The sequence below is a fragment of the Bufo bufo genome, chromosome 10 (assembly GCF_905171765.1).
Source record: "Bufo bufo chromosome 10, aBufBuf1.1, whole genome shotgun sequence".
NCBI lineage: Eukaryota > Metazoa > Chordata > Amphibia > Anura > Bufonidae > Bufo > Bufo bufo.
The window spans coordinates 117,645,771-117,789,949 of NC_053398.1; the positions used below are offsets into that span (position 1 = coordinate 117,645,771).

Consider the following 144,179-nt stretch of genomic DNA (forward strand, 5'->3'; position numbering starts at 1 on the left):
ATTAGCTGGTATTCTTTTGTTGGCTTAAATGTGTAACATCACAATATAAATGTCAAAGTTGTACTTGCAAATCTTAACATTGTTCTGGCTTATGCAAATGACATATTTACTGTCTGATTTTCTTATGTTGAAAAATCAATAAAAATTGAAAGTTTAAAAAAAAATATATATATATATAAAAAAAAAATTATAAATGTGTGTGTGTGTATATATATATATATATATATATATATATATATATATACACACATACATATATAAAGAGGACATGGATAATGGTGATCTGGAAACAGATCGGATAATAAATTAGATTACGGTATATATATATGTGAATTAAAAATAAGCGTGATTAGAAAAATATATAGTTGAAACATGATTAGAAAAAATATATGTATAACTGTATCGACCAGTGGGATTGGTGATAGATAAATAGATTTATGAATAAATGAGCAAATAAATCATGAAATAATTACATAAATACATGAACAAATAAAAAATGCACAAATGAAATGAACAAATAAAAAAGATTCCGAATTAGTAATGTCTGTATAGATGCATGATAATACATAATTAAATGAATAAATCAACTGATAATGGGTACAACTCAGTATAGGAATAAATTATACAAAAAAAAAAAAGTAAAGATATATACAATAATAAAGAAAAAAGTTTTTTTTAAAGGAATAAATATATTAAAAAACCCAAGGTGAATACATATGCTTGCAAAGCAGGCACTAAGGCAAGGAGCAGTGGGAAACGAGGGCATGATGAGAGATATGTGATATTGGTTGGATACATGATGATCATTAAATACAGTCGTGGCCAAAAGTTTTGAGAATTACATAAATATTGGAAAAGTTGCTGCTTAAGTTTTTATAATAGCAATTTGCATGTACTCCAGAATGTTATGAAGAGTGATCAGATGAATTGCATAGTCCTTCTTTGCCATGAAAATTAACTTAATCCCAAAAAACCTTTCCACTGCATTTCATTGCTGTCATTAAAGGACCTGCTGAGATCATTTCAGTAATCGTCTTGTTAACTCAGGTGAGAATGTTGACGAGCACAAGGCTGGAGATCATTATGTCAGGCTGATTGGGTTAAAATGGCAGACTTGACATGTTAAAAGGAGGGTGATGCTTGAAATCATTGTTCTTCCATTGTTAACCATGGTGACCTGCAAAGAAACGCGTGCAGCCATCATTGCGTTGCATAAAAATGGCTTCACAGGCAAGGATATTGTGACTACTAAGATTGCACCTCAATCAACAATTTATAGGATCATCAAGAACTTCAAGGAAAGAGGTTCAATTCTTGTTAAGAAGGCTTCAGGGCGTCCAAGAAAGTCCAGCAAGCGCCAGGATCGTCTCCTAAAGAGGATTCAGCTGCGGGATCGGAGTGCCACCAGTGCAGAGCTTGCTCAGGAATAGCAGCAGGCAGGTGTGAGCGCATCTGCACGCACAGTGAGGCGAAGACTTTTGGAAGATGGCCTGGTGTCAAGAAGGGCAGCAAAGAAGTCACTTCTCTCCAAAAAAAACATCAGGGACAGATTGATCTTCTGCAGAAAGTATGGTGAATGGACTGCTGAGGACTGGGGCAAAGTCATATTCTCCGATGAAGCCTCTTTCCGATTGTTTGGGGCATCTGGAAAAAGGCTTGTCCGGAGAAGAAAAGGTGAGCGCTACTATCAGTCCTGTGTCATGCCAACAGTAAAGCATCCTGAGACCATTCATGTGTGGGGTTGCTTCTCATCCAAGGGAGTGGGCTCACTCACAATTTTGCCCAAAAACACAGCCATGAATAAAGAATGGTACCAAAACACCCTCCAACAGCAACTTCTTCCAACAATCCAACAACAGTTTGGTGAAGAACAATGCATTTTCCAGCACGATGGAGCACCGTGCCATAAGGCAAAAGTGATAACTAAGTGGCTCGGGGACCAAAATGTTGACATTTTGGGTCCATGGCCTGGAAACTCCCCAGATCTTAATCCCATTGAGAACTTGTGGTCAACTTGTGGACAAACAAAAACCCACTAATTCTGACAAACTCCAAGAAGTGATTATGAAAGAATGGGTTGCTATCAGTCAGGAATTGGCCTAGAAGTTGATTGAGAGCATGCCCAGTCGGATTGTAGAGGTCCTGAAAAAGAAGGGCCAACACTGCAAATACTGACTCTTTGCATAAATGTCATGTAATTGTCGATAAAAGCCTTTGAAACGTATGAAGTGCGTGTAATTATATTTCACTACATCACAGAAACAACTGAAACAAAGATCTAAAAGCAGTTTAGCAGCAAACTTTGTGAAAACTAAGATTTGTGTCATTCTCAAAACTTTTGGCCACGACTGTAGACACATGATGACGATTGGGATGGAAGATCCTGGATGCTGTCTGATAAACCTAAAGACTGAGGAATGATAACAGTGTACAGCTTTAAAATGACAAGCAGTGGACTCCGGCTACCCCGCGTGTGAGACAGTTGACCACCTCATTCCAAGAACACATGGGTCTGACATCACGACCATTCAGACAGGGGATCTTGGGAGGCCTGATCGTGATGTCAGAGGAAATGCAGTCTGCACAGAAGGCATACATGACCACTCTCCTGATCCCTGCACTAGTACGTTGCAGGGCCTGGCAGAGGAAGCACAGGGAAAGGGAAACATTTATACCTGGATAACCCCTTTAACATACTTGGTGCCCTTCTTTTCAGTGTTTTAAAGGTTGTTCCATTCCCTGCCCGCTCTTCACGTATGTAAACTGGCCACCAGGTACTCAGACTATCCTATGCCCCAGATGCGTCTGTAGTCTGAGACACTCCCCTCTGCTCTCAGGACACAGTATCTGCAGAAGAAGATGGAGGATGCCTTCATCACCACAGGTCCATTCGAGAAAAGGAAGGAGTGTTTCAGACTATGGAAGCAGTCTGAGAATCTGGTGGACATTTTACATAGACAAAGAGCAGTCTGGGATGAATGACGATGGCAATATTGAAAAGAGGGCACCAGGTATGTTAAAGGGGATGTCCCACAAAAAATATTCTGCAGTTTTTAAACCAGCACCTGGATCTGAATACTTTTGTAATTGCATGTAATTAAACATTTACTTTAGCTACTGAGTTATTCAATGAAATCGATCTGTATAGCGCCACCTGCTGTTTGCTGTTAATTTCTCTGTCCTGCTCACTTAGACAGAAGCACATCTTCGGTTCCATCCTTCAACTGTCTCAAGCTGCAGCAGAAAGGACACACCCCTGAGAAAGGACATCTTCTGAGCTGCCAGCTTGAACTACGGTAAATGTAGCAGGACAATTGGAGCAATGAATGGGGCGATCTCTGGATTCATGTGAGAAACAAGGCTGGATCTAGCTTTGTTAGAAAGAGGTTGTCTTGTACTAGATTATGTCTGATTTTCATTTTTTTTTTACATTATTCATGGGATAACCCCTTTAACTATACATCGTGAAAATTTTACTTTGCATCAGATGCTTTAACCAGAGCAGAAAGTGGCTACAAAGAGAGCTTTGTCCTCTGGAGGACCCGGTCTTTCCTTGCGTTACACAAGCAGTTCATTAATTTCAATGGAAGTATTAAACTCTGGAGTGGTGGTACAGGGAAATGGAGATTGCTGTATTACTTCTGATGTGGTTTACCCAAGGTTTGGTGGAATGGGGGCAGGCCCAAATAGGAACACTAGTGTAGATGAAAAGTTCTGGAAGGTATGTAATATGAGAAATGACAAAGAACTTTTGTTAGAACTTACCGGAGGACTTGGTGAATCAGTTTCTTGAGGTGTCTAGCTGGATTTGAAGCTAGCTGAAGAGCTATTTAGTCTTCAACTGGTTGCTTGGTCTTCCATGAAGCTATAATCCTCAGAGAAACATTTTAAGAATATATCAGTGGTCAACTTACCGGGATGTGGTTGGTTGTACGTAGGAAGGACAATATCTATGGCAGCACAGCATGATATACAGAGCAGAGCAAAGCTGAAGATGAGATATGTCCATGGACCATACATGGTGATAGCAGGTTGTAGATTAGATGTTGCTGTTTGGTTGCATAAAGCTTGAATTTGCAACAAGGTGCTGCTTGCTGATCTATTGTTGGTATGTGGACTGAGAGACACACTAGATATACAGTTGCAAGAAAAAGTATGTGAACCCCTTGGAATGATATGGATTTCGGCACAAATTGGTCATAAAATGTGATCTGATCTTCATCTAAGTCACAACAATAGACAATCACCGTCTGCTTAAACTAATAACACACAAAGAATTAAATGTTACCATGTTTTTATTGAACACACCATGTAAACATTCACAGTGTAGGTGGAAAAAGTATGTGAACCCTTGGATTTAATAACTGGTTGAACCTCCTTTGGCAGCAATAACTTCAACCAAATGTTTCCTGTAGTTGCAGATCAGACGTGCACAACGGTCAGGAGTAATTCTTGACCATTCCTCTTTACAGAACTGTTTCAGTTCAGCAATATTCTTGGGATGTCTGGTGTGAATCGCTTTCTTGAGGTCATGCCACAGCATCTCAATCGGGTTGAGGGCAGGACTCTGACTGGGCCACTCCAGAAGGCGTATTTCCTTCTGTTTAGGCCATTCTGTTGTTGATTTACTTCTATGCTTTGGGTCATTGTCCTATTGCAACACCAGTCTTCTGTTAAGCGTCAGCTGGTGGACAGATGGCCTTAAGTTCTCATTCAAAAATGTCTTGATAAACTTGGGAATTCATTTTTCCTTCGATGATAGCAATCCGTCCAGGCCCTGACGCAGCAAAGCAGCCCCAAACCATGATGCCCCCACCACCATACTTTACAGTTGGGATGAGGTTTTGATGTTGGTGTGCTGTGCCTCTTTTTCTCCACACATACTGTTGTCTGTTTCTTCCAAACAACTCAACTTTGGTTTCATCTGTCCACAGAATATTTTGCCAGTACTGCTGTGGAACATCCAGGTGCTCTTGTGCAAACTGTAAACGTGCAGCAATGTTTTTTTTGGACAGCAGTGGCTTCCTCTGTGGTATCCTCCCATGAAATCCATTCTCGTTTAGTGTTTTACGTATCGTAGATTCGCTAACAGGGATGTTAGCATATGCCAGAGACTTTTGTAAGTCTTTAGCTGACACTCTAGGATTCTTCTTCACCTCATTGAGCAGTCTGTGCTGTGCTCTTGCAGGCATCTTTACAGGACGGCCACTCCTACGGAGAGTAGCAGCAGTGCTGAACTTTCTCCATTTATAGACAATTTGTCTTACCATGGACTGATGAACAGCAAGGCTTTCAGAGATACTTTTATAACCCTTTCCAGCTTTATGCAAGTCAACAATTCTTAATCGTAGGTCTTCTGAGAGCTCTATTGTGTGAGGCATTATTCACAGCAGGCAATGCTTCTTGTGAAAAGCAAACCCAGAACTGGTGTGTGTTTTTTATAGGGCAGGGCAGCTGTAACCAACACCTCCAATCTCATCTCATTGATTGGACTCCAGCTGTCTGACACCTCACTCCAATTAGCTCTTAGAGATGTCATTAGTCTAGGGGTTCACATACTTTTTCCACCTGCACTGTGAATGTTTACATGGTGTGTTAAATAAAAACATAGTAACATTTAATTCTTTGTGTGTTATTAGTTTAAGCAGACTAGGATTGTCTATTGTTGTGACTTAGATGAAGATCAGATCACATTTTATGACTAATTTGTGCAGAAATCCATATCATTCCAAAGGGTTCACATACTTTTTCTTGCAACTGTATGTTAAAGAGGACCTTTCACTACTGTAGAAACTAAAAACTAACTCTATCAGTGGGCAGAGCGGCGCCCAGGGGTCCCCCTGCACTTACTAGTATGTCTGGCTATGAGCTGTGCGCTGCGATTGGCCAGCGCTGCAGCAAGGGACACGCCTCATACAAGAAATCAGTCAGAGGGAGCGCAGACACTGGAGCCTATACCGGGCGAACGGAGCGGCGCCCAGACATACTAGTAAGTGCAGGGGGACCCCTGGGCGCCGCTCTGCCCACTGATATAGTTAGTTTTTAGTTTCTACAGTAGTGAAAGGTCCTCTTTAAAGGGACTTTTTGGGATTTTCATATTGATTGCCTATCTTTAGGATAGGTCATCAATTTCAGATCAGTGGGGGTCCGACTCTCAGCCGATCAGCTTTATGAGGAAGCCACGGCTCTCCGTGAGTACCACAGCCTCTTCCTATCTCCGCTATGTGACACCACGTTCATTGGTTACATTCCCTAGGCGGAGCTTACTCCTATTCAAAGGAATGGGGCTGTGAGGAAGCTGTGGAGCAGAAGTGTCGATCCAGAGGATAGGTCATGAATATAAAAATCCTAGAGAACCCCTCTAATTTCTATGTGGGGTTAGGTTACAGCCTGCAGGGCATAATCATGTAATTTCAACACTTGGGGGACAATATTTTTGCCTTCCAAGTTTAATAGTGAGGAGTAAGGAAAACTAGACTATAGAGGTCACAAAAGGACTATGTAGGTTAGGTATCAGTTTAAAGGGGTAGTCCAGCTACATTCCACATGGTGTAAAATAATAAAACAAGTCAAACCTTACTGATCCTCTGCCGCTCCTGTTCTGATGCTGCCTGGCCCCCACCGGTCTCTGATTCCTGGTTCTTTGACACACTGGAAATTACCACTCAGTCAATCAGTGGCTGAGGTGGGTCACAGAGTGGGCATATCCTGTGTGTCGAGAGACCAGGAAGCGGATACCAGTGGCAGCCAAGGAGGATATGACTTTGTTTTATTATTTTACACCAGGCAAAGATTTGTTTCCTCAACATTTTCAAGGCCTGAAAACCCCTTTTTAAAGGGGCTGCTTTCTTTATCAATCTTTTTTTTTTGCTAAATATACAGGGTCCTTTGGCTAAAAGCTAAAAGTCTTGAACGGGAGAACTTCCCCTCTGTTATCGTAGAGTTCCCTAATGGGGAGCCAGGTCCTCCCTTTGGTATTACTTCAAGGGGCATAAAAAGCAAACCAAGCCAGACCAAGCGATGGAGAACCATTCATCACATTGACCAGATTGAACTAAAAATAGGTGGTGAATCTTGTGCCATTGGTCATCTCAAACATATAGAGTAGTATAAAACATTGATGGAGGTGACCTTTCAAGTCATACAATGGTTAGACTACTATAAAAGCTAAACCACAATCCATCCATCCAGAGATAAACCAACCACCCTATGGAGAAGAGTCTGCTGTAATTTACTCCCCCTCCCCCAATGCCTTCTGTTTTTATAGATCTGTTCTTATATTTCTAAAAACGCTTTAAAAGAATTTCCCGGTGGGAGTTTTTGCCTATTATTTAGTTGGATACAAGCAAAACAGCAAGGTGCCTGAAAGAGGACTCCGGAGAGAGTCAACTCCACCTGCAATTAGCCATAGTTATTTAGATAATTGTGTACTGAAATTGGATTCTCAGATGTTATTCTCCGGGACAACTCAGAATTAGAGATCGGAGCCCATTGTAATCTTAAACCTCCTCAAGATCTGAAACACAAATACACTGAACTCTTATCATCTCCGGAATGAACATAAATGAAATAAAATCTCGTCTTCGATAAAGTTATTCTTCACTGGGCTTTGGAGGTTTGGATGTAATTACATAAGAAGTATTGATGAGTTCCTCGAGATGCCAGCGACAGTACCCTTATGGCAGGTGTAGACTTAACACCCACAAGGGTATTATTGAGTACTAGTAATTAAACGTTCAACATGAACTCATCTGAAATAGAGACAATAGAGGTCTTTCTCCCATAGGAACGTGTGTGGAAGAAAAGGAGAACGGAATAAGAAATGAGGTAGTGCTGTCAAAGCCATCTGTGTCTTTCATTGTTTTGCTTATTCCATAAATACTATATTAGATAAATCTGATCACACTTTAGACTCTGGAGCAGGGCAACGACAGATCAGCTGAATCTCCATAGTATCGGATCTTTTTTTAACACTGCCTCCATAACACTCAGGTGTGTGATGGCCCAACTGAGGCTTTAACGGACCTAAACTCTCAGAATTATAGAAACCTATGATGCTGTGAGGTCAGGTCAGTTAAACCTGCAGTCGGGCCCATAATATACGGGCAGATAATATACGTGGCATATGCTCGTCTGAATAGCACCTTAAGCGGTTTTCACAACAAGTCTGTTTGTCGGTGCTTTAGACATTTTGAATGAATTTTCACTGCATTATTTTTGTGCCCATTTTTGCTTTCTTACGTGTCCAGATGGTACTCTAAAGTATATGGTGGATTCTGAATTTCATTATAGGCTTTTTAGATTTTTTTGCATTGTGTGTTTTTGTCATCAATGCAGCATGCTCTTGATATGGTGCATTTTCAGGCATCTTCATCTTAAAGAGATCCTGTCAACACAAAATGCAGTGCAATCTTGCAGGCAGCATGTTGTAGAGCAGGAGGAGCTGAGCATACTGATGTATAGTTTTGTGGGAAACCATTCATTAAATCTTGTACATTCCAAATCCCTTATATTTCTGACTTTAGTTATACAAAGGGATGTCTTATCAGTGATTGATCGAATTTCCTGTGTGTGCATACAGAGATAGCTGACCGTCACTGATAGCTGTGCATGGAGGCAGAAAGAGCAAAAGTTTAAAGGGGCTTTCCAGGCTTTTAATATTGATAACCTATCCTCAGGATAGGTCATCAATATCAGATCGGTGGGGGTCCGACACTCGGAACCCCCGCCGATCAACTGTATGAAAAGAAGGCACACGCTGTGCGTGTGTGCCGTCTCCTGTCTCTCTTCCTGTTTGCCATAGACATGGCAGTGGCGAGCAGGAAGAGAGACAGGAGACGTCACGCATGCACGACGCTTGCCTTCTCTTCATACAGCTGATCATTGGGGGTGCCGGGTGCCGATCTGACATTGATGACCTATCCTGAGAATAGGTGATCAATATTAAAAGGAGAACCCCTTTAATAACTGTGAACAACTTCATGGGCATTTTATTTTATTGCACTTTACTTATGTTGGGCAAAAAAAAACTTTTTTTCAATTGGTCTTTATTATTCATTTTCACCTTTTTTGTTGTTACATTTCAGTCTGCAGAGCATAGTAGTTTCAGTTTTACACCTAGTCCCATTATGTTGCTGTTCTGATATCACTGAATTCCTGACAGCTTATAAACATTCATTATAAATAGTGTTGAGCTTTAAGTTCAGCGTCTAAAGTTTGGGTTTGGGTTATCGAAGAATCGCGTTATGGACCGTAACAGAATTTAGAATCCATAACGGGATTCTTCGATAACCCGAAGCCAAACTTTAGACGCCGAACTTAAAACACAAGTTCGCTCAACACTAATTATTAAAAACAATTTTGCTATAATGAGTGTTTATGAGCTGTCAGGAGTTCAGAGCTTCTATACATAGCCATCAGAACAACATTATGGGATTTAATGTAAAACAAACTAACATGCTCTGCAGCTAGGCTAAAATGTAACCATCTAGGACAAAAACTGCTAAAATATTTAATAAAAATCCATAGAAATTTTTTTATTTTGCCCAAAATTAGTAAAACACAATGATAAATAAAATGGTGTTTATAGACTTCATATATAAATTACAAGTTTTGATGAATGTTTTCCCACAAAACTATATATCAATCTGGTCAGCAAACACAAAACCTCACATGGATATATGAAAGGTGATTGCCTAATTGGTAGAATGGGAGTCTTAAAACTTTACGTTTATTCAAAAATAAATAAGGAAATACTTTACAATAACAAAATGGTTCCCTTTTAGATAATAAAAGAATATCAAAAATAGGGTACACGGTGGTACTCACACACCCAAAGAAATGGTAAATCAAAAGAAACAGTTAGTCCTACTACATCCTGGGTACTGTAGGGTGTTGGTCTGGTATCTGCTGGAGCCGGTATGGGTTCCTTAAAGTGTTGTAAAAAAGAAGAGTCATAAAACGGGATGATATCTGTTCCTTTTATTTCCCTATTAGGGGGCACTGTGCTGAGAAGGACGACCTTCCCCAGAATCTGACCTTATCATAAATTGCCCTGTATGACCCTATTGCTCAATCCCATCACACATTTCGCTGCTGATCATCTAGGAGTATCATGCAAATAAACAGACATACATTCAATATCTGGAGATGAAAGATATTCTGTCCGGTGAATGGCACTAATAAATCGTGGTACGGGGATGATAGAGATGATAGTCACTGTCCCGGGGCTCAGCTAAGGATCGCTATATAGGTTGTAAAACTAGCATACAGTGTTGAAGGTGGGAGCTGATAAGCGTGAGGGGGAGATGCAGCGGCGGCCAAGCGGAGATCAGGAGCAACGCTAGTGCCGGGAAACGGGTTAAGTATTATCTATATGAGGGACCCGGGCATTGAAGGGGAATGGTTTAGACATTGGATAACCCCTTTAAGACTACCATTCTACCAATTAGGCTATATATTAATCTTCTCAGCTCCTCCTGCTCTATAACATGCCACCTGTAGACTGTACTTGATTTTGTGATGATATGATCTCTTATAAGGTGCTATAAACCAATTATTATACCTATTCCTCTCCTGTATGCCTGCATTTCAAGTGTTAGATTTAATGTATTAAACTGTGCGTCACAGAAGATTGTTGGTCTTATATTATAATGTTGCTAAGGATGGCATAGGTAGGCAAATGAGAACCAAGGCATGGAGTGGTAGATATGGAGAGAACAGTTAGTGGAATTAAAGTAAGTGTGGTCAGAGGTCTTGCAGATTGCAACCATGACATTGGCCCTTGTAGCGCCATCATTATGCTTGGCAAACACTGACCACCTATAACATTAAACCATCCTAATATAATGTAGGTCCCACTCATGCCGACAAAAACAGCTCTGACCTGTGAAGGCATGGACTCCACAAGATCTGATACAGTCCGGCTGTACAGTATGTAGCGCCAATATGTTCAGGTTGATCGTGATCTGGGAAATTTGTGATGAACGCCTTGAACCCTTTGCCATGTTCCTCAAACCACTTCTGAACATTTTTGCCATTGCCATAAAGGTAAATACTTGGTCCACAATAGTGTTTAGATCGGTGGTATGCAATAAAGGTACATCCACTTGAAACATTGAAGGACCCAAGGTTTTCCAATAAGAACATTGCCCAGAGCATCACAGTGCCTCCACTGACTTGTCTTCTTCCCATAGTAAATCTTGGTGACATCATGTCCCCAGGTAAGCACATGCTCTGCTGTCTACATGATGTAAAAGAAATTGTCATTTATCAGACCGGACCACTTTCCTTCAAGGTCCTGTTCTGATGCTCACCTGCACATTGTAGCCACTTTTGGCAGTGGAGAGGAGTCAGCGTTGGTATGGTCTGTGGCTTCAGCAGCTCTTCTATGAGACCGGACAGGCTAGTTTTTGCTCGCCCTGGATGCTTATGACCTCATTTACCAGTTCATAGGTTGTTTTCCTTGGATCATTTTTGGTAGTCAACAACTGAAGATTGGAAACACTCTATAAGAGATACCCTGACCCCTTCACAGTCTGACCCTTATCAAAGTCACTCAGGTCCCTACACTTGCCCTTTATTCCTGCTTACAATATGAAAATTTTAAGAACTGAATCTTCACTTGCTGCCTCATATATCTAAGCCCTTGCCAGGTGCCATTGTCATGAGAAAATCCATGTTTTTCCCTTCAACAGTCAGTGGTTGTAATGTTATGGCTGACTGCTGTATTTTCATGTGTTGCATCGTTCACAACAAAGGACGTTGAGACATTTGAAATATCCAGATGATCTGAAATCGGAAAATTCTCAGAAGCTCGGTCTCTCTCGGCAGACACTTATCACTAGGGATGAGCGAATCGACTTCGGATGAAGCATCCAAAGTCGATTCGCATAAAACTTCGTTCTAATACTGTACAGAGCAGGAGCTCCGTACAGTAATAGAATGTATTGGCTCCGATGAGCCGAAGTTATTACTTCGTGAAGTCTCGTGAGACTTCGTATAATAACTTCAGAAATTGATTTATACTGTAAAAAACAATTTCCAAGGTTTTTAACAGTAGAAATTAATTTCTGAAGTTACCCAAAGTCTCGCGAGACTTCACGAAGTAATAACTTCGGCTCATCGGAGCCAATACATTCTATTACTGTACGGAGCTCCTGCCCTGAACAGGTCATATACTTGTCCGTTTTGCGGATAAGGATATGACATTCTATAGAGGGGAAAAAGAAAACGTCTGGTATCCACAGTTTGTGGACCTCAAAACTCATACGGTCATGTGCATGAGGCCTTATACATTTTTGTAGGACATCAGTAGGAGAACTTTGACCAGCATTATGGATCATTGTAAGTATGACATTGGTGTGCTAAAGTGGTATATGATCTTAAAGGGATCCTATTATGTTGAACACATCTGAGGTGCAGGCAGCATGTTATAGAACAGGAAGAGCTGAGCAGATTGATATATAGTTTTTTGGGAAAAGATTCAGTACAACTTGTATTTCATTCATTTAAATTCCTGCTCATTCTGGGCTTGGAAATCTAGGGGGCGGTCCTATCAGTGATGCACAGCTATCTCGGTATACACAGTCAAACAGAGAAGGCAGTCAGTCTCTGATAGGACCACCTCCTGGACTTCAAAGCCCAGAATGAACAGGAATTTAAATGAATGAAATACAAGTTATACTGAATCTTCTCCCACAAAACTATATATCAATCTGCTCAGCTCCTCCTGCTCCATAACATGCTGCCTGCAGATTGCACTGCATTTTCATGGTGATAGGTTCCCTTTAGTTGTATTCAAACTTTGTGTGGATTTTTATCCTAGAAAACATAATTACAAACAAACAATAAAAATATCCAGATATACACTCACCTAAAGAATTATTAGGAACACCTGTTCTATTTCTCATTAATGCAATTATCTAGTCAACCAATCACATGGCAGTTGCTTCAATGCATTTAGGGATGTGGTCCTGGTCAAGACAATCTCCTGAACTCCAAACTGAATGTCAGAATGGGAAAGAAAGGTGATTTAAGCAATTTTGAGCGTGGCATGGTTGTTGGTGCCAGACGGGCCGGTCTGAGTATTTCACAATCTGCTCAGTTACTGGGATTTTCACGCACAACCATTTCTAGGGTTTACAAAGAATGGTGTGAAAAGGGAAAAACATCCAGTATGCGGCAGTCCTGTGGGCAAAAATGCCTTGTGGATGCTAGAGGTCAGAGGAGAATGGGCCGACTGATTCAAGCTGATAGAAGAGCAACGTTGACTGAAATAACCACTCGTTACAACCGAGGTATGCAGCAAAGCATTTGCGAAGCCACAACACGCACAACCTTGAGGTGGATGGGCTACAACAGCAGAAGAGCCCACCGGGTACCACTCATCTCCACTACAAATAGGAAAAAGAGGCTACAATTTGCACGAGCTCACCAAAATGTTGCCTGGTCTGATGAGTCTCGATTTCTGTTGAGACATTCAAATGGTAGAGTCCGAATTTGGCGTAAACAGAATGAGAACATGTATCCATCCTCTGATGGCTACTTCCAGCAGGATAATGCACCATGTCACAAAGCTCGAATCATTTCAAATTGGTTTCTTGAACATGACAATGAGTTCACTGTACTATAATGGCCCCCACAGTCACCAGATCTCAACCCAATAGAGCATCTTTGGGATGTGGTGGAACGGGAGCTTCGTGCCCTGGATGTGCATCCCTCAAATCTCCATCAACTGCAAGATGCTATCCTATCAATATGGGCCAACATTTCTAAAGAATGCTATCAGCACCTTGTTGAATCAATGCCACGTAGAATTAAGGCAGTTCTGAAGGCAAAAGGGGGTCCAACACCGTATTGGTATGGTGTTCCTAATAATTCTTTAGGTGAGTGTATATGTCGACTCAATGCATTAGCCCCTAAATGATGATCTATTCACTGGGCGTCCTGCTGCTGGGACCACCACATCAACCACTGTTATCACCCAGGGTAGCCACACGAGAAATATATAATTACCCTGCACCAATTGAAATCAGTGGGGCTTCTGTGTAATGCAGTGGTGAACCAGGGACATTTTTGAGTCTTTGCCACAATAATAGATAACGCAGGGCTGTATACAGTCTTATCTGTGAGTATAGTCTTACTATCTCACCTAATCTAATCTTTATGCAGTACAATACATTTGTCATAACATTAACTTCTCCGTCATGCCCTGATGACTCTGCTGTCTCTGACCCAGGCTACACAGCACAACCGAAAAGTAAGCTGAATAAAAAATGGAAATGCTATCAGCCTAGTGGGTAGCACACCCAGGGCCTATTGCGAAAATAGAAAATATAGCACCTAAGTTTAAGGGCTCATGCCCACAGCCGTGTGCACCCTGTATCACGGATGCGGACCCATTCACTTAAATGGGACTGCAATTTGGAAGGTTGGTTCGGAACGGAGGCACGGAATCCCACGGAAGCACTACGGAGTGCTTCCATAAGCTTTCTCTCCGTGCCTCCGCACTACAAAAAAGTAGTTTTTACGTTGCAGACCGCCGGATGTGGATCGCGGACCCCATTCAAGTTGATGGGTCCATGATCCGCATGTGGCGACCCTACAGGCAGTACCTGTGCATTGCAATTCGCGGTTCGCAGCAGGGGCTGGCCGGCACTCGTTCGTGTGCATGAGCCCTAAAACAGAGATTAGAATGTGGCTAGGTCATTTTCTGAGAAGTAGTGGATGAACCCGGAGTTGTGCCATGAATAGAGATGAGTGAATTGACCCTCTAGTAGAGAGGGTGAAAGAATTAGAGTGTGGGAGAGAGAGTGAAAGTAGGAGAGACTTTTCCAGGAATTCAAAGTACTTTCGATTTGGGTAGAATCATTTCGGACCAGAATTGAATCACAGGGTCCATTTGGAAGAATCAGACTAACCAAATTTTAATAAATTAGCTCATCTCTAGCCATGAACCTTCGTTATATAGTCTTTCCATATTTGATATACAGCAGTCCGCAAAACACAAACACCGGCCGCGTGCGTTCCGCATTTTGAGAAATGCACACCGCTGGCCCTATGATAGAAATGCCTATTCTTGTCCGTAATTGTGGATAAGAACAGGCCACGTTCTATCTTTTTTGTGCGGCCGCGGAACGGCAGAATGGCTTAAAAAAGCGAGTAGTCACATTTCCTGTGCGAGAGGCACTGGGAAGTAGAAACCGGGATGGGACCTGGGAAGCATCAGAAAGGGAACAGTGAGGGATCTTTAAGATATAATTATTATTTTTTTAACTGTATTTTTCAGACTATAAGACGCACTTTTATCCCCTCAAAAGTGGGGGAAAACCAGCAGTGCATCTTATAGTCCCAATGTAGCCTGACACTGCCATACCGTGATCGTAGATATCGCAGGCTGTGATGTACACAAGTCTGCTTACTGACCTGACTGTCCGCATCGAGTTCTCCGGTCTCTCCTTCGGCGGGAGATGCGGTGCGCTGGTGCTGGAGGAGATGTGGGCGATGCAGGCTTTCCTAATGTGCTTGCTCTGTCCGTACGTGCCTCCCCACGTGACTGCCTGCTGGCTCAGGTAAAAGTTCAATGGAAAGAGTACCCCATAACTGTTATAAGCCCAATACTGTGTTTCCTAATAAAGAGGCCCCTACAGTGTCCCCCAATACAGTGGGTGAGCAGCAGATCCCTCATCCTAACAGTGAGTCAGCGGCTGATATCTCCCATAACAGTGTCAGCGGCATAGCCCCCCATAAACAGTGAGTCAGCAGAATATCCCCCATCTGTTATCTTATTACATATTTTAGCACACCATTTAGTAAAAAAAAAACTAAAAAAATATTTTTCTTAATTTTCCTCCTCTAAAACCTGTGTGTCTTTCGGTGTGTCTTATAGTCCAAAAAATCCGGTTAATCCTCTCCTCTCCTTTTTTTTTTTAGAATGTACGGGCCCACCAGAGCGATTAGCTTGGGGGACACATGGGGGCAATAACCCCCCTTTTTTTTATTGCATTTATATTAGGTAGCTCTTGCTCTCTCTACCCCCCCCCCCCTTATTTTCCAGGTAAAATTACCTCAGTCAAGGTGTGTAAGAAGCTGAATCCGGTTGGAGCTGGTTCTGTTTACATTGAAGAATTTGGATGGCAACTGAAGCTGAGCTCCTAATTGGTTACTGACCTGTTGCTGGAGGAGATTTCCAGCTCTCTGATTTGTTCCTGCCCGCACGGCGGGAATTTCGTCCCCTTTATATTTGCAGGTTCGGCGCTACCTCATGGCAGTCGACGCGGATCTGGACAGCGCCCGCCCTCCCTTAATTTTAAGCTATTTTGTCGCTGTGCTTTATTAGAGGGGCTGTATCGCTCAGCTGATGCAGAGTGGATCTTGGTCTATATATGGATGGTTTTAAATTGGTATTTATTGTTTTGGTTTTAATTATTAATTAATTAAATTATTTATTGGTTTTAATTTTGGTTACCCTTAATAAAGCACTTCGGCCATTTCTATTCCATTAAAAGTTGTCAGTGTTGTTATTTAGTTTAATCACATAAGGTTGAGGCGGAGTGGTGTCATTTGCCTCCATGTTTCCCCAACCTGAACTTAAAGGGGTTTTCTCACTTCAGCAAATGGCATTTAACAAGTAGAGCACGTCCACCACTGATGGATTGCACGGTGGTCGTAACCATGGAAATGAGCAGTGTATAATGTGATCAAAAAATGAATCCAGCCAGCAAAGGAAGGAAGCAATATGGACAATCACAATACATTAGTAAGTGCCTGGTATTAACTTTCTCTACATGATAAATGCCATTTGCTGAAGTGACAAAACTCCTTATAAGTTATATCCATGCGTCCGTTCTTACTGCTATCACTTTTTTTATATACAAAAGTCTTCTGCTCTACAGAAGCAACAAGCAAGCAGGACCGCTGCCATTTACGGATCTTATGTTGGGTTCAGTGTTTTTCCATTCCGTTTATGGAATGTACAATGGTTTAGTAATCAGTCACTCAGTCTCACCAGCTCATTAACATACAAAATTTGCTGCAAATCTGTCTAATTAACAGGAATATCTTGACATAAGGTATGGCCTGCTTGTTGATGGTTTTCACAAGTTTTGTCATACACTACATCAGGGAACAGCAACCTCCAGCTGTTTTGAAACTACAACTCCCAGAATGCTAAATTTTTTTTCTTTAAGGCCTCTTTCACACGGGCGTTGCGGGAAAATGTGCGGGTGCGTTCCGGGAACACCCGCATTTTTTCCACGCGAGTGCAAAACATTGTAATGCGTTTTGCACTCGCGTGAGAAAAATCGCGCATGTTTGGTACCCAAACCCGAACTTCTTCACAGAAGTTCGGGCTTGGGATCGGTGTTCACCATGGTAAAAGATCATGTGACGTACCATGTGATGACCGGAGTGACGTCATCAAAGGTCCTTGACCTATAATGAATGCTCACCACAGGTCCTATTCAACAAAAGAGACAGAAGAGATGCCGGGCTACGCGATCAAGTGGACTAAGGTGAGTTAAATCATTTTTTAATTTTTTTTAACCCCTCCAGCGCTATTTTACTATGCATTCTGTATTCAGAATGCTATTATTTTCCCTTATAACCATGTTATAAGGGAAAATAATAATGATCGGGTCTCCATCCCGATCGTTTCCTAGCAACCATGCGTGAAAATCGCACCGCATCCGCACTTGCTTGCGATTTTCATGCAACCCCATTCATTTCTATGGGGCCTGCGTTACGTGAAAAACGCACAAAGAGGAGCATGCTGCGATTTTCACGCAACGCACAAGTGATGCATGAAAATCACCGCTCATGTGAACAGCCCCATAGAAATGAATGGGTCAGGATTCTGTGCGGATGCAATGCGTTCACCTCCCGCAACGCATCCGCGCGGAAAACTCGCTCGTGTGAAAGGGGCCTAAGAGTTATGAGAGCAGCTGAGCCGGTGTGTATGCTGGGACTTGTAGTTTCACTTGCTAACACCTGCACTACACACTATCCGCTCGTTTTACTCCGATAGATTACTAAAAAGTTATTTTATTCTTATTTTTCTATGAATAATTGTAGGTTTGATGCTCTCTGTAGGAATATCGCTTAAAATAATTTCAATTGTTTTTTTTTCCACTATGTGAAAAGCTTCTCGATGAAATGTCCGATTAATGATTTCTCCATAATCTTCACAGATTTCCTGAGTCTTTTTGTGTTTTTTTTTAGATTGAAGATATTAAATAGACGGATGGGGCTGGATGGGTTGGGAGGAATTATGACATATCTGGGGAAATGGATGATTAGGACGGTGCTGCATAAACCGGTCTTGTTCTCAAGATGACGTCTTTATGAGGAAATTGATGGATTTGCAATTTAAAATCTTTCTAATGAAGTTTTCTTTTTTTTTTTTCATAAAATGTAATGAGCGCAATATGAATGATCTCCCTGCTCTGAAGCTGCAATTATCCCGTTATACATGACACACTACCATAATGTGTTATATTGTACGTCTCAAGTGTTTCTTTTCTACTGCCCCTAGCGCCTTTGTTTTTTCTCAGGATTAAATTAAAAATGATGAAAAATGTATAATAAGCAGCCAAACCAAAGCACAAGATGAGCACTGGCCGAACCCGCAGGTTTAGCTGACATCTAATGTGGTGGCCTCCGGATGGCTGATGTTAGGGAGGGGGGGAATAAGGATGGGGCAGGTTGGATTCTGCCTGATCCTTGCTCTCTCCCCATTCACAACATATTCATACTCGGCATACACACGGAAGGATCGGGAGAGGCAGCGGTCAGGCGGCAGTTATCTCCTGTGTATGGCCACTTAAAGGGCATCTGTCAGTAGATTTGTCCCTAGGACACCGGCTGACCTGTTACATGTGCACTTGGCAGCTGAAGGCATCTGTGTTGGTCCCATGTTCATATGTGACCGCATTGCTGAGAAAAAGGATGTTTTAATATATGCAAATGAGCTTCTAGGAGCAACGGGGGCGTTACCGTTACACCTAGAGGTTCTGCTCTCTCTGCAACTTTAAGGGTCGCCTAACACTAAACGAGGGCCAATGAATGATATGCAAGTATTTGTTTAAAGTGCCTTTTGCTTGGCCCGATGCAAACCATGATTATTACAATTGTTTGCCCCCCCCCCCTCCCCCGTTCCCTTTGCATATTGCCGGCTGGTTATACAGGACGATGTGCTGCTGACAAACGACTTTTAAAGGGGTTGATCAGGATTAGAAAAACATGCACCGCACCTATCTGCAGGTTGCGTCTGGCATTGCAGCCCGGTGCCAATGAAGCGAATGGGGCTGTGTGCGGCCATGTTATTCTAATCCCGGAGAAGCCCTTTAGGCTGGACTTTTCCCTCTGATTAAAGGCATACAGACGGCAATAAAACACAACACTCCATGGACATTGATTGGAAAATATTAATACATTCTGCTTTCAAAATCGTACTCCAAATAAATATATTTTTAACATTGAAACAATGACAGTTGCACAAAACACAACTAATCGGCCGTTTTTGAAAAATAATTTTTCCCCCACTATTGGTACAACTGAAATGACCAAAGGCCTCTAAAAAGCCTCAAATATCTAATCTAGTTATACGCATGGAGCGGACAGACAGGTCGGTCACACGCGATCCGCACAATCTGCAAACCGAAAGTAACAAGATTTCTGAGGTAAAGAGTTTACAATTCTGAAATCAGGAAAAAAAAAAATTCCGCCACCATGGAGGGCACTACTTTTCCTTCGAAACCCTCCTGGGGCTTTTACTAGACTTTTTGATCTGGAACATGAGCCTCGTGTTCAGATTTTTTTTTTTTTTGCAGTAATTTTTTGAGAAATCACAGCAAAAGCGCCCCAGAAATACGACTGCAATGTGAGAACACAGAGCGTTGTCCTGTTCTATATTAGCCAATCAGAGGCCAGCTTCCATATTCTGAACTGCACTGGGAAGATGAAAGGTGCACTCTGATTGGTTGCTATGAGGCCTTTTATGAATTTAATATACATGGTCCTCATTCATCAAAACAGGACGACTGGCCAATCCCAGTGGAGCTTCCATTTCTTAAACCGCTTTGGAAAAATGAAAGCTGCGCTGTGATTGGAAGTCAGTGCCACGGTGTTCCTGTCTCCATGCCACAGTATGCAATGTAAAACACCTGGAAATTTATCAAAACTGGTGTAAAGTAGAACTGGGTTAGTTGCCAATAGCAACCAGATTCAACCTTTCATTTTTCAGAGCTCCTTTGGAAAATGAAAGGCAGAATCTGATGGGTTGCTATGGGCAACTAAGCCAGTACTACTTTACACCAGTTTTGATAAATCTGCCCCCTTGATCTGTTTCATAGATTCATTTTAAAGGGGTTGTCCAGGAGTAGAAAAGCATGGCTGCATGGTCCATGGGCTGTGTCTCGTATGACAGCACATTTCTATTGAAGTGAATGGGGCAGAGCCGTAATACCACACACAACCTGTGAACAGGTGTGGTGCTGTTTTTGAAAGAAGGCAGCCATCTTTTTCCAGTCCTGGACAACCCCTTTAATTCCACAGGTACCAAAAAACGACAAGGCTATGATCACACTGTCAGCCAAATTGGCCGTTCCTTGTGGGATCTAATGGCGGTCATATTGGTTGTCGTTCAGCTTTTCCACAAACTCTCACATGTAAGGTAAATTTAAGTCGAATTTTTTAAGGTAGGCCTAGCTAAGTACATATTTGGCCATACCTTTCGGCAGATGGGAGATGTAGTCAGGAAAATGCGCAGTTGTCGGGGTAGTCGCCTAGGCAGTTGTTCAACACTGGTCTTCTCTCATGCAAAGTAGTTATAGCCGAAAGCATAGGGAAGACTACCCTTACAGGGGTTGTCCAAGAGTTTAGTATTGATGTCCTGTCCTCAGGATAGATCATCAATATCTGATCAGTGGGGCTCCGATTCTGGCACACCCGTCAATTGGCTGTTTGAAGAGGTCACGGAGCTACAGTGGGTGCTATGGGCTGTTCCTAGGCCAGTGGCGTCACGTCCATCGGTCACGTGGCCTAGTAGCAGCTCAGGCCCATTCAAGTGAATGGATCTGAGTTGCAATACCAGTCACAGCCACTAAACAATGTACAGCGCTGTGCTTGGTAAGCTTGGAGGAGGCAGCAGCGCTCTCCTCTGCACCATGGCCGCTTCAAACAGCTGATCGGCAGTGATGCGGAGAGTTGGCCCCACAGATCAGATATTGATGACCTGTTCTGAGGATAGGTCTTCAATATCAAAATCCTGGACAAACCCTTTAAGCCACTTGACCGAAGAAGAGAATCACAAATTTATATTGATAGATCTTCTCATTTGAGAGGAATCGGGAGCCATCCTCGATGGGCTTCATTCATTCCGTTACTTGTGAAATAACAGCGAGATAAGATAAAACAGCACATGGCACGATGCATATATCGGAAATTAGATCTCCTACCAGGGTCTCCTGAAATGAGTGACTGTCAGAATAAATAGAATCGGATCAACTACTTCAAAGTGCTTTACTTCAGATTTTGGGAAAAAGTCTGTCCCTGGAACTACCTCATGGTGCCCATGGGGGTAAGCAAGGATCCTACAGGTTGGATTTTAAAGGGGTTTTCCTGGAGTAGAATATTCGAACAGCTGATGAGACCCCTGACAAATCGGATATGGATGATGGATACTCCTGAGGATAGGCCATCAATATCAAATTTCTGGATAACCCCTATAATTTTTCTTGTACATTTCCTTAAAACAACCAAGTAACAAAGAGATTAATGCGTGCATATAAGCTGCTATACAGATGAATGTATATGAATACACACCACGTCCCATACACCGATGCTACAGGAGACCCACATGGAGGATGGTGGCAAATTTCGGTGTCCAGTTATAGGAGATTGGATTATGAAAGGAGAACATAGAACTTTGGAAACTGAGTTTCTAAAGAGAATAGATCATGTTATGTATCTTACTATATGGAAAACCTCTAAGAACTGCAGAGATGGTTACTTCAAGACCCCACTTGGTCTGTACCCCCCAAACCTACTGTAGACTGGGAGGAATGTCATCTCATATCTGGAACTTATTAAGCAGTTTATTGCATAGGAAAGACAAGTGACAATCATTGTAAAACGCTGCTGGGAACCAAAAACACCTACTTGCGTGGTGAAGGCCCTCAGAAAAGGACCTCAACAATGGTCATTCATGGACCTAAAAAAAGATGTAGTCCACTGACCAGCTTCTTCTTAACTACAGTGCAAATTCCCCAGACCAAAAGGTACAGCAACAGGTACGTAAATGGAGTAAAGTTCCTGGCATGTCCACCTTTGTGTTCCTTTCTAACTGAAGACCCATTTTTCTGAAGCAGAGCTCCAAACCCCCTGCATACACAGAATTTGAAGGGGTGGACAGCCATCTGAAATTTTCATAAAAACTGCTCAGACTGCTATAAAATAATAAATGAATTAACACCTTATTGACTCTCTATAGCTACCGTTCCAACACTTCCCGAGTACCCCACTGGTCCCTGTTCTGCAGTGGTGACATTTTGACACAGACTTGTGACCACTGCAGCCGATCACTGGCCGCAGTGGTGACCTTTGTGATGCCGACTCGTCACGGCTACAAATGGTGATTGGCAGCAGTGGTCATGTCCGTGACAACACACCATCACTGGAGAGGGAAGAACAGAGACTGGATGCGGAAAAAAGAAGCCTCAGAACGGGAGCAGCAATGGATCGGTAAAGTATTACTTGAATAATAATTGTATAGCATTCTAATAGTTTTTATTTCATTTTAGGATGTTGGACGACCTCTTTAAAATAGGGAAAATTATTCTAGCTGCCTGCATACAGTTATACACTGAGCTCAGTAGCTCCCACTAGTGGAAGTCAGAATTTTGTCATTTAAAGAGATTTTCTAAGTGTTTTTTTTTTTTTTTTTACGGATTACCTAGCCTCTGGATAGGTCATCAGTATCTGATCTGTCGGGGTCGGACACCCGGGACCCCCACCGATCAGCTGTTAAAGGCAGTGATGCTCGTTGTCTTCTCAGGCTTTTCCTAGGCCATGTGACATCACGTTAATCGGCCACATGGCCTATGTGCAGCTCAGCCCCACTGAAGTGAAAGGGACTGAGCTGCAATACCAAGCACAACCACTATACAATGGATGGCGCTGTTCTCAAACAGCTGATCAGTGGGGGTCCTGGGAATCATACCCCCACCGATCAGACCAGAGGATAGGTCATTAGTTAAAAACACATGGAAAACCCCTTTAACTCTGTAGGAGATTTCAAGTTGTCTTTATCGTCAAAGAAGGATGGATCTAAAAAAGAACTGCATTGTGTTAAAAAGTTGGAGATCCACTTTAAGGTGGAATTCCCATTTAACCCGGAAGAACTGACAAGAGAACTACTTAAACATGTATTTGTAAAGTGAAAAGGACTTGTCACATCTATTTCAAAGGCAGCTGAATATACATTCCTGACATCACTAGTGCATAGTAGCACAACAGAGCAGAATAAACCTAAGGAATAGGTGTATTTTTCACTTTATTTTTTTTTCCTTGTAGGCAAGACACTACAAAAATACAGTACTACAAAATTATACCGTGAGGTCTATTTCTAAATAAATTCTAGCTTGATTGCTTTCTCACAAAAAACTAGAGAATTTCTTCATTGCATCACCATGGTCTATATATCGAAGACAAGACATCAGCTTGTATCATGAGGCCTCTCAATGTAAAACTCTGCCCAGATTGGATCTCTAGGGTTTAGTCTACATTTTAAAGAGGCAGGAAGGGTATTTTCTCAGGACCACACTTTAATATTACACTCCATCAGCGTATTTATTGATAACCAATAAAAGGGAGGCAGCCATTTTGCATCCTCAAGAAATAAGAGACTTGTGGGTAAAGTTCTGCTCAACTAAATGCCCTCCCAAAGTGCCAGTTAGGGAGTAATAAGAACTGCGCCCTGCCCTCCTGACTCCTCAGAAAAGGAGTCATCCTATTTTTAATACTCTGAGCAGCAGGAAAATAGGTCATGCGGTTCCCTTGAATGATGAACGGCCAAGATATCTCACAAGGCTCGAAGAGAGAAGAAGCGCATGAAAGGCAGGACCATCGAAGGACAAGAAGAAACTATGGCAAGAGCTACTCACTTCCAGTGGTTGTGCTCAGGGCATCGCTGCATATGGGGGTCCGCTGGCTGCTGTGTGCTGCCCTGCCGGATCCAAGGATAGGTTTGGAACGTGAACAATTGGAGTAAGTAGAAAAAGGACTAGAAAGCGGTACTGCTTAGGAGCAAAACTCTGAGTGGAGATGGATGATGAACTCTTTATGAGATGTATGACAATGTTTTTCAGGACCCCAGCGGTCCCTTCATCAGGTCAGTTGCAACTAACCTGATGAAGGGACAGATGTGTCCCAAAAAGTATTATCATACAGCAAAAAAAAAAAAAATAATAAAAATTGAGGGTTTGCTCCTAAGCAACGCCTATCAAGTCCTTTGTTTACTTACCTCCCTATTTTACATCCCCTGAATGGCACTTTGGAAGTCCTTTTTGATGCAATCAGGCTTTGCAACTGAACAAAATTAGGGCATTTTTAACATATTAACTTAAAGGCATTTTCCAGGAGAATATTTTCTTACTAATAAAGGGTGTGTAATAGGTTAAAAAAAATAAAATAAAAATAATTCCGATACTGCTCCAGTCCCCGCTACTCTCCACTTCCTGGTCCCGATCTAAAATGGCTTGGACTGCTCACTGCAGCTGGTCATTGACTGAACAGGCGGTCCAAGACATTTTTTACAATATGTGTGGAGTCCGGGACCAGGAAGTGGATAACAGCAGGGATCGGGGCAGCATCAACGGCAGCGGATAGGTAAGGTGAGTAATGACATGTCATTTTAACCCATATGATTATATTAATATTACCCCTTAAAGGACTAATTTTTCAAGTATGCTCTAAAAAAAAAGAAAACATTTTTAAAGGCTATGTACACCAACAGGGACATTTTTTTTACGATTGAATTGTACTCATTTTAGGCTAAAAATCATTTATTAAAAATGTTCAGCCATTTCAGAGATACAAGGGTTAACAATCAGTGTGTTTGCAAGCTGTCACAGTCTGTTTTCTTCAAATCTCCTCATCTGACGGCTCATGTGTACCTCAAACAATTTAGCCACATTCTTATCAGTTGGATAAGAATTGAGCGATAATGAGCGTTTATGAGGTCAAGATATAAGAGCTACACATGAACCGTCAGCTGATGGGATTCAAAGAAAACAGACTGACCGCTTGCAAAAAAAAAAAAAAAAAAAAGATTTTTAACCCTTGTATCTCAGAAACGGCTGAACATTTTTCATAAAGACCAACTGAAAAAATTATTCTTTCCCCAAAATGAGTAAAATGTCCCAAAGGTGTCCATAGGGTTTACCCTTTAAACTCTTGCATTATTAATATTCTGCATCACAAATCTTTAGGAAGTTCTTGCATCTGCCAAAGGGTTTATATAACCCCCAAGTACAAGTGAAATGGCTCAACAGGACGAACAAAGACCACTGCGATAGAGCAAAAAACAGCAAAAATAAACACTTCAAGGATTTTCAAATCCCATCGGCTGCATTCAAAAACTTTGTAAAAAAAAGCAATTGATTTAATAACAAAAAAACGCTTTTTCTCCAATAAAAAAAAAATTTGATCTCACACCACATTCCTTCTAGAAAAGTAGAGCAGAGTTGTTGAATTCAAAATTTACTACCATGGGGTTTAAGGGTATGTTCACACACGTTAGATTTGCCTATGGTAAAGCCAACATATATTTACAAAGGGATCCAAGGCTGGCACTGTGATATCTGCCGTGGAAGTGCAGTGGCTGTTCTGGCAGATCTGTACAGGGTTTAGTCCCTTTCCACGGGGCAAGTCTGTGGCTTTTCCATGAGAAGAACGTTCTTTTCTCAGTGTTGCGGAATGTTTTCCTTGAGAATGGGGTGGATTGTGATTATTTAGGTGCAGAAACCACACCAAAATCCTCATTAATCCTGAGCATGTGAGCAGATCCTAAGGACGGCTGGTAAGAGGCAGCTTAGATGGCGCCAGCACACTGCGAAGAGCTGAGATGCTGGCAAGATTCCATGGGTACCTGTGCAGATGACAAGAGGGATGCCACCAAGTGTCAGGTCCACTTCGACAGGACCACCACCTAAAATATTTTACATTGTCTGGAGTTCAGTGTTTTTACAATTCTTCAGATCTGGCGATACCTCAGGTGTATGTTTGAAGGCGTTCTCTCTGATCGACTTATGGATGCATGTGTATGCTGCATGCATAGCCAGATCCAGGGACTAGGAGCCCCAGTTCTTTTGATCCCCAAACGATCAGACTTAGTAGATATGCCATAATAAATATGCATAAAACCCCTTTAGGTCCGCTTCAGCCCTTGCAGCCAAAGTAGACAATCTGGTCTATAATGGGTGCGTCCATATGTTCACTGAGAATTACAGCAAAGATGCTCTGTTACTATATTTCTTTATGAGGATATGCAGAACACATTTTTTGTTAAATGTGTAGGTCAAGTGATAATGAACATTTTTTCATGAGCGAGGGACATCTTCACTATTCAGTCCTGAACTAAACCGTGAAGGCAGGCAGCTCACTGCCAAATATCAAACTCAGGGTCAGTTTTTTTCCTAAAAAATGCAAAACCAATAAAGAAAGTATATTGAAAAATTACTACTTGCCCCACACATTTAACAAAAAAAATATGACAGGAGACCAGGTTGCTTACTTCAGCCGTGTATGCCATTCTGAACCTTGATTGGCCAGACATCTCCTTTCACAATTTGCTCTCTTCACTAGCATGCCGCGCCTTGCTTCCTTCAAGTAGGTCGTGGTGATGTGGTTAAGGGTCCCCATTCATGACAAGGGACAACACAGATGGTTGCACATACAAGCAAGAGAGGGGAGGGCAGTGAGACAGCTCCATTTTTGGGAAAATCATCGGTGAAACATCTAACCTGGTCCATCTCTATTTTACACAAAGGTAAGGGCTGAGACTATCTTATGGCACCAGAGGAGAAGTGGACTGTGGTTGAACTGGTTGGATCGGAGAACCATTAACTATGAAACTGGTACTGGACCAATAGTCTTCACGAAATAAACTTACCAGTAGACATGATCATCACATTTAAAGCGGTATTCCCATCTCGGACATTGATGTCATATCTCTAGGATATGCCATCAATACCAGATAGGTGTGGGTCCCATCTCTCAGACCCAAATCTATCCCCAGAAATGGACCCCCTCCAAAAATGAGCAGTTGCGCATGTGCGCCCACTCTCCATGCACTACTGTGGGACTCCCGAAAATAGCAGAGCAGCTCGTCCAGATATTTTTTGGAACTCCGATAGCCATGAATGGAGAGCACATCATGGATGTTCGGTGTGCTCTCCTTCACTTTGGGGGGTCCTGTTCTTTAGATAGAAACGGGTCCCTTTCCGACATTGCGATATGCCATCAATGTCCCGGATGGGCCATCCCATTTAATTTTATGTATTGTCATGTGTTTTGGCCAATAAAGCAATTGTAACCTTAAATAAAATCTACAAGTATCTTATACTTCTACAGGGTGTCTTCTTTTTTGTCCAGTACCAGCCTCCCGTTGTATTACCAGATGCCACCTGGGAAGGTGATACCATGGAAGGAGATTTAACAGTTTTCTTCTGCTTATCTGCACAACCTTATTATGTGAATATATCTGGCCATAACTTTTCCTCTTCGTGGAACCACCTCCAGCTTGTAGCTCTCCAGCTACAACTTCCAGCATGGAATTTCGAAGCAGCTGGAGAACCACGGGTTGTAGGCTGGTCTGTGGGTACCTTCAGAAGAACAGAAGAGGGCAAAATGTGACTTCACATGCTGGGAAAACAACCTGCCATACTGTAAAAAAACAACAACACAGATCCACCAGTAACGTATTCCCTTATTATAACCTAAACATACATCCTTAAGCTTTGGGCGGTGTTCTCCTTTAATAAACACAAAAACACCATTTTGTTTTTCCTCACTACTCAAGTAAAAGGCGACCATGCCACTTCATGTAACATGACTCCCTTTCAGTCCTGTTTTTGGTGGCACAACATAGGTCAATGCGTCTTGCATTATTATCTGTAATATTATTATTATTACTTATCAGATGGGCAGAAGTGGCAAAAAAAACTTCCATCTCTACCCGTTCCAAACATAAATTCAATAAATTATCAGGCTACACGACCAAACAGGAAAACAAAGAGAAAACCCAACTATACACACAAATCATCCAATATGTAAGTACAAGGAAGGAATAATTAAAAAACAAAAAAACAACCAAAATAGATACAAAGTGCAATTCTCACATTATTACTTCAACTAAGTTTTCGAATGTTTGCGTCATCATCACAGTAAGAAATTCTGCTGAAAAGAAGGTGCTTTGTGGCAGATGGAATGTTACTTTTTTTTTTTTGCAGGGATGGAAGTTTCATCATCAAGTACATTGTGTATGGTTTCAACAGCCGATACCACTTAATGTAACGAGAAAAATTAAAGAATCAGGTGGAAGCAGTAGGACAGATTCCTTGGAATACCTCATTGCATAATTCTGGGAACTTTCACAACAGTGTCCCAGACATCATTCAAGGTTACGGCAGGCGCGAAGACGGAAGAAAAAAAACTTTTCTCCAGTCTGACTTGCTGCTGGAATCAGACTTCATAGATTTTGTCCTGTAAGTAGCTGAACAGAGAGTCCAGGCCCTTGGGGGAGCTCCAGAGCTGTTTCAACATCTGACACTCTCGCTCGTTCACATCCTCCAGCACGGATTTGAGGAAGCTTCTCACTAGACATTTGGATTCCTCTAATACCTGTAAAATAAAGGGGGGCTCCATTTTGATATAACGTAATGATGTCACTTTTATACTTGAGTAACCTGAGTTTGAGCTTCCTATGAGAGGCCAACAATTCAGAAGTCCACCTCATTCATGACACAGACAACCCCTTAGCAGCCCAAAAGCCTATGGTCCAGTCAATGGTGCTTGATGAAACATGTCACTTATATAAGGTGTAGTCTGCTCAGACGGGAACATTTCAAATGGTCACACTCGCCTGTCATACTGCCGGCTGCTATTGGAAACAGTCAAGACGTCTGTTGACGGAGATGTCCCCGTTGATTACTATAGAGCAGGCATGCTCAACCTGCGGCCCTCCAGCTGTTGTAAAACTACAACTCCCACAATGCCCTGCTAGAGGCTGGTAGCTGTAGGCTGTTCGGGCATGCTGGGAGTTGTAGTTTTGCAACAGCTGGAGGGCCGCAGGTTGAGCATGCCTGCTATAGAGTGTAAGGTGTAAAGAGAACACTTTCCACAATGCACAATGGCTGAACTAGCTGTACACAGACATTAAGGCCTCTTGCACACGAACGTATTGCTTCCGTTCCGTGCATTGGGGACCGCAATTGCATTGGGGACCGCAATTTGGGGTCCCCAATGCACGGGCAATGTCCGTGCGGCGGCTGGGACGGATCCAGACCCATTCAACTTGAATGGGTCCGTGATCCGTCCGTTCCGCAAAAAGACAGAACAAGTTCTATTTTTTTGCGGAACGGAAGCACGGAACAGAACCCCACGGAAGCACTCCGTAGTGCTTCAATGGGGTTCTGTTCCGCACCGCATCTCTGGATTTGTGGACCCATTCTCTTGAAGAATGCACACGGCTGGTGACGCGTGTATTGCGGAAACTCCGTATGCGGCCGCAATACAGCCACGGAACAAATACGTTCGTGTGCAAGAGGCCTAAAAGCACCTTTGGTGGTATTTTTTTATGATTGAATTTTACCCATTTTGGGCTAAAAATCTTTTTTATTGGTCTTTATTAAAAATATTGAGCCCTCCTATCGCAAAGGACTAACTGTGTATCTAGCTGTGTGAATTGTACTTTTACTTTTTGCCAGTCATTTAATAACCCTTAACTCTAAATTACTAAGAGGTCATAAACACTTATTTAAGCCACATTCTTATCAGTAAGATAAGAACTGAGCTATAATGAGTGTTTATAATGTCAGAGAGCAGAGATAAGGAGCCCTTCAGCTCCCTGCCTGACAGAAGAGAGACAAAATACGGATCCTGCTAATAGAGCATCTCAGCTCTGTACAGAGAAAACGACTTCATATTTTTAATAAAGACCAATTAAAAAATGTATATTTTTACCTCATATTGAGTATAATACAATTATAAAAAAAATTCCTCCAAAAAGGTATACATAGCCTTTAAACTAGCAAGGAATGCTTGGGGATTTAAGCTCTTAAAGGGATATTCCAGTTTTAGGATACTGATGGCCTGTCCTCAGGAGAAGTCATCATAATCAGATGGGTGGACGTCTGACTCCCAGCACCCTTGCTGATTAGCTGTTTATAACTAGAAGAATTGTGAATATAGCTGCAGACTGAAATGGGTTTTCCCGGATTACTGCTGAGGATCTGACTCTTGTTATCTCTGTCAATCACCTCTGTAAACTGTTTTTCCTCTGCAGCTTCCATTTTCAGTGCTTTTGCAAACAAGTGCATTTCACTTTACAGCAAATACACCAGACAGCTGCTCTGTAGGCCGGATCTGTAACTCTCATCTCCGGACTCCTGACAGCTCATAAACACCCAATAGCTAAACTCTTATCAAGCTAATTAGAATTTAACTTTAAAGGGCATCTGTCAGCAGATTTGTACCTATGACACTGGCTGACCTGTTACATGTGCACTTGGCAACTGAAGGCATCTGTGTTGGTCCCATTATTATTATTTACTGGCAGCAGGACCCGGCTTCTATTTCATTTGATGTTTGTGTGTCGTTAAAAGATATAGATAGTAACCCCCATAACAGTGATCTCTACAGCACCCCACCCCTTTAACAGTGAACTCCACAGTCCCCCTCCCCATAACACTGACCCCCCCGCACAGTGCCCCGCCACTTTAAAATAGGACCTCCACAGCAGCCCATCCCCTTAACTTTGACCTTAACTGCAGCCAATCCCCTTAACTTTGACCTTAACCACCTCAGCCCCCAGTGCTTAAACACCCTGAAAGACCAGGCCACTTTTTACACTTCTGACCTACACTACTTTCACCGTTTATTGCTCGGTCATGCAACTTACCACCCAAATGAATTTTACCTCCTTTTCTTCTCACTAATAGAGCTTTCATTTGGTGGTATTTCATTGCTGCTGACATTTTTACTTTTTTTGTTATTAATCGAAATTTAACGATTTTTTTGCAAAAAAATGACATTTTTCACTTTCAGTTGTAAAATTTTGCAAAAAAAACGACATCCATATAGAAATTTTGCTCTAAATTTATTGTTCTACATGTCTTTGATTAAAAAAAAATGTTTGGGTAAAAAAAAATGGTTTGGGTAAAAGTTATAGCGTTTACAAACTATGGTACAAAAATGTGAATTTCCGCTTTTTGAAGCAGGTCTGACTTTCTGAGCACCTGTCATGTTTCCTGAGGTTCTACAATGGCCAGACAGTACAAACACCCCACAAATGACCCCATTTCGGAAAATACACACCCTAAGGTATTCGCTGATGGGCATAGTGAGTTCATAGAACTTTTTATTTTTTGTCACAAGTTAGCGGAAAATGATGATTTTTTTCTTTTTTTTTTTTTTTCTTACAAAGTCTCATATTCCACTAACTTGTGACAAAAAATAAAAACTTCCATGAACTCACTATGCCCATCACGAAATACCTTGGGGTCTCTTCTTTCCAAAATGGGGTCACTTGTGGGGTAGTTATACTGCCCTGGCATTCTAGGGGCCCAAATGTGTGGTAAGGAGTTTGAAATCAAATTCTGTAAAAAATGACGAGTGAAATCCGAAAGGTGCTCTTTGGAATGTGGGCCCCTTTGCCCACCTAGGCTGCAAAAAAGTGTCACACATCTGGTATCGCCGTATTCAGGAGACGTTGGGGAATGTGTTTTGGGGTGTCTTTTTACATATACCCATGCTGGGTGAGATAAATATCTTGGTCAAATGCCAACTTTGTATAAAAAAATGGGAAAAGTTGTCTTTTGCCAAGATATTTCTCTCACCCAGCATGGGTATATGTAAAATGACACCCCAAAACACATTCTCCACCTTCTCCTGAGTACGGAGATACCAGATGTGTGACACTTTTTTGCAGCCTAGGTGGGCAAAGGGGCCCATATTCCAAAGAGCACCTTTCGGATTTCACTCGTCATTTTTTACAGAATTTGATTTCAAACTCCTTACCACACATTTGGGCCCCTAGAATGCCAGGGCAGTATAACTACCCCACAAGTGACCCCATTTTGGAAAGAAGAGACCCCAGGGTATTCGCTGATGGGCATAGTGAGTTCATGGAAGTTTTTATTTTTTGTCACAAGTTAGTGGAATATGAGACTTTGTATGAAAAAAAAAAAAAAAAAAAAAAAATCAATCATTTTCCACTAACTTGTGACAAAAAATAAAAAATTCTAGGAACTCGCCATGCCCCTCACGGAATACCTTGGGGTGTCTTCTTTCCAAAATGGGGTCACTTGTGGGGTAGTTATACTGCCCTGGCATTTTCCAGGGGCCCTAATGTGTGGTAAGTAGGTAAATGACCAGTGAAATCCGAAAGGTGCTCTTTGGAATGTGGGCCCCTTTGCCCACCTAGGCTGCAAAAAAGTGTCACACATGTGGCATCGCCGTATTCAGAAGAAGTTGGGGAATGTGTTTTGGGGTGTCTTTTTACATATACCCATGCTGGGTGAGAGAAATATCTTGGCAAAAGACAACTTTTTCCATTTTTTTATACAAAGTTGGCATTTGACCAAGATATTTATCTCACCCAGCATGGGTATATGTAAAATGACACCCCAAAACACATTCCCCAACTTCTCCTGAGTACGGCGATACCAGATGTGTGACACTTTTTTGCAGCCTAGATGCGCAAAGGGGCCCAAATTCCTTTTAGGAGGGCATTTTTAGACATTTGGATACCAGACTTCTTCTCACGCTTTGGGGCCCCTAGAATGCCAGGGCAGTATAAATACCCCACATGTGACCCCATTTTGGAAAGAAGACACCCCAAGGTATTCAATGAGGGGCATGGCGAGTTCATAGAATTTTTTTTTTTTTTGGCACAAGTTAGCGGAAATTGATATTTTTTATTTTTTTCTCACAAAGTCTCCCGTTCCGCTAACTTGGGACAAAAATTTCAATCTTTCATGGACTCAATATGCCCCTCACGGAATACCTGGGGGTGTCTTCTTTCCGAAATGGGGTCACATGTGGGGTATTTATACTGCCCTGGCATTCTAGGGGCCCTAAAGCGTGAGAAGAAGTCTGGAATATAAATGTCTAAAAAATTTTACGCATTTGGATTCCGTGAGGGGTATGGTGAGTTCATGTGAGATTTTATTTTTTGTCACAAGTTAGTGGAATATGTGACTTTGTAAGAAAAAAAAAAAAATTCCGCTAACTTGGGCCAAAAAAAAGACTGAATGCAGCCTTACAGAGGGGGGGGGGGATCAATGACAGGGGGGTGATCAATGACAGGGGGGGTGATCAATGACAGGGGGGGTGATCAATGACAGGGGGGGTGATCAATGACAGGGGGGGTGATCAATGACAGGGGGGGTGATCAGGGAGTCTATATGGGGTGATCACCCAACTGTCATTGATCACCCCCCTGTAAGGCTGCATTCAGACGTCCGTATGATTTTTACGGATCCGATCAGTCTATCAGTGGATCCGTAAAAATCATGCGGACATCTGAATGGAGCTTTACAGGGGGGTGATCAATGACAGAGGGGTAATCAATGACAGGGGGGTGATCAGGGAGTCTATATGGGGTGATCACCACAGTCATTGATCACTCCCCTGTAAGGCTGCATTCAGACGTCCGTATGATTTTTACGGATCCGATCAGTCTATCAGTGGATCCGTAAAAATCATGCGGACATCTGAATGGAGCTTTACAGGGGGGTGATCAATGACAGGGGGGTAATCAATGACAGGGGGGTGATCAGGGAGTCTATATGGGGTGATCACCACAGTCATTGATCACTCCCCTGTAAGGCTCCATTCAGACGTCCGTATGATTTTTACGGATCCGATCAGTCTATCAGTGGATCCGTAAAAATCATGCGGACATCTGAATGGAGCTTTACAGGGGGGTGATCAATGACAGAGGGGTAATCAATGACAGGGGGGTGATCAGGGAGTCTATATGGGGTGATCACCACAGTCATTGATCACTCCCCTGTAAGGCTGCATTCAGACGTCCGTATGATTTTTACGGATCCGATCAGTCTATCAGTGGATCCGTAAAAATCATGCGGACATCTGAATGGAGCTTTACAGGGGGGTGATCAATGACAGGGGGGTAATCAATGACAGGGGGGTGATCAGGGAGTCTATATGGGGTGATCACCACAGTCATTGATCACTCCCCTGTAAGGCTGCATTCAGACGTCCGTATGATTTTTACGGATCCGATCAGTCTATCCGTAAAAATCATGCGGACATCTGAATGGAGCTTTACAGGGGGGTGATCAATGACAGGGGGGTGATCAGGGAGTCTATATGGGGTGATCACCTCCGTCATTTATCACTCCCCTGTAAGGCTGCATTCAGACGTCCGTATGATTTTTACGGATCCGATCAGTCTATCAGTGGATCCGTAAAAATCATGCGGACATCTGAATGGAGCTTTACAGGGGGGTGATCAATGACAGGGGGGTAATCAATGACAGGGGGGTGATCAGGGAGTCTATATGGGGTGATCAGGGGTGATCAAGGGCTAATAAGGGGTTAATAAGTGACGGGGGGGGGGGGGGGGGTGTAGTGTAGTGGTGCTTGGTGCAACATATTACTGAGCTGCCTGTGTCCTCTGGTGGTCGATCCAAACAAAGGGGACCACCAGAGGACCAGGTAGCAGGTATATTAGACGCTGTTATCAAAACAGCGTCTAATATACCTGTTAGGGGTTAAAAAAATCACATCTCCAGCCTGCCAGCGAACGATCGCCGCTGGCAGGCTGGAGATCCACTCGCTTACCTTCCGATCCTGTGAACGCGCGCGCCTGTGTGCGCGCGTTCACAGGAAATCTCACGTCTCGCGAGAGGACGCACCGGCGCGTCCACCCAGAACAACAGGACCGCCGCAAAGACGCAATCCTGCGTACGGCGGTCCTGAGGTGGTTAACTGCAGCCAATCCCCTTAACTTTGACCTTCACAGCAGCCCGCCCCTTTAACAATGAGTTTCACAGCACCCCACTCCCTTGACAGTGACCTCCTCAGGGGCCCGCCCCCTATAACAGTGACCTCCACAGTACCCTGCTGCCTTAACAGTGATCTCCACAGCAGTTGCCCCTTTAATAGTGTCCCCTGTCCGCTTAACAGTGACCTCCACAGCGGCCTGCTCCTTAACCGTAACATCCACAGTGAACGCCTCTAACAGTGACCCCCACAGCGCCCTGCCCCTTTAAGGCTAGTCTACACTACGAGATGTGTCGCGCAACATTTTGTCTCAACAATTTTTATAACGATAGGCTATGGTGTCACATTGCGACATTTGACATGCTGCGACAGCGACACGACAGTTGCAAAAAATCCATCCATCTGTCGCAGTCGCAGCATGTCGCAGTGCAACACCATAGACTATCATTATAAAAATTGTCGTGCGATATATGTAGCAGTGTAGTCGTGCGACTTATTGTCGTCGTGTAGCCCTAGCCTAAAACGGACCTACAGCAGTGAAGAAAAATGGCTGGGTTGTTATAGAAACCTGGAGTAAAACTGTGTGTATGTGGAGACTAAGTGCCAAACCCTTTAACAGTGACCTACACGGTGCCCGTCCCTTTAACAGTGACCTCCACAGGGCCCTGCCCCTTTAAGGCTAGGGCTACACGACGACATGTGTTGTGCGACATTTTGACTCAACAATTTTTATAATGATAGGCTATGCGACTGCGACACGACAGTCACAAAAAAAATCCAACCAAGATGGATGCATGTAGCAGTGTAGTTGTGCCCTATGTGTCGTGCGACTTGGGTTGGCTGGGTTGTTATGGAAACCTGGAGTAAAACTGTGTGTATGTGGAGACTAAGGGCCTGCGAGCTTCTATTGGCTGATAACGGACATGTGACCGTGTGTATGTCAGTTGGCATAGGAATAGAAAGACTTGCAGGCTTGTATTGCTAATGCAGGTCATTTTTTGGGAATATCTCAGGAACGGTACATCGTAGAGAGCTGAGACCCCCACAAGATTTCTTTCCCGGTAGCAAGGAATGTGTATACCAAGTTTCGTTGAAATCGATGGTTGCGTTTTTGAGTGATCACGGAACATACATACGTCCTTTTTTTATATATACTAAACAAAAATATAAACGCAACACTTTCAGTTTTGCTCCCATTTTGCATGAGCTGAACTCAAAGATCTGAAACATTTTCTACAGACACAAAACAATATCTCAAATATTGTTCCCAAATCTGTCTAAATCTGTGTTAGTGAGCACTTCTCCTTTGCCGAGATAATCCATCCCACCTCACAGGTGTGGGATATCAAAAAGCTGAATATTGCACAGGTGTGCCTTAGACTGCCCACAATAAAAGAACACTCTGAAATGTGCAGTTTGATCACATAGCACAATGCCACAGATGTCGCAACGTTTGAGGGAGCGTGCAATTGGCATGCTGACTGCAGGAATGTCTACCAGAGCTGTTGCCCGTGCAATGAATGTTCATTTCTCTACCATAAGCCGTCTCCAAGGGCGTTTCAGAGAATTTGGCAGTACATCTAACCGGCCTCACAACCGCAGACCACGTGTAACCACACCAGCCCAGGACCTCCACATCCAGCATGTTCACCTCCATGATCGTCTGAGAGCAGCCACCCGGACAGCTGCAGCAACCATCGGTTTGCATAACCAAAAAATTTCTGCACAAACTGTCAGAAACCGTCTCAGGGAAGCTCCTCTGCATGCTCGTCGTCCTCATCGGGGTCTGGACCTGACTGGAGTTCGTCGTCGTAACTGACTTGAGTGGGCAAATGCTCACATTCGATGGCGTCTGGCACGTTGGAGAGGCGTTCTGTTCACGGATGAGTCCCGGTTTTCACTGTTCTGGGCAGAGGGCAGACAGGGTGTGTGGCATTGTGTGGGTGAGCGGTTTGCTGATGTCAACGTTGTGGATGGAGTGGCCCATGGTGGCAGTGGGGTTATGGTATGGGCAGGCGTATGTTATGGACAACGAACACAGGTGCATTTTATGGATGGAATTTTGAATGCACAGAGATACCGTGACGAGATCCTGAGGCCCATTGTTGTGCCATTCATCCACGACCATCACCTCATGTTACAGCATGATAATGCACGGCCCCATATTGCAAGGATCTGTACACAATTCCTGGAAGCTGAAAACATCCCAGTTCTTGCATGGCCAGCATACTCACCGGACATGTCACCCATTGAGCATGATTGGGACGCTCTGGATCGGCGTATACGACATTGTGTTCCAGTTCCTGCCAATATTCTGCAACTTCGCACAGCTACTGAAGAGGAGTGGACCAACAACCTGATCAACTGTATATGACGGAGATGTGTTGCACTGCGTGAGGCAAATGGTGGCCACACCAGATACTGAGTGGTTTTCTGACTTCCCCCCAGTAAGGCAAAACTGTGCACATTTCAGAGTGACCTTTTATTGTGGGCAGTCTTGATATGCCACACCTGTGAGGTGGGATGGATTATCTCGGGAAAGGAGAGGTGTTCACTAACACAGATTTAAATCTACAAGGTATGGAGGAAGGACACAGTAGGTGAGGGTATCATCCCATGTTCATATATGTGCCCGAATTGCTGAAAAAAATTATGTTAATATATGCAAATGAGCTTCTAGAAGCAACGGGGGACTTGCCATTACACCTAGAGGATCTGCTCTCTCTGCAACTTCTGCGCCATCTGCACTTTGATTGACAGGGCCAGGCAGTGAAACTGTCATCACACCTTAAAGTCAGTTACAGAGACAGCAGAGCCTCTAGGAGTAATGGTAACGCCCTCGTTGCTCCTAGAAGCTCATTTGCATATATTAACACATCATTTTTCTCAGCAATGCGGAGACATATGAACATGGGATGATACCCTCACCTACTGTGTCCTTCCTCCATACCTTGTAGATTGTAAGCCCTTCTTCCATTCGATCTCACGGGGTGCACACTGAGGCAAAACACAGTCAGCTCGGCATGCTCCCTCTCCATGTTCAGATTGGGTGGAAGAAGGGACACTTTGATCATCGACACACACGTGTCTGCAGTGAGGAGAAGGAAATAAGCTGCTACTAGGCCTCTCTGGTAGCGACTTATGCCCCGAGAGAGCAAAAGACTGGGCATGTTGAACTCCATCATGACCAATTCTTCTCCAGCCCCAGCAGTTGGGGAAATGCAAGACGATCCCACAGAAAGATGACTGCTTGGTCCTGCCTGACTTTCGCCGTAACCATCTTACCACAGCACTGCAGGCAGCCATTTCTTTCACTCGGAGCATGACCTCCTGACTGAATGTTGTGGGCCAGAACACCTGGGACACCAGCCCTCTGCTACATGCCTCTTGTGCGGTCAGCTTCCTTCCACAGAACAGCATTTCATTTGCCTGAAGAACAAAACTTTCATGATTAGTCTCTGACGACATGCATATAACATATGCAAACAAGAGATTACATTCCTCGCTTCCATTAAGATATGGCTGTATCTACATTTCTAATAATCGCCACCAAATTCAAAATCCAGCCAAATACAGGCCACTGGTATGTGGAGGAGGGCCGGTGACAACTTCTCAGAGCACAAAATATTGTAGGTCAGGTCTATTGTCAGATTCTTATCCTTCACCATGCCTTTACCATTCCCTTTAATAGGGACCCTAAACTTTAACCCCCCCCCCCCCCCCCCTCCCATACTGAACAACATTAACTATGGCTGAGATATTTTAAAAAACTGGCTAAAACAAAGAATGCAACAAAAGTCTTGTAAAATTGCGGGTTTCCAGAGCAATTTTTGGTGATATTTTTAATTTTCCTTGACACTATCTATACTTGAAAGGGTTTTCCAGGATTTTTTAACCACCTCAGCCCCCCTAGCTTAAACCCCCTTAATGACCAGACCACTTTTTACAATTCTGCACTACACTACTTTCACGATTTATTGCTCGGTCATACAACTTACCACCCAAATTAATTTTACCTCCTTTTCTTCTCACTAATAGAGCTTTCATTTGGTGGTATTTCATTGCTGCTGATATTTTAACTTTTTTTGTTATTAATCAAAATTGGCCGAATTTTTTGCAAAAAAATTTAATTTTTCACTTTCAGTTGCAAAATTTTTTAAAATAAAACTACATTTCTATATAATTTTTTCTCTAAATTTATTGTTCTACATATTTGTTTGATAAAAAAATACAATAAGTGTATATTTATTGGTTTGCGCAAAAGTTATAGCGTTTACAAACTATGGTAAAAAATTGTGAATTTCCGCATTTTGAAGCAGCTCTGACTTTCTGAGCACCAGTCATGTTTCCTGAAGTTCTACAATGCCCAGACAGTAGAAATACACCACAAATGACCCCATTTCGGAAAGTAGAGACCCTAAGGTATTCGCTGATGGGCATAGTGAGTTCATATAAGTTTTTATTTTTTGTCACAAGTTAGCGGAAAATTATGATTATTATTTTTTTTTCTTACAAATAAATTTGTAAATAAATAAAAATACCTTGGGGTGTCTTCTTTCCAAAATGGGGTCACTTGTGGGGTATTTATACTGCCCTGGCATTTTAGGGGACCTAAAGCGTGAGAAGAAGTCTGGAATCCAAATGCCTAAAAAATGCCCTGTGATATCCTAAAGGTGCTCTTTAGAATTTGGGCCCCTTTGGGCACCTAGGCTGCAAAAAAGTGTCACACATGTGGTATCGCCGTACTCAGAAGAAGTAGGGCAATGTGTTTTGGGGTGTATTTTTACATATACCCATGCTGGGTGAGAGAAATATCTCTCTAAAAGTCAACTTTTCCCATTTTTTTTTATACAAAGTTGTCATTTTAGAGAGATATTTCTCTCACCCAGCATGGGTATATGTAAAAAGACACCCCAAAACACATTGCCCAACTTCTCCTGAGTACGGCGATACCACATGTGTGACACTTTTTTGCAGCCTAGGTGTGCAAAGGGGCCCAAATTCCAATGAGAATCTTTTAGGAAGGCATTTGGATTCCAGACTTCTTCTCACGCTTTAGGGCCCCTAAAATGCCAGGGCAGTATAAATACCCCACATGTGACCCCATTTTGGAAAGAAGACACCCCAAGGTATTCCGTGAGGGGCATGGCGAGTTCATAGAAGTTTTTTTTTTTTTTGGCACAAGTTAGCGGAAATTGTTTTTTTTTTTTTTTTTTCTCACAAAGTCTCCCTTTCCGCTAACTTGTGACAAAAAGTTAAATCTTTCATGGACTCAATATGCCCCTCAGCGAATACCTTGGGGTGTCTACTTTCCGAAATGGGGTCATTTGTGGGGTGTGTTTACTGTTCTGGCATTTTGGGCGGGGCTAAATTGTTAGCAACCCTGTAAAGCCTAAAGGTACTCGTTGGACTTTCGGCCCCTTTGCGCACCTAGGCTGCAAAAGTGTCACACGTGGTATCGCCGATCTCAGGAGAAGTAGGGCAATGTGTTTTGGGGTGTATTTTTACATATACCCATGCTGGGTGAGAGAAATATCTCTGTAAAATGACAACTTTGTATAAAAAAAAAAAATGGGAAAAGTTGTCTTTTACAGAGATATTTATCTCACACAGTATGGGTATATGTAAAAATACACCCCAAAACACATTGCCCTACTTCTCCTGAGTACGGCGATACCACGTGTGACACTTTTTTGCAGCCTATGTGCGCAAAGGGGCCCAAATTCCAATGAGAATCTTTACGATTTCACAGGGCATTTTTTACGCATTTGGATTCCAAACTTCTTCTCACGCTTCAGGGCCCCTAAAATACCAGGGCAGTATAAATTCCCCACAAGTGACCCCATTTTGGAAAGAAGACACCCCAAGGTATTCCGTGAGGGGCATGGCGAGTTCCTAGAATTTTTTTCTTTTGGCCCAAGTTAGCGGAAAATGATTTTTTTTTTTTTTCTCTTACAAAGTCTCATATTCCACTAACTTGTGACAATTTTTTTTTTTTACATGAACTCGCCATGCCCCTCACGAAATACCTTGGGGTGTCTTCTTTACAAAATGGTGTCACATGTGGGGTATTTATACTGCCCTGGCATTTTAGGGGCCCTAAAGTGTGAGAAGAAGTCTGGAATATAAATGTCTAAAATTTTTTACGCATTTGGATTCCGTGAAGGGTATGGTGAGTTCATGTGAGATTTTATTTTTTTGTCACAAGTTAGTGGAATATGAGACTTTGTAAGAAAAAACAAAAAAACAAAAAAAAAATCTATGTCCGCTAACTTGTGACAAAAATAAATAAATCTATGAGCTTGCCATGCCCCTCAAAAGTGATCTTTTTACTAGTTCCCTTTAAGGCTGGGGTTTATTTTTATATATTTTTTGCTAATTATAAATAACTATTATTTTTTTAGTTTCCTCAACTTGTGGTAAAAGCAATTCAGTCTGAGTTATGAGGAACTCACCAGAGCTACGCCAAGTATCTGAGGAAAAGTGTACGAGGAACACCCAGCAGGAGTCAGGCGGATAGTAGCATATGGAGTCTGAAACCAGGCCTTTTCACTCGCCCACACTATATCACATAGAGGTAAGATGGACGCCCCCAGGCCAAGGGCTGGGCCATTGATGGCCACCACTATTGGTTTCTTGAACTGGATGAATGCCTTTACAAAATCCCTGAGGAAACATAAGAAGCGGTAATTAGTTTGAGTAAGACAAGTTAAAACAACAACTCCGTGTATAGCTCATTTTTTTAGGTCGTGCCCTCTTTTGGAATCCCTCACAGTTGATGTTCTGGATGGACAGAGGACTAACGGTGAGAGGTCTTGGGACAGAGAAGATACCTTATAGCTTCTGCGATTCTTGAGCTTTCTTTTCTTCTGTCTGTAGATAACTTCCCGATAAGGTAGGAATAATCCAGACCGCTGCAGAAAACACTGCCAACAGCGCTGAGCAGCAGGAGCTTACTGTCGTCAGTTGAAGCATTGCACAAAGCCCGTCGGACCTCTTTCATAATCTGGAGGACACAAATAAAAGGTTACTGCATGCATCTCCAGACTGTAGCCCCCCAAAATAAAGACCAACTAGAAGAACTGACTTCCTAAAGGGGTTTTCTGGTCCCACTGTCACGTTGTAAGGACCATCGCTCTCACTCATTAACACCCTACATACGTACAAAAGGCCACCTCGCCCTACATGGTTGGCAAATATGAAGTGCCGTTCTCTCCCATGTGTTCAGCGCACGTTTCTGAACATGGAAGCAACGCAGTATTGGCGAGTAAGACCGTAAGTCTTAAGGACTGGTTGTCAGGAAGGCTGAAGAACCCATTTGAAGGGCGCATAGTCTACAGTTTTCAAACCAGCACCTGTATCTGAACACTACTGTAAATGCATGTAATTAAAAATTTTGCATAGCCACTGAGTTATTCAATAGAATGTATCTGTATAGCACCACCTGCTGTTTGTTCTTTTCCTTATTTTTTTGTCAGTCTCGAATATTCTTAGTTTAAATCTTCAATGGTCACCAGCCGTATGTTCTGTTATAAGCTGCGGCAGAGCTAATTGGAGCAGTGAATGGGGAGATGTCTGGATCCATGTGAGGTACAGGGCTGGTTCTAGCTTTGTTAGAAAGAGGTTGTCATGTGCTGTATGATGTCTGAAACCCCTTTAAGTAATGTCATATACATAGAATGGTCAACTGTGAAGCCAACCCATGACAACCGCTGGATCATCAAGCGATTTACTGGCAATCTGGTATTGGGATATTTTTTGCTAAAGCCCAAATAACCAAACAACTCGGTACCAGGATAACAAAAACTTTACCGCACATACAGAGTACAAGAAGCCCCATAGCGGAGGGGATGGCGGGTTGTGGTCTCATTCTTGGAGACCACAACCCCCCGCAAATTCCCAACATCTACTAAAATGGGATCTAGACCAGCCTGGAATTAACCCTTTAGGGAGAGATTTATCAAAAGTGGTGTAAAGCAGAACTGGCTTAGTTGCCCACAGCAACCAATTAGATTCCACCATTCATTTTTCAGGGCTCCTTTGGAAAATGAAAGCTGGAATGTAATTGGTTGCTATGGGCAGCTATGCCAGTTTTCCTTGACACCAGTTTTGATAAATCAGGGCCCTTCACCTCCAATGGTCACCTGCCACCCTCATGGCAGCCTCTACGGCACACAGGCCCTTGTGTTCATTTCCATTTCTCAGGACTCTCTACATGAAGATGTTGATCATCCAGAAACGATCTAATAAAGTAAGGGAAGGACGAGGCTGCTGTACTGTAAACTGCCATGTAGGTGACACCGTAATTACATTAGCAGAGTGATACGAGAGAGGCCGCTGACAGAGCGCTTTACAAACACCACGTTCCTGATCACAAACTCAAAAGGTATTCTCATATTATATGGGTGCGAAGGGTCCTTCCTGCAGTGATGCTACACTCCTCATGGCACTTTTATAGCTTAATAGCACAACTTCTTTAAAGGGGTTGTCCCACTAATAATATTCTAAAATTTTCAAACCAGCGCCTGGATCTGAATACTTCTGTAATTGCATGTAATTAAACATTTTGTATAGCTACTGAGTTATTCAATGAAATCTCTCTCTATAACGCCACCTGCTGTTTGCTTTTTTACTAATTTCTTTGTCCTGCTCACTGAGACGGAAGCACATGCTCAGCTCCATCCTTCAACCGCCACTAGCTGAAGCAGACGGGACACGCCCTCCGAGAAAGGACAGAAATATATCTAGCAGAACAATTGGAGCAATGAATGGGGAGATCTCTGGATCCGTGTGAGGTACAGGGCTGGTTCTAGCTTTGTTAGAGAGATGTGGTCATGTATTATATGATGTCTGATTTTAATTTTTTACATTAATCATGGGATAACCCTTTTTAACATTTATATTTGCCAATTAAAGTCTGGAACAGAATCATAATTGAACTTGCCACCATAATGAAAAAGCAAATAATAAACACACATCAAGATCTGCACAGAACATTCAGTCCCACTGGATATAAAAAGATTTCGTTCTATTAGATATAAGCAATCACGAGATAATAAGAGGCAAAAAAAAACAAAAAAAAAAAACTCTATAAAAGTCAAAATGTTCTAATAGTGTAGTATAAGAAATATGTTACTGGAGGATTAAACAAGACGCTCGGCAGTATGTACGTCGTGAGAGCAAGTGGTCCCATTGTCAGAGCTATGAGGTCAGATATAAAGGGTCAATGGTACAAAGAGGCTGCCCCCGAAGCTACGACAGGTTCCTTAGTAAGCGGGTGTCCATGTCAAGTTGGTCTCATCCAACAAGGGATGGGGTATACAGGCATATGAACCAGGATCGGGGAAAAGCGAGTAGGGTTGGTTAGTTGGCAGTTTACATTTCCTATTAAACTCCCTATACGTATCAACTTTACATTAAAGAGCAGACACCACCACATACTGAATTCCTATCATCAAAGGGAGTGTATCTCCTATACTTTATTTTAGTAATTAAAATTAGTTTTTATTTTAGGATTGTAAAATTTTATTTATTTTATCTACATGATTACGGGGGTGGCTATCTTGCCTGAGCTGCTGTTAACAGCATATAGAGATATACAGGTGAAACTAGAAAAATTAGAATATCGCGCAAAAGTCCATTTATTTTCAGTAATGCAAATTAAAAGGAATTGCATTAATGCAGCTTAAAATTAGAATTTTGTGAAAAGGTTTAATATTCTCGGCTCAAAGTGTCGCACTCTAGTCAGCTAATTAATCCATACCCCCTGTGACTTTGGGGTTTCATAAGTTGTAAGCCATAATCATCCAAATTATAACAAATAAAGACTTGAAATATCTCGCTGTGCATGTAATGAGTCTATCTCATATGTTAGTTTCACCTTTTAAGTTGCATTACTGAAATAAATGAACTTTGCACGATATTCCAATTTTTTGGAGTTTCACCTGTACTTTACAGCAGCCATACGGACCATAGGAACCTGTAGTCTGGATACGACACACTGGTTCTAAGGGAGCATGCTCTGGGACCTGTGCAGAGGTCATTCTGCAGGGAGGGGGAGTAGATAACCTGTGGCTGCCACTGATTGTGAATGGTGGATTCTGTGTTATGTATACAGAGATGTTATCTGTCATTGTAGCTACCAATGTGTGAGGTGACGCAACGCAACCCTTTAATAGGATACCCTAGTGATATCCCTCTAAAGTTGAAAAATACAAAACTCCTGTATCTAGTTGAACCACAACTATTAGTTTCCCAAAATGGACTGTGTCTAATGTAAACAAACCCCATAAAAATCCGAACAACATGTAAATCACACACATAATAAAAATGAATGCGCTTCTTACGTCAGGTGTCAGGGAGTTGTTGTCAGACGTCTGACTGGACAGAAGGATGTGAGTGAAGCCATCTTCCTTCCTGACGACTATGTCGCGGAATCGGCAGCTACTTTCATTCTGACGGACGCTGTACCTCAGTCTCTTATCAAACATGCAGTCCTTCTCCAAGTCTAGTTTCCTCTTGAGCGGGCTGTGCGGGGTCAGTCCTCCATTTGTCAATGTTTCATCTGTAAGTATATTTAAAAATATATTTTGTGAAGAAGTAGAAAGATGCCCAATGATTGCTGGCACCGCACAGGGGGAGCTCTCAGGCCGGCACCGGACATGGGGGGCTCTGCGGCCGGCACCGGACATGGGGGGCTCTGCGGCCGGCACCGGACATGGGGGGCTCTGCGGCCGGCACCGGACATGGGGGGCTCTGCGGCCGGCACCGGACATGGGGGGCTCTGCGGCCGGCACCGGACATGGGGGGCTCTGCGGCCGGCACCGGACATGGGGGGCTCTGCGGCCGGCACCGGACATGGGGGGCTCTGCGGCCGGCACCGGACATGGGGGGCTCTGCGGCCGGCACCGGACATGGGGGGCTCTGCGGCCGGCACCGGACATGGGGGGCTCTGCGGCCGGCACCGGACATGGGGGGCTCTGCGGCCGGCACCGGACATGGGGGGCTCTGCGGCCGGCACCGGACATGGGGGGCTCTGCGGCCGGCACCGGACATGGGGGGCTCTGCGGCCGGCACCGGACATGGGGGGCTCTGCGGCCGGCACCGGACATGGGGGGCTCTGCGGCCGGCACCGGACATGGGGGGCTCTGCGGCCGGCACCGGACATGGGGGCTCTGCAGCAGACTTGTTAATGAGGGCTATGCTGCACTGGCTGGTACCTCTTACGGGGATTTTACGTCTGGCACTTATGTGGTCTGTGATAAGGGCACTGACCATGGCTGGCAGGTCAGCATGGCTGTGTGCTCGCCAAAGAACCTCACAATATTCTGTGCACCCCACATATCAGGGTCATATATTTACAGGTATTATTTAGTCTTCACTACTACATGTACCCAGAAAGCATTGCTGTAAATACTGTCTACAAGCTGGATCTCCAAATGCCCCTTCCAGGAGGCACCGAAGCAGTAAGGAATTAAAAGCTCTGACACGAGGGCGACATACTGGAAATCAAGATGGAGGAAGCAAACTGATGTTATTTTACAAATTCCCTACACAACCAAACAAGACATCTGCCGTCATTTACCGCCTCATTTCCACATTACTTTACGTCGCCTGGTGTTTGGGGTTTACGAGCTGTTTGTCCAAATGAATGGCTTGTGAAGTACAAATAAGCAGTGATTATCTCCGAAGCTCCTGAAGCCGCGGCCGCCAGCAGCCTCAGTCATTTTGCATTGATTTTCAGGTATTTTCCGCAGGCAGAAGCAGATTCTCTCGATGGATTCGTTTGCTCTCCTGCTTCAACGGCATAATTAAATCAAAAATGTAATTGTGACCGGGGAAGTCTTTTCTCTCCTTGTGTTTGGTCTGTAAACACCAACGCACAGTCACGTAGCAAGGAATTCCCCCAGCACTTCAATGGATTCTGCAAATGGTAACTGGTTCCTTAAAACCCGATATTTGGCTTTGTAATTGAAAAATAAATGCATTTCCTGGTAAGTAGTGACTAGAGCTGACAGCCGTCATACAGGGCTAGAGAAGCATGTGGGGCGTCTTTCAGCTTCTACTGTCCTTTGGCCATAGGTGGTGGACAGGTTGGAAACAATATGAATGGTAGGTTTCAGCCAAAAAATTATATTGTGTATTACCCCAGCTTTAACTCTTCCAGCCCTGGGCAATTTTCTTTTTTTGTGTTTTCATTTTCTCTGAGCCATAACTTTTTTATTTTTCCATTCGCATAGCCATATGAAGGCCTGGACAAGTTGTACTTTCTAGTGGAACCATTCAATATTACATAATACTGTGGAGAGAGAAATTGCAAAAAGAGATCCAAATGGAACTTGATAAAAAAAATAATAATGCAATTCCGCCACAGTTTTATGGGTTTTGTTTTTACACCGTTCCCTACGCAGTAAAAAACTGACCTGTCAGCTTCATGCTGCAGGTGAGTATGATAGCAACGATACCACAGCTATATAATTTTTCTTCGTGTTTTTATTTCTGAAAATAAATAAAAACTTTGAAAAAATAATAATTTTTTTGTTTGCATTGCCATATTCTTCTGACCATAACTTTTTATAATCTATGGAACTGTATGGGGGCGCATTTTTGCAGGGTGATCTGTACGTTTTATTGATATAATTTTTGAGTGTGTTTGAATTTTTGATCACTTTTTATGTAATTTTTTTTTGGCAGGTGAAGCAATGAAAAAAATGTTGTCACTGGCCATTTTGAATTTTTTTTCTGTTATGGCGTTCACCATATGGGATGGATACAAATGGAACTAAAATATGTATTTTATTGATATTGGAAATTTAAAATACAACCATCACCCGAGAACCGGGAACAAAATACATTTATATTTTAATAGTATGGCATTTTGGGACGTGGCTGTGCAAAAGATTTATTTTTTATTTTTATTATGGAAAAGGGGGATGATTTGAATTATAGATTTTTTTTTAAAGCTTTTTTTCACTTTTTCCTTTTTAAGTCCCCTTAGGAGACTTAAATATGCAATCCAGATCGCTTCTCCTTTACACTGCAAATAATTTGAACTGCAACGTATGGGAGATTCACTATTTTCCTATGAAGCCCTGCCACTTGCAGCTGTATATAGCCTTGGTTCCTTCAAAGAGGTCAAAGCCATTACAGAAAACGAGCGGCTTCCCCAGTCTTGGCGCGGGGAAGTCGTTCGGGACCCAGAAGTGCAACGCTCCCGGTGAAAGCTGCCTCAGCTGCTGTGGTCGCAATTGACCATGGCATCTGAGGGGTTACATTTCTGCAATCGGCGTAGGGAATAACTTAGATTCCCACTACATCAGTACAGGGAGCACCTAAGCGGTTACGGAAGTCAGCTGAGGATCCTAATCCCCCCACTGTGTAACATAGTAACGATATAAAAGGTAAACAGATGCTAATTTAACATGGAACCAAAATACAGTAAAATGGTTATAATTCAATTATCTAAATATATGCATCCTACAACTACACTGCAACAAAGGGGTTAATATGATATACTGAGCGCAGTTTCTCAATACTTGTGACTGTCCCTATTACTGCAGACACAATTCGGACCATTGTATAAAACATATCATCGCTATAACAATACATACCGATTCCGTTGACTATGGGCGAGTCACAGACCTCCAGGCAGCTTGGCAAAACTTGTGTCCCTTTGTCATCTTCAAGGTAATTTTTTTCTTGCTCGGTGCCATTCTCAAAGTGCTTGCCCTCTGTGTGATTAGTGGGGTTCCCATTCTCCAAGGGTTTGGTCAGTGGCATAATCTGCAGCCCACTAGGAGTAGTTCTGTATGTTAATGTCTTTGTAGACCTGTCCCCGGGAGAATACTTGGGAGAACACACCTTCTTCTGTTTCTGAAATGAATGTATCCTCCTCCTTTTTTGTGATGCCCCCCTGGATCTTCCTGAATCTGTTGATCTGTGTGGCATTTTGTCCACAGTAGTCCCTCGCAAGAGCTTTGATGCCACCGCCTGTTTATTACCAGTTTTGGCTCGTCTGTCTCTGGTTAGGTGGAGTCCATTAAATTCATCAATAAACTCCTCGCAGTGCAGAAGGTGATGCTCCGGCTCCCAGGTGTCTTCACTACTGCCATATCCTTTCCATCGTATCAGGTATTCCCATTTGCCTTTCTTGTTCTTCCTCTTGTCCACAATCCTCTCAACCTGGTAAAGAAAATGACAATTAATATGACATCACGTTAGAAATCTAGCAGTCATACTGACTGACATAACCTGTAGGTCACTTGTCACCTTTGCTGTACAGACTGGGAGAGAATGAGCAGAGTAATCACATCATCATTAGAGGGTGGACAGGTTTAAAGGGGTTGTCTCATCTCAGACATTGGTGGCATATGACTAGGATATACCACCAATGTCAGATAGGGGTGGGTCCCACCTTTGGAATCCATTACTATCTCCAGAACGGGCCACCCAAAGTGAAGAAAAGTGCACGGCGCAAGCACGGCCATCCTCCATTCAATTCTATGGGAGTTCCGAAAATAGCTGAGCTGTTTCCCGCAGTCCGATAGAGGTAGAGAGGTGGCCATGCATGCATGGTGCGCTCTCCATTTGCTTGTATAGGAGTTCCTAAAAAGAGATAAGAGAACTCCCTCTGTTTCATAGAGACATGGTGGGGGTCTTGACCGTGAGCCAGAATAAAGGGAATGGGCTCAAAAGATAAAATACAGTGACAAATAAACCCAATCCTAACTAAAAGAAAAACAAACAAAAAAACACGAAAACAAACCAAAAAGGACTAACACGCAATCTGCAACAAAATTGCAGTCCTCAATCAATGTTCACTAGTTGCGCTGCGGTCTTTGTTGTGAGGTGGGCACCTTTCACAAATAACTGAAAACCAAACAAAAAGAGACAACCGCGCTGCTCAGAATAGGTATAAGTTGATTATCACAAAAGTCGCCGCTCTAATCTCCTAGATAACAGAGGAAATAGCCCGACATAGTGAAGTACTGCCAACTGCGTTTAAATAAAGGATTTATTCTACTCACAAGATCTATAAAACAACAATCCTAGAAAACGTGCACCTCCTCTCATCAAACGCCCGACCCGGGTTTCGCCACCGCTTCGTCAGGGCCACCTGTGGACTCATCTAGATTGCTCTTTTTTCAAGGTAATGTGGGCGTTACCACAACCTCGATTCACATGATTATAACATAGCAAAATTCCCCATATCCATTATAAAATTCCAATACAAACATATTCACATACGGTACATAAAAACACATGCTGCATTTTAAAAAACAATTCTGACATAACTTTAAAATCCATGAAAATACCCGTCTCCTCCTCTTTTTAGCCATATGGTTGATTACACCCATTCATCTTCTACTCCATTATTCTCTCCTACAACACATAAATTTTACCTACACCCCCCCCCCCCCCAACCGTCATCTCAGCTCCACTTATCGTTCACCACACCAGCGTCAATATGGACTCTAGTTTTTACATTTTGCTAGACTTATCCCCTTCTAATAGATATCCAAATATACATAACCCCACATAAAATATACATAACCCCATTTTCTTTTTTCATTGCATAAAATAACCCACATTATGATATCTATCTTTCAAGTGAGAAAATTTCACACCAACTTCCCCGTATTGTTGCCAAAGGTTTATATTTACAATTCTTGAATGTGCTGCATTTCAATGGAAAACCCATATTTTATTTATCTATTATACAGGCCTTTATATCAAATTCAACATTCAAACCATCAGGGCACAAAGTCCCCCATTTATAGATCCATTCTACTTCTTTTCTATTTATTCTAAGCAATGGACCCCCCCCCCCCCTCTCCAGTTATTATGGACGTGTTCAAGTCCAATAAACCTCAAACCTTCTGGGTTTTTGTTATGTATTTATTTTTTTTTTATGTGCAGAGACATTGTGTGTATCTAATCCTTTTTTTTATATTTCGGATATGTTCTTGAATTCTGACTTTCAGTTTCCTAGTAGTCTGTCATACATACTGGGGGCCACATGGACACTCCAGCATGTAGACAACGCTCAGATGTTCACACGAAAGTTCTCCCATTATTTTAGGAGTGGTACCGTTGCTCCTAGAAACCACTGTCTCTTTTTTGCACTGTGTATTTTCTTTCAGACGATTCTTACATGGTAAGCAAAAAACGGCACCTTGTGAAACAATGTTTATTAGTTTTACGCCCGATTGGGTGCTTTTTTTTCTTCTTCAGATTAGGTGCTTTTTTGAAAATAACTGCAGGATTTTTGGGGATAATATCTCCTAATATGGGGTCATGGTTGAGAATCTATTGGTTCATTATAATTTAACCCATGAAGAAAGGAAGGCTTTAAAATCGCTAGAGAAAAATGAACATATCGTGATCAAGCCGGCTGATAAGGGAGGGGGGGGTAGTGGTCCTCGATAAAACAAGATACGATGAAAGTCATCTATAAACTACTGCAGGATGAAACCATGTATAAGAGATTGAGGAAGGATCCTACCCTGGAATATAAAAAACAAATGGATATATTATTGATTAAGAGTAAGGAAATTGGTATTTTGAATGTAAAAGTTTGAATTTCTTCAGATTAAATACCCAGTTATGCCAGGGATCTACTTTTTGCTTCAAGTTCATAAAAATGTTATGGATCCCCCCCCCCCTAGGCCTATTGTATCTGGGATCAATTCCCTGACTAGCCGGCTAACTGAATAGGTTGATTTTTTCCTGAAAAAATATGTGAGCAAAACTACTTCTTTTCTTAAAGATACAGGAGAGGTGTTAAAACGCATAAAGGGTTTGGGCAAATATACAGAAGATATGATACTGGCCACTGTGGATGTTGCATCTCTGTATACTGCTATCCCCAAAGACAAGGGTATGAATGCTAGCTATTAACCACCTCAGCCCCCAGTGCTTAAACACCCTGAAAGACCAGGCCACTTTTTACACTTCTGACCTACACTACTTTCACCGTTTATTGCTCGGTCATGCAACTTACCACCCAAATGAATTTTACCTCCTTTTCTTCTCACTAATAGAGCTTTCATTTGGTGGTATTTCATTGCTGCTGACATTTTTACTTTTTTTGTTATTAATCGAAATTTAACGATTTTTTTGCAAAAAAATGACATTTTTCACTTTCAGTTGTAAAATTTTGCAAAAAAAACGACATCCATATAGAAATTTTGCTCTAAATTTATAGTTCTACATGTCTTTGATAAAAAAAAAAATGTTTGGGTAGAAAAAAAATGGTTTGGGTAAAAGTTATAGCGTTTACAAACTATGGTACAAAAATGTGAATTTCCGCTTTTTGCAGCAGCTCTGACTTTCTGAGCACCTGTCATGTTTCCTGAGGTTCTACAATGCCCAGACAGTACAAACACCCCACAAATGACCCCATTTCTGAAAGTACACACCCTAAGGTATTCGCTGATGGGCATAGTGAGTACATAGAACTTTTTATTTTTTGTCACAAGTTAGCGGAAAATGATGATTTTTTTTTTTTTTTTTTTTTTTCTTACAAAGTCTCATATTCCACTAACTTGTGACAAAAATTAAAAAGTTCTATGAACTCACTATGCCCATCAGCGAATACCTTGGGGTCTCTTCTTTCCAAAATGGGGTCACTTGTGGGGTAGTTATACTGCCCTGGCATTCTAGGGGCCCAAATGTGTGGTAAGGAGTTTGAAATCAAATTCAGTAAAAAATGACAAGTGAAATCCGAAAGGTGCTCTTTGGAATATGGGCCCCTTTGCCCACCTAGGCTGCAAAAAAGTGTCACACATCTGGTATCCCCGTACTCAGGAGAAGTTGAGGAATGTGTTTTGGGGTGTCTTTTTACATATACCCATGCTGGGTGAGATAAATATCTTGGTCAAATGACAACTTTGTATAAAAAAATGGGAAAAGTTGTCTTTTGCCAAGATATTTCTCTCACCCAGCATGGGTATATATAAAATGACACCCCAAAACACATTCCCCACCTTCTCCTGAGTACGGAGATACCAGATGTGTGACACTTTTTTGCAGCCTAGGTGGGCAAAGGGGCCCACATTCCAAAGAGCACCTTTCGGATTTCACAGGTCATTTTTTACTGAATTTGATTTCAAACTCCTTACCACACATTTGGGCCCCTAGAATGCCAGGGCAGTATAACTACCCCACAAGTGACCCCATTTTGGAAAGAAGACACCCCAAGGTATTCCGTGAGGGGCATGGCGAGTTCCTAGAATTTTTTATTTTTTGTCACAAGTTAGTGGAAAATGATTATTTTTTTTTTTTTTTTTTTTTCATACAAAGTCTCATATTCCACTAACTTGTGACAAAAAATAAAAACTTCCATGAACTCACTATGCCCATCAGCGAATACCTTGGGGTCTCTTCTTTCCAAAATGGGGTCACTTGTGGGGTAGTTATACTGCCCTGGCATTCTAGGGGCCCAAATGTGTGGTAAGGAGTTTGAAATCAAATTCTGTAAAAATTGACCTGTGAAATCCGAAAGGTGCTCTTTGGCATATGGGCCCCTTTGCCCACCTAGGCTGCAAAAAAGTGTCACACATCTGGTATCTCTGTATTCAGGAGAAGTTGAGGAATGTGTTTTGGGGTGTCTTTTTACATATACCCATGCTGGGTGAGATAAATATCTTGGTCAAATGCCAACTTTGTATAAAAAAATGGGAAAAGTTGTCGTTTGCCAAGATATTTCTCTCACCCAGCATGGGTATATATAAAATGACACCCCAAAACACATTCCCCACCTTCTCCTGAGTACGGAGATACCAGATGTGTGACACTTTTTTGCAGCCTAGGTGGGCAAAGGGGCCCATATTCCAAAGAGCACCTTTCGGATTTCACTTGTCATTTTTTACAGAATTTGATTTCAAACTCCTTACCACACATTTGGGCCCCTAGAATGCCAGGGCAGTATAACTACCCCACAAGTGACCCCATTTTGGAAAGAAGAGACCCCAAGGTATTCGCTGATGGGCATAGTGAGTTCATGGAAGTTTTTATTTTTTGTCACAAGTTAGTGGAATATGAGACTTTGTATAAAAAAAAAAAAAAAAAATCAGCATTTTCCACTAACTTGTGACAAAAAATAAAAAATTCTAGGAACTCGCCATGCCCCTCACGGAATACCTTGGGGTGTCTTCTTTCCAAAATGGGGTCACTTGTGTGGTAGTTATACTGCCCTGGCATTTTCCAGGGGCCCTAATGTGTGTTAGGTAGGTAAATGACCTGTGAAATCCTAAAGGTGCTCTTTGGAATATGGGCCCCTTTGCCCACCTAGGCTGCAAAAAAGTGTCACACATGTGGTATCGCCGTATTCAGGAGAAGTTGGGGAATGTGTTTTGGGGTGTCATTTTACATATACCCTTGCTGGGTGAGAGAAATATCTTGGCAAAAGACAACTTTTCCCATTTTTTTATACAAAGTTGGCATTTGACCAAGATATTTCTCTCACCCAGCATGGGTATATGTAAAATGACACCCCAAAACACATTCCCCAACTTCTCCTGAGTACGGCGATACCACATGTGTGACACTTTTTTGCAGCCTAGATGCGCAAAGGGGCCCACATTCATTTTATGAGGGCATTTTTAGACATTTGGATACCAGACTTCTTCTCACGCTTTGGGGCCCCTAGAATGCCAGGGCAGTATAAATACCCCACATGTGACCCCATTTTGGAAAGAAGACACCCCAAGGTATTCAATGAGGGGCATGGCGAGTTCATAGAAATTTTTTTTTTTTGGCACAAGTTAGCGGAAATTGATATTTTTTATTTTTTTCTCACAAAGTCTCCCGTTCCGCTAACTTGGGACAAAAATTTCAATCTTTCATGGACTCAATATGCCCCTCACGGAATACCTGGGGGTGTCTTCTTTCCGAAATGGGGTCACATGTGGCGTATTTATACTGCCCTGGCATTCTAGGGGCCCTAAAGCGTGAGAAGAAGTCTGGAATATACATGTCTAAAAAATTTTACGCATTTGGATTCCGTGAGGGGTATGGTGAGTTCATGTGAGATTTTATTTTTTGACACAAGTTAGTGGAATATGAGACTTTGTAAGAAAAATAAATAAAAATTCCGCTAACTTGGGCCAAAAAAATGTCTGAATGGAGCCTTACAGAGGGGTGATCAATGACAGGGGGGTGATCAATGACAGGGGGGGGTGATCAATGACAGGGGGTTGATCAATGACAGGGGGGTGATCAGGGAGTCTATATGGGGTGATAACCACAGTCATTGATCATGCCCCTGTAAGGCTTCATTCAGACGTCCGTATGCGTTTTGCGGATCCGATCCATCTATCAGTGCATCCGTAAAAATCATGCGGACATCTGAATGGAGCTTTACAGGGGGGTAATCAATGACAGGGGGGTGATCAGGGAGTCTATATGGGGTGATCACCACAGTCATTGATCATGCCCCTGTAAGGCTTCATTCAGACGTCCGGATGCGTTTTGCGGATCCGATCCATCTATCAGTGGATCCGTAAAAATCATGCGGACGTCTGAATGGAGCTTTACAGGGGGGTGATCAATGACAGGGGTGTAATCAATGACAGGGGGGTGATCAGGGAGTCTATATGGGGTGATCACCACAGTCATTGATCACGCCCCTGTAAGGCTTCATTCAGACGTCCGGATGCGTTTTGCGGATCCGATCCATCTATCAGTGCATCCGTAAAAATCATGCGGACATCTGAATGGAGCTTTACAGGGGGGTGATCAATGACAGGGGGGTGATCAGGGAGTCTATATGGGGTGATCACCACAGTCATTGATCACGCCCCTGTAAGGCTTCATTCAGACGTCCGGATGCGTTTTGCGGATCCGATCCATCTATCAGTGCATCCGTAAAAATCATGCGGACATCTGAATGGAGCTTTACAGGGGGGTGATCAATGACAGGGGTGTAATCAATGACAGGGGGGTGATCAGGGAGTCTATATGGGGTGATCACCACAGTCATTGATCACGCCCCTGTAAGGCTTCATTCAGACGTCCGGATGCGTTTTGCGGATCCGATCCATCTATCAGTGCATCCGTAAAAATCATGCGGACATCTGAATGGAGCTTTACAGGGGGGTGATCAATGACAGGGGGGTGATCAGGGAGTCTATATGGGGTGATCACCACAGTCATTGATCATGCCCCTGTAAGGCTTCATTCAGACGTCCGGATGCATTTTGCGGATCCGATCCATCTATCAGTGCATCCGTAAAAATCATGCGGACATCTGAATGGAGCTTTACAGGGGGGTGATCAATGACAGGGGGGTGATCAGGGAGTCTATATGGGGTGATCACCACAGTCATTGATCACGCCCCTGTAAGGCTTCATTCAGACGTCCGGATGCGTTTTGCGGATCCGATCCATCTATCAGTGCATCCGTAAAAATCATGCGGACATCTGAATGGAGCTTTACAGGGGGGTGATCAATGACAGGGGTGTAATCAATGACAGGGGGGTGATCAGGGAGTCTATATGGGGTGATCACCACAGTCATTGATCACGCCCCTGTAAGGCTTCATTCAGACGTCCGGATGCGTTTTGCGGATCCGATCCATCTATCAGTGCATCCGTAAAAATCATGCGGACATCTGAATGGAGCTTTACAGGGGGGTGATCAATGACAGGGGGGTGATCAGGGAGTCTATATGGGGTGATAACCACAGTCATTGATCATGCCCCTGTAAGGCTTCATTCAGACGTCCGGATGCATTTTGCGGATCCGATCCATCTATCAGTGCATCCGTAAAAATCATGCGGACATCTGAATGGAGCTTTACAGGGGGGTAATCAATGACAGGGGGGTAATCAATGACAGGGGGGTGATCAGGGAGTCTATATGGGGTGATCACCACAGTCATTGATCACGCCCCTGTAAGGCTTCATTCAGACGCCCGTATGCGTTTTGCAGATCCGATCCATCCATCAGTGGATCCGTAAAAATCATGCGGACATCTGAATGGAGCTTTACAGGGGGTTGATCAATGACAGGGGTGTAATCAATGACAGGGGGGTGATCAGGGAGTCTATATGGGGTGATCAGGGGCTAATAAGGGGTTAATAAGTGACGGGGGGGGGGGTGTAGTGTAGTGTAGTGGTGCTTGGTGGGACTTTACTGAGCTACCTGTGTCCTCTGGTGGTCGATCCAAACAAAGGGGACCACCAGAGGACCAGGTAGCAGGTATATTAGACGCTGTTATCAAAACAGCGTCTAATATACCTGTTAGGGGTTAAAAAAAACACATCTCCAGCCTGCCAGCGAACGATCGCCGCTGGCAGGCTGGAGATCAACTCTCTTACCTTCCGTTCCTGTGAGCGCGCGCGCCTGTGTGCGCGCGTTCACAGGAAATCTCGCGTCTCGCGAGAGGACGCACCGGCGCGTCCACCCAGAAGAGCAGGGCCGCCGCAAAGACGCAATCCTGCGTACGGCGGTCCTGAGGTGGTTAAAGACTGTCTTGATAAAGATCAAGAAATGACAATTGAACAGGGGACAATTATAGTAGAATGTTTAGAATTTAGTTTATGTCATTTTTTGGGGTTTGATGGTTGCTGGTACTTGCAGTGCACCGGGACAGCGATGGGGGCGAAATTCGCCCCCAGTTTCGCCAACCTATTTACGAAATTCGCCCCCAGTTTCGCCAACCTATTTATGGGCTCATGGGAAGAGGAATTTATAAAACCAAGGTTGGGTAAGAAAGATAGAAAAGGAGAATTGGTTATGTGGAAAAGATATATTGATGATTGCCTGCTGATTTGGAAAGGAGATTGTGAGGGACTAGAAGAAGTTTTGTGTTATATCAATACGAACGAATGGAACTTGCTGTTTACAGGAAATGTGAGCAGCAAGTGCGTAGATTTTTTTGGACCTTACCATTTTTTGTTGATGAAGGGAGATTAAAAACAAAAACATATTTTAAACCTACAGACACAAATGCATATATTTCCACGACCAGTTGTCATTACAAACCCTGGATTAAGAATATCCCTAAGAGACAGTCTAAGACAGTATATAGAAAACTGCACTAATTTGCATGACTATGAGGAGCAGAGTATACTAGCATGATAAAAAAAAAACTTTTTTTGGAAAAAAGCTATAAGGAAGAAAGAACTAGAGAGAGTTTTACAGAAGGTGGTTGGGGAAAAAATGCAGCAAATGAATAGAAGGAAGAAAAAGACTTTCGCTTACACAATTCAACAATAATGCGCGGCAAATAAAGGAAGCTGTGAAAAATAATTGGTCTGTCCTTAAAAATGACCCATATTAGGAGATATTATCCCCAAAAATCCTAGTTATTTTCAAAAAAAAGCACCTAATCTAAAGAATAGACTTGTACATAGTTTTATATTCACACAATCTGGTAAAACTAATAAACATCGTTTCACAATGTGCCGTTTTTTGCTTACCATGTAAGAATCGTCTGAAAGAAAATACACAGTGCAAAAAAAAACCAGTGGTTTCTAGGAGCAACGGTACCACTCCTAAAATAATGGGAGAACTTTCGTGTGAACATCTGGGCGTTGTCTGCATGCTGGAGTGTCCATGTGGCCCCCAGTATGTAGGACGGACTACTAGGAAACTGGAAGTCAGAATTCAAGAACATATCCGAAATATTTTAAAAAAAGGATTAGATACACACAGTGTCTCTGCACATAAAAAAAAATATACATAACAGAAACCCAGAAGGTTTGAGGTTTATTGGACTTGAACAGGTCCATAATAACTGGAGAGGGGGGAGGGGGGGGGGGAATCTATTGAATAGAATAAATAGAAAAGAAGAAGTAGAATAAATCTATAAAGGGGGGACTTTGTGCCCTGATGGTTTGAATGTTGAATTTGATATAAAGGCCTGTATAATAGATAAATAAAATATGGGTTTGCCATTGATATGCAGCACATTCAAGAATTGTGAATCTGTGACTGTAAATATAAACCTTTGGCAACAATACGGGGAAGTTGGTGTGAAATTTTCTCACTTGCAAGATAGATATCATAATGTGGGTTATTTTATGCAATGAAAAAAGAAAATGGGCTTATGTATATTTTATGTGGGGTTATGTATATTTGAATATCTATTAGAAGGGGATAAATGTAGCAAAATGTAAGAACTAAAGTCCATATTGACGCTGGTGTGGTGAACGATAAGTGGAGATGACGGGGGGGGTGTAGGTAAAAATTTTGTGGTGTAGGAGAGAATAATGGAGTAGAAGATGAATGGGTGTCAACCATATGGCTAAAAGGAGGAGGAGACTGTGACTGCCTGCCCTGTGAGAAATCTGAGGAGATCGGATAGACTTGCAGCACGTGAGTCTATCTGACAGGTCTTTCTGTGTTTCCCTTCTGTTTGTTGTTGTGGGCAGAATCCCACCCTCTCCACAGGTTCTGCTCGTTAGATGTCGAAGAGGATCTATTTAAGTCCTTCTCTTACTGCTGACTTTGCGGATGATATTTTCCTTCTGGAGTTCTATACTGGTTGTTTGTGGATCCTCTACTTCCCGCTCGTCTCAAGCTAAGTCCTCCTGTCCTCCCCTTTGTGCGTGTGTTGCTTCTAGGTCTCAGGGAGACGCTGGTCCCTTCACGGTGGAAGGTACTGGCTGTCTCATTCCCCGATCCCTAAGTTAGGGTTTGATTCAGTGTCAGCAGGGCTTAGGTTCCAGCGTATGAGTTCGTTTACCATCAGGACTTGCTTGTTTTTTTCGTAATTTACATCTGAGAGCTCACTTTCGTGGCGATGAAAGCGTCTCTCAGTTGAATGTGGATCAGGTGGATGATCTCTCCTCTACTAACGCATTGACTGTGAAACAATTTGAAAGTGAGGAGTAACTACACACCACCGAAAACACACCATCCGATTGAGACTTTTGTTAATTTAGTGCAGCGAGATGTGGATACATTGTTGCAAACAAGGAATGTTTTATATACAGCATAATTTACCTGTGGAAGAGAAGCATGCCCTTGATCACTTGTTAGATGAAAAATCTTTAATATTTAAACCCGCTGACGGGGGGGGGGGGGCTATTGTAGTCTTAGTATTCTTTATCCATGTCGCTGAATTCCTGCAACAATTACAGGACAGCAGTACCTACCAAATATTACAAAATGACCCTGTTTACCGTATTAAAGAGATCCTACAGAAAGTGGTCGATGAAGCTAAAGAGAATGGAGTTGTAGATGCCAAATTGGGTGACTTTCTTATTAATCAATACCCGATTACCCCTGTTTTTTATACTTTGCCGAAAGTGCACAAGTCACTCACTAAACCTCCTGGTCGCCCCATTGTGGCATCTACAGACTCCATTCTCTCTTTTCCTGCTATTCTTCTTGAGAAGGTAGTAACACCTTTAACCCAACAAGCACCGTCATATATACGTGATACCGGCCACTTTCTGTCAGAGATTGGCTCACTTCAGGTGGATGATGGCTGCATACTGGTCACTCTTGATGTGTGCAGCCTTTATACATCGATCATACATGAGAAGGGTATTAGAGCAGTCGCAGGTCTCTTAGACACTAGCGTTTATAAAAAAAAAACTGAGAAAGATTTTTTTCGGAAACTTTTGAGAATAGTACTTGAGCAAAATTATTTTTTGTTTCAGGACTCCTTTTATCAGCAGTGTCGTGGGACCGCGATAGGATCGAACGTCGCACCGCCATACGCAAATACATATATGGTGCAATTTGAGAGCCAGTTCATCTATTTTAATTTACTGTATCAGCAGCACTGTATATTCTGGCGTCGTTTTATCGATGGAGACGTTCGATCCCTCACGGAGTTCACTACGTATTTGAATTCCATCTGGGAGGAGCTGAAATTTACAGTACACCATGACATGGATACGATTTCATTTTTGGATACCTGGGTGATAAAGGGGACAGATGGTAAGGTACAGACAGATTTATTCACTAAAAGTACTGACCAAAATAGTTTGCTTACTTTCTCTAGTAGTAATCAGCATCCATAAAACAATCTATTCCCTATTCTCAATACCAAAGGGTGAAACGTATTGTTAGTAACATGGATACATGTCAAAAAAGATTAGATGATATGACTAGTAAATTTAGAGAGAGGTTACCCCTTGGAGTTATTGAAGGTACAGAGGGATAGGGTAGACAATACACAGGTGGTTAAAAATAAAAAAAAGAACCACCGATCCCTTTAGTGGTAAATACCACCCATGGACCCAACGCCTGAGGACTATTGTTAATAAACATTGGCACATTTTATCTAAATCCTACCCACAGATTTTCAGAGACCTCCTATGATGTGTTATAAAAGTGCCGATAACATCAGAGATAAAATAGTTCTGGCTGATGTAGGAAGTAGCAGAACAGAAATAAGACAAAGTACATTGTCTTCTCCTAGACAAGGTACATTTCCCTGCCTCAATTGTGTAAATTGCTCCAGTGTCATCAAGGGCTCATGTTTTTCTCACCCACATTCAGGTGAAAATATTCAGATACAAGGAACATTTACATGTGATAGTAGATTTGTGATTTACATTCTCAAGTGTCCCTGTGGATTGTTATATGTGGGGGAAACCTACTATCAGAAACAAGTCTACTATCAGAAAAGGTAATTTACTACTCCCAGTACCCCTCCATTTTCACAAACAAAAACACAATATCGCACAACTGCCTTATCAAATTATTGAGGGTGTTTCGTTACTCCGTCGTTGGGGTGACAGAAATAAATTGCTACTAAAGAGAGAGGCGTACTGGATCCATGGTTTGCAAACGATGGAACCCAGGGGCCTAAACCGTGAATACAATGTATCTTTTTTTCTTTGATGTATCCTGTTTATTATTTGTAATAACTAAGTATACAATTTATAAATGTATTTCCCCTTTTTTTTTCTAGCGGAATTGAATAACCAAATGAATTGGATATGTATACTTTTCATTATATTGCCTATTGTCGTCACTGAGGGGGAGGAGCCTTGCTGATGACGTCAGTTCCTCTGTATTTCATTTGTCTATTTAAAAGAACCGATGTGAGAGGTTTGTGCATAGTCTGAAGAAAGCGCATTGGTGCTTAAACGCGTCACTATGCCATAATATGTGACCAATACATTTATTCACTGATTGAAATCTATGCGAAGTGCAGGTCTTCTTGCTACATTGCTCATATGGTCAGCAGTCAGGGAGAGGCTCAGGGATTGTTAGGAGGTTACCATTCCCTCCTCCCTAGCTTTAAGGCCTAGTCTGTTTATCTGTTGTTTGTTTACTTGGTGTTCCTCTTGTCCCCACTTGCCGTGACAGAGACAGAGGTATTTTCATGGATTTTAAAGTTATGTCAGAAAAATGTTTTTTAAATGCAGCATGTGTTTTTATGTATGTGAATATGTTTGTATTGGAATTTTATAACGGATATGGGGAATTTTGCCATGTTATAATCATGAGAATCGAGGTTGTGGTAACGCCCACATTACCTTGAAAAAGAAGCAATCTAGATGAGTCCACAGGTGGCCCTGACGAAGCGGAGGCGAAACCCGGGTCGGGCGTTTGATGAGAGGAGGTGCACATTTTCTAGGATTGGTGTTTTATAGATCTTGTGAGTAGAATAAATCCTTGTATTTAAACTCAGTTGGCAGTACTTCACTATGTCGGGCTATTGCTTCTGTTCTCTAGGAGATTAGAGCATCGACTTTTGTGATAATCCACACAGGATACTGAGGAATAACATCGCAAAGACACTCCTTTTTTAACTCCTAATGTGAACTTATACCTTTTTTTGCTTGTGCTCAAAAGAATTATCCAATGATTAATGTAAAGAATGAAAATCAAACATATAGTATATGGCAATCTCTAACAAAGCTAGAACCAGCCCTGTACCTCACGTGGAACCAGAGATGTCCTCATCTCTAGCTTTGCTTAACATGATTAACCACTTCACATCCAGGGCATTTTCCCCTTCCTGACATAGCCTAATTTTGCAAATCTGACATGTGTCACTTTAAGTGGTAATAACTTCGGTACACTTTTACTTATCCAAGCCATTCTGAGAATGTTTTCTCATGACACATTGTACTTCATGACAGTGGTAAATTTGAGTCGATATATTTCACCTTTATTAATAAAATATCCAAAATTTACCAAAAATATCGAAAAAATTCACAATTTTCTAAATTTACATTTCTCTGCTTTTAAAACAGAAAGTGATACCTCATAAAATATTTATTACTTAACATTCCCCATATGTCTACTTTATGTTGGCATGATTTGGGGAAAAATGTCATTTTATTTTTTTCGGACGTTAGAAGGCTTAGAATTTTAGAAGCAATTCTTAAAATTTTTAAGAAAATTTCCAAAACTAACTTTTTAAGGACCAGTTCAGGTCTGAAGTCACTTTGTGGGGCTTACATAATAGAAACCACCCAAAAATGACCCCAATGTAGAGACTACACCCCTGAAGTTACTCAAAACGGAGTTTAAAAACTTAGTTAACCCTTTAGGTGTTCCACAAGAATTAAAGGAAAATGGAGATGACATTTCTAAATTTCACTTTTTTGGCAGATTTTCTAATTTAATCAATTTTCTTCTTTAACACATCGAGGGTTAACAGCCAAACAAAACTCAATATTTATTACCCTGATTCTGCAGTTTACAGAAACACCCCATTTGTGTTTGTAAACTGCTGTACGGGCACATGGCAGGGCGCAGAAGGGGAGAAATTGAACACTGAATGGTTTTTGGAAGGCAGATTTAGATGAACTGGTTTTTAGATGCCATGTCCCATTTGAAGCCCCCCTGATGCACCATTACAGTAGAAACTCCCAAAAAGTTACCCCATTTTGGAAACTAGGGGATAAGGTGCCAGTTTTATTGGTACTATTTTGGGTTACATATAATTTTTAATTGCTCTATATTACATTTTTTATGAGGCAAGGTCACCAAAAAATTGCTGTTTTGGCACTGTTTTTTTTTTTTACAACATTCATCTGACAGGGTAGATCATGTGCTATTTTTATAGAGCAGGTTGTTACGGATGCAATGATATCAAATATGTCTACTTTCTTTGTTTGTTTCAGTTTTACAAAAATAATTTTTGGGGAAAAAAAATGATGTTTGTGTGTCTCCATTTTCTGAACGCCATATTTTTTTAATTTTTCTGCCGATCGTCTTGTGCAGGGGCTCGTTTTTAGCAGGAAGAGTTGACGTTTTTATTGGCACCATTTTTGGGTACATATGATTTTTTGATCATTCATTATTACACTTTATGGGGCAAGGTGACCAAAAAATTGGTTGTTTTAGCACAGTTTTTATTCATTTATTTTTACAGCGTTCACCTGAGGGGTTAGGTCATGTGACATTTTTATAGAGCAGATCTTTACGGACGTGGCAATACCTAATATATATACTTTTTCTCATTAATTTAAGTTTTACACAATAGTAGCATTTTTGAAACAAAAAAAATGATGTTTTAGTGTGTCCATATTCTGAGAGCCATAGCTTTTTTATTTTTTGACTTTGTCTTAGTTAGGGCATCATTTTTTGAAGGATGAGGTGACGGTTTGATTGCTACTATCTTGGGGGCATACGCCTTTTTGATCGCTTGGTGTTGCACTTTATTGTGATGTTAGGAGACCCAAAATGGCTTTTTTGGCACTGTTTTTATTTTTATTTTTTTTCCGGTGTTCACCGGAGGGGTTAGGTCATGTGATATTTTTATACAGCTGGCTGTTACGGATGTGGCGATACCCAATATGTATACTTTCTTTTTATTTATTTCACTTTAACATAATAGCATTTTTTAAACCCAAAAAATTATGTTTTAATGTCTCCATGTTCTGAGAGCTATAGTTTTTTTTTATTTTTTTGAGAGATTTTCTTACGTAGGGGCTCATTTTTTGTGGGATGAGGTGACTGTTTTATTGGTACCATTTTGTGGGACATACGTCTTTTTGATCACTTGGTGTTGCACTTTTTGTGATGTAAGGTGACAAAAATGGCTTTTTTTTTACAGTTTTTTTTATGGTGTTTATCGGACGGGGTGGATCATATGATATATTTATAGAGCCGATTGTTACAGACATGGCAATACCAAATATGTCTTTTTCATTTATTTTTTTCTATTTAAAAAAAAATAATTATTACTAAATTCTGGAATATATATATTTTTTCATGTGAAACTTGTTTTTTTTTTTTAAACACTTTATTGTTTTATTTTTTTTATTTTACACTTTGTGTCCCCCATAAGGTCATACAAGACCTCTGGGGGACATTTAACTTCACTTTTTTTTTTCACTATTGATTTCTCCTGTAACTGTGGCTGACATAGTAGCCCCAGTTACTGGGGAAATACACCCCCCAGAGAGGCTGTACAGCGCAATACAGCCTCAGTGCAGGGCTGATAGAGGTCTGTGGAAGACCCAACAGCTCCTGCACTCTCCTGGCCCTGGGGGTCACATGACCACCGGGCCGGGACAGGAAGCGCATAGCGTGTATACAGCGATCTAGAAGGCAGGGACACCTGGGAACTGTCCCTGCCTTCCCTCTGGGTTGCCCTGCTGTCGCTGACGTTCCAGAACGTCCATTCAGAGATAAACATTCACCCACAGGACGTTTATATCCCATGGGCGGATGTGAAGTGGTTAATAATGCTCTGTGCCTCTCTGTGACCTTTTTACTACAAAATCACAGTGAGATACAGTCGTCACCAGGATTTTGCAGTAAAAAGATCACAGTGAGGCAAAGAGCATTATCAATCATGTTAATGCTCCGTGTCTCTGCTGTCCGGAGCTGGGCTTGGCTCTCTTTCACGCAGCGGATAAGGCTACTTTCACACTCGCGTTTGGGGGGGGGGGATCTGTCATGGACGGATCCGTTTGTATTATCTTTAACATAGCAAAGACGGATTCGTCTTGAACACCATTGAAAGTCAATGGAGGACGGATCAGTTTTCTATTGTGCCAGATTGTGTCAGTGAAAACGGATCCGTCCCCATTGACTTACATTGTGATCCGTTTGGCTCAGTTTCATCAGACGGAAACCAAAACGCTGCAAGCAGCATTTTGGTGTCCGCCTCCAAAGCGGAATTGAGGCGGAACGGAGGCAAACTGATCCTTTTCCATTCAGAATGCATTAGGGCAAAACTGATCCGTTTTGGACCGCTTGTGAGAGCCCTGAACGGATCTCACAAACGGAAAGACAAAACGCCAGTGTGAAAGTAGACTTACCCGCATGACATCCGCTCGTGTGAAAGAGCCATTACAGCCAGTGTTTGGCTGCAGCCGTCAGATTTTGGGTCAGTACATCACCACTGGAGCATAAAGAACAGAGTCTGTCGGGAGATCGGAGAGCCTCTGTTCACTGCAGAGCAGCAAACAGAAGCAGCTTTCTGCCTGCTTGTTAGAAACAGAGTCTCTCGAGTGGTAGTAGAGGTGAGAAGACTCCTTCTGCAGGGAATGAGAGAAGGGACTATATCATCAGCTGTCAGTGGGGGAAGGAGACTGATGCTGTACAGAACCCTCAGCCAACAGCACAGACCAGCACCAAGGAGGAAACATGGAAGCAAAAAATTATGAAAATTTTATTTTTATACCAGAAATACTCTAAATGGCTAAAACGGCCATTAATAATATTTCAGTGCTTTTAGTATGTAGTAAATAACTCAAATTTAAAACACTCTAAAACTTTTTTACTCACCTGCAAGACTTTCCTCCTTTTCTGCGAGTGAGCTGCAAAGCACCTGCATCTCTCAGGAGGCATTGCAATTAGCTCTTAATTGTTAACCCCTTCCATCCCTGCATACAATATACCCCCAGAGATAACTATGGTATGCAATGCCCCCACAATTTCCTTCGCTATATACATCTATGAATTTAGATGTAGGGATGATTGACTGAAAAGGTGTTTGAGCTTCTTCAGTTATGAGATCAGTACACCAGCATTGAAAAGAGTAGAAGCTACAAGCTAGTGAGCATGTCAGTCCACCACTGAATGCAGGAGAAGATGGACCAGAAGGATAAACAGCAGGGTTCACTACTTGAGAGGAAAATGTAATTTGCATAAAAAAATAAAATAATACTTTTTGAATTTGTCCGTCAGAATGTGAGCCACGTGTTCCACTCTGGCTCATCGAGGGGGGAACCTACAGTAATAGAGGTTGTCCTACTGAGACAACGCCAAGCTGCCATAGACATTATATAGCTATTGTCCAAATGATTCGCGCCTAATGTCCTCATTAACATACATCTTTAGTTTGTTTAAGCATCCACGCTGTATTAATAGAAATAGTAAGGAGAAGCTCATACCAGATACCTCTGGAACATCTCATCTCTGTGGAAAACAAAGAGTCTGCCAGATAATAACACCACCCAGAGGATTCAATTCTCAGATGGCAGATATCTGCCAACTAAAACCTACCGGGGGACAATAATTAAAGGTCACCCCCACTCAAAGATCAACAATCATTTATGCCGACAACTTGATTTTGTAATTCTGCACTATTTCTTCTATATCCACTGTAATCCACCCTAGGTCCTCTCCTTCATTTCCATTAGTTGCATCCACCACTGTGGACCAGCAGAGGTGGCCACTCTCGTGCAGATCGCCTCTGGAGTTCTCTCACTGTTCTTGGCTTGGTCGGGATATGTTTCTCTATTGAAGTGAATAGGACGGCTCCCGGACATGTGCCCTAGCCTGAAAGTTGTCGTATCCGGCTCCTGCCAGGCCATCCCTTCTACACAGGACTGCTCCCTCGCATGCATAGGAAGCTCTGGAGACGTTCTTGCTTGCCTGTCCTCTACTCTGGTGAGTATAACCAGAAAAAGCAGACAAGAGCAGGTGATACAGGGATACAATTTTAAAAGGGAGAGCAAGGTGGGAGACCAGGGAAACAAGGACTACAACTGTCTAGGGCAGTGATGGCTAACTTCCGGCACTCCAGCTGTGGTGAAACTACGACTCCCAGCATGCTCCATTCATTTCTATGGAGTTCTGAGAACAGCCGAGCAAGTGTACATCTTGGAAGTTGTAGTTTTATCACAGCTGGAGTGCCATCACAGGTCTAGGGCCTGCTACTCAAGAGGACACTTGTAATTGCCTACATAGCAGCTTGCTTCTCACACAAGGAAAGGGCATTAGCAAAAATGTTATGGGGCTATATAAATAATATTTTTTTGCAAAAACCCTTGCTCTCCCTCCTATGCCTGGGCTCACTTCACCACAATTTTGATAGGGGGTGCAAACGCCTTGTATTCTAGCAGAGATGTAACTGGTGAGACGAATGAGCAAACAATAATAATGACTACACTTAACAAAGCTATCATTGCAATTATTTGGAAATTAACACTGCGGGAGAGAGACATTAAAAATAATTATTGATACAGAGCTAATTATAACATGCAAATTGAGGTCATCATACAGAATCTCCCATATTCAACTGGAAAGAAAATATATTCCCAATTGATAACAGTTTATAGGGGGCTGTTCGAGTTAGATACCCCATTAGGGTCTGTTTAGGTAGCAGATGAGGAAGGCACATTGCCAGGACCAAGAAGCTCTCTGCTCTTGGGGACCGGTGGTCTCCAAAGAAATCGATGCATGGCTATTGACCTAGTCTGGCTCTGGTTATAACACATCATTACTTGTAAGGACGCTTGTCATGGACATTGCGATTCACCTATTGGCCAATGTAGTTCTCTTACATTTAAAGTCTTAAAGGGGTTGTCGCTTGAAACACATTCTACATTTTTCAAACCAGCACCAAGTTTAATATAGCCACTGAGCAATTCAATAAAACATATCTGTATAGCGTCACCTGCTGTTTGTTCTTTTCCTTATTTCTTGTCCACCTCGCTGAGGTGGTCGCACGTGCTCGATCTTCAACTGCCACCAGCCATATCTTCTGTAAGAAGCTGTGGCAGTTACAGGGAAAGAGCTATAGGAGAAAGGACTCGCCCCTGAGCTGCCAGGCTGAAGAGGATCTAGCAGATTAGGATGTAGAAGAGTAATTGGAGCATTGAATATGGAGATCTCTGGATCCATGTGAGGTACAGGGCTGGTTCTAGCTTTGTTCGAAAGAGGTTGTCATGTGCTGTATGATGTCTGATTTTTATATTTTACATCAGTAATGGCATAAACCCTCCAAGCTTCTCTCAGGAACAATTATTTTTTTCCTGAAGAAGCCTTCTCTCGTTAAGTAAGCCTTGTGTGTTGCGATTTTTAATTAACTGTCTCTATGGTTCTTCAATTCCAAGACTGAAAATAGAAACAAATAAGATGTGTCCTACAACAAGCGGGCAAGTCAATAGGAAAAGAGTTCCGTACGTGAGGGGGGAAAGACTGCATTCATCTGTAGAACAGTAAAGGCCTGAAAAAAGCTCCTTATAATGCTGAGGTCCTGAAGCCAACAAGATTCCACCAGCAGAAGGGTACTAAGGTGACAGGGACAATGTAGTGAAGCTATTACACTATCCTATACAAACAGTGTTATTGTGCCATCTCCAACAAGCAGAAAAGTGTTGATTCAGAAATCTGGAGACATCTTGGGGGTTTAAGAGCTTTATAGAAAGCTGTTGTCTCTTCATACTGAGAAATGGTGGCGGTCTATGCTCAAAGGGCTCCATAAATGCCATCTTCTGACTTGTCTCACAACTTGAATGGAGCTGAGCTGCGGTTTGCTGTATAGAAGGTGACCGGGGGGTTATCATGTTTTGCTAGGGTTCAGAGGTTGGATCTCTACTGATCATAATGTTTTGGCATATCTTGGTAATACCGATTTACCCCGCTCTGCCCACAAAAGTAAACCTAAGTGCTGACAAACGCTGGGGGCTCTTCCTCCCAGTTGTGGCCGATTCTTTTCCTCTTCAGCTGCATTTGAATAAATGTATCTGAACAGGAAAGCAACCTACATATAGTCGGGACCCGAAGCCTGTGTTAGTGCAGTGGAGACGGCGGCATTGGCGGAATGAGGGAGGGTAAGTACCATGTAAAATTGGGATGTTGAATGGGGAACACCTTTAAGATGCCCATGTATACTAATCAGTTTACAGGCACAACCCCTTCAGGGGATGCATTGCCTATACAGGGAGTGCAGAATTATTGGGCAAGTTGTATTTTTGAGGATTAATTTTATTATTGAACAACAACCATGTTCTCAATGAACCCAAAAAACTCATTAATATCAAAGCTGAATATTTTTGGAAGTAGTTTTTAGTTTGTTTTTAGTTTTAGCTATTTTAGGGGGATATCTGTGTGTGCAGGTCACTATTACTGTGCATAATTATTAGGCAACTTAACAAAAAACAAATATATACCCATTTCAATTATTTATTTTTACCAGTGAAACCAATATAACATCTCAACATTCACAAATATACATTTCTGACATTCAAAAACAAAACAAAAACAAATCAGTGACCAATATAGCCACCTTTCTTTGCAAGGACACTCAAAAGCCTGCCATCCATGGATTCTGTCAGTGTTTTGATCTGTTCACCATCAACATTGCGTGCAGCAGCAACCACAGCCTCCCAGACACTGTTCAGAGAGGTGTACTGTTTTCCCTCCTTGTAAATCTCACATTTGATGATGGACCACAGGTTCTCAATGGGGTTCAGATCAGGTGAACAAGGAGGCCATGTCATTAGATTTTCTTCTTTTATACCCTTTCTTGCCAGCCACGCTGTGGAGTACTTGGACGCGTGTGATGGAGCATTGTCCTGCATGAAAATCATGTTTTTCTTGAAGGATGCAGACTTCTTCCTGTACCACCGCTTGAAGAAGGTGTCTTCCAGAAACTGGCAGTAGGACTGGGAGTTGAGCTTGACTCCATCCTCAACCCGAAAAGGCCCCACAAGCTCATCTTTGATGATACCAGCCCAAACCAGTACTCCACCTCCACCTTGCTGGCGTCTGAGTCGGACTGGAGCTCTCTGCCCTTTACCAATCCAGCCACGGGCCCATCCATCTGGCCCATCAAGACTCGCTCTCATTTCATCAGTCCATAAAACCTTAGAAAAATCAGTCTTGAGATATTTCTTGGCCCAGTCTTGACGTTTCAGCTTGTGTGTCTTGTTCAGTGGTGGTCGTCTTTCAGCCTTTCTTACCTTGGCCATGTCTCTGAGTATTGCACACCTTGTGCTTTTGGGCACTCCAGTGATGTTGCAGCTCTGAAATATGGCCAAACTGGTTGCAAGTGGCATCTTGGCAGCTGCACGCTTGACTTTTCTCAGTTCATGGGCAGTTATTTTGCGCCTTGGTTTTTCCACACGCTTCTTGCGACCCTGTTGACTATTTTGAATGAAACGCTTGATTGTTCGATGATCACGCTTCAGAAGCTTTGCAATTTTAAGAGTGCTGCATCCCTCTGCAAGATATCTCACTATTTTTGACTTTTTTGAGCCTGTCAAGTCCTTCTTTTGACCCATTTTGCCAAAGGAAAGGAAGTTGCCTAATAATTATGCACACCTAATATAGGGTGTTGATGTCATTAGACCACACCCCTTCTCATTACAGAGATGCACATCACCTAATATGCTTAATTGGTAGTAGGCTTTCGAGCCTATACAGCTTGGAGTAAGACAACATGCATAAAGAGGATGATGTGGTCAAAATACTCATTTGCCTAATAATTCTGCACTCCCTGTATTTCTTTTGATAATTTAAACCAGATACTGATACTTATTTGTTTTTTATTGTATTTTTATACTACTTTCGGTACATGATTATGGGACGGTCATGTTGCCCCAACTGCTAACAGCATTTAGAAATGTCCTTCACAGCAGCCACAAAGACCTTACAAAACAATACTCTGTAGAACAGTAGAGAGCTCAATTCATTGTGCGGGGAGGGGGAGTAGATAAGCTGTGGCCATCACCTACTGTAAATTCACATATACAGTATAATACAGATATAAAATATCTGTCATTGTAATTCTGCCCATGCTGCTTATGACAAGACTACTGAGAAGTGATCTCTACAGAACAGGAAGCGTCAGAAAATTATTAGGCCCAGTGGCCAGAGTGAAAACTTCAGCAAAAGTGCAGATCTGTGTCGGGTCTGCATACTATTCCATGGTCATGTTGCTATGTGGCACAGCTAAGAGACAATATTTTATTGGTTGTCCAAAGTTTCAAAACAGATCCACATATAGGTAAAGCAAAGAATTCAATGGCGGTGCATGAAATCAGTGACTGTAGACTGAAGTATTGGTCCTGTTATTGACCTTGGTCACAGTCACCAAAAGAAAAAAAAAGACAAGCCTTTAATGAAAGAAGAACCAGGGCATGACTGATAACCTAGTGCTATGTGGAACCATGTATATTAGACATGTCCTTAAAGGGAACCTGTCACCGGGATTTTGTGTATAGAGCTGAGGACATGGGCTGCTAGATGGCCGCTAGCACATCCGCAATATCCAGTCACCATAGCTCTGTGTGCTTTTATTGTGTGAAAAAAACTATTTGATACATATGAAAATTAACCTGAGTCCTGTCCTTGTCTCATCTCAGGGACAGGACTCATCTCAGGTGATTTGCATATGTATCAAATCGTTATTTTTTTTATATATAAAGTAAACAGAAAAATAAGCACACGATTGCCTCCAGGGGGTAACAAACTGACATTGTAAATAATACGAATAGCATGTAAAAATTAATATGCAAGCCCACAGGACACTGTGCCTAGTATGAATGTCAAACCCAGCAGCACTAGTATGTATAAGCAAAGATAAAAGACACTTAACTGGGTATACAAAAAAATAAAAAAGTGTAATGTGAGGCTCCCTGGAGTACGGTGCAAGCATGGCCATGGCCACCACTGCAGGATTGCAAGGTAGTTGTAACCATGGAAGCGAGGAGTGTATAATGTGATGGAAAAATGAATCCAGCAAAGGAAGCAATATGGACAATCCCAATACATTAGTAGGTGCCTTGTATTAACTTTCTCTTCATGATAAATGCCACTTGCTGAACTGAGAATACCCCATTAATGCCACCAGATGTGAGGTACAGTAGAGTGTTGAGTACAGGGGAGCGTTGCCTGGTCATATAAGACTCCTCCCATCGTTTAGGCACTCTCCATAAGGAGATATAGTATCCCCAGAATCCTGACCCGGGCCTCTCACCCAGTTAAGCCAATACTTTCTGCTCTGCACTGATGAGGGGCAATCACCACGAAACAGGTGTCTGCAGATGAGGTGCTCGCTTATTTAATATCCGAGTCATGTCTCAAGGCCTGTTTAAAAGGTATAACACGGACTTATAGGATAGCTACCTTATATCTGGTGGCATTAGAGGCAGAGCTTGTCAAGAGCTCCATTGCATACCATCTTCTCATAAAGGTCCCTTGAGATGAGACGATACAGCAGGAGATTGTTGGGAAGCAAATCAACTGCTCCGTCAGTGGAGGAGACATTTACATGCAAAAATCTCCTCCAGAGTATGGGGAGGAGCGATCGCTAATGCCATCGCTTGTCCCCATACAGACTCGTCGTTTGCCAGCAGAAGAGCGTGTTTACAAAGGATTTTTGTGTCCTCACAAATTATCTTTTGCATTCCTATGAAAGTTCATTAGCGATAATCTGGTGGATTCTCGGGCCGTGTACCAGACCCATAAAGGTGGATTTAGAATAGATTAGATAAGGCTACTTTCATACTCGTGTTTGGTGCAGATCCGTCATGGATCTGCACAGACGGATCTGTTCAGATAATACAACCGTCTGCATACGTTCTGAACGGATCCGTTTGTATTATTTCTTTATGCCCTATTTCACCTTAAGGACCAGGCCATTTTTTGCAAATCTGACCAGTGTCAATTTAAGTGGTGATAACTTTAAAACGCTTTGACTTATCCAGGCCGTTCTGAGATTGTTTTTTCGTCACATATTGTACTTCATGACACTGGTAAAATGAAGTAAAAAAAAATATTCATTTTTATTTATTAAAAAATACCAAATTTACCCCAAATTTGTAAAAAATTGCAAATTTCCAAGTTTCAATTTCTCTACTTCTATAATACATAGCAATACCTCCAAAAATAGTTATTACTTTACATTCCCCATATGTCTACTTCATGTTTGGATCATTTTGGGAATGATATTTTATTTTTTGGGGATGTTACAAGGCTTAGAATTTTAGAAGCAAATCTTGAAATATTTCTGAAATTTTCAAAAACCCAATTTTGAGGGACGAGTTCAGGTCTGAAGTAGGGTTGTTGCGGGTATCGAAATTTCGATACCCAATCGATACTTTTGTCCCGGTATCGATACGATACCGGGATTTCCGTTTTATCGATACTGGGCTGCGCTTCTGCGCAGTCTAGTATCTCTGAACATGAGCGCGCTGCTATCGGCGCGCTCATGTTCTCTCTCAGCAGCACGGGGAGAAGGAAGCTGTCCTCCCTCCCCCTGTGCTGCTGCCGCTGCCACCAATGAGAAGAGAGGGGCGGAGGAGGGGCGGCAATGAGAAGAGAGGGGCGGCAATGAGAAGAGAGGGGGTGGAGGAGGGGCGGCAATGAGAAGAGAGGGGCGGAGGAGGGGCGGGCGCACTGCGCCACCAATGATAGGATTACTATCGGAGCGATGGGAGGAGACATCAGCTTCACTAGTGGGCGTTCCTTTTCCCTGCGCTGCGATTGGACAGCGCTACAGCCAGGGAGAAGGAACGCCCACTAGTGAAGCTGATGTCTCCTCCCATCGCTCCGATAGTAATCAGCAGCATGTGGAGCAGGAGAGGAGACAGTAATGGGGCACTGCGGGCGAACGGAGCGGCGCCCAGGACTAAATGGTGAGTGCTGAGACATCGCTGGACGCCGCTCTGTGTGGCCTAATAGTGAAAGTCTGGACTCATATACAGTAGTCAGTCTTTAACACATACAGGAGGCGGGTGCCGGCAGCAGAATCGCATTGCCGGCACCCTGCCCCTGACAGGGAGCTGCGATCAGCGGCAGTTAACTGCCGCTGATCTGCTAGTACCCGCCTCCTGTATAAAGGGGTAAAATCATTGGTGGTGCAGTGTGCCCCCCCCCTCAATCCCCCCATCCCATTAAAATCATTGGTGGCACAGTGCGCCGGCCCCTCTCAACCCTCCAGTATTAAAATCATTGGTGGCAGTGGCCACAGGGACCTCTCCACTCCCCCTCATTGGTGGTGCAGTGGCAGCTTCTGATCGGAGCCCCAGCTGTGTAAGCCTGGGGCTCCGATCGGTTACCATGGCAGCCAGGACGCTACAGAAGCCCTGGTTGCCATGGTAACATCCCTGATGCTGTGTGCACAAAGCACAGAGCAGCAGGGACAGTGTGGAGTCCTATTCACCCTGATAGAGATCTATCAGGGTGAATAGGAAAAGGGATGAAAGATCCCAGGTTCTAGCCCCTAAGGGGGGAAATAGTTATTAAATAAAAAGTGAAAAAAAAACAAAACACTAAAATATGAAGTATAAATCACCCCCCTTTTCCCAATTTCACATATAAAATATATAAATAAACATATTACATCGCCACATCAGAAAAGTCCAAACTATTAAAATATAAAAAAAAAATCTAGGTGGTGAATGCCGGAACAGAAAAAATAAAATAAAAACTGCGCGATTCGCCATTTTTAAAAATGAGGAATGCACGTGGCTTTTTTTGTTTATTTTTTTCGCGTGGTATCGAATGGTATCGAGTATCGCAATACTTTTTCATGGTATCGAAACCGAATCAAAAATTTGGTATCGCAACAACTCTAGTCTGAAGTCACTTTGCGAGGCTTACATAATAGAAACCGCCCAAAAAGACCCCATTCTATAAACTACACCGCTCAAGGTATTCAAAACTGATTTTACAAACTTTGTTAACCCTTTAGGTGTTCCACAAGAATAATTGGAAAATAGAGATACAATTTCAAAATTTCACTTTTTTGGCAGATTTTCCATTTTAATAATTTTTTTCCGGTTACAAAGCAAGGGTTAACAGCCAAACCAAACTCAATTTTTATGGCCCTGATTCTGTAGTTTACAGAAACACCCCATATGTGGTCGTAAACCGCTGTACGGGCACACGGCAGGGCGCAGAAGGAAAGGAATGCCATACGGTTTTTGGAAGGCAGGTTTTGCTGGACTGGTTTTTTTGACACCATGTCCCATTTGAAGCCTCCCTGATGCACCCCTAGAGTAGAAACTCCAAAAAAGTGGCCCCATTTTAGAAACTACGGGATAGGGTGGCAGTATTGTTGGTACTAGTTTAGGGTACATATGATTTTTGGTTGCTCTATATTACACTTTTTGTGAGGCAAGATAACAAGAAATAGCTGTTTTGGCACCGTTTTTTTTTTTTTTGTTATTTACAACATTCATCCGACAGGCTAGATTATGTGATATTTTTATAGACCAGGTTGTCACGGACGCAGCGATACCTAATATGTATACTTTTTTTTTTTTATTTATGTAAGTTTTACACAATGATTTCATTTTTGAAGCAAAAAAAAAATCATGTTTTAGTGTTTCCATAGTCTGAGAGCCATAATTTTTTCAGTTTTTGGGCGATTACCTTGGGTAGGGTATGATTTTAGCGGGATGAGATGACGGTTTTATTGGCACTATTTCGGGGTGCGTGTGACTTTTTGATCGCTTGCTATTACACTTTTTGTGATGTAAGGTGACAAAAAATGGTTTATTTAGCACAGTTTCTTTTTTTTTTTTTTTTTACGGTGTTCATCTGAGGGGTTAGGTCATGTGATATGTTTATAGAGCCGGTCGATACGGACACGGCGATACCTAATATGTATATATATTTTTTCCCCCTATCTTTTACCAATTTTTTTTTACTTTATTTGGGGAAAATGACGTTTTTGTTTATTTTTACTTGAAACGTAATTTTTTAATATACTGTGTGTATCACCCATACAGCTTCCAGCCTGTGAGATCCAGGGGGCTGTGGGGGTCGATGGGGTGCCGTGCAGTTAGCCGAGGTGCCTGCTCAATGGGACGGAACTCTAGGCCGGAAAAGAAAAACGCTAGTGTAAAAGTACCCTAAATCCTAAAAGGGGTTCTCTGGGAATTAAAAAAATGAAAACACTTAAATATTACTTCATTATAAATATATTCCCAAATACCTTTCATTAGTTATAATGGCTTGTTTTCTCTAGGGAGCAATGATTAGGAGAAACAAAATGGCCGCTGTCCTATTAGTACACACAGAACCTGTCCTAATCACACAGCAGTGAGAAGTTAGGGCTCTTTCACACTTGCGTTCTTGTCTTCCGGCATAGAGTTCCGTCGTCGGGGCTCTATGCCGGAAGAATCCTGATCAGGATTATCCTAATGCATTCTGAATGGAGAGAAATCCGTTCAGGATGCATCAGGATGTCTTCAGTTCCGGAACGGAACGTTTTTTGGCCGGAGAAAATACCGCAGCATGCTGCGCTTTTTGCTCCGGCCAAAAATCCGGAACACTTGCCGCAAGGCCGGATCCGGAATTAATGCCCATTGAAAGGCATTGATCCGGATCCGGCCTTAAGCTAAACGTCGTTTCGGCGCATTGCCGGAGCCGACATTTAGCTTTTTCAGAGTGGTTACCATGGCTGCCGGGACGCTAAAGTCCTGGCAGCCATGGTAAAGTGTAGTGGGGAGCAGTATACTTACCGTCCGTGCGGCTCCCGGGGCGCTTCAGAGTGATGTCAGGGCGCCCCAAGCGCATGGATCATGTGATCACATGGATCACGTCATCCATGCGCATGGGGCGCTCTGACGTCACTCTGGAGCGCCCCGGGAGCCGCACGGACTGTAAGTATACCGCTCCCCCGCTCCTACTATGGCAACCAGGACTTTAATAGCGTCCTGGGTGCCATAGTAACACTGAACGCATTTGGAAGACGGTTCCGTCTTCAAATGCTTTCAGTACACTTGCGTTTTTCCGGATCCGGCGTGTAATTCCGGCAAGTGGAGTACACGCCGGATCCGGACAACGCAAGTGTGAAAGAGGCCTTACTTTACAACACTGAGGTAAAGAGCTGCCTCATCCTCCTCTCCACTTGTCAGGGATTATGATCCTGAATACAGATGATAAGATATTCAGCTGAATCTCTGTAGGAATGGAGTTCATGAGCAGATGTGGCTAATGAGCAGCAGCACTTGTATGCAGTCTCCATTACCACAGTCTGTCCTGTCCGTCCTCTCTGTACTTCATGTCTCCTGATGAACTCCATTCCCATAAAGATTTAGCTAAATATCTTATTAAACTGTATTCAGGATCATAATCGCCGACAGTCAGAGCAGAGAGGAGGATGAGGCAGCTCTTTACCTCAGTGTTTTGTTTCTCCTAATCGTTGCTCCCTAGACAAAACGAGCTATTATAACTAATAAAACGTATTTGGGAATATATTAATAATAAAGTAATATTTATGTATTTTCATTTTCTTAATTCCCGGAGAACCCCTTTAAATCTCTAACAATCCACCAGTAATTTCAAGCTAATGATTTCACAGGTCCTTACGTGCAATCTAATAACTAGTCAGCTACTTTTAAGGTGGTAGTGGGCCCTCTAACCATCAGGGCCTCAGTGCAGCTACACAGATTGCACTTTGGCTATGTCTGACCCTGCTTAAAACTTGAGGCCCTCAAGTTAAAAAATAATAATAATAATAATAATCTACTGCAGAATGAAAGTAATACTCTTGTGATAAGTGTATCAGCAACATCAGTAACAGCCTATCCAGCGAATTTGCATTGGTTTCAACTGACATCCCTCTGACCATGGAAATCCAATGATCTCCGAGACAAAAGCGGAAGGAAGACGGCACAAGGAAGACCCTTCTCTGGACTTCACAGTTTACAACCCCGCTAGCAACATCTGGGGTGGCCTGCTGTGACTACTAGGAAGTAAAAAGGAACTGCTATGACTACTAGGGAAATGGGGAGTTGCTACTAGAGACTGGCCATTTGGAGGGTAGAGTGGGAGACATCATTTTTACTACTAGAGTGGAAGAGGGGGGCACAGCTGTAACTTCCATGATTTGTTCTCTTCTGATTCCTGAAAGGACAAAACCTAAAACAGACTATACACCCTTGAGGAACATTATTTTTTTTTTATTATTGCATTGTACTCATTTTGAGCTAAAAATATTTTTTTTCAATTGGTAAATTTTGAGCCATTTTCTCTGTACAGCCTTGAGATTCTCTAGTCGCCTGCTGTCTGTCTTCACTCTTTTCCATCAGCTGACAGCTCCTGATCTCTAAATTTATCAACACTCATTATAGCTCAATTCTTATCTTACCGATATGAATGTGGCTTAAGGGCCCTTTACACTGGCAAAGAATCCGTTAGATAATCGCTAGCGAGCGTTCATAGGAACACTCATAAGTGATTATCTGACGGTCTGAAGGTGCCGCCAATTACCCAATGAATGAGTGAAGCGCTTCCTTCCCGACAATTGCCTGCTAAATTGTCCTGTCTAAAGGGACATTTAAATAAGTGTTTATGAAGGGTTAGTAATTTAGACATAAGGTTTATTAGATGACAGGCACAAAGTGAAAGTACGATTCACATCTAGGCAAACAGTTAACTGTTTGTGATAGAACAGCTGAATATTTTTAATAAAGACCCATTGAAAAAAAAATTCAGCCCAAAATGAGTAAAACGCAATCATTAAAAAAAATGTACCCAAAAGGTGTACATAGCCCTTATAGGGGCTGTCCCATGAAGAAAATGTATCCCCTATCCACAGGATAGGTGGAAAGTGTCTGATTGGCAGTGTGCCCCCACCAATCTCGAGAACGCTCCATGGTTTGAATGCAGCAGTGGTCATACACGGATGCTGCCACTCCATTTAACCCTATGAGACTGCCGGAGATAGCCGAGCGCTGGTACTCCGCTATCTCCAGTTATCCCATAGAATTGAATGGAGCTGTGGACACGCATGCGTCAGGAATGCAGAAGAGCATGCATCGGGATCAGAAGAGCCATCAGGGTACGAAAAGCCCAATGAAGAGAAGAGAACATAGTCAGGTGCGAAGCCAAAAGGTCAGAGCCAAGAGTAGAACAAGAGCTACTAGCTGAACAAGCCAAAGGGCAAACCAGGAGATAAACTCAAGAACAAGAGGAAGGTCGGGGTCAAAAGTCAGAAGCAGAAACAATAGCAGGCAAGGCACTGGAGGCCAATTGCCCTTTAAATAGGATACCGAGGCTGAAATCATCGTCAAGCACCTGGCAATGCAACACCACTGTCTAAGCAGAGAAACAGGGAGGACACGACTGAGATCAGGGCCACCAAGGAGGCCACTGACAAAAGCCATGGTAGTCCGCTGGGATGTGTTGCTGGAACCAGATGAGATGAGTAACGCAGACGTTCTAGACTACAGATGCTAAATTAAACTAATCTCAATATATCTTTTAAGTTTTATTTTTTGTAATTTTTTATCGCTTTTTGCTAAATTTCTATTTAGAATATTCCCATAATTGCTTAAATTTTTGCGTCATTTGACTCATTTAATATCCAGCAAGAATGTTGCATTTTATTGAGCGGATGCATTTTATGTGCCGTTTTTCCCTCTCTTTTACAGTCATTTTAAACTAACACAATCTCAAACCTGCCAAAAGATGAAAAATGCACAGATGTATTTTCAATGTTTCTTGCAATTTTACGTGTGTTTTTTTATATAATAAAACCGTAACAACCATAAATAGTAATACAGCAGAAATTGTGGGATTTAAAATCTAGAAAAGATGACATTAAATGGGTTCTGTACTAATATAAATCTATGATACAGTGTGCTAACACATTATAAAATACACTGATCAGCAATAACATCATGCCGACTGCCATCTCCCTCTCAGACACGGCTGCCGGAGCACTCAACTGGTTGCCTGCTCCCCCGGCATCCTGTGCTCACCAGTAAGCATGACTGCTGGGGTAGCACTGCTCCGTCCTCCTCACGCAGGCTGAGGCCTGCTTCATGCCAACTCTGACTCTCACTGCCTGCAGGGGGTGTTCGTGTACTCTCTCCAGTTTTTAACGGGTCAGCATGTGGACCTTAATCTCCCCCACCTTACGGCATTTTAGACACTTTCCCCTATGAGAGGGTGCCTGAGCAATAGGTTCTAGTACTCTAGCATCCTGCAAAGGTGTGCCGCTATGTTGTTTGCCTGTGTACAGACTCCTGACCATTACCTAAATCTTCACACTGACCCTGAGCCTTGGGCTGACTATGGATTGTACGAACTCTGCCTGCCCTAACTTCAGGCTTGCCCCTGACTACGGTTAAGCCTAACCCCTCGGTGTTCGCGCCGATGTCTCTTAACCCCCCGTAGGTCAGCAATCTACTGAACAAAGGTAGCAGCCTGGTGTTTTCCCTGTATACAAGTTAATGGGTAAAGATCTAGGAAAAAGGCTACATATATAACGCTCCAAGTAAAATATTTTCAGTAGACAGAGTGGATCCACATCCGCTTTGTAACAGGGGCTATCCCACCAGTAAATATTACATTTATTGTACATATCAAAAAAAAAGCAGTGCACAGCAAAGCTAAGAAAAATGGTTCTGAGGACTGACTTGTGAGCAAGTATGTAGTATTTTTTTTTACTGCTCGAGACTCCATGGTACAATTATGATCTAACGATCTGCAGGGAAACTTACTGGGGACTATATTTGAAGCTGCAAGAGGGGGAAGGAGACTGATTAGGGAATCTATTGAGGACTATATTTATAGCTACCAGTGGGGGAAGAAGACAGGTGGTGATGTACAACAGGGAATAGTAAAAGCTGTATGCAGTGCATGCAGTTTTGGGAGTTGCAGGGCGAAAACAGAGAAATAAATACGTCATGCGACACCATCCTGCAATAGCACAAATTAACAGGTGTGCTGGGAGGGACACAAAAGGAAATGAAGATGAAAAGACATGTTGGGCGGAAACAATGCAAAGTACTTTAAAATAATGGCTAACAGCTTTTTTTATATGAAACTTATTTGTGGGGCAATTTTCAGCAGGTAACCCATTAAATAATTAGGCAGAGCAACTCTCTGTCCTATCCTTATGATAAGTGGAGGGCAGGAATGAAGGCCAAATTTGATGTCCTACTTCCTCCTGTCAGGGTGAGAGACAAGTCATACTGTGGAACCCTGAGGTGACCATTAAGTGGGCATAAACCACCGGGGAATAAAAATATAACCCCTTCACTACCCCAGACTACCATAGCTGGTGACATTTTCTGTTGACTTTGGTGCATTTTATTGTAAAATAAATAAATTTTAAAAAAACGTGATTAAAATAAATTACAAATAAAAATATGTAAAAAATAAAAAAAAGAAATAGCAGATTTTAATGGAAAGAATACTGGAACAAAGGTTGAGAACCCTGCACAGATTATACATTAACAAACAAATTAAAATTTTATGAGAATAGACAGCAGTATAAACAGAGAGCGATGATGTCCTGATGTACAACTGTGCGTATGAAAAGTGTCGAGAGTGGAAGCATGCGTCCCCAGATCAGCCATCTACGTACAGCGGGTGCGGCGACGCAGTAAGAGCTGTAATAAAGGAGCCGTGCATCAACGGGTCTGAGGACCGGAAAGCTTGTGAATTATTTTAGGTATCAAGATTAGAACACTTGTGTCTTCTATTAGTTATATATTTCTAAAGCTGGTCATACCTTGTTCAAACCCACCAATTTTGGGAGATCTACCAACAATGCAATAAAAAGTTCCGGTAGATGGAACAGCCTGCCGGAGTTCATCATATCAAGCGTTGCCGGGGACTACCTTTCCCTGCCAGAGCCCTTTGACTATAATGGGACCCTGCAGGGATCCGGCATTAGTCCTCTACTGAAACAGCCTGGTGGAACGGTTTAGCACTAGTATAAACTCAAATCCCACAGATGGCAGATGTTGCAGGGACAGACATGTTAGGTTTCAGCATGCCGGATCTGTCAGAGGATCAATTGCCGCTAGAGCCATCTGCAGCTGCTGAGAGAGAACACAGGCATGCTCGTGTACACAGGGGAGGCAGGAACACCTTGCTGGCTGAACAAGGCCGACAGCAATCTAAGGCTATCCGCACATGGGTGCGGGCTGTGCTGCACAAACTCTGCACGGTGCATTTCTGCACCAAATCTGCATGTGTTACCTGCTGAATTCGTTGTGGATTTGAAGCGATTCTGATGCAGATCTCACCCTTCCATTGAAAAGGGTAAAATCTGCACAAAAAACATCTAAAAAACAATTGACATGCTATAGATTTCAAAATCCGCATCTCAGGTCAATTTTCTCACAGAAGAAAAAAAATGGAAAGTGTACAAGAGGTTCATACATTTCGGTGGTACCTTATTATGCTGCCATTTTTTCCCCACGGGAATCCGCTCAGAAAAACCGTGCGTAATCCACAGGTTACCTAAGGAGTATGGTCACCTACAGAAATACACTGAACAAAAATATAAACGCAACACTTTCGGTTTTGCTCCCATTTTGCATGAGCTGAACTCAAAGATCTGAAACATTTTCTACAGACACAAAAGACCCATTACTCTCAAATATTGTTCACAAATCTATCTAAGGCCGAATGCACACGGCCGTGTTTCGAGGCCGAGAGCGGTCCGTGGTAACCCGGCCGGGATTCCTGCTGACAGCAGGAGCGCACGGCGTCATTGGTTGCTATGACGCTGTGCGCTTCATGCCGCCGCTGCTGTACAGTGATACACTCATATGATCGATAGGAATCCCGGCCGGGTTACCACGGACCGCTCTCGGCCGCGAAACACGGCGTCACAATCAACAACCTGATCAACTCTATGTGACAGAGATGTGTTTCACTGAGGCAAATGGTGGCCACACCAGATACTGACTAGTTTTATGACCCCCCACCCCCAGAGTAAGGCAAAACTGTGCACATTTCAGAGTGGCCTTTTATTGTGGGCAGTCTAAAGCACACCTGTGCAATATTCATGCTGTCTAATCAGCACCTTAATATGCCACACCTGTGAGGTGGGATGGATTATCTCGGCAAAAGAGAAGTGCTCACTAACACAGATTTAGACAGATTTGTGAACAATATTTGAGAGTAATGGGTCTTTTGTGTATGTAGAAAATGTTTCAGATCTTTGAGTTCATCTCATGCAAGATGGGAGCAAAACCGAAAGTGTTGCGTTTATATTTTTGTTCAGTTTAGGCTACTTTATCACTCGCGTTTGGTGCGGATCCGTCTTGAACACCATTGAAAGTCAATGGAGGACGGATTTTCTATTGTGCCAGATTGTGTCATAGAAAACGGATCCGTCCTTATTGACTTACATTGTTTGGCTCAGTTTCGTCAGACGGACACCATTCAGAATGCATTAGGGCAAAACTGATCCGTTTTGGAAAAGTGAAAGTAGACTTACATAGTTTCTGAAAAGCTGTGCAACAAAAATTACGACAAAAGTAGTCACCTACTACTGCCCAGATTTCTTGAAGGCATATTTGCCTCCTTACTTAGTGATGCATCTGCTACTTCTATACTGCCATACAGATAGGCAGATTTGCTGATCAGGGACGTAGAAAAGAAGCCATGTTGATTGTCACTCAGCTTTCTAAGAGATAGATTTAGTCAATTCTGTATTACAACAGGGATACCCAACCTGTGGCCCTCCAGCTGTTGCAAAACTACAACTCCCAGTATGCCTGGATAGCCTACAGCTATTAGGGCATGCTGGGAGTTGTAGTTTTGCAACAGCTGGAGGCCTGCAAGGTCAGCATCCCTGTATTACAGTTATAGCAATTTTTTTTGCAGCTTAACAGAAAGCAACTCAATGACTTAAATTTGCAAGTGATGTTAAAGGGGTTGTGTCACTTTAGCAAGTGGCATTTATCATGTACAGAAAGTTAATACAAGGCACTTACTAATGTAATGTGATTGACCATATTGCCTCCTTTGCTGGCTGGATTCATTTTTCCATCACATTATACACTGCTCGTTTCCAGGGGTTATGGCCACCGCTGCAGCGCAGGTAAGAGGTGACCAGGATGAGAGCTGCTGCGCATGCGCGCTCCCATGGTCCTGGCCACCACAGAGGCCGCAGCTTTTTCCTATCCTGTGCAAGCACGACCACTGCTGCTGGATTGCAGTGTATAATGTGATGGAAAAATGAATCACACAAACTTGCTCAGAGATAGCCGAGAGCCTGTAACATTAGTGACTTTAATCCATTTTACAGAATAATCAGATTATTAACGCTACTGATGAAAAGCGACAAGTCTCCCGGCTCTCCCAGGAACAGATGAAAGAATTTCTGACAAAGTGACACTAATAAAAGGAGAAACCAAGGTAGAAGCATGGAGCCGCGCAGACACATGGGCAATGGGCCGCTGCCAGGCTACCTACAGACTGCTGGCAGAAGCAAAGATGATTTAATGTCTTTGCTTTCGTGGACTCTCTTGGAAAGCAGGATGATCACTTACAATCCTAGAACTCGCTCTTATAATCTGGCACAGGATGTAACTGCTCTGATTCCGACAGGATTTGTACCAGCTGCAAGCTTCTCTGCCAAGGCTTCCGGCCAGACCGATTCTTAAACCCAACTTATCTATTCTCAAAGTAAGATTTACATAATGGGTGACATGAAAGGGCATCTGTCATCAGATTTGTACCTATGACCCTGGCTGACCGGTTACATGTGCGCTTGGCAGCTGAAGACGTCTGTGTTGGTCCCATGTTCATATGTGCCCGCATTGCTGAGAAAAAGGCAGTTTTAATATATGCAAATGAGCCTCTAGGAGCAACGGGGGCGTTGCCTTTACACCTAGAGGCTCTGCTCTCTCTGCAACTGCTGCGCCCTCTTCACTTTTGATTGACGGGACCAGACATAATGATGTTTACACTGCCTGGCCCTGTCAATCAAAGTGCAGAGGGCGCGGCAGTTGCAGGAAAAGCAGAGCCTCTAGGTGTAACGGCAACGCCCCCGTTGCTCCTAGAGGCTCATTTGCATATAATAAAACATAATTTTTCTCAGCAATGCGGGCACATAGGAATGCAAAAACTAAATGGGGGGGGGGGGGGGGGGAGGACGAAACATTGTAAAGACCTTTAAACATGAACGGATCAACTTGTATATCATCGACTGGCACGTGTTACTGGCCTGGCAGTGGCGCAATAGTTTTGGCAAGGATACAGTATTCCCTACTGTTAAAGAGGACTGTAACCTCTCCTGAGACGTCTGTTTTAGGCAAGTCTCAGACAGGCGATGGGACTGCAGGAACAAACTCCATGTGGGAGCGTGATTTCCCAGCCTGAATTTTGTTCTTGCATCGGGACCTGGTGGCACTACCATGATTGCTAATGCTGTGTGTCCCTGCCCGACCTCAGCTGTAATAATTTATACTGAGGTCAGTATAATTCATTACAGTGGATGTTGGGCATGAACACACAGCATTAGCAATCATTATAATGCCATCAGGTCCCACAGAGTTCAGGCCGGGAAATCACGATCCCAGATGAAACGTGTTCCTGCAGTCCCCTCACTTGTCCGAGACTGGCCTTAGTAACTACCGTATCTTTCGGACTATAAAACAAAATTTTCCCCCAAAAGAGGAGGAAAAGAGCATCTTATAGTCCAAATGCCAATTACCGTTTCCATTATGGAAGTGGTCATCAGCATGCAGGAGGGACAGGGAGGTCTTCTGGGTCCTGCTGTGCACTGTGTCCTGACCGCACACAGCATCAGAACGTAGTGCATGCAGGCAAGTTTACGTTTTTTTTGTTTTGTAACATCTGATCTGAGGTCTGATGGGGTCTGATCTGAGGCTGATTGGGGGTCTGATCCAAGTCTGATGGGGGACTAGTCCTCACCTCAACCCAATTGAGCATGTTTGGGATGAACTAGAAAGGAGATTGTGAACTAGGTCCTCTCCTCTAACATCAGTGTCCGACCTCACAAACACTCTTCTCGTTGAATGGGCAAAATTTCCCACAGACACCCTCCAAAATCTTGTAGAAAGCCTTCCCTGAAGAATGTAAGCTGCTCTTGCTACAAAGGGGAAACCAACTCCATATTAATGCCTATAGGTCATAAATGCTCCTGTAGGGGGATAATGTGTAGGTGCCCAGATATTATTGTCCATATAGTGTAGATCTCATGTTATACTGTGCTAAATGGCAGCTACACAATTGTGCTTCTTCCTGTCGCACGCTGATTCATTGTATTCCATTTCCATACCTTCATTGTTTTTAAAAAGGCTCAGACCATTCAACCAAGACAGAAAATCAATAAAAGTAGCAGAGGGATGGACGCTTTAACATCATAGACTGCAATTAACAGAATCCAACTGTATGTATCAATGTAGAACATGTAGACAGACATTTATTAAGTGCTATAGTCATAACAGAGAGTTCAGCAACATTGATGGGAGGACAGCAGCCAACTAACAAAGGACACCTCTGCTTTTCAGAAGGACTAAAATAGTCCTGCTAGAATTTCCCAATTACACCATGGTCCCCATCTGTTAGTGCCCAGGTGTCCTTATTTCCATTAACAGCTCTGCTGGTGGTCATTGGACACAGTCAAAAACCTTGTTGGACTTGAACACACTGCAAATCCCCAGAAAAAGCTTTCTGCAGACAGTCAATGGGTGTAGGTATGGATATGGTATGGTTTTAAACTCTGAAGCCTGAAGAACTATGTATGCAGCTCAGACACCTTAAAGGCTATGTACACCTTTTGGGGCAATTTGTTTTATTATTGCATTGTACTCACTTTGAGCTAAAAATCATTTTTCCAATTGGTCTTTATTAAAAATATGGATCTCTTTTCTCTGTACAGAGCTGAGATGCTGTAGAAGCAGCCTATGGATTTTCTCTCTTTTCTGTCAGTTGGGGAGCTGACGGGCTCCTTATCTCTGCTCTGACATTAAAAATACTCATTATACCTCAGTTCTTATCTCACTGATAAGAATATTGCGTAAAAAAGTGTTTATGACCTCTTAGTAGTTTAGAGATAAGGTTTATTAGATGGTTGGCACAAAGTGAAAGTACCAGTCACACAATTGGAAAAACAGTTTGTGACAGAACAGCTCAATATTTGTAATAAAGGCCAATTGCAAATGTTTTATTTTTTTTGCCAACAATGAGTAAAATGCAATCATAAACCAAAAATGCCTCCAAAAGTGTACATAGCCTTTAAACCTTCTACTATCCCTTCACAGTGGTACTTGACATCCACAAACGGTCCAGAGATTGTAGCCCTGGACCATTTTGCACAGTGCAAGTGGTTGCATTCCCATGGCATTCCAAGGACAAACCCTTCAATGACCAGGAGCAGTCAGTTTCTTTTCATTAAGTTTAGACTACCTCAGAAGACACCAATCATAGTGAGAAAGCAGTAAATTATCTGACAAACACCTTTGTGGGCATTTTTTAAAATTATTATTGCATTGTACTACTTTTTTGGCTAAAAATCTTTTTTTTTTCAATGGGTCTTTAGCAAAATTGTTGTGCCCGCTTCTCTGTACAGCCTTGAGATTCTCTAGTAGCAGGCTCTGTATTTTTACTGTCTCCTGTCAGGCAGCTCAGCTAAAGGCTCCTTATCTCTGAGCTTATAAACACTCATTAATGTTCAATTCTTATCTTAGGGTACTTTCAAACTAGCGGCAGGGGACTCCGGCAGGTGAACAGCCTGTCGGATCCGTCCTGCCGCTAGTTCACGTGTGCCTGCCGCTCCGTCCCCATCGACTATAATGCGGGCGGGGGCGGAGTTCCACCGGCAGCATGGCAGCACAAGCCGAGAGGCAGCCAGACTAAAAGTACTACATGCAGTAGTACTTCCCCGCCCCCATTATACTCAAGTCTGGGGGCACACGTGAACTAGCGGCAGAACGGATCCGACAGGCTGTTCACCCGCCGGAACAGCCTACCGTAGTCTCCTGCCGCTAGTATGAAACTAGCCTTTCTGAAGAATGTGGCTTAAATAAGCATTTATGACCATTTAGTAATTTAGAGGTAAGGGTTATTAGATGACCGGAACAAAGTCAAAGTACCATTCACACTTCTAGACAAACAGTTAACTCTTTGTGACAGAAAAGCTGAATATTTTTAATAAAGACCAATTTAAAAAAATGAGCCCCCAAAGGTGTACATAGCCTTTAAGATCATCACATCAAGATGTCAAATTATACTCCAGTTGTGTCTTATATATGTCATGTTCTACATACATGTTCTACCTTTTGCAAGTTAGTAGTTCTGGACATTGAAGCCTAATCACTGGGTCTTATTTCAGAAGACCTATTAAAAGGGGCATTCCGGTATGAAGAATTCATCCATTATCCATGAAAAGAGGGGGTCACGTGTCTCCCGTCTGAATGGAGCGATGAGTGAGCATGTGCACCACTACTCTATATAAACTCTATGGGACTGCTGGAGACAGTTGGACTCCTACTGACCTAACAGTTACCCCCTTATCCAGTTGAAAGAAGATAAGTTCCTGATACTGGAATACCCCTTAATGCTGGGGCCCTCTTCAATTAGCCCTGCAAAGATTGGTAGTCAACTTGTATTACATGATTGCCCAGTAATTTGAATGGGCACCGTGCCATACTACCATTCCCCTGAAGTGACCATCCACAGCTGCTGTCAGGATTTGAGCGTCAGGAATGGCAAGCATCTTGCTTTATAGAAGGAGCTATCCAGATGCCTGGCTAGGCTGGACAGACCTCTATATGAGCAGGGGATGGGCTTCCGACAATATGCAATGAGAACGGGGGACAAAAAATAGTAATAGGATCAATCAGCCCCCTTTTATTTTGAATCAAGCCATTTAAAAGGCACTTTAAACGAGTGCTGATTTACTTGTATATCGCCAATCGGTACTCGTTATTGCCCCAGCATCGGCCCATGTAAGAGGACCTCAAATAGTGTAAGGAAACCGGATGAAACTATTGACATTTTATTTCTTTTCCACACCTGCCGGATGACAGACGAGTATTCCCAAATAGTTATCCTGCAGATTAGCCGCCTCTCCAGATTTACTTTATATCGCCAATCGGCAACAGTTATTGCCCCAGTATCGGCCCTTGTAAGAGGACCTCAAATAGTGTAAGGAAATCAGATGAAACTATAACGTTCTTTTCTACACCTGCTGGATGACAGACACTTATTCCCAATAGCTATCCAGCAGGTTTGCCATCTAGTCGCCCGATGTATGGGGGCGACCGGGAGAGGAAACCATAACCATTTTACCTGCAGTAGCTCTGGGTGAAATTCTCCATATGAGGAATATCATACACAATGAAACCTCTCCCAATGACTACATTCTTAAGATGATCAATCCAGACTTTGAGATTTCTATGGAGATACCAGTGACATGATGGGGATGTCAACCAGGGCACAGGGTTTGCAATTCCTGGGATTGGCACCGCCCTCAGGGAACTTGATAACTAATTTGCATATTAGAATAAAGTTCTTTTTCTCTATAATAAAACAGATATGAATGGAAACAAGGTTAAAGGGGTACTCCGGTTGTTTCAAGTTATCCCCTATACACGGCCGCTCCATTAATTTCTATTGGAGTTCCAAAGATAGTGACTGGCCTCGCCGTTCATTTCAAGAGGCTGCAGGGGGTACGGTGCCCCGTTCTTGTGATTCGTAAGGGCCACAGCAGTAGGACCCTCACTGATCTAATAGTTATCCTCTATCTACCCCTTTAACTGTGCATATATTTCTAGGTATCCTACCAAGTGCTGGGAGTTGTCCGGTAAGCATAGACCTTCTGACAGAAGACCTGTCACCTCTCCAGACATGTCTGGTTTAGAACATACTTTTATCCCCCATGTAATAACAATCCTGGAGCATCTCGTTAGAACTCTGCATTGTGCCGTTCCTCTGTTATGTCTCCTGGCAGTTTATGAATGAACTGACCACTAGGCGTTACCATTCTCCTTGTCACAGGGGTGTGCCCCTACACACTGACGTCGTCAGCACTGACTGGACAGTATGAGAGCGCACGGGGACACAATGCTCAGTTGTCAAGGTATTTTCTGGTGGGAAAAACAGAGGAATGACACATTGCAGAGTTCTAAGAAAAGAGATTCCAGAATAATTATTTGATGGAGGAATAATTATTCTTTATTTACTAAATCAAAATGTGAGGTAAGACAGAGTAACAGCAAAATTCACAGTTCTACGAACAGATAAAACAGATAAGAATTGAAAGAGATCCTGATGGCCAACGTTTTGGAGGAAGTTGTCCATAAAAGTGCCAAAAACTTAAAAAAACAACAGCCCATGCCTACCACGGGGGAAGGAATCTGATGTGATGATGTGTGGAGCAGATTCTCTTCATGTGCGACTTAGACTAGTCTCACATTTGCGTCTATCGGATCCAGCAGGCTGGTCAGGCAGAGAATAGCCTGCTGAAGTTCACCAGATCTGGCCTAGCCAGATATTGCTGCTCACTGCTGGACCTCATTGACCGTAACGGGAACCAGGCGGTTTCCGGGTTTGAGCCATACAAAAACCTCTGCATGCACCAGTTCTGTCTGGCTGAAACCCGGCACTCATGCCAGAAACCTTCGGTATCTCCGCCATATCCCATTATTGTCCATGGGGTCCGGCGGTGAGCAGCAGTGTTTGGCAAGGCCAGATCTGGTGAACTCCAGGAGGTTGTTCTCTGCCTGTACAGCCTGCCGGATCTAATTAATGCAAGGGGGAAGGGGGGTCAATCATGGCATAACCCCTTTAAGGGAAATGAAATGTTTGAACACAATCTGGGTGATGAGCTGGAAGGGTCAGGAAAATAAACAATTCTGGATAATACACAGTCATTGACGTAAGTGGTGGCAACCCTAAAATGTTTCCAGAAAATGAAGTATTTCTCCCAGAAAATTAGTGCAATTAAACATGTTTTGCTATACACGTTTATTTCCTGTGTGAGTATTGGAACAACACAAAAAAAAAAAAAAAAAACAGGAAAAAAAAGCCAAAAATTATATCATTTCATGCAAAACTCCAAAAATGGGCCGGACAAATTTACTGCCACCCTCAACTTAATATTTGGTGGAACGCCCTTTGGAAGAAATAACTGAAATCAATCACTGCCTATAACCATTAACAAGCTCCTTACAACTTTACACTGGAATTCAGGACCACTCTTCTTTTGCAAACTGCTCTAGGTCTCTCATATTTGAAGAGTGCCTTCTCCCACCAGCAATTTTAAGATCTCTCCACACGTGTTCAATGGGATTTAGATCTGGACTCATTGCTGGCCTTTTCAGAACTCTCCAGTGCTTTGTTCCCATTCATTTCTGGGGCTTCTTAAAGTATGTTCAGAGTCATTGTCCTGCTGGAAGACCCATGACCTAGGAAGCAAAGCCATCTTTAAGATACTGGGCCCTACATTGTGACCCAAAATCCTTTAGTAATCTTCAGATTTTATGATGCCTTGCACACAGTCAAGGCACCCAGTGCCAGAGGCAGCAAAACAACCCCAAAACATCTTTGAACCTGCACCATATTTTACTGTAGGTACTGTGTTCTTTTCTTTGTAGGCCTCATTCTGTTTTCAGTAAACTGTAGAATGATGTGCTTTATCAAAAAGCTCTATCTTGGTCTCATCTGTGTACAAGACTTTTTCCCAGAAGGATTTTGGCTTACTCATGGACATTTTGACAAACTACATTCTAGCTTTTTTAGGTTTCTGTGTCAGCAGTGGGGTCCTCCTGGGTCTCCTGCCATAGAGTTTTATTTTATTCAAATGTCGATGGATAGTTCGTGCTGACCCTGTTGCCCGAGCCTACAGGATAGCTTGAATTTCTTTGGAACTTCATCCATCCAGACTATCCTGCGTTGCAACCTTTCATCAATTTTTTTCTTACGTCCACGCCCAGGTTAGATTAGATACATTGCCATGGGTTGTAAACTTCTTGATTATGTTGCACACCGTGGACAAAGGAACATTAAGATCTCTGGAGATGGACCTGTAACCTTGAGATTGTTCATATCTTTCCACAATTTGTTTTTCAAGTCTTCAGACAGTTCTCTTCTTCTCTTTCTGTTCTCCATCCTTAGTGTGGCACATACAGACACACAATGCAAAGATTGAGTCAACTTCTACCATTTTTATCTGGTTTCAGGTGTGATTATTATATTGCTCACACCTGTTACTTGCCATAGGTATCTGTGAACGAGCATCACAAGCTTGAAACAAAGTTGTTTACCCACAATTTTGAAAAGGTTGCAACAACTTTGTCCAGCCCATTTTTGGAGTTTTGTGTGAAATTATGTCCAATTTGCCTTTTTTCTCTCTTTTTTTTTTTTTAAATAAACATGTGTATAACAAAACATGTGCAATTGCAATAATTTTCTGGGAGAAATACTTTATTTTCTGGAAAAAAAAGGGGTGCCACCACTTACGGCCATGGCTGTACATACAGGGAGTGCAGAATTATTAGGCAAGTTGTATTTTTGAGGATTAATTTTATTATTGAACAACAACCATGTTCTCAATGAACCCAAAAAACTCATTGATATCAAAGCTGAATATTTTTGGAAGTAGTTTTTAGTTTGTTTTTAGTTTTAGCTATTTTAGGGGGATATCTGTGTGTGCAGGTGACTATTACTGTGCATAATTATTAGGCAACTTAGCAAAAAACAAATATATACCCATTTCAATTATTTATTTTTACCAGTGAAACCAATATAACATCTCAACATTCACAAATATACATTTCTGACATTCAAAAACAAAACAAAAACAAATCAGTGACCAATATAGCCACCTTTCTTTGCAAGGAGACTCAAAAGCCTGCCATCCATGGATTCTGTCAGTGTTTTGATCTGTTCACCATCAACATTGCGTGCAGCAGCAACCACAGCCTCCCAGACACTGTTCAGAGAGGTGTACTGTTTTCCCTCCTTGTAAATCTCACATTTGATGATGGACCACAGGTTCTCAATGGGGTTCAGATCAGGTGAACAAGGAGGCCATGTCATTAGATTTTCTTCTTTTATACCCTTTCTTGCCAGCCACGCTGTGGAGTACTTGGATGCGTGTGATGAAGCATTGTCCTGCATGAAAATCATGTTTTTCTTGAAGGATGCAGACTTCTTCCTGTACCACTGCTTGAAGAAGGTGTCTTCCAGAAACTGGCAGTAGGACTGGGAGTTGAGCTTGACTCCATCCTCAACCCGAAAAGGCCCCACAAGCTCATCTTTGATGATACCAGCCCAAACCAGTACTCCACCTCCACCTTGCTGGCGTCTGAGTCGGACTGGAGCTCTCTGCCCTTTACCAATCCAGCCACGGGCCCATCCATCTGGCCCATCAAGACTCACTCTCATTTCATCAGTCCATAAAACCTTAGAAAAATCAGTCTTGAGATATTTCTTGGCCCAGTCTTGACGTTTCAGCTTGTGTGTCTTGTTCAGTGGTGGTCGTCTTTCAGCCTTTCTTACCTTGGCCATGTCTCTGAGTATTGCACACCTTGTGCTTTTGGGCACTCCAGTGATGTTGCAGCTCTGAAATATGGCCAAACTGGTGGCAAGTGGCATCTTGGCAGCTGCACGCTTGACTTTTCTCAGTTCATGGGCAGTTATTTTGCGCCTTGGTTTTTCCACACGCTTCTTGCGACCCTGTTGACTATTTTGAATGAAACGCTTGATTGTTCGATGATCACGCTTCAGAAGCTTTGCAATTTTAAGAGTGCTGCATCCCTCTGCAAGATATCTCACTATTTTTGACGTTTCTGAGCCTGTCAAGTCCTTCTTTTGACCCATTTTGCCAAAGGAAAGGAAGTTGCCTAATAATTATGCACACCTAATATAGGGTGTTGATGTCATTAGACCACACCCCTTCTCATTACAGAGATGCACTTCACCTAATATGCTTAATTGGTAGTAGGCTTTCGAGCCTATACAGCTTGGAGTAAGACAACATGCATAAAGAGGATGATGTGGTCAAAATACTCATTTGCCTAATAATTCTGCACGCAGTGTATGCATCCAGGACAAATATTTGTCATTCAGGTCTAACTTTTTGGAATGTTTTTCATTGGTGCTGATAGAAGTTCTTATTTCTGGACCCTGGAAAGGTCCGACTTGCAAGTGAAGCCAACGGTATGTTGCTCCTGGATGACTCGAGATACAGCCACATGGTCAGGATTTCTGACGCAGTTTTAGAAGCCAAAACCAGGAGTGAATTAAAAGTCATATCTGTCCTTGATATCCTTTTAGGAACCTGACAGTTCGGCCATAACCTAGGGTAAGGCAGTTTTCACACAGTCCATGTTTGATCAGTCACTTCCAGATGCAAAACAAAACCAGAGAACAGGAGCAGAACTTTCCATTTGCCTTACCTCTGTGTAGGCTCTGATCCTGGTTTTGGCTCACAATCACCGATGAAAAATCACTGACCAAAACACTGTGTGAAATTAGCCTAAGCCTAAATAGCGGTGCACAATGCACGGGCACCATCCGTGTGGCCACCGTCTGCGGACCCATTCCCCTAAATGGCCGCGCCATTTATTCGCACCACAAAAAAATAGGACATGCACAATTTTTTTGTGATGCAGAGGCACGAACAGAAAGCCCACAGAAGCGATCCATAGTGTTTCCATTCCGTGCCTCTGCTCCGCACCATATCTGGCAGATTGTGGACCCATTCAAGTAAATGTGTCCACATCCGTAATACGGAGAGCACACGGCCGATGCCCGATGTGTATAAGGCCTAAGGCTACCTACATGTTACAGTCTATGTGCGGTTTTTCTGCAGGAATTCTCATCCGAAAAATCTGCAACGTATTACAGTACCAGCAAAGTGTATGGGATTTCAAAAATCTCATGGACGCTTTGCTTTTTCATTCTATGCTGAAATTGACCTGCTGTGTGGAGTCAGAAATCTCCAGCGTGTCATTTCTTTGCGCGGTCCTTTTGTGCGGATTTCACCCTTTTCAATGCAAGAGTGAGATTCGCGGGAAAACCGCATCAAATCTGCACCAAAAACCACAAGTAACGAATGCAGTCTGTAGTGTGGAAATGCACAGAAATCCGCATGGAGATTCGTGCAGAAGACAGCCCCCTAAGGGTACCGGCACCTCTGTTACCTGCAAGCGTATTATGCAATGTTTTTCCGCATGGATTTTCATGCAGAAAAAACGCTGCATAATACAGTATCAGCAAAGTCTATGAGATTAGACAAAGCTCTTGTAGACTTTGCTTTTTTCTCCCCTGCGGAAATTGACCTGCTGGGCTGATTTCACCCTTTGCAACCCGATAGCGAGATCTGCGGCAAAACCACATAAAGTCCATAGGTAACGCATGCCGTTTCTGGTGCACAGATTTTCCGTTTAAGCCTGCACCAGTGTGAAGATACCCTATGGCTGGTGACTTCTGTAACTGCTTTCTTCTAGAAACAGAACCACACCTAACCATGGGTGGTGTCTGGTAAACAGTTTTTAACAAAGCAGCCAGATTTTTCTAAGGGATCAAACAAACACAAATGAGCTGTGTATAATGTGATGGAAAAATGAATCAAGCCAGCAAAGGAGGCAATATGGACAATCACATTACATTAGTAAGTGCCTTGTATTAACTTTCTCTACATGATAAATGCCATTTACTGAAGTGAGACAACCCCTTTAAGGTTTCTTAACTTTCTATGCCTTTGATATGCAACAAACAAAGCATCTATAAAGCTAATTATACAATGCTAATTATAAAGTATTTCACAACTTTATGATGGAGTTGGAATGTTTCTAGACTCCACCCAACACTGACTCCACAGTCCTGCATTTTAGGAATGTGTTTGCCCCAGAAACGTGCTATGCGAGGGCATAAGAGATGGGACATTTATTAAATCACACTCTTCAAAGTGAAGAGTGCTAGATCCACCAACTTCATAGTGCAAGCTAAAAAGGTCAGAAGGTGTGAACAGGTGCTCAAAGGTGATTTTCTCTTCATGACCAGACATCTTGACCTAATTGACAACAATGACCTCCATCAGCTCAATCTTCCCGTCTAAAACTTAACACCTACGGTAGCTCTGGAATAGGACCATAGGACCTCTGAGGAAGCGACACGTGTGGGGTGTTTTTGTGTGCCATCCCTTTGGTTTGTATTCATTCTTTACTATTGTTTATTACGTTGCTGACAATATTGATTGGTGTTTTTAGTAAAGTGAACCTGTCATCAGAACTGGCCTACTAAACTAAATCCACCTTTAAAATACCTGACATCACTGGGGCGTATCTTTGGATGAGGCGCGTCATGGAGTCTGACCCACCCCACTTGTGCTCACAGACCTCCTCTGGCTTCCTGATGTCAGCTCCTGGCAGTGTGAAATCTTGCGCAGACGCAAAAGACCTTGTTTTGTGGCCGGGATCATGACCTCAGCTGACAAAGGTCCTAAGCATCTCCTGGGCATGTGGAGTGAAGGCTTGAAGTCAAGGTGCATCCACCTCTGCTCACTGCACGTGTCGGGATCCTGGCGGCGGAGTAGCTTTTGTGTATATAGAGGAGTAGTACATATGTGTTTTAACATGAATTATTAATTAAAGATATGTGTTTTTACCATATTGGCAGTGTGCTTTGTTATATCTATTTGGTGTTCACATGTTTGGGTTTTCACCTGCCCCTTACTATTTGGTGACTGAGCCCTGTTTGAATAGGTGGGTGTGCCTAGCTCTGGAAGCCAACGTCATAAAAAGCTGATGGGTCAGGTCCAAGTAGTCAACGCTCCTAGAAAATTGCTGCTAGTCCTCAACTTTTTGAGTTGTCTTCTAGATATCTAGGTCTAAAATGCCACCTGCTGGGTCTCTGAAACATTTAAACTGCATCGTAACCCTGGCCTTCACTTAGTGGTTGTCAAAACCGGCTGACTGCTATCTCCCACCAATTTCCCCATAAACAGGTTCTCTTGGCTGAGTGTGAACGTTGATGTCAATGTGAAGAGGGAGAACAAAAGATCAGAAATCTTGAAACACAACATACCTGCTCCTCCTTTCTGCCAACAGCTGCTATTTAGGGAATGTTGGGAAGAATTCATCATTCCTTTGGTGCCAGAATTCTGGCACATTAAATTTTTTTGCTAAAATGTTGTAATTTTATACCACTCCTGCTGCTATGGAAAGGTTGTAATCTTACTATTCTTTCTAAATATGCAGCAAATTTATCAAACAATATTCAATGTTTAAGAAATTTGGTGCAAATTATGCCAAAGCAGACTTGGACTTCATAAATTCCCCCATTATGTTATTGTCAGGATCCACCAAGAGAAATGTAATGTGTATGGGCATCTTCATTGGTCCCTAAGATGTCGAATATTTTGTTTTCCCCTATACTAAGGGCTCATTCAGACGGCAGTATGTGTTTTGCGGTCCGCAAATTGCGGATCAGCAGACACAGGTACCGGACCGTGTGCGTTCTGCAAATTGCGGACCGCACATTGCCACCACTCTCATAGTAAATGCCTATTGCGGACAGGAATAGGACATGCTCTATATTTTTTGCGGGGCAGCGGAATGGAGCTGTGGATGCGGACAGCAGTGCGGAACAGGTGGGGACAAGTTCATACGGCCGTGTGAATGGGCCCTAATGGTAAGTGAAAGTGTGGTCAGTACCGAGAAGACATTTTTTGTTTTCAAAAGACAAAAACTCATATAAACAAGTAAGGCCCCTTCCGGAGTTCTGGCTGCCTGATCCGGCGCAATTGCCGGCTGGACAAAAAAAGTTGCATGCATTTATGCCACAAATCAGGCCTCAGACCTACCACTGCAGTCAATGGTAATCCAGCAGTAAAGATCCGGCAATGCCAGATCATGTGAGATCCAGCAGGCTGCTATGTGCCGGATCCCCGAACGGAGCTTAAAAGATTAGCAGCAACTAAGTCAAGATACAAAACAGAAACGGCTTGAATTGTTATGTAAAAAGTACTGGTAGAAGAGATAAGGAAGTCTCAAAAATGAAGGAAGTGACAAGACGAAGCCACAAACAAGAGGAGAGACCTCTAGATTTGATTATAATTTTCAAGGTTAAATACACGCAAATAGGAAATAAAAAGCATAAAACGGAAAAGAAAATAAGAAAACATAGAAGTCAATGGTCAAAACCTTGAATGTTTTTGCAAAACTTAATTAGTCATCCTCTGGAGAAAGATAACCAAGCAAAACCATGACACATATTGTAATGTTACTGTTAATAATTTTTTAGATAGAAATTGGAGGACAAACATGACATTTTCATCATGAAAAAAGCAATTGTAACTTGTTTACACCGTAAATTAACACTGTGTTCCTCTCAAGGTCCGTATTTTTCGAGAACTTCACACTGGTACTCATCATGTTGTCCAAGATACATATTATGACCAATAAACTACTGAAACCCACAGTGCATACGCGACAGAGACTGGAGTATTAAAGGGAACCTGCTACCGTACTTGCTTTGGCGCCATTAAACCACCAGTATGCCGCAATGCAATTGGGGTTTACCTTGTGGCTTTTGGGATTAGAAAAGAAAGATTGTAGATGCAGCACTGGCGCATGTGCATTGAAGGAAGGTATACTGTCCTTGGCTTCATATGCGCATGCATCCAATGAAGTTGGACAGGAGTCCTGGACTCTTCTCCAGTCAGTTCACACGACAGAAAAAAAAAATAACTGGTGTGGATAACCTGTCAGTTATTCATGGCCATTTTGCATCCATTTTCTGTCCATCTATCTACTAACGGATGTTACGCATAAGTTTATACCTCAACCCCTGCAGTGCCCTTAGTATAATGACCCCAATAGTGCCCCCAATATAGAAAGATGGCCCCCTTTGTATTAACAGTATAATAAATTGGCCCGTTTGTGGTCCCAGTATTATAAAACGTTTCCTTTAGCTCACCCACTGGTGAGAGTGCAGACACGGCTGGGAACACTTGCTTCGCACTGGAGACATCAGGACCTGACGCTCCCAGCGTGATCATGTGACGTCACAATGCTGGAAACATCAGGTCCTGCTGCCTCCAGTGCAGAGCAAGTGTTCGTGGTGTGCCTGTGGCGAGTATGTATTTTACATAATGTATTTGTTTTTAACGGCCATTAAATGTGTGTGCTACTGTCTAAAGAGCCCAACCGGAGGCAGTGAAAAAAAACAAAAATATGAGAAGCCCTATTTTTGGACATCCATTATTCACTGGCCATTAAAAAACTGCCATGGGAATGGGACAATAGATTTCAATGATTCTGAAAACGGCCATTAAAGTGAATGTAGCCTAACTTTTTTTTCCAACTAATTGCAAAACGAGGGGCTTCTTTACAAAGCTGAAACCCTAGTTGCATAAAGGCATGCTGATGGTTTAGTGGTCCCAAAGAAAATGACAGGTTCCCTTCTATCCTTAAAAAAATGCAAAGGTTCTTAGAATAATAAGTCCCGTATAATACACACTAGAGTAGTTGAGTAGAGTTGCCCATGGCTACCAAGCAAACAATCAACATTTCTTTTGCAGCATTTTTTAAACATCTCACCAGTCTTCTATTAGAAAATGTGGATATTGTACCAGGGTGTCGCATCCTGGGCAGGACCCCGTAATATGGAACATGGTATAAGGTACATGGATGTGAAACTGAACAATGGCACTGAGAGCAGATGTAGGGAACGTTCTAGATGAGAAGAGAGAAAATACATGACAGGGGTGAGGGGTATCGTGTGGATGAGGAAAAAGAAAAAGTGTGGAGGTGATAGGCAGAAGAAGACAACTCTGGGAGGAGGAGTCTGAATGGAGTTTATCCTAATCTTGTCCTAGGGGTAGTTCTGCAATAAGAGGAGTACGCCTGGAGATGAGGGACAACTCTAGAACAAGAAAGAACGTATGGTGGTAGAAGATTTGTGGAGAAGCGTTCAGAAGAATGAGAATATGTATCATAGAACATATGGACCTGGGAGGTAGAAGTGGAATAAGAGAGACACAAGGACACGAGAGTTAGAACGTGATAAGGACGAGGTTATGCAAAACAGAATGGGGGAGATATACCAAGACTCTACTCTTAGTATAGAGTCCGCCTGCGCAGAATTCCGCCAAATTTATTAAAGGGGTCGGCCACTTTCTGGCTACTTTTGACCAATGTGTATATAAGGTGACTATATGACACTTACTAAAATAGCCTTTGCTGATTTTCTGTGCTGTGCGCTATATTTCATAAGTCATGTCCCCTTGCTGGGCAAATCTTCTGTGTAGTCCACACAGAAGACTTGTCCATAAGATGGCCGCTGATGGAGGGTCATGTGACCAGGCAAAAATAACTTGTCAATCAGCCTTCTGCACTCAAGTACACCACATCTGCCACCTGTACTTTCGCTGCTGGGAGTTCAGTGCATGTGTAGTATACATGAATGTAGTAGATTTGTCCGATTTGCCTGGTCAAATGACCCTCCATCAGCAGCCATTTTATGGACAGGGCCTCCCTGTGGACAGTAGGGATCGACCGATTATTGAAGTTACCGATATTATTGGCTGATATTCATGATTTTCAAAGTTATCGGTATAGGCATCTAACCTTGCCGATAACGCAGATAATGCGTCCAGCACGCTATCACAGAACATGAGCGTGCTGCTGTCAGCGCGCTCATGTTCCCTCAGCAGCACAGGGGAGAAGGAGTCACTCTCTCCCTCCCCCCTGTGTCGTGCTGCCAATGAGGAGAGACGGGAGGAGAAGGGACCAGCGCACTGCGCCACCAATGTAATTAACATCTAATACAAATACATGAGGCGGTGCCCAGCCTATATGACAGGAAGCTGCGATCAGCGGCAGTTAACCCCTCAGGTGCCGCACCCGAGGGGTAAACTGCTGCCGCTGATCGCAGCTCCCTGTCAGAGGGAGGGTGCCAGCTATGTGATTCTGCGCCGCCACACCAGCCTCTTGTATTAAAAGTCAATTATCGTTGGTGGCGCAGTGCGCCCTCCCCAGTATTAACCACCTCCGGACCGCCTAACGCAGATTCGCGTTCCGGAGGTGGCAGCGCTGCGCACAGTCACGCATATACGCATCATCTCGCGAGACGCGAGATTTCCTGTGAACGCGCGCACACAGCGCGCACGCTCACAGGAACGGAAGGTAAGAGAGTTGATCTCCAGCCTGCCAGCGGCGATCGTTCGCTGGCAGGCTGGGGATGTGTTTTTTTTAACCCCTAACAGGTATATTAGACGCTGTTTTGATAACAGAGTCTAATATACCTGCTACCTGGTCCTCTGGTGGTCCCCTTTGTTTGGATCGACCACCAGAGGACACAGGTAGCTTAGTAATATGTTGCACCAAGCACCACTACACTACACCCCCCCCCCTGTCACTTATTAACCCCTTATTCACCCTTGATCACCCCTGATCACCCCATATAGACTCCCGATGGATCGGATCCGCAAAACGCATACGGACGTCTGAATGGAGCCTTACAGGGGCGTGATCAATGACTGTGGTGATCACCCCATATAGACTCCCTGATCACCCCCCTGTCATTGATTACCCCCCTGTCATTGATCACCTCCCTGTAAAGCTCCATTCAGATGTCCGCATGATTTTTACGGATCCACTGATAGATGGATCAGATCCGCAAAACGCATACGGACGTCTGAATGGAGCCTTACAGGGGCGTGATCAATGACTGTGGTGATCACCCCATATAGACTCCCTGATCACCTCCTGTCATTGATCACCCCCCTGTCAGGCTGCATTCAGATGTCCGTATGATTTTTACGGATCCACGGATACATGGATCGGATCAGCAAAACGCATACGGACGTCTGAATGGAGCCTTACAGGGGGGTGATCAATGACAGGGGGGTGATCACCCCATATAGACTCTCTGATCACCCCCCTGTCATTGATCACCCCCCCTGTCATTGATCACCCCCCGTCATTGATCACCCCTCTGTAAGGCTCCATTCAGACATTTTTTTGGCCCAAGTTAGTGGAATATTTTTTCTCACGCTTTAGGGCCCCTAGAATGCCAGGGCAGTATAAATACCCCACATGTGACCCCATTTCGGAAAGAAGACACCCCAAGGTATTCCGTGAGGGGCATATTGAGTCCATGAAAGATTGAAATTTTTGTCCCAAGTTAGCGGAAAGGGAGACTTTGTGAGAAAAAAATAAAAAATAACAATTTCCGCTAACTTGTAAAAAATTTTCTATGAACTCGCCATGCCCCTCATTGAATACCTTGGGGTGTCTTCTTTCCAAAATGGGGTCACATGTGGGGTATTTATACTGCCCTGGCATTCTAGGGGCCCCAAAGCGTGAGAAGAAGTCTGGTATCTAAATGTCTAAAAATGCCCTCCTAAAAGGAATTTGGGCACCTTTGAGCATCTAGGCTGCAAAAAAGTGTCACACATCTGGTATCGCCGTACTCAGGAGAAGTTGGGGAATGTGTTTTGGGGTGTCATTTTACATATACCCATGCTGGGTGAGATAAATATCTTGGCAAAAGACAACTTTTACAATTTTTTTTATACAAAGTTGTCTTTTGCCAAGATATTTCTCTCACCCAGCATGGGTATATGTAAAATGACACCCCAAAACACATTCCCCAACTTCTCCTGAATACGGAGATACCACATGTGTGACACTTTTTTGCAGCCTAGGTGGGCAAAGGGGCCCACATTCCAAAGAGCACCTTTCGGATTTCACCAGCCATTTTTTACAGAATTTGATTTCAAACTCCTTACCACACATTTGGGCCCCTAGAATGCCAGGGCAGTATAACTACCCCACAAGTGACCCCATTTTGGAAAGAAGACATCCCAAGGTATTCGCTGATGGGCATAGTGAGTTCATGGAAGCTTTTATTTTTTGTCACAAGTTAGTGGAATATGAGACTTTGTAAGAAAAAAAAAAAAAAAATCATCATTTTCCGCTAACTTGTTACAAAAAATAAAAAGTTCTATGAACTCACTATGCCCATCAACGAATACCTTAGGGTGTCTACTTTCCGAAATGGGGTCATTTGTGGGGTGTTTGTACTGTCTGGCCATTGTAGAACCTCAGGAAACATGACAGGTGCTCAGAAAGTCAGAGCTGCTTCAAAAAGCGGAAATTCACATTTTTGCACCATAGTTTGTAAACGCTATAACTTTTACCCAAACCATTTTTTTTTTTACCCAAACATTTTTTTTTTATCAAAGACATGTAGAACAATAAATTTAGAGCAAAATTTATATATGGATCTCGTTTTTTTTTGCAAAATTGTACAACTGAAAGTGAAAAATGTCATTTTTTTGCAAAAAAATCGTTAAATTTCGATTAATAACAAAAAAAGTAAAAATGTCAGCAGCAATGAAATACCACCAAATGAAAGCTCTATTAGTGAGAAGAAAAGGAGGTAAAATTCATTTGGGTGGTAAGTTGCATGACCGAGCAATAAATGGTGAAAGTAGTGTAGGTCAGAAGTGTAAAAAGTGGCCAGGTCTTTCAGGGTGTTTAAGCCATGGGGGCGGAGGTGGTTAAAAACATTGGTGGTGCAGTGCGCCCTCCCCCCCCAGTATTAAAATCATTGGTGGCGCAGTGCGCCCCCCACCCCCCAGTATTAAAATCATTGGTGGTGCAGTGCGCCCTCCCAACCTCCCCCCCCAGTATTAAAATCATTGGTGGCAGTGGCCACAGGGTCCCCTCCTCTTCATTGGTGGCAGTGGCAGCTTCTGATCGGAGCCCCAGCAATGTAATCCTGGGACCCCGATAGGTTACCATGGCAGCCAGGACGCTACTGAAGACCTGGATGCCATGGTAACATTCCTGCTGCTGTGTGCACTATGCACAGGGCAGCAGGGAGAGTGTGAAGTCCTATTCACCCTAATAGAGATCTATTAAGGTGAATAGGACAAGGTATTAAAAGATCCCAGGTTCTAGCCCCTAAGGGGGGAAATAGTTATTAAATAAAAAGTAAAAAAACAAAAAACACCAAGATATTAAGTATAAATCACACCCTTTTCCAATTTTACATATAAAATATATAAACAATAAATAAATAAACATATCACATATCGTCACGTCTGAAAAGTCCAAACTATTAAAATATATTTTTTAAAAAATCTCCTATGTGGTGAACGCCGTAACAGAATATTTTTTTTTTTTCAAAAATGAAAATGCACAGAATATCGGTATAAGTTATCGGCCTGAAGTTCTCAGGTTATCGGTATCGGCGCAAAAAAAAAAAAAATTAATATCGATCGATCCCTAGTGGACAGCACAAAAGACTTGGCCAACAAGGGAGAATACCTTCTGAAATATAGAAAATGGTGCAGAATATAAACAAAGAATATATTAGTAAGTGCCACATAGTCATCTTACAAACACAATGATCCTTAGATTGTGAGCCCCATTAGGGACAGCGTGATGCTAATGTCTGTGAAGCGCTGCGGAATATAGTAGTGCTATATAAGTGCGTATAATAATGATCAATAGTAGCCAGAAAGTGGCCGACTCCATTAAGAGGCACTGACCTATTTCCACTCCAGGCAGTCCATGTGGCAGACTTTAAATTGTAAGGCCCCTTTCACACGGGCGAGATTTTCGCGCGGGTGCATAGCGCGAGGTGAACGATATGCACCCGCACTGAATCCGGACCCATTCATTTCTATGGGGCTGTGCACATGAGCGGTGATTTTCACACATCACTTGTGCGTTGTTCGAAAATCGCAGCATGCTCTATTTTGTGTGTTTTTCACGCAACGCAGGCCTAGGGTTGGGCGATATACCGTTTTTTTCATATACCGCGATATTAAAAAAAACGGCGATATCGCCGTTTCCTAATACCGCGGTATATTTCGTGACGTCATAGCTTTAAAAACTGAGTCCGCCGCGTCGCTGCCCTCCCCCATCATTATCTATATCTACCAGCGGCTCCTCCTGCTTGCTCTGAATGTGCTGTGACTGTCTCCGCCCACCGACCGACGTCTAACGTCAGAATCATGTGACGCCCCCAGGCTGAGACTAGAGCAGCGCAGTACATACATACTACAGCAGCGAGTGGTAAAAGGTTTGTAATGTCATTCCAGTCCACTCTGCCTATTACCCCAGTTATATGTCTTGGCCCACAGCCCACTCAGTCCTTCATGCCTGCCAGTGGCTGCATGCTCTGCAGTGAGCCATCATGAGTCCCTCGACTCCCTCCAGTACCTCCCGGCTCCCCCATGACATGATGAGCATGACCAACAAGAAGGAATTATGGTGGTGGCAGCCTGGCAGGCAGGTGACAAGTCACAGTCACACAAGTGGCCATAAGACATGGGGGGGCAGCTGCTGCCCCCCAGCCCCATACTCTAACTAAGTAATGTCTCCTTTTGTGGCTGCTGCAGGCGCAGCTGCCCCCATACTGTATGTAATGTCTCCTTGCGGCTGCGCTCCTTGTGGCCCCCATACAGTATAACGTCTCCTTGTGGCTGCCCCCATACAGTGTAATGTCTCCTTGTGGCTGCCCCCATACAGTGTAATGTCTCCTTGTGGCTGCCCCCATACAGTATAACGTCTCCTTGTGGCTGCCCCCATACAGTATAACGTCTCCTTGTGGCTGCCCCCATACAGTATAATGTCTCCTTGTGGCTGCCCCCATACAGTATAACGTCTCCTTGTGGCTGCCCCCATACAGTATAACGTCTCCTTGTGGCTGCCCCCATACAGTGTAATGTCTCCTTGTGGCTGCCCCCATACAGTATAACGTCTCCTTGTGGCTGCCCCCATACAGTGTAATGTCTCCTTGTGGCTGCCCCCATACAGTATAACGTCTCCTTGTGGCTGCCCCCATACAGTATAACGTCTCCTTGTGGCTGCCCCCCATACAGTATAACGTGTCCTTGTGGCTGCCCCCATACAGTATAACGTCTCCTTGTGGCCCCCCCCATACAGTATAACGTCTCCTTGTGGCTGCCCCATACAGTGTAACGTCTCCTTGTGGCTGCCCCATACAGTATAACGTCTTCTTGTGGCTGCCCCCATACAGTATAATGTCTCCTTGTGGCCCCCCATACAGTAAAACGTCTCCTTGTGGCCCCCATACAGTAAAACGTCTCCTTGTGTTTTTTTTCGTACGAGGAAGCCAGCCGCAGGAGCGCGTCCTTCACTCACTGCGCCGAATACTAAATGGGACGGCACAGGCGCGAGATTTACGGGACGATGAAGAGAGCTCGAAAGGCAATCAACTGGACCTGGGCGTGACAAAGGGTGCGTAGACCGAGCCTCTAGGTGCTGAAGCAACGCCCTAATAGCACCTAGAGGCTTCATTAGCAAATTTTAAGAGAACGGCGGCAGGCAGGGAGTTATAAAGCACACTGTTATGTACTGCTGACATCAGCCCATCTATAATGTCAGTCAGCTACATAACGTTATTTCTCATGACAGAAACCCTTTAAAGAGCGCCATAATTTGTGACTTCCCCTTCACATATGACTGGTCAAAAATATGAGGGCAGGGTAGTAAGCGGGGAACATCTACATTGTTCAGTACTGTGTAGACAGACAGCTCACTGCCAAAAGCCATATTCAGTGACACTTTTTACATTAATAGATGCAAAATCAATAAAGTAAATGGCAGTTCACTAGTATCGGTTATGCTTCAAGTCCTGTTTAAAAGGTTGAGCATTGACTTAGAACACTACTTTACTGTTGGTGTTCCGAGATACTTAGCTTTCTTTACTTTTTGGAAGGAAAGCTGAACTGCACGTCTCTTTCCAAGCAGAACGTCACGTACATACATTAGTCTCTCAGTCTCTTATTTGCACAAATCAAACCTCAAGAAATCCGATTTTTGGGGAAAATTCAGGAGGACTTCCGATTCAATAGATTTATTTTGCTCATCTCTAACTCCAACGAATCCCACTGAATTATAATGGAGTCCACTGGGTTCCATCATGACATCCATCATTTTACTACGATGGATGCTCTGAGGTGTGTCTTCAAAACAAGAACAGACCGTTCCAAAGTCAGAGAGAACTTTTCACGGACATCATTTTGAGGGGAATTTCTACAACAGTTTTAACCCATTTGCTACCAGCGCCGTACATGTACGGCGCTGGAGCGATGTGTAAACATGGCTGGCGGGTTTCTGTTGTTTCAAACAGCAGATGCCCGCAGCTAATAACTGCAAAAGGCAATAATGCTAATCATTACAGCTAGGGATGAGTGAATCGACTTCGGATGAAACATCTGAAGTTGATTTGCATAAAACTTTGTTAGAATACTGGTACCACTTGGTACTGAAACAGAGTTCGGTAAAAGGTTTTCTACAGTAGAAATTAATTTCTGAAGTTATTAAGCGAAGTCTCGCGAGACTTCGAAGTAATAACTTCAGCTCATCGGAGCCAAAACATTCTAATACTGTACGGAGCGCTCGCTCTGTACAGTATTCTAACAAAGTTTTATGCGAATCGACTTCGGAAGTTTCATCCGAAGTCGATTCGCTCATCCCTAATTACAGCCTTTAGATGTCGTGATCAAGTGTGATCATGGCATCTAAAGAGTAAAAAACTCGAAAGCGCACGCTTCCAGGTTAATACCGGCATCCCCGTCCGGTGATTGGGGACGCCGGTAATTTATTCTAATAGGCTGATTCTCTCTGAAGAGACCCTGTGTATTAGAGCTGCAATTCCTATGTCGGCCAACAGGTGAGAGGCCAACATAAGAAATCAGAAATTCACATATCACTATGCTGCTATTTGCAGTATGGTGATATTGAACAAAAAAAAAAAAAGTTGTGAAGATTTGTAGCCTCCTAGGCTGGCTACAAAAACCATAAAAAAAAGTTTAGAAGAAAATATAAATAAAAAAATAATAATAAAAAAATTTTTAAATCACCCCTTTCCTAAGAATAAAAAATATTTAATATTTATTATATTTTATAATGTAATAAATACATATATAATATAAAAATAAACATCATGGGCCTCACTATGTCTGAAAACGCCCATACTATTAAAATATATATATATATATATATATATATTTTTCAAAGTTTTAATTTATTTTTACAGTATTTAGACATATAAAACCTTTACATATGTGGTATCGCTGTAAGCGTACTGACCCAAAGAATAATAGGCACAGCCGTAAAGGAAATGCCGTAGGGACAAAACCTGTAAAACGGTGGAGGAATAGTGGGTTTTTTTCCAATTCAACCCCATTTGGTATTTTTTTCCCGGCTTCCCACTACATTGTATGCCATATTAATAGTGGCATTAGAAAGTACAACTAGTCCCGCAAAAAACAAGCCCTTCTATGTAAACGAAAACCTCCGGTATCTAAGGGGTTAAAAGTAAACCATATTTTGACTGGTTTATCAAAATGCACACAGCCGAATGACAAAGCTAGCTCTGTTATTTCTTATACAGACTGAAATCAAAGAAGGATACCTTCAGGAACAGGAGAAATCTACAGAAAGTTCTTGTCCACATTACGCAGAGAACTTCCATCTACGAGCCTCTAAACCCGTCTGCCTGGATAAACGACATCTCCAGTAATTTAAGGTATCGCTCTCAGAAGAACCATAACAACTCGCACATTATTTCATGCCGCTTCTCACAGAAGTGCTAACCAACGGAAAAAACGCTGTCGCGTGCCCTCGCAATACAATAATCAGGACGGTTTTCGTGCCTTGGTGTCAGATCTTGAAAGCATAGTATTTCAGCAATCCAACATATTTATTGCGGAGGTTGGATGGAGATAAAAAAAAAAATGTATGCACAATATCAATCTTAGGCTGGGTTCACACGGGCGTTGCGGGAACATGCGCGATTTTTCCGCGCGAGTGCAAAACATTGTAATGCGTTTTGCACGCGCGTGAGAAAAAACGGCATGTTTGGTACCCAAACCCGAACTTCTTCACAGAAGTTCGGGATCGGGGTTGTGTAGATTGCTATTATTTTCCCTTATATCCATGTTATAAGGGAAAATAATACATTCTTAAATACAGAATGCATAGTACAATAGCGCTGGAGGGGTTAAAAAAAATTAAAAAAATTATTTAACTCACCTTAATCCACTTGCTCGCGCAGCTGGCATCTCTTCTGTCTTCTTCTTTGCTGTGTACAGGAAAAGGACCTGTGGTGACGTCACTCCGGTCATCACATGGTCCATTACATGATCCATCACCATGGTAAAAGATCATGTGATGGACCATGTGATGACCGGAGTGACGTCACCACAGGTCCTTTTCCTGTACACAGCAAAGAAGAAGACAGAAGAGATGCCGGCTGCGCGAGCAAGTGGATTAAGGTGAGTTAAATTATTTTTTATTTTTTTTAACCCCTCCAGCGCTATTGTAATATGCATTCTGTATTCAGAATGCTATTATTTTCCCTTATAACCATGTTATAAGGGAAAATAATAATGATCGGGTCTCCATCCCGATCGTCTCCTAGCAACCGTGCGTGAAAATCGCACCGTATCCGCACTTGCTTGCGGATGCTTGCGATTTTCACTCAGCCCCATTTACTTCTATGGGGCCTGCGTTGCGTGATAAACGCACAATATAGCGCATGCTGCGATTTTCACGCAACGCATAAGTGATGCGTGAAAATCACCGCTCATGTGCACAGCCCCATAGAAATGAATGGGTCCGGATTCAGTGCGGGTGCAATGCGTTCACCTCCCGCATTGCACCAGGGCGGAAATCTCGCCCGTGTGAACTCAGCCTTACATGTCAAATCTACATTTGTCAATGTGATTGGGAACTCCAAGTTACGTAATGGCAGACAGCAGAGGGGCGAGAAGAAGCTGAAGACTAGTGCTCTTAACAGTAAGAAAAGCAGGATTAACTCCTTCAGGACCGGACGATTTTGGGCCTTTAGGATGAAGCCATTTTTTCTATTGTCACATTCTAAGAGCCAGGACACTTTTTTATTCTTCTGTCTGCGTAGCGTAACTAGGGCTTGATTTATTGCGGGATGAGTTGTATTTTTCAATGCCACCATTTTGGGGCACACATGACTTCCTGATTAACACTGATTAAAAGAAATAAATAAATTTCAAAAAAATATGTATTTAAAAAAAATATATATAAATATAAAATTATATTAAAAAAATTTTTTGCTTTATAAATGTTACATAATTAACAGGTGACTTTTTATTCTGTGGGATAGTACGATTATGGCAATACCAAAATAAATCTAGTTTTTTTTTTACTACTTTTGCACAACAGACTTTAAACCATTCCCGACCACCTAACGTGTATATATATATATCTATCTTGAGAAAAAAGAAGGCAGCACTTCAAAAATTCATGAAGAAAGCCTGGCTTGACAAAGGCTCCATAGAGAGAGCTGAAACGTTGCTATCACATGGGTTAATAAATCACCCGCTTTCTTCATGAATTTTTGAAGTGCTGCCTTCTTTTTTCTGAAGATAACTAACAAGACCTTGGTCGTCGGTCTTTTGAAGGATTTTTGCACCTCTATTTTGCTGTTTGTGTGCTGCTCTTCACTTTTTTCGTTTTGATATATATACATACATATACACACACGTCTGCGGTCGGCACTTTAAATATGTTTAAAAAGCAGACACCCGGAGCTAATGTCCACGACTGGCATTAACGGCGATCGTAGATTATTAAACCTTCAGATCCTGTGGTCAAATGCGACCACGGCATTTGAAGTGGCGAAGATCAGGGAAGCCGGGGTGTGCAGCAGCTCCTGTGTGACAGGAGGCTGCTGCACATTCGTTTCTATGGAGCCCCTGCCTGTGGCAGGGCTCCATAGGAACATAGTGTAATTCTCATATTGAGAAAAGCAATCTAATGATTGCTTGCTAGCTATACTTCCCTAGGGGAACTACAAAAAAATAAAATAAAAGTTAAATAAAAAAAAACACATCAAGGGTATCACCACATGCAAAAGTACCAGTACTATTAAAATATATAAATATTTACCCTATATGGCAAACAGAAAAACTGAAAAAAGTCAAAATGGCCGATTTGCCATTTTTTGGTAGTTTCAGCTTCCACCAAAAATTTTATAAAAAGTGATTAAAAAGTCATACACATCCCAAAACAGTATCAATGGAAAGTACAGATTGCCCTCAAAACATGAGGCATCACACAGCTGTGTACACAAATAATTAAATAGTTATGCAGATAAGAATATGGTGATGCAAAGAAAAAAATTAGTTTTTTTTAAGTTTTGGGGTATCGTTGTAATCGCACTGACCCAGAGAATGTAAGGTAACAGGTGAGTTTTACTACATACAGTAGGAAACTCTGTATAAACAAAACCTCACAAAACTGGCAGAATTGAGTTTTTTGTTTTTAGAATTCTGTCACATTTAGATTTTTTTTCCAGCTTCCCACTACATTGTATGCAAGTGTAAATAATGCCATTAGAAAGTACAACTCGCCCCGTAAAAAACAAGCATAAATACGGCTATGTGAATGGAAAAATAAAAAAGTTATGGTTTTGGGAAGGTTGGGTGTAAAAAATGAAAAGTTTTGTCACCATAACCATAACTTTTTAAATTTATCCTTCGGGGGAGCTGTGACAGAGCTTGTTTTTTGCAGGACAACCTGTAGCTTTCATTGGTACCATTTTGGGGTACATACAACTTTTTGATTCCATTTTTTCAAGGTGGATGAACAAAACCACAATTTGGGCATTTTTTAAAGGCGTTCACTTCATGGGTTACATGACATGATAACTTCCTACCAAATTTTTGGAGATTTTTTTTTTAATTTTCCCAAAATAAAGACTATTTTATTGATAAAAAAAAATGTATGTTTTTTTTTCACTTTTGCTATGGCACAAAAGAAAATATTTATATTCAGCCATCTTTCTATGATCTTGATAGAAGCCCTCAAAGATCGACTGCTATCGCCAGGGAGATCCCTATCTACACATACATTTCCCCTGCAGTGCCCACTATGGGGGGGGGGAGTAGTACTAGTACTACATGGGTAGCCATTCAACCGATTGGACACCGTGTAATAGAAGGATCCACCAGAGCTGCTTTTTGTAACGTCTCTAAACTTTGGCTCATAGGGATCGGGGTTGTCACCATGAGACTAGGGATGAAACGATTACTCAAATCAATCGAGTAAAGCCTCATTCACACGTCCGTGCTCAAATCCGTGAGCAGGTGGTCAGTGATGCATCCGTGAAGCTGTCCGTGAAAGATCCGCATGTCCGTTTTTTGCTGTCCGTGTTGCATTTGTGTTTCACTGACACTGAACAGCTGAAAAATAATTTTCAAAGCATCTCTTCTTAGTGATCTGGGAAACACGGATGCTACACGGATGGCATCTGTTTTTTTTCACGGACCCATAGAATATAATGGGCGTGATAGATTAGTGAACACGGACAAAATAGAGCATGCATCCGTGCTAAAAACATGAATCCACGGACCGTGCTAAAACACTGATGTATGAATACACACATTAAAATGAATGGGGACGTGTGCTGTCCGTGGAGAACACGTACAGCACATGTCTGTGAAACACTGACGTGTGAATGAGGATTAACTAGACACAAAAAAATCCTCGATACATTTTTTCACAGAGGATTCGTTTGTACCACATGACCATGGAGCGTGAGTGAAGCGCTGGCTATTACTCACTCTCCGTGGTCTCCTGCCGGCCGGCACTACGCTGTCCTCCAGACTTCAGGATGTAGTGCACGTAAGATCACACTATGATCTGATGCTGTGTGATGGTCAGGTCCCACTGCATCGCGTGAAGAAGAGGATGGAAGGGCTGTGGAGGGTCGACGGTCCTAGCAGGAAAGGTAAGTATTTGATTTGACTGGCGCTGTGCTGGGGACTGATGGTGGGGGGGGGGGGGAGGAACTGGCGGCACTGGCGGGGGGAGGAGAAACTGGCGGCACTGGCGGGGGGGAGGAGAAACTGGCGGCACTGGCGGGGGGGAGGAGAAACTGGCGGCACTGGCGGGGGGGAGGAGAAACTGGCGGCACTGGCGGGGGGGAGGAGAAACTGGCGGCACTGGCGGGGGGAGGAGAAACTGGCGGCACTGGCGGGGGGGGAGGAGAAACTGGCGGCACTGGCAGGGGGGGAGGGGGGGGAGGAGAAACTGGCGGCACTGGCAGGGGGGGAGGGGGGGGAGGAGAAACTGGCGGCACTGGCAGGGGGGGAGGAGAAACTGGCGGCACTGGCGGGGGGGAGGAGAAACTGGCGGCACTGGCAGGGGGGGAGGGGGGGGAGGAGAAACTGGCGGCACTGGCAGGGGGGGAGGGGGGGGGAGGAGAAACTGGCGGCACTGGCAGGGGGGGGAGGGGGGGGGAGGAGAAACTGGCGGCACTGGCAGGGGGGGAGGAGAAACTGGCGGCACTGGCGGGGGGGAGGAGAAACTGGCGGCACTGGCGGGGGGGAGGAGAAACTGGCGGCACTGGCGGGGGGGGGGAGAAACTGGCGGCACTGGCGGGGGGGAGGAGAAACTGGCGGCACTGGCGGGGGGGAGGAGAAACTGGCGGCACTGGCGGGGGGGAGGAGAAACTGGCGGCACTGGCGGGGGGGAGGAGGAACTGGCGGCACTGGCGGGGGGGGGGAGAAACTGGCGGCACTGGCGGGGGGGAGGAGAAACTGGCGGCACTGGCGGGGGGGAGGAGAAACTGGCGGCACTGGCGGGGGGGAGGAGAAACTGGCGGCACTGGCGGGGGGGAGGAGAAACTGGCGGCACTGGCGGGGGGGAGGAGAAACTGGCGGCACTGGCGGGGGGGAGGAGAAACTGGCGGCACTGGCGGGGGGGAGGAGAAACTGGCGGCACTGGCGGGGGGGAGGAGAAACTGGCGGCACTGGCGGGGGGGAGGAGAAACTGGCGGCACTGGCGGGGGGGAGGAGAAACTGGCGGCACTGGCGGGGGGGAGGAGAAACTGGCGGCACTGGCGGGGGGGAGGAGAAACTGGCGGCACTGGCGGGGGGGAGGAACTGGCGGCACTGGCGGGGGGGAGGAACTGGCGGCACTGGCGGGGGGGAGGAACTGGCGGCACTGGCGGGGGGGAGGAACTGGCGGCACTGGCGGGGGGGAGGAACTGGCGGCACTGGCGGGGGGGAGGAACTGGCGGGGGGTTCCTCCCCCCCTTGCGGCACTGGCGGGGGGGAGGAACTCGCGGCACTGGTGGGGGGGAGGAACTCGCGGCACTGGTGGGGGGGAGGAACTCGCGGCACTGGCGGGGGGTTCCTCCCCCCCTTGCGGCACTGGCGGGGGGGAGGAACTCGCGGCACTGGTGGGGGGGAGGAACTCGCGGCACTCGTGGGGGGAGCTCATGGCACTATAGGGAGCTGGTGGAACCGGGTGAGGGGGAACTGATGGCACGGGTGAGGGGGAACTGATGGCACGGGTGAGGGGGAACTGATGGCACGGGTGAGGGGGAACTGATGGCACGGGTGAGGGGGAACTGATGGCACGGGTAGCTGATGAGTTTTTATAGAAAACATTCTTTTAATTATTTTTTTCTTATTAGAGTCCTCGATTAATCGATGGATTAAATCGGTAGAACACTTGATTACTAATATGATCGATAGTTGCAGCCCTATATGAGACAAGGGAGAGGAGATTTACTAAGCTAAACGCCCCAGAATTTGGACACAAATTGTGCCCCAAAAAATGGCGTCCACACCGTGCAACAGATATAGGATGCAAAATATTGGTCTAAAATAAACCAACCAAGAAAAAGGTGGTGTAAGCATCTAACATGTCTTGCGAGATCTATCACACAGCGTGTCACTGTGATAAATTTGGCGCATCTTCTGCTCGTCTGGTCTACTTTTAGGCGGTCTAAATTTAAGGCGGTAATAATAAAAGCGACTCCAGATTGGACAGTCCCTACTTGTTAGGCGACGTTCACATCAGCGCTTAGAAATCCGGCAAGCTGTGCCGGCAGAGGACAACAGCCTGCTGGAGTTCACCATATCAGGCATAGCCGGGAACCGCCGGATCCCCACTGAGTACAGGGATCTGGCCGCTTTCCGGCATAATGCCAGCTTTCTGCCAGACAAAAAGTTGTGCATACAGGACTTATGGCATTATGCCGGAAATCGGCTGGATACCTGTCGGATGCCACTGTACTCAATAGGGATCTGGCGGTTCCCGGCATTATCCGGCTATGCCGGATATGGTGAACACCAGCAGGGTGAACGCCATCTTAGAGCGCTCCCTTGACAATACGTTGATCCAACAGTGCCCCCCGCAAACAGATCATCTCACTACGAGAAAACCTGCAGCGCCCCCAGAGGAAAAACTAAACATTACACAATGCCCATTTAAAACAATGGTTATATGTATAATGCAAGACAGGACAGGTCCTCCCGATTTCTGGAACCTCTCTCCTTGAATATCTTACACAGGAGACCCCCTCCATTAAAGGGGTATTCCAGTCATAAGCAATTATCATCTGTCCACCGAATAGGAGATAACTGGGACCCACACCTGTCACCAGAATGGGACATCTGGTCCCTGACCCCCTCAGCAATAAGACCGTGGAAGGGAAGTTTGAGTGGAATAATGGAGTCCATGCTCAACTCCACTCAAGTGACTCATGGCCTTGGACCAGGTTTCCTCTTTCTGGTCAGACCCCCTCTGCACTGATCTAGTAGTGACGACCTACCCAGTGGACAGCTGATAATGGCACAATACCCCTTAAATTCAGTATTCTCTAATAGGGTATATGACAAGGTGTTTTATAAAATGGACCTCCCCTTTAAATCAGTCAGCATACTCTGATAACAGATCCCACTTTAATGACATTGCCCTTAGGGGTTGTCACCCTGCTTTCCATGGAAGGTGACCACCGTGATGTATAGTTCCATCCTCTCATTTCCCTCCTTCTGCTCTGCCTGTGTAAGTGCTATTCGCCCCAGCAGTTCTGTCATCCTATACATGAACCAGGAAGATCAGGCAGAGCACAACAAAAGTTCCTCAAAGTACATTTAAAAAGATGAATATTATTATTATTACACACATCGTGGCTGTAAGGTCATGCTGGGAGGCTAGAGACCCCTGGTGTCTATTCAGCATACGGGACGTCTAGAACGTCATTACATCCACCAGTAAGAGCCGCTATGGCAGATATGTACTGGGCACCCTAAGATCTCCATAGGCTTAGCGAGTGACCGCAGGACAGTGATGCCTTGGGTGACTCACCTAGGACGTTCTCGTGAATGAGGTCACCATGGCTGGTCAGATGCCAGGAGCTGAGTCAATGGCTGCTGCGGCACCTCATACCGGCCGTCAATCCATAGCCTGCTCGTAGATTAAATATACAATGTGACACACATGGGCATCCTCCCAGCTTCACCAGAGACGGCGTGATCTCTGCCAGGCCATCTGCCATAGTACCATCTGGTAGAACCACTGCAGCCCACAAATGATGGAATCTGGCACCACTGGCATAAGACAGGCCCCTGACTTATAATCGCCCACCACTCATGACCAACCAGGTGCCATACAAGACCTCCTACAGCCATGCCAGCCGCCCCCACCCATTGACTAGACTTGGGTGCCCCCTCCTTCCTTCAAATGGTTGCTTCAGAAACTCTTTTGCCACTTAAGAAAGAGCATTGCCTAGGTGTCACAAAAATAAATGGAAAACTCAAGATAATAGACACACGAGACAAAGCAAGGCATTATAAAGTGAAAAAAAAGATTGACAAGAGGTTCTGCAGCAGTCAGACTAGTCTATACTTATGTGAACGGGGCCTACTCTGCCTTGTATGTGAATAGACGAGCACTTGGTGCCCAGGGATGCCAGCCATAGCCATAGCAGCCCCAACTTATCCTCCGTTTACCTGGCTGTGTAACCTTCAGCTGTCCACTCTATGACCTGCACTCAGCTGCTGCAGCACCTCTTCCAAGCTGCTATTCAACAAAATGATCTAAGGCAGTGGATCCTGTATAAGTAGAGATTTGGCTGCTGCAGCACCTCTTCCAGGCTGTCCATAAGGCCTCGTGCACACGGCCGTTGTTTTGGTGCGCATCCGAGCCGCAGTTTTTGTCGGCCCGGATGCGGACCCATTCACTTCAATGGGGCCACAAAAGATGCGGACAGCACTCCGTGCGCTGTCCGCATCCGTTGCTCCGTTCCGTGGTCCGCCCCCAAAAAATAACCTGTCCTATTCTTGTCCGCGCAAGAATAGGCAGTTATATTAAAGGCTGTCCGTGCCGCTCCACAAATTGCGGAACGCGCACGTACGCCACCCGTGTTTTGCGGATCCGCGATTTGCGAACCCCAAAACACACAACGGTCGTGTGCGCGAGGCCTAAGGCAGTGAATCCTCTCTATACAGTGCATTAGGTAGAGATTCAGCTGCTGCAGCACCTCTTCCAAGCTGCCAATCAATAGCATGATCTAAGGCAGTGCATCCTCTCTATACAGTGCTTTAGGTGGAGATTCAGCTGCTGCAGCACCTCTTCTAAACTGTCAATAGCATGATCTAAGGCAGTGCATCCACTCTATACAGTGCATTAGGTAGAGATTCAGCTGCTGCAGCACCTCTTCCAAGCTGCCAATCAATAGCATGATCTAAGGCAGTGCATCCTCTCTATACAGTGCATTAGGCAGAGATTCAGCTGCTGCAGCACCTCTTCCATGCTGCCAATCAATAGCATGATGTAAGGCAGTGCATCCTCTCTATATACAGAGCATTAGGTAGAGATTCAGCTGCTGCAGCACCTCTTTCAAGCTGTCAATCAACAGCATGCTCCAAGGCAGTGCATTCACTATATACAGGGCATTAGGTAGAGATTCAGCTGCTGCAGCACCTCTTCCAAGCTGCCAATCAATAGCATGCTCTAAGGCAGTGCATTAGGTAGATTCAGCTGCTGCAGCACCTCTTCCAGGCTGTCATTCATGGTGAGAAAAGATGGAGAGAGCTGAGCACTTTCCAGCCCTGCTATAATATACAGAGACTTTATAAAGTTGGACAGCCAAGAGGTTCTGCAGCAGTCAGCCAGGACTACTTCAGGCACATTCACACAGGTCTGTCATGCTCATGGATAGGAGACCACCTGGCACCAGTGCCAAGCAGTGCCACACACCCGCCTCTAGCCATGCCAGCGCCGCAGACCTGCCACCTTCACCTCACCCTGACTTTACCAGGTTGTGGAAGCCTGAAGACCCCCCGCCAATGACAGAGGTGCCGTCCCCTCCCAAGGCCTGCACATGGAAAGTGCCCCGAGCCCCCCTCCCCCGGCGCAGCTTGCACCCTCCACCCTTCCCATACGACCCCTGACCGCAGAAGCGGAGCGGAGGAGCAGAGCGTACCTCGTACAGGTCCCCAGAAGCCATGCCGGGACCGGGGCGGGCGGTGCGTGCAGCGGCAGAATGACAGCGACTCTGGGGCTCAGTGTGCGCAGAATCAGGCGGCGGCGGCGGCCACAACCTGCACTGGAGCAGAGCGGTCCCAGCTCCTGCCCTGCTCGCTGGTCGACAACGGCCGCCAGAGGGCGCTCCTGCGCAGGGGGCTAACTGGGGAGGTGTCTGTGACATGCAGCGAGGGGCCGTCCATCGGCAGCAGCAGCAGCATCCTGGCAGGGGGCGGGGAGGGGGAGGAGGCAGTGCTTGTCCTTCTCATACCAGTCCTGTATATAAGACCTGTGAGGAGAGGCAGCACAGAGCTGTGCGGTGGGGAGGTGGCACCTGTGTCACACTGCAGCTGGCACTGCCCAGACAATTGCCCTGGGAGGTTGCCTGTAGCAATTTTAGACAGTCAGCGGTGAGGTGACGTCCCCACCAGGCGTAAACGCTGCAGCGTGTTGGAGTCAGTGGCGTGCCCAGGGTGTTTGGTACCCGGGGCGGGTCATTTCTCTGGCACCCCCCCAATACTTGACCACCTACCTCTTACATCCAGGGACATCTCCTGTCATGTAGACCTTCTCTTTCCTCTTCTCCTCCGTTTGACCCAGACCGCCATGACAAATTCTTTCAGCCGCATCTCGTCTCTACATCAACCTCCCCGTCCTGGTGTCCCCACAGTGTCATCCTGCTGCCACCCCCAATACCTGTGCCCATTGTGCCCCCCAATGCCCCAGGTACTATCCTGCTGAGAAAATAGTGACCCTAATAGACATAATTGGGGTAATTTATCAAACTGGTGTAAAGTAGAACTGGATTTCCAAAAGAGCTGTCAAATATGAAAGGTGGAATCTGGTTGCTATGGGCAACTAAGCCAGTTCTGCTCTACACCAGTTTGATAAATTACCCCAAATGTCCCTATAGTGTCTACAGCAGCTATAATATCCCCTAGAGTGCCCCCAGTAATAATAACACCCCATATTGTGCTCCAGGTAATAATCCCTGTATAGTGTCCCTAAAAATAATAGAATAGCCCCTACAGTGCCTCCCCAATAGAAAGGCCCCCATGCTGCCCCCAACACAGTACTGCCCCCACACAGTAGTGTCCCCCACACTGCCCCCACACAGTAGTGTCCCCCACACTGCCCCCACACAGTAGTGTCCCCCACGCTTCCCCCACACAGTAGTGTCCCCCACACTGCCCCCCACACAGTAGTGTCCCCCACACTGCCCCCCACACAGTAGTGTCCCCCACACTGCCCCCACACAGTAGTGTCCCCCACACTGCCCCCACACAGTAGTGTCCCCCACACTGCCCCCACACAGTAGTGTCCCCCACACTGCCCCCCACACAGTAGTGTCCCCCACACTGCCCCCCATACAGTAGTGTCCCCCACACTGCCCCCCATACAGTAGTGTCCCCCACACTGCCCCCCACACAGTAGTGTCTCCCACACTGCCCCCACACAGTAGTTTCCACCACACAGTAGTGTCCCCCATGCTGCCCCTCACACAGTAGTGTCCCCCACACTGCCCCCCACACAGTAGTGTCCCCCACACAGTAGTGTCTCCTACACTGCCCCCCACACAGTAGTGTCCCCCACACCGCCCCCCACACAATAGTGTCCCCCATACTGCCCCCCACACAGTAGTGTCCCCCACACTGCCCCCCACACAGTAGTTTCCCCCACACAGTAGTGTCCCCCATGCTGCCCCCTACACAGTAGTGTCCCCCACACTGCCCCCCACACAATAGTGTCCCCCACTCTTCCCCCACACAGTAGTGTCCCCCACACAGTAGTGTCCCCCACACTTCCCCCCCCACAGTAGTGTCCCCCACACTGCCCCCCACACAGTAGTGTCCCCCACGCTTCCCCCACACAGTAGTGTCCCCCACGCTGCCCCCTACACAGTAGTGTCCCCCACACTGCCCCCCACACAGTAGTGTCCCCCACACTGCCCCCCACACAGTAGTGTCCCCCACGCTTCCCCCACACAGTAGTGTCCCCCATGCTTCCCCCACACAGTAGTGTCCCCACACAGTAGTGTCCCCCACATTGCCCCCACACAGTAGTGTCCCCCACACTGCCCCCCACACAGTAGTGTCCCCCACGCTTCCCCCACACAGTAGTGTCCCCCACGCTTCCCCCACACAGTAGTGTCCCCACACAGTAGTGTCCCCCACACTGCCCCCACACAGTAGTGTCCCCCATGCTGCCCCCATACAGTAGTGTCCCCCACGCTACCCCCACACAGTAGTGTCCCCCACGATGCCCCCACACAGTAGTGTCCCCCACACAGTAGTGTCCCCCACGCTGCCCCCCACACAGTAGTGTCCCCCACACAGTAATGTCCCACACACTGCCCCCGCACAGTAGTGTCCCCCACACTGCCCCCCACACAGTAGTGTCCCCCACACAGTAGTGTCCCCCACACTGCCCCCACACAGTAGTGTCCCCCACACTGCCCCCACACAGTAGTGTCCCCCACACAGTAGTGTTCCCCACGCTGCCCCCCACACAGTAGTGTCCCCCACGCTGCCCCCACACAGTAGTGTCCCCCGCGCTGCCTCCACACAGTAGTGTCCCCCACGTTGCCCCCACACAGTAGTGTCCCCCACGCTGTCCCCCCACACAGTAGTGTCCCTCATGCAGTAATGTCCCCCACACTGCCCCCCACACAGTAGTGTCCCCCACACTGCCCCCCACACAGTAGTGTCCCCCACGCTGCCTCCCACACAGTAGTGTCCCCCACACAGTAGTGTCCCCCACACTGCCCCCACACAGTAGTGTCCCCCACACAGTAGTGTCCCCCACACTGCCCCCACACAGTAGTGTCCCCCACACAGTAGTGTCCCCCACACAGTAGTTTCCCCCACACTGCCCCCACACAGTAGTGTCCCCCACACAGTAGTGTTCCTCACGCTGCCCCCACACAGTAGTGTTCCTCACGCTGCCCCCACACAGTAGTGTCCCCCACGCTGCCCCCACACAGTAGTGTCCCCCACGTTGCCCCCACACAGTAGTGTCCCCCACACAGTAGTGTCCCCCACGCTGTCCCCCCACACAGTAGTGTCCCTCACACAGTAATGTCCCCCACACTGCCCCCCACACAGTAGTGTCCCCCACACTGCCCCCCACACAGTAGTGTCCCCCACACTGCCCCCCATACAGTAGTGTCCCCCACACTGCCCCCCACACTGCCCCCACACAGTAGTTTCCCCCACACAGTAGTGTCCCCCATGCTGCCCCCCACACAGTAGTGTCCCTCACACAGTAATGTCCCCCACACTGCCCCCCACACAGTAGTGTCCCCCACACTGCCCCCCACACAGTAGTGTCCCCCACACAGTAGTGTCCCCCACACAGTAGTGTCTCCCACACTGCCCCCCACACAGTAGTGTCCCCCACACCGCCCCCCACACAATAGTGTCCCCCATACTGCCCCCCACACAGTAGTGTCCCCCACACAGTAGTGTCCCCCACACTTCCCCCCCCACAGTAGTGTCCCCCACACTGCCCCCCACACAGTAGTGTCCCCCACGCTTCCCCCACACAGTAGTGTCCCCCACGCTGCCCCCTACACAGTAGTGTCCCCCACACTGCCCCCCACACAGTAGTGTCCCCCACACTGCCCCCCACACAGTAGTGTCCCCCACGCTTCCCCCACACAGTAGTGTCCCCCATGCTTCCCCCACACAGTAGTGTCCCCACACAGTAGTGTCCCCCACATTGCCCCCACACAGTAGTGTCCCCCACACTGCCCCCCACACAGTAGTGTCCCCCACGCTTCCCCCACACAGTAGTGTCCCCCACGCTTCCCCCACACAGTAGTGTCCCCACACAGTAGTGTCCCCCACACTGCCCCCACACAGTAGTGTCCCCCATGCTGCCCCCATACAGTAGTGTCCCCCACGCTACCCCCACACAGTAGTGTCCCCCACGATGCCCCCACACAGTAGTGTCCCCCACACAGTAGTGTCCCCCACGCTGCCCCCCACACAGTAGTGTCCCCCACACAGTAATGTCCCACACACTGCCCCCGCACAGTAGTGTCCCCCACACTGCCCCCCACACAGTAGTGTCCCCCACACAGTAGTGTCCCCCACACTGCCCCCACACAGTAGTGTCCCCCACACTGCCCCCACACAGTAGTGTCCCCCACACAGTAGTGTTCCCCACGCTGCCCCCCACACAGTAGTGTCCCCCACGCTGCCCCCACACAGTAGTGTCCCCCGCGCTGCCTCCACACAGTAGTGTCCCCCACGTTGCCCCCACACAGTAGTGTCCCCCACGCTGTCCCCCCACACAGTAGTGTCCCTCATGCAGTAATGTCCCCCACACTGCCCCCCACACAGTAGTGTCCCCCACACTGCCCCCCACACAGTAGTGTCCCCCACGCTGCCTCCCACACAGTAGTGTCCCCCACACAGTAGTGTCCCCCACACTGCCCCCACACAGTAGTGTCCCCCACACAGTAGTGTCCCCCACACTGCCCCCACACAGTAGTGTCCCCCACACAGTAGTGTCCCCCACACAGTAGTTTCCCCCACACTGCCCCCACACAGTAGTGTCCCCCACACAGTAGTGTTCCTCACGCTGCCCCCACACAGTAGTGTTCCTCACGCTGCCCCCACACAGTAGTGTCCCCCACGCTGCCCCCACACAGTAGTGTCCCCCACGTTGCCCCCATACAGTAGTGTCCCCCACGCCGCCCCCACACAGTAGTGTCCCCCACGCTGTCCCCCCACACAGTAGTGTCCCTCACACAGTAATGTCCCCCACACTGCCCCCCACACAGTAGTGTCCCCCACACTGCCCCCCACACAGTAGTGTCCCCCACACTGCCCCCCATACAGTAGTGTCCCCCACACTGCCCCCCACACTGCCCCCACACAGTAGTTTCCCCCACACAGTAGTGTCCCCCATGCTGCCCCCCACACAGTAGTGTCCCTCACACAGTAATGTCCCCCACACTGCCCCCCACACAGTAGTGTCCCCCACACTGCCCCCCACACAGTAGTGTCCCCCACACAGTAGTGTCCCCCACACAGTAGTGTCTCCCACACTGCCCCCCACACAGTAGTGTCCCCCACACCGCCCCCCACACAATAGTGTCCCCCATACTGCCCCCCACACAGTAGTGTCCCCCACACTGCCCCCCACACAGTAGTTTTCCCCACACAGTAGTGTCCCCCACGCTGCCCCCTACACAGTAGTGTCCCCCACACTGCCCCCCACACAGTAGTGTCCCCCACGCTTCCCCCACACAGTAGTGTCCCCCACACTTTCCCCCACACAGTAGTGTCCCCCACACTGCCCCCCACACAGTAGTGTCCCCCACGCTTCCCCCACACAGTAGTGTCCCCCACGCTGCCCCCTACACAGTAGTGTCCCCCACACTGCCCCCCACACAGTAGTGTCCCCCACACTGCCCCCCACACAGTAGTGTCCCCCACGCTTCCCCCACACAGTAGTGTCCCCCACGCTTCCCCCACACAGTAGTGTCCCCACACAGTAGTGTCCCCCACATTGCCCCCACACAGTAGTGTCCTCCACACTGCCCCCACACAGTAGTGCCCCCCACGCTGCCCCCATACAGTAGTGTCCCCCACGATGCCCCCACACAGTAGTGTCCCCCACACAGTAGTGTCCCCCACGCTGCCCCCCACACAGTAGTGTCCCCCACACAGTAATGTCCCACACACTGCCCCCGCACAGTCGTGTCCCCCACACTGCCCCCCACACAGTAGTGTCCCCCACACAGTAGTGTCCCCCACACTGCCCCCACACAGTAGTGTCCCCCACACTGCCCCCACACAGTAGTGTCCCCCACACAGTAGTGTCCCCCACACTGCCCCCACACAGTAGTGTCCCCTACACAGTAGTGTTCCCCACGCTGCCCCCCACACAGTAGTGTCCCCCACGCTGCCCCCACACAGTAGTGTCCCCCGCGCTGCCTCCACACAGTAGTGTCCCCCACGTTGCCCCCACACAGTAGTGTCCCCCACGCTGTCCCCCCACACAGTAGTGTCCCTCATGCAGTAATGTCCCCCACACTGCCTCCCACACAGTAGTGTCCCCCACACTGCCCCCCACACAGTAGTGTCCCCCACGCTGCCTCCCACACAGTAGTGTCCCCCATGCAGTAATGTCCCCCACACTGCCCCCCACACAGTAGTGTCCCCCACACTGCCCCCCACACAGTAGTGTCCCCCACGCTGCCTCCCACACAGTAGTGTCCCCCACACAGTAGTGTCCCCCACACTGCCCCCCACACAGTAGTGTCCCCCACGCTGCCCCCACACAGTAGTGTCCCCCGCGCTGCCTCCACACAGTAGTGTCCCCCACGTTGCCCCCACACAGTAGTGTCCCCCACGCTGTCCCCCCACACAGTAGTGTCCCTCATGCAGTAATGTCCCCCACACAGTATTGTCCCCCACACTGCCCCCCACACAGTAGTGTCCCCCACGCTGTCCCCCCACACAGTAGTGTCCCTCATGCAGTAATGTCCCCCACACTGCCCCCCACACAGTAGTGTCCCCCACACTGCCCCCCACACAGTAGTGTCCCCCACGCTGCCTCCCACACAGTAGTGTCCCCCACACAGTAGTGTCCCCCACACTGCCCCCACACAGTAGTGTCCCCCACACAGTAGTGTCCCCCACACTGCCCCCACACAGTAGTGTCCCCCCACACAGTAGTGTCCCCCACACTGCCCCCACACAGTAGTGTCCCCCACACAGTAGTGTCCCCCACACAGTAGTGTTCCTCACGCTGCCCCCACACAGTAGTGTCCCCCACGCTGCCCCCACACAGTAGTGTCCCCCACGCTGCCCCCACACAGTAGTGTCCCCCACGTTGCCCCCATACAGTAGTGTCCCCCACGCCGCCCCCACACAGTAGTGTCCCCCACGCTGTCCCCCCACACAGTAGTGTCCCTCACACAGTAATGTCCCCCACACTGCCCCCCACACAGTTGTTTCCCCCACACTGCCCCCCACACAGTAGTGTCCCCCACACTGCCCCCCACACAGTAGTGTCCCCCACGCTGCCCCCCACACAGTAGTGTCCCCCACACAGTAGTGTCCCCCACACTGCCCCCACACAGTAGTGTCCCCCACACTGCCCCCACACAGTAGTGTCCACTACGCTGCCCCCCACACAGTAGTGTCCCCCACGCGTCCCCCACACAGTAGTGTCCCCCATACTGCCCCCCACACGGTAGTGTCCCCCCCACTGCCCCCACACAGTAGTGTCCTGCAAACAGTAGTTTCCCCCACGCTGCCCCCACACAGTAGTGTCCCCCACGCTGCCCCCCCTCACAGTAGTGTCCCCCACGCGTCCCCCACACAGTAGTGTCCCCCATACTGCCCCCCACACGGTAGTGTCCCCCCCACTGCCCCCACACAGTAGTGTCCTGCACACAGTAGTTTCCCCCACGCTGCCCCCACACAGTAGTTTCCCCCACACTGCCCCCACACAGTAGTGTCCCCCACACAGTAGTGTTCCTCACGCTGCCCCCACACAGTAGTGTCCCCCACGCTGCCCCCACACAGTAGTGTCCCCCACGTTGCCCCCATACAGTAGTGTCCCCCACGCCGCCCCCACACAGTAGTGTCCCCCACGCTGTCCCCCCACACAGTAGTGTCCCTCACACAGTAATGTCCTCCACACTGCCCCCCACACAGTAGTGTCCCCCACACTGCCCCCCACACAGTAGTGTCCCCCACACTGCCCCCCACACAGTAGTGTCCCCCACACAGTAGTGTCCCCCACACTGCCCCCACACAGTAGTGTCCCCCACACTGCCCCCACACAGTAGTGTCCCCCACGCTGCCCCCCACACAGTAGTGTCCCCCACGCGTCCCCCACACAGTAGTGTCCCCCATACTGCCCCCCACACGGTAGTGTCCCCCCCCACTGCCCCCACACAGTAGTGTCCTGCACACAGTAGTTTCCCCCACGCTGCCCCCACACAGTAGTGTCCCCCATACTGCCCCCCACACAGTAGTGTCCCCCACACTGCCCCCACACAGTAGTGTCCCCCACATTGCCATCCCTCCCATAATAATTTGCCCCCCACTGTGCCACACAGTATCCCACCATATGCCCCCCCCCCCACGTCCCCCTGTGTGCATCCCCCTCATGTCCCCCAAAGTTGGCACATTATAAAATAAAATTAAAATTTGCCCCCACACAGTATCCCACCATATTTTCCCCCACACGTCCTCTGTCCTATGTGCACCCCGGCCCCCTCATGTCCCCCAAAGTTGGCACATAAAATAAAAAATAAATAAATTTAAAAAAAAAACTAAAAGCTAAATACTTACCTGCACTTGCTCGCAGAGTCCCAGCACTGTGCTGCTGAGTCCCGGCACAGGCGCGCGCGATGACGTCATTACGCACACCTGCGCAGGGATTACACTACCCTGCGGTCAGTGAAAATCACACAATTTGTCAAGCAAGTTCAGTCATAAAAACCTGAAGGTTTACAAACAACATCTCTTAGCAACCATCAGTGAAAAACGCATTGCACTGGATGCACCGGATGCAATGCGTTTTTCACTGAAGCCCCTTTCACTTCTATAGCCTCTTTCACACGGGCGAGTTTTCCGCGCGGGTGCAATGCGTGAGTTGAACGCATTGCACTCGCACTGAATCCGGACCCATTCATTTCTATGGGGCTGTTCACAGGAGCGGTGATTTTCACGCATCACTTGAGCGTTGCGTGAAAATCGCAGCAAGCTCTATTTTGTGCGTTTTTCACGCAACGCAGGCCCCATAGAAGTGAATGGGGCTGCGTGAAAATCGCAAGCATCCGCAAGCAAGTGCGGATGCGTTGCTTTTTCATGCACGGTTGCTAGGAGACTATCAGGATGGGGACCCGATCATTATTATTTCCCTTATAACATGGTTATAAGGGAAAATAATAGCATTCTGAATACAGAATGCATAGTAAAATAGGGCTGGAGGGGTTAAAAAAAATTTTTAAAAAAATTAACTCACCTTAATCCACTTGTTCACGCAGCGGGCATCTCTTCTGTCTTCATCTGTGAGGAATAGGACCTTTGATAAAGTCACTACGCTCATCACATGGTCCATCACATGATCAATCACCATGGTGATGGATCATGTGATGGACCAGGTGATGAACGCAGTGACGTCATCAAAGGTCCTATTCCTCACAGATGAAGACAGAAGAGATGCCGGCTGTGCGAATACTATAATTATAAGCAGTTTTCTCTGTAGTTTTGTTGGCCGTGGCTGACACAAACTACAGGTTTATAATTGTAGATATTGGGTCCTATGGAAGTACTGCAGATGCTCGCATCTTCCGGGCTTCCAGAATGGGTCGGTGGCTTCAGTCCAACCAACTGGACGTACCACAGCCAGCAAACCTTCTTGGCTCCTCTGGTCCACCGGCGCCTTATGTGGCTGTAGGGGACGAGGGGTTTGCCCTTTCTACCAACCTCATGCATCCCTTTCCTAGGCGAGGTTTGGATGCATAAAGGCGCACTTTTAATTAATTTTAATAAATAGACAGTTTAACCACCTCCGGACCGCTGTACGCACAGACGCGTCCTGGAGGTGGTTGATTCATTCCTCCTGGACGCGCCGGCGCGTCATCTCGCGAGACGCGAGATTTCGGTCACAGCCGGCCCGCGCATGCGCATCGCGGGCCGGCAAAAGTTAGAGGAGTATTTCATCAGCAACCTGCCAGCCAATGATCGTCGCTGGCAGGTTGCTGATTTTTAAAAAATCGAATCACAAGCCAGATAACAGATCATATTAGTAAATATGATCTGTTATATGGCTTCTCTGCTTCTCTGCTGGTCCTTTTCGTCGGTTGGATCCAGCAGAGAAGCAGACATCACTGTGAGTACACACCAAACACTGCCCTTAGCCCCTGATCACCATCCATCACCCCCATCATCCAAATTAACCCCTTGATCGCCCCCTGTCAATCACTTAGTGAAAGACAAAAAGTGATCAGTGTAAACTGACACTTTTTTTTTTCACTAGTATTGGCTGTTAGGTTTTAGGGATAGTTTAGGCCCCTTGGTTAGGTAGTTAGCGTCAGTTAGCGCCCACCCCACCGCACCGCAGTCACTTTTATTCGCTGTTTAGCGTATCGCTAATCAGCATTTGTACTTTTATAGTATCTGTAAGTGATCAAAACTGATCACGGTCAGATCTATAATAGTATTAGTGTCACTTTAGTTCGCCCTCCACCCAAAACGCAGTGTTTGCCCGATCAGGCCTGATCGGTCGCCCACACGTGCGTTCACCCACGCCCGCCCCACCGCAGTGACAAAAAAATTTTTTTTTTTGATCATTGCACATTCACTTTACACGCTCTGCGGCGATAAAAAAATCAGTTTTGATATTTTTTATCAACCGCAGCGGCCTCCGGTACTTCGCTAGCCTCCCCTTTGTAAGACAGGCTTGCTTTTTTTCTTGGGTAGTCTCAGGGAATACCCCTAAATTTAGTAGTCCAAATGTCAAACAGGGGGTATTCTTCTGAAGAGGCCTACAGGATTCTGACCCAGTCGGATGAGGAGTGGGAACCCTCATCTGATGAATCTAGCGGGTCAGAATATGAACCTGTAGAAAGCAGTGGCTCTCTGACCCAAAGTTCGGACGAGGAGGTTGAGGTCCCTGGCAGCACCAGGCGTACCCGGCCCCGTGTCGCTAGACCACAGGTTATGCAGGATCCGCTTCAAGAGCAGCAGAGTGGGGCTGTCGCTGCCGGATCACGTGGTGAGGCATACACCAGCAGCGCAGCCCTTCCTGGACCTAGTACCAGCACTGCCGTACAACATGGTGAAGTAGCGAGCACCAGAAGGGCAGTTGAAGCTGGTACGGTGGCACGTGCACTAGTTACCCCGTCGCAGCCACCGCACAGACAGGCCCGTAGAGCCCCTAGAATCCCTGAGGTGCTGGCAAACCCTGATTGGCAGTCACCAACTTCAGCCGCACCAGTAGTTCCCCCTTTCACCGCCCAGTCTGGAGTTCGGGTTGAGACGGCTCAGATCAGTACGGCCCTGGGATTTTTTGAGCTGTTCTTGACTGCGGAGCTCTTGGACTTAGTCGTGGCAGAGACCAACCAATATGCCACACAATTTATAACCGCAAACCCGGGAAGCTTTTATGCCCAGCCTTTCCGGTGGAAACCAGTCCAAGTTTCCGAACTTAAAATTTTTCTGGGCCTTCTCCTCAACATGGGCCTGACAAAAAAGCATGAATTGCGGTCATATTGGTCAACGCACCCAATTCATCACATGCCCATGTTCTCTGCTGCTATGTCCAGGACACGATTTGAGGCCATCCTGCGTTTCCTGCACTTTAGCGACAACACCACCTCCCGTCCCAGAGGCCACCCAGCTTTTGACCGGCTCCACAAAATTCGGCCCCTCATAGACCATTTCAACCAGAAATTTGCAGATTTGTATACCCCTGAGCAAAACATCTGCGTAGACGAGTCCCTAATACATTTTACCGGGCGCCTTGGCTTCAAACAGTACATCCCAAGCAAGCGTGCCCGGTATGGGGTCAAATTGTATAAGCTCTGTGAAAGGGCCACAGGCTATACCCACAAATTTCGGATCTATGAGGGAAAAGATCAGACCCTGGAGCCGGTCGGTTGCCCTGACTACCTGGGGAGCAGTGGGAAGACAGTCTGGGACTTGGTGTCACCCTTATTCGGCAAGGGGTACCATCTTTATGTGGACAATTTTTACACAAGTGTGGCCCTCTTTAGGCATTTGTTTCTAGAACGGATTTGCGCCTGTGGCACCGCGCGAACTAGTCGCGTGGGCTTCCCCCAACGGCTTGTAACCACCCGTCTTGCAAGGGGGGAGAGGGCTGCCTTGTGTAACGAAGAACTGCTCGCGGTGAAATGGAGAGACAAGCGTGACGTTTACATGCTCTCCTCCATTCACGCAGACACGACAATACAAATTCAAAGGGCAACCCGTGTCATTGAAAAGCCCCTCTCAGTCCACGACTATAATGCGCTCATGGGAGGGGTGGACTTCAATGACCAGATGTTGGCTCCCTATTTAGTTTCCCGCAGAACCAGACGCTGGTATAAGAAGGTGTCTGTATATTTAATTCAATTGGCGCTCTACAATAGTTTTGTTCTCTACAGTAAGGCTGGGAGAACACGATCCTTCCTCAAATTCCAGGAAGAGATCATCGAGAACCTCCTTTACCCAGGAGGTTCCGTGGCCCCATCCACCAGTGTAGTTAGCCGTCTACACGAGCGACATTTCCCCAGTGTCGTTGCTGGTACCTCAACCCAACCGCCACCCCCGAAAAAAATGTCGTGTCTGTAGCAGGAGTGGAATAAGGCGTGACACCCGCTATTTCTGTCCTGACTGTCCGGACCACCCTGCCCTATGCTTAGGAGAGTGTTTCCGGAAGTACCACACACAGGTACACCTAGCATAGGGATCACATCTCACCAGGACAGGCACACAGGGCTATTAGGGCCCTTTCTCTCACAGCTGCTGCAAACCTCTCCTTTCACCTGGGATAAAGTGCATAACGTACTTCGCCACATCTTTGGGCGATTTGCGCTTTGCACATTGTCCCATGGGGAAGGAGAGGTTTGTTCTATAAAGGTAAAAAAAACAAAACAAAAAAAAAATTACCGGTAAGTAAAAAAGTTAAAAAAGTTTAAAAAAGTTAATATGTTCTGTTCTAAAGTTAATAAAGTTATTGCTTTGCGGCCTGGTTTTTTCTTTTTTGTTTTGTTTTTTTTACCTTCCAGGTGGACCATCCGATCGACCAGCTGCAGCACTGATGTGCATTCGGACAGAAGCATTGCGCTGCTGTCAGATTACACGCAAGTCGGTGTATGCGGCGCTGCAAGACGAGATTTCTCCTCTGCAGTAAAAGATATGTTTGCCAAGGCATATGAGCTGAGGAGGTGGCGGTGTTCATATACTTTGGCAAACACTTTGTATATATAAAAAAAAAAATCCCGGCAATGATTTATTCATCCACATCGATTGATGTGAATGGAGAAATCTGGTTTGCCAGGGCATACGAGCTGAAGTGGGTATGGATGTTGGGCGGAGCTCCTATGTCCTGGCAGACGCCTTTCCCCTCCTTTTTTCTTTTTTTGGCCGAGATTTTTTCATCCACATTGATCGATGCGAATGAAGAAATCTGTGCCGTTCATTTTTTTCTTTCAGCCCAGAGGCTGAACGGAAAAAAAAAATCTCATTACCCGTATGCTCAATATAAGGAGAATAGCAGAAACTCCTAATGCTGGGCATACATGTAATGATTGCGGAGACCCTCAAATGCCAGGGCAGTACAAACACCCCACAAATAACACCATTTTGGAAAGAAGACACCCCAAGGTATTCGCTGAGGGGCATATTGAGTCCATGAAAGATTGAAATTTTTGTCCCAAGTTAGCGGAAAGGGAGACTTTGTGAGAACAAAATCAAAAAAAATCAATTTCCGCTAACTTGTGCCAAAATTTATTTTTTTCAATGAACTCGCCATGCCCCTCATTGAATACCTTGGGGTGTCTTCTTTCCAAAATGGGGTCACATGTGGGGTATTTATACTGCCCTGGCATTTTAGGGGCCCCAAAGCGTGAGAAGAAGTCTGGTATCCAAATGTCTAAAAATGCCCTGCTAAAAGGAATTTGGGCCCCTTTGCCCACCTAGGCTGCAAAAAAGTGTCACACATCTGGTATCTCCGTACTCAGGAGAAGTTGAGGAATGTGTTTTGGGGTGTCTTTTTACATATACCCATGCTGGGTGAGATAAATATCTTGGTCAAATGCAAACTTTGTATAAAAAAAATGGGAAAAGTTGTCTTTGCCAAGATATTTCTCTCACCCAGCATGGGTATATGTAAAATGACACCCCAAAACACATTCCCTACCTTCTCCTGAGTACGGAGATACCAGATGTGTGACACTTTTTTGCAGCCTAGGTGGGCAAAGGGGCCCACATTCCAAAGAGCACCTTTCGGATTTCACAGGTCATTTACCTACTTACCACACATTAGGGCCCCTGTAAAATGCCAGGGCAGTATAACTACCCCACAAGTGACCCCATTTTGGAAAGAAGACACCCCAAGGTATTCCGTGAGGGGCATGGCAAGTTCCTAGAATTTTTAATTTTTAGTCACAAGTTAGTGGAAAATGATGATTTTTTTTTTTTTTTTTTTTTTCATACAAAGTCTCATATTCCACTAACTTGTGACAAAAAATAAAAACTTCCATGAACTCACTATGCCCATCAGCGAATACCTTGGGGTCTCTTCTTTCCAAAATGGGGTCACTTGTGGGGTAGTTATACTGCCCTGGCATTCTAGGGGCCCAAATGTGTGGTAAGGAGTTTGAAATCAAATTCAGTAAAAAATGACCTGTGAAATCCGAAAGGTGCTCTTTGGAATGTGGGCCCCTTTGCCCACCTAGGCTGCAAAAAAGTGTCACACATCTGGTATCTCCGTACTCAGGAGAAGTTGAGGAATGTGTTTTGGGGTGTCTTTTTACATATACCCATGCTGGGTGAGATAAATATCTTGGTCAAATGCCAACTTTGTATAAAAAAATGGGAAAAGTTGTCTTTTGCCAAGATATTTCTCTCACCCAGCATGGGTATATATAAAATGACACCCCAAAACACATTCCCCACCTTCTCCTGAGTACGGAGATACCAGATGTGTGACACTTTTTTGCAGCCTAGGTGGGCAAAGGGGCCCATATTCCAAAGAGCACCTTTCGGATTTCACAGGTCAATTTTTACAGAATTTGATTTCAAACTCCTTACCACACATTTGGGCCCCTAGAATGCCAGGGCAGTATAACTACCCCACAAGTGACCCCATTTTGGAAAGAAGACACCCCAAGGTATTCCGTGAGGGGCATGGCGAGTTCCTAGAATTTTTTATTTTTTGTCACAAGTTAGTGGAAAATGATGATTTTTTTTTTTTTTTCATACAAAGTCTCATATTCCACTAACTTGTGACAAAAAATAAAAACTTCCATGAACTCACTATGCCCATCAGCGAATACCTTGGGGTCTCTTATTTCCAAAATGGGGTCACTTGTGGGGTAGTTATACTGCCCTGGCATTCTAGGGGCCCAAATGTGTGGTAAGGAGTTTGAAATCAAATTCTGTAAAAATTGACCTGTGAAATCCGAAAGGTGCTCTTTGGAATATGGGCCCCTTTGCCCACCTAGGCTGCAAAAAAGTGTCACACATCTGGTATCTCCGTACTCAGGAGAAGGTGGGGAATGTGTTTTGGGGTGTCATTTTATATATACCCATGCTGGGTGAGAGAAATATCTTGGCAAAAGACAACTTTTCCCATTTTTTTATACAAAGTTGGCATTTGACCAAGATATTTATCTCACCCAGCATGGGTATATGTAAAAAGACACCCCAAAACACATTCCTCAACTTCTCCTGAGTACGGAGATACCAGATGTGTGACACTTTTTTGCAGCCTAGGTGGGCAAAGGGGCCCACATTCCAAAGAGCACCTTTCGGATTTCACAGGTCATTTTTTACTGAATTTGATTTCAAACTCCTTACCACACATTTGGGCCCCTAGAATGCCAGGGCAGTATAACTACCCCACAAGTGACCCCATTTTGGAAAGAAGACACCCCAAGGTATTCCGTGAGGGGCATGGTTAGTTCCTAGAATTTTTTATTTTTTGTCACAAGTTAGTGGAAAATGATGATTTTTTTTTTTTTTTTTTTTTTCATACAAAGTCTCATATTCCACTAACTTGTGACAAAAAATAAAAACTTCCATGAACTCACTATGCCCATCAGCGAATACCTTGGGGTCTCTTCTTTCCAAAATGGGGTCACTTGTGGGGTAGTTATACTGCCCTGGCATTCTAGGGGCCCAAATGTGTGGTAAGGAGTTTGAAATCAAATTCTGTAAAAATTGACCTGTGAAATCCGAAAGGTGCTCTTTGGAATATGGGCCCCTTTGCCCACCTAGGCTGCAAAAAAGTGTCACACATCTGGTATCTCCGTACTCAGGAGAAGTTGAGGAATGTGTTTTGGGGTGTCTTTTTACATATACCCATGCTGGGTGAGATAAATATCTTGGTCAAATGCCAACTTTGTATAAAAAAATGGGAAAAGTTGTCTTTTGCCAAGATATTTCTCTCACCCAGCATGGGTATATATAAAATGACACCCCAAAACACATTCCCCACCTTCTCCTGAGTACGGAGATACCAGATGTGTGACACTTTTTTGCAGCCTAGGTGGGCAAAGGGGCCCATATTCCAAAGAGCACCTTTCGGATTTCACAGGTCAATTTTTACAGAATTTGATTTCAAACTCCTTACCACACATTTGGGCCCCTAGAATGCCAGGGCAGTATAACTACCCCACAAGTGACCCCATTTTGGAAAGAAGAGACCCCAAGGTATTCGCTGATGGGCATAGTGAGTTCATAGAACTTTTTATTTTTTGTCACAAGTTAGTGGAATATGAGACTTTGTAAGAAAAAAAAAAAAAAAAAAAAAATCATCATTTTCCGCTAACTTGTGACAAAAAATAAAAAGTTCTATGAACTCACTATGCCCATCAGTGAATACCTTAGGGTGTCTACTTTCAGAAATGGGGTCATTTGTGGGGTGTTTGTACTGTCTGGGCATTGTAGAACCTCAGGAAACATGACAGGTGCTCAGAAAGTCAGAGCTGCTTCAAAAAGCGGAAATTCACATTTTTGTACCATAGTTTGTAAACGCTATAACTTTTACCCAAACCATTTTTTTTTTACCCAAACATTTTTTTTTTATCAAAGACATGTAGAACTATAAATTTAGAGCAAAATTTCTATATGGATGTCGTTTTTTTTGCAAAATTTTACACCTGAAAGTGAAAAATGTCATTTTTTTGCAAAAAAATCGTTAAATTTCGATTAATAACAAAAAAAGTAAAAATGTCAGCAGCAAAGAAATACCACCAAATGAAAGCTCTATTAGTGAGAAGAAAAGGAGGTAAAATTCATTTGGGTGGTAAGTTGCATGACCGAGCAATAAACGGTGAAAGTAGTGTAGGTCAGAAGTGTAAAAAGTGGCCTGGTCTTTCAGGGTGTTTAAGCACTGGGGGCTGAGGTGGTTAAAAATGCCACAAAAAATGTATACATGTTTTCCCATCATCATTAATAAAGTTGTAGTTGGCCTCATTCTGATGTAATAAAAACTATCATTACATGTGTCATGGCGCTTAACTCCATCTGTATTGTGTTTACTATCGTGTGCTTAAAGGACATTATATTTTGGATAACATGTTATGTATATATGTATAATAAAGAAAAATATGTTGAATAAAGTTTCAACATTTTTAGATATTGGTTAAAACCACATTAATATTAGTGTGTGTAAGTGATAGAGAAAACAAGTTTATATAGTTAAAGGGTAACTGTCATATATATTTTTTTCTATGTAATTGGATTGGTCTGACTAAGGGTACTTTCACCCTTGCAGCAGAGGATTCCGGCAGGCAGTTCCGTTGCAATTAGAGATGTCCCGAACTATTCGCAGGCGAACAGTTCCCGGCAAACATCGCTTGTTCGCGTTCGCCGCGGCGGGCGAACATATGCGATGTTAGATCCGCCCCCTATACGTCATCATTGAGCAAACTTTGACCCTGTACCTCACAGTCAGCAGACACATTCCAGCCAATCAGCATACCCTCCCTCCCAGACCCTCCCACTTCCTATCAAAAAGCAAGGACAGCATCCATCTTAGATTCATTCTGAAGCTGCAGTGTTAGTGAGAGCAGGGAGAGTGCAGCTGCTGCTGAATTAATAGGGAAATCGTTAGCTAGGCCAGTGTTCTGTGTCCACTCCAGTCCAAAAAGCCCTTTTTAGGGCTAGAACATCAGTCTGCTTTTACTGCGTGTACTGTGCCCACTGCCAGTGCCCACCACTCATATCTGGTGGCACAGTAGCTTGCATTTAAAACAGTAAAACAATTTTGTCTCTAATAGAATTGCAGTTGCCTGCCAGTGTGTGTCAGGCCCACACAGACTGTACTGTGCGCACTGCCCACCACTCATATCGGGTGGCACAGTACCTTGCACGCATAGTACCACTAATCTAAAAAAAAATGACAGGCAGAGGCAGGCCACCCCTCAGGGGCCGTCGTGGTCATGGTGCTGTGATTTCCTTTGGCCCTAGAATAATGCCCAGTGTTCAGAGGCCACGTATCCTGAACTCGAAAAGTTCTAAGGACATAGTTGACTGGCTAACACAGGACACCCAATCTTCTACAGCTTCCGCTCGGAACCTTGACGCACCATCCTCCTCCAACTCAGCTTCGGGCACCTCTCAAGTTACCACTCGCCCGCCGCCGGAGTTATTTACACATCAGTTGGAAGAAATGAGTGATGCGCAACCATTATTGCCAGAGGATGTAGATAACAGGGATATGTCTCAGTCAGGCAGCATTACACACATGGACGTACGGTGTGATGATGATGATGTTGTACCCGCTGCTGCTTCCTTTGCTGAGTTGTCAGATAAGAGTGAAGCGGTTGATGATGACGATGTGTCTATGGATGTCACGTGGGTGCCCGCTCTAAGAGAAGAAGAACAGGGGAAAAGTTCAGATGGGGAGACAGAGAGGAGGAGGAGACGAGTTGGAAGCAGGGGGAGGTCGTCGCAAGGAGCTAGTGGCACAGTCAGACAGCATGTATCGGCACCCGGGGTCAGCCAGACAGCACGCCAATCAACGCATGCTGTTGCCACCACCAGAATGCCGTCATTGCAGAGCTCAGCAGTGTGGCATTTTTTTTGTGTGTCTGCCTCTGATAACAGCGATGCCATTTGCAACCTGTGCCAAAAGAAACTGAGTCGTGGGAAGTCCAACACCCACCTAGGTACAACTGCTTTGCGAAGGCACATGATCGCACATCACAAACGCCTATGGGATCAACACATGATGAGTATAAGCAGCACACAAACTCAAAGCCACCATCCTCCTCCTGGTCCAGCATCTTCAGCCACGTCAACCAATGCTGTCCTCCTTGCCCCCTCTCAACCACCCGCCACTCCGCCTCTCACCTTCAGCAGTTCCTGCTCATCTGCCCACAGTCAGGTGTCTGTCAAGGAAATGTTTGAGCGTAAGAAGCCAATGTCACAGAGTCACCCCCTTGCCTGCTGGCTTGTCGGAACTCTTAGCCCGCCAGCTTTTAACATACAAGCTGGTGGAGTCTGAGACCTTCTGAAAATTTGTAGCTATTGGGACACCGCAGTGGAAGGTACCCGGCCGAATTTTTTTTTCACAAAAGGCAATCCCCAACCTGTACTCTATTGTGGAAAAGGAAGTCATGGCATGTCTGGCACACAGTGTTGGGCCAAGGGTCCATCTGACCACTGATACCTGGTCTGCAAAGCACGGTCAGGGCAGGTATATCACCTACACTGCGCATTGGGTAAACCTGCTGACGGCTGCCAAGCATGGAATGCGTGGCTCTGCAGAAGAGTTTGTGACACCGCCACGACTTGCAGGCAGGCCTGCTGCCACCTCCTCTACTCCTCCTACTCCATCCTCTTCGCTAACCTCCTCGGCTGAGTCCTCTTCTGCTGCTGCGTCTTGCTCCACATCAACTGCACCCCCCCCCATCTCCCAAGGGGCTATTCCACATCTCGGATACGACAGTGTCACGCCGTCTTGGGGTTGACTTGCCTGAAAGCAGAGAGTCACACCGGACCAGCACTCCTGTCCGCCCTGAACGCACAGGTGGATCAGTGGCTGACCCCGCACCAACTGGAGATCGGCAAAGTGGTGTGTGACAACGGAAGCAATTTGTTGGCGGCATTGAATTTGGGCAAGTTGACACATGTGCCGTGCATGGCACATGTGTGTAATCTGATCGTACAACGCTTTGTGCATAAGTACCCAGTCTTACAGGACGTCCTCAAGCAGGCCAGGAAGGTGTGTGGCCATTTCAGGCGTTCCTACACGGCCATGGCACACTTTTCAGATATTCAGCGGCAAAACAACATGCCAGTGAGGCGCTTGATTTGTGACAGCCCGACACGTTGGAATTCAACACACCTAATGTTCGACCGCCTGCTCCAACAAGAAAAAGCCGCCAACGAGTATTTGTATGACCGGGGTGCTAGGACAGCCTTTGCAGAGCTGGGTATTTGCCACGTTACTGGACGCACATGCGCAATGCCTGTAGGCTCATGCGTCCTTTTGAGGAGGTGACAAACCTAATCAGTCACACCGAAGTCACCATCAGCGACATCATCCTATTTGTTTTCTTCCTGGAGCGTGCCCTGTGAAGAGTGCTGGATCAGGCCATAGGTGAGCGTGGAAGAGGAAGAGTTGTGGTCACCATCACCACCAGAAACAGCCTTATCAGCATCGCTTGCTGGACCTGCGGCAACGCTGGAAGAGGAGTCTGAGGAAGAGGAGTCAGAGGAGGAATGTGGCTTTGAGGAGGAGGAAGACCAACCACAGCAGGCATCCCAGGGTGCTCGTTGTCATCTATCTAGTACCCGTGGTGTTGTACGTGGCTGGGGGGAAGAACAGACCTTCAATGAGATCAGTGAGGACGAGGAACGGGACATGAGTAGCTCGGCATCCAACCTTGTGCAAATGGGGTCTTTCATGCTGTCATGCCTGTTGAGGGACCCTCGTATAAAAAGGCTGAAGGAGAACGACCTGTACTGGGTGGCCACACTACTAGACCCCCGGTATAAGCAGAAAGTGGCTGAAATGTTACCGAATTATCGGAAGTCGGAAAGGATGCAGCAGTTACAAAACAAGTTAAAAAGTATGCTTTACACAGCGTATAAGGGTGATGTCACAGCACAACGGGAATCTAACAGGGGAAGAGGTGAAAGTAATCCTCCTCCTACCACGACCACGTCGGCAAGGACAGGACGCTTTACAGACGTGTTGTTGATGGAGGACATGCAGAGCTTTTTAACTCCTACACATCGCCACAGCCCTTCGGGGTCCACCCTCAGAGAATGCCTCAACCGACAGGTAGCAGACTACCTCGCCTTAACTGCAGATATCGACACTCTGAGGAGCGATGAACCCCTTGACTACTGGGTGTGCAGGCTTGACCTGTGGCCTGAGCTATCCCAATTTGTGATAGAACTTCTGGCCTGCCCCGCTTCAAGTGTCCTGTCAGAAAGGACCTTCAGTGCAGCAGGAGGCATTGTCACTGACAAGAGAAGTCGCCTAGGTCAAAAAAGTCTAGATTACCTCACCTTTATTAAGATGAATGAGGCATGGATCCCGAAGGGACTGACAGTGGGGGATGCATTTGACAAAAAAAGGCCTGATGAGATGCCTTGGGCTAAAAATGGTCCACATGCTGCTGTATTTAATCTCTGCATGCCGGATGACATGCGTGACTTCTCCGCCACCAACTAGGGTTCAAGCCGCAATGTTTTAGTGCACTTTCTACCTGGAAAACATACATTTTTCCGGCCGTTGCTACAGTAACAATACCTAATTTTTCAGGCATGTGTACATGCCTAATTTTTCTGGCCTCTGGTGCTGAACTGTGGTTGCAAAAACAAAAGAAAAAAAAAGGCACATACATGTGTCAATTCCCCTTCGTGATCATTACCTTGTTGTGGTGAAGGGGCTTGCGTATCACAATGAAGCGATCACCTCTATGAGTGTGTTGGCAATGGCAATGTTGGCACACCCCAGATGATAAGGTCGTTGCTTCATTGTGAACAGACCAAAAGCGATCGGCTGGATAATTTTTCATAGAAAAAACATTAATTTTCTTTGTGATCCCCTAAGGTGATCATTAAAGCCTACTAGGCCAACAATGGGCCCACAGTGCAGAATCATTGTTTTCTGGGTCACTTAACTGTCACTGAACTACCTCAGCACGACCATAGGCATTGAAAAACCGCCATCACTTGCAATCTCCCAAAACGTACGCACGAGCACAGTCATCACTACACCAAGATTGACGCATAGAGGAATAAAATTTATGTCATGAGTGTGTCAACTATTGACAACTCTTTGCGGTTGTCTAAAATCTATTCGATACACGTCTCCTGATAGGGGACGTAACAGGGATTAAACTGGTAAGAACAGATTTTTTTAATAAAAAAAAAAGAGGACAGCCTCTGCGGAGCTGGGTATTTTTTGGCCGCGTTACTGAACGCTCATGCACAATGGCTGTAGGCTCATGCGTCCTTTTGCGGAGGTGACAAACCTGGTCAGTCAAACCCAAGGCAACATCATCGACCTCATCCCATATGCGTTTTTTCTGGAGCGTGCCCTGCGAAGAGTGCAGGATCAGGCCGTAGAAGAGCATGAAGAGGAAGAGTTGTGGTCACCATCACCACCAGAAGCAGCCTTGTCGTCGTCGATTGCTGGACCTGCGGCAACGCAGAGAGAGGAGTCTGAAGAAGAGGAGTCAGAGGACGAAGGTGGCTTTGAGGAGGTGGAAGACCAACCACAGCAGGCGTCCCAGGGGGCTTGTTGTCACCTTTCGGGGAGTCTTGGTGTTGTACGTGGCTGGGTGGAGGAAGAGACCTTCAATGACGTCAGTGAGGACAAGGAACGGGACATGGCTAGCTTGGTATCCAACCTTGTGCAAATGGGGAGTTTGCGGTTGTGCAAATGGACTGTTTGCGGTTGTTTGCGGTGCGTTAAACGGGGAGTTTGGTCTGTCAGAGTTTGGTCTGTCACTGTGAAGCGGGCGTAACCCTTACACTACCTGATCGATACAACATCATACCTGATTTTTTAAAGCACGTTATTCCAAACAATTTAGGAATGTCAGGTGATTTATGCCCTTTATGGATTAAAACCCGACTCTGCTTCAACTACGTAATTTTCCATGGGAGTTTTGCCATGGATCCCCCTCCGGCATGCCACAGTCCAGGTGTTAGTCCCCTTGAAACAACTTTTCCATCACTATTGTGGCCAGGAAGAGTCCCTGTGGGATTTAAAATCGCCTGCCTATTGAAGTCTATGGCGGTTCGCCCGTTTGCGAACATTTGAGAAAATTCGCGTTCGCCGTTCGCGAACAGAAAATTTTATGTTTGCGACATCTCTAGTTGCAATCGGGATGCAAACGGATTCATTTGTTAGACGGATCTGGATGCGGATCCGTCTCCCAAATGCATTGCAATACCGGATCCATCTTTCCAGTTGTCATCCGGAAAAACTAATCTGGTATTAATTTTTTTCACAGATTTAATGGTCTGCGCATGCGCGGACGGAAAGAACAGATCCGTTTTGCCGGAACACTTGGGGCCGAATCCGGCATTAATGCATTTTAATGGAAATTAGTGCCGGATCCGACACTCCGGCAAGTGTTCAGGATTTTTGGCCGGAGAGAAAACTGCAGCATGCTGCGGTATTTTCTCCGGCCAAAAAATGTAAGAGGGACGGAACTGATGCATCCTGAACGGATTGCTTTCCATTCAGAATGCATGCGGATAAAACTGATCAGTTTTTTTCCGGTATTGAGCCCCTAGGACGGAACTCAATACTGGAAAACAAAAACGCTAGTGTGAAAGTACCCTAAGTTTACCTTAGTTCCCTAGTCAATACTTTTGTATAGGTATTGAATTACCTAGTAATTGTAGCATGTTCTTTCCTCACCCGGGCATTTCAGTGGTGCGGCTAAAACAGCGTTGCTAGGTGTTCTATATACAGAAGACGGAGGACGTAGTAGTGGTCAGTCCCGATCGCTGCGTGTGCACTTGCGTCGGAACAGGATAGTGCCGATATTCACAATAAAAATTTGCGATTAGAATATTCGCAATAAAAATTCACAATTAGAATATTCATGATCAACACTACTCAGGAGGAAGAGGGCGTGTTTAAGTCTGGAGAAAGCCGATTGGTTGGGGTGAGTCTGCTCGTTCCCGAGATGAGCCGAATGAATTTTGGGTAGTTAGGGAGGTCTTAGCCTCAGGGTAAGGGCATCGGCGGCCATCTTGAGAAGATAGTCAGAAAGAAGTCTTGTGAGGAGCAGTTTCTATGGACGGAATCTTATTAAACAAGTGATATGTGAATACAACAATTAGTGATTATGAATTATCACCACAGCAGCAACAACATATATGAAAATTGAATTTTGAGTGAAAATATGACAGTTATCCTCTAAGTGTATTTGGGTGATATTAATGTATAGTAAAAGTGTACTATTATTAATGTGGTATATGTGTTGATGCTACATAAATATCATTATGCACTGTATATAATAAAGAGAAGTAACAATAAAAATCAGGAAAATAACAGACAAAATAGTCAACTCGACTTTATATTTTTTTAAATGTTCAGAAAATAGCATAAATAAATCACAAATTAACAAAAACGCCCAGATGGCGGGGGGCGGGGGCATGGACGGGCCATGGTAGGCTGGTTGGGAAGGGGGGCCCCGAGTACTGCGATGGGCCAGCTTGTGAGGAGGTGGGGGACAGGCTGCCCATATGAGGATTCCCCCTGATATTGTGGCCCATATGGCCGAATAATGATCCCTTGGAGGAGGGAACTGTGGTGGAGGTTGTGAGCCCTGGGACATTGGCATTGCCCGGGGGCCAAACATGTGCCCATGGAGGTGCCAATTTTCCAGGGCCACAAACATCTCCGTAGGGTCATTGGAGGGAGTGGCTGCATCCAGAACGATTCCGAAAGCCAATTTGGTTCTCAGTAATCGTTCTGGAGGCAGCCGGCGCAAATAATGGGCCAGACTCTGGGTAAATAGGTCTAAATGATCCTCCTGCTGGGCTCTAGATAAATACTCCAGAACCTGGGTATTTATCAGAGATTCGGCAGGA

At 44.7% G+C, this 144,179-nt stretch overlaps 1 protein-coding gene across 2 annotated transcripts; it reads right to left on the bottom strand.

The window, feature by feature from the left end:
• Nucleotides 1-26,652: 26,652 nt before the first annotated feature.
• CDYL2 (chromodomain Y like 2) lies at nucleotides 26,653-119,569 on the bottom strand. 2 transcript variants are annotated; one of them, XR_005774559.1, is made up of 8 exons: nucleotides 119,357-119,569; nucleotides 48,861-49,431; nucleotides 45,597-45,814; nucleotides 42,084-42,256; nucleotides 41,706-41,916; nucleotides 38,536-38,679; nucleotides 26,792-28,899; nucleotides 26,653-26,693 (listed from the first exon to the last, which is right to left on the bottom strand). XR_005774559.1 is itself a non-coding variant. In XM_040409905.1 (7 exons), the coding sequence occupies exons 1-7, from the start codon at nucleotides 119,378-119,380 to the stop codon at nucleotides 28,741-28,743; spliced, it is 1,500 nt and encodes a 499-aa protein (XP_040265839.1). In that variant the 5' UTR covers nucleotides 119,381-119,569; the 3' UTR covers nucleotides 26,659-28,740. The 2 variants fall into 2 exon arrangements, 1 of the variants encoding a protein (XP_040265839.1); XM_040409905.1 differs by having other exon boundaries at nucleotides 26,659-28,899.
• Between the last annotated feature and the right edge of the window lie 24,610 nt (nucleotides 119,570-144,179).

Excerpts from the sequence above, each read along its gene's own strand:
- CDYL2 (XM_040409905.1), bottom strand. The coding sequence starts at position 119,380 with ATGGCTTCTGGGGACCTGTACGAG. Across the intron at positions 49,432-119,356 it reads CTTCTGGGGACCTGTACGAG|GTTGAGAGGATTGTGGACAA; the intron begins GTACGCTCTGCT and ends TTTCTTTACCAG. Across the intron at positions 45,815-48,860 it reads GCCCATAGTCAACGGAATCG|ATGAAACATTGACAAATGGA; the intron begins GTATGTATTGTT and ends ATATACTTACAG.